Source organism: Anopheles marshallii, chromosome 2, assembly GCF_943734725.1.
Source record: "Anopheles marshallii chromosome 2, idAnoMarsDA_429_01, whole genome shotgun sequence".
NCBI lineage: Eukaryota > Metazoa > Arthropoda > Insecta > Diptera > Culicidae > Anopheles > Anopheles marshallii.
In genome coordinates, this window is record NC_071326.1 from 76,377,215 (window position 1) to 76,521,393 (window position 144,179).

The following is a 144,179-nucleotide window of genomic DNA, read 5'->3' on the forward strand; positions in this document are numbered from 1 at the left end:
GGGTGGAACCATTTTGTCCTGCGTGTGAGTGTTGGCAAATATTCCGCTATCCACCGCTTCCAAAAGATATCCGCGTTCACTTGTACAGCACCCCAAGACGTCCGTATGGCTGTCGGCGAATCGTCGAAGCAGACGGCCGGCTTACTCCCGTCGGAGCTTCCCAGTAGTAGGTGGTTTGGCGTTATTGGGCAGTCGGATTCCTCGTCGAGTGGTACGTATGTCAGCGGTCTAGAGTTAATCATCATCTCCACTTCAGCCAATGTTGATATCAAGATTTCATCCGTAGGGAGACGTGGTAGATCAAAACCGCTCAAGATTTTCTTCACTGACTGCACGAGACGTTCCCAGCTTCCGCCGAAATGGGGTGCCGCCGGCGGGTTGAACTTCCACTTCAGCTCCGGGCCGCTGAATCTTAACTTCAGCGCGTTCTCGTCTACATCCTTCAAGGCGACCTTAAGCTCTTTCGCCGCACCAACAAAATTAGTGCCTCGGTCGCTGATTATTTCCCGAGGGGAACCTCTTCTTGCGATGAACCGCCGAACCGCTAAAATACACGAAGCAGTCGTTAGTGCGTGTGCTACCTCTAAATGCACTGCTCTCGTCGTGAGGCAGGTGAACAGTGCTCCCCAGCGCTTCTCCGAGTGCCGCCCCACTACCACAAAAATTGGTCCGAAGTAATCCAGCCCAGTGTATGTAAATGCTCGCTGGCTTACTGCTACTCTCTGTCGGGGAATATCGCCCATTAAGGGTGGATTTGGTGCAGCATTTCTTATCTTGCAGTGCTGGCAACCACGTCGAACCCGGTTGAACTCCACCAGCACCTTCGGAATGTAATACCGTGTTCGGAGTTGGCCTACCACCGTACTATGGCTCTGATGGCAATATCGCTCGTGGAAGTCCCTGATGATCAGATCCGTGACGGGATGTCGCCTAGGTAAGATGATAGGCTTCCCCAGTGAAGCACCCAGTGGTGTATAATTATTCAACCTCCCCCGCATTCTTAAAATACCTCTTTCGTCGATTTCAGGAGATAATTTATACAGCGAGCTATCTGGTCCGATCACTCTCTTCCAAGGATGTTTCTGCTTCGCGCCACTGCTCAGCCGTCTGATGTCAGCGGCAAATCCATCCAACTGTACCCATATGTACAATGACCGCTCCGCAGCAAACAGCTCCTCCTGCGTCAGCGGCCCTCCAACTTTCTCTTCTCGCCTAACTCGTCGTTGCAGGTTCCCAGTGTACCGGTGAATGTAGCCCACCGTTCGCAGCAACTTCTTCCATCGCGAGAAGTGGGTGAAATCAACTATAATGTTGACTACAGCGTGGTGTGATACGCTCTTGCGTATTTCCTCCGATGTTTCACCAGGATCGTTGTTATTAATTGGCCACTTTTCCTCCGCCTCCCACAGGAACTCTGGCCCGCGAAACCATCTGCTGGATGAGGTCAGGTCGGGATCTCTTTGCCATTTCGTTCCGTCATCTGCTACGTTGACCTTAGTGGAAAGCCATCGCCATTCATTAGTGTTTGTTATTTCGAACAATTCACTCACCCGGAAAGCGACGAATGTGCTAAACCGCCTATGGTCCGACCTAATCCAGCTCACAACGTTCCGTGAATCCGTCCAGAACATCCTTCTGTCGATCTTCAATCGATGTGTCTTGGTGATATGGTCCGCAAAACGTGCTCCTATTACAGCTGCTTGGAGCTCCAGCCGTGGTATGGACAGAAGCTTCAGTGGAGCAACCCGCGTCTTAGATCCAATCAGGGCGCACTCCACAACACCATTCTCTTCGAAGCGTAGGTAAGCAACCGCGGCCATCCCACTCTGGCTCGCATCGGTGAAAACATGTAGTTGCACGTTTGATTTATTCGCTGACGTTAGGGTTCGATAACACCTCCCGATTGTCAGCTTCTCTAATTCCGGCAATAATCCAACCCATCTTAACCATTTCCTTGCAGCTTCACCTTCGATTATTTTGTCCCAGTGTATGCCGGATCTACATAAATCCTGCAGGAGAACCTTGAGGAACATGAGGAAATGGCCAATAAGCCCCAAGGGATCGTAGATCATCATAAGCGTACTTAGCACTTCGCGTCTTGATGGTAATCTACTACCTGCCAACAGCTTCTCGTCGATACGCGGATTTATACGAAAGGTAAATGTATCATCAGCCGTATTCCACCACATACCTAAGACTTTTTCGGTGTCTTGATTCGAGCTCATGTCGATGCATATATTGTTGTTGGCTCCCCACCGTAGCTTGTCCACAACTTCCTTCGCGTTAGACAACCAATTCCGGATCTCGAAACCGCCCTTCGAATGCACGAACCTCACGTTCTCCGCCAAAGCAACTGCCTCATCGACAGTTTCGACACTCGCCAACAAGTCGTCTACATAATGCTCGTACTTGATACATTCCGCTGCTCGGGGAAAGCGTTCAGCGAATCTATCCGCGTTGAGATTCTTTACGAAGTGAGCGCCCGCAGGCGAGCAAGCAGCGCCGAAAGTCATCACGGAAACGGCATATACGCTAGGTTCTCCATTCTGCTTGCTGCCATCGTCCCAGAAAATCATCTGGCTTCGTTGATCAACGGGATTCATGCGTACCTGGAAAAACATTTCTCGTATGTCTCCAGTTATGGCAATTCGATTCTCTCGAAATTTGTACAGCACCTGTACAAGCCCCACTAGTTGGTCCGGACCGGTAAGCAGGAATGTGTTTAAGCTCACCCCATGCACTTGCGCAGCGGCGTCAAACACCATACGCAACTTCCCGGGTTTATTAGGGTTGTAAACTGGGAAAATCGGCAAGTACCAGTCCCTATCCTTCCTCTCCATAATTTCTTCTTCCGGAACGCGCTGAATGTACCCTTTCTCTGCATACTCGTGCATCTTATTGTTGATCGCCCTCGCTAATTCCGGATTTTTGTCACATTTCCTTTTCAGGCACGCGTGACGTTTAAGAGCCATCTCGCGGCTGCATGGGAGGCGCACATCATCATACTTCCATAGTAAACATGTTTCGTAGCGGTCTTCTAACAGGCGCGTTCCGGTATTTAGCAACTTGGTCGCACGTTCTTCTTCCTTCGAAACAAGTTTACTTGAAACGCTTACTCCAATCGAATCCAAAGAGAAGTATTCCTTTAACGCCATGTTCAGCTTCTGATCGCTTTTCCCATTACAGGTACACAAATGGAAATTATGATACGCCGTAGTACTTACGGAGGCAGGTGTGTAGCACGGACCAGACACTGTCCACCCGAGTCTCGTCTTAGCGGCGATCGGCTCGTTGAAACTCCCTTCCACGCAACGCAGCGGCTTACCCAGATGAATATCATTGACGCCGATCAGGATACGTGGTGTTGCATTCGTGTAGGGAACAATCGGGAGTCCCTTCAGATGTGGATATAACTCCACCAGCTTCCCGATCGATAACGTCTGCGCCGGCAGCGAGAGATCACGCAAGGTGTGCGCCTTCCGAATGTCGAACACCACTGCTCCTTGGTGCACACCCGAAATCCGCAGCTGAACTTCCCTCGAATTGGATTCGTCGCGCTGTGTATCGTCCGTCCACTTCAAACACAAAGGGTTCAACGTGCCCTCGATTCCCAATTCGTCAATCAGCTTACGATCAACAAATGTTGCCGAAGACCCTTCATCTAAGAAGGCAAATGTTGTTATGGCAGTCTTCTCTCCGTGCACTACAACGGGAACATAGCGGAAAAGTGTATTATTGTCATTACCAACGTGAGAGTTCAGTGAATGAGTAGTTTGTGTGTTCTTGCGTGATAGTGGTTTTTGTTCCGTGTAATGTAACAGTTTGTGATGCGTTTCCGAACAACCGTCGGTACCACATCGAGTCCTTACGAAGCAAGTGCCCCTATGTGTTCCCAAGCACGTGACACATAGTTTGCGCCCTTGAATGTGCGATCGCCTCTCCCGCACCGTCATTTCCATAAACCGTGCACAATCGGCCAGTGTGCGGCAGGAATCGTGACACAGCGCACAATATGTTTTCCGCGTAGTGTTGTGTACGTTAACGTGCGCGTGTGCTTTTCTTACCGGTAGTGGCCGTGATGTTTCGGGTCGCGTCGTTGGCTCGAAGGTTTTCGAAGCGGCGCTCGCAGCCACCGCAATCTCTGAAAACCACTTGTCGAACTCCCTGATGGTTTCCCGCGACAGTTTGAGCTTGTAACGAGCCCACTCTAACCTGCGCTCGGCGGGAAGCTTCGTTACCAGTTCTCTTAGTAACGTGACGTTGCAGTCGTAGTCCTGCAGCCCCGAAACCTCTATCGTAGCGCACATTTTTCGCACCATTTTTCCAAACGCGGCTAGCGTCTCCAATCGTTCGGTCCGAACGGGGGGTAGCCTCCTCACCTTTTCCACCAGATCGTCCACTATGAGATCTGGTCTACCGTACTCAGTGCACAAAATCTCCATCACTTTGGCCAGACCATCCGGTAGCAGCATGATGTGGTCGACCGACTCCAGTGCTGGCCCCCGTAGGGCCTTTTGTAGGCGGATCAGGTTCTCATCATCACTAAACCCACAGAGAACAGTGGATCGCTGATACGTCGCGTAGAACAGTCCCCACTGCCCTACGTCTCCGGAGAAAACTGGAAGATCCTTCGGGATTGACCTCCGCGCTTCCTCTTGACTTGGCGTCAGACGGGACACGCGAACCTGCATCCCGGGATCCGGCGCCATTGTCGAATTCGGCCCCGGATTTTTCTCCTGCTTGAAATGCCGTTCAAGCCTTCCTTCGCGGTGCTTTTTAATGGAGTCTTCCACAGCACGCCTCCACTGCGCGTACTCTCGTTCTTGCGCCGCTGCTTGGTCCGCTGCCCATGTCGTGTCGTACTCCGGTGGACATCGGGTTGTTGCCGGGGTCAAAGGTTGATGACCTCGGGCGTCGTCCACCATCCCGCCATCGTACCGCAACGGTGCCGGAGCTCTGCGTGTTACCCACGCACCCGCGGTCGCAATTGGGGTCACCGGTGGATGACCCGAGCCGCCATTATTAATATCGTCGTCATGGTGACGACCCAACGGCGTCGTTCCGACGCGGCTCGTTTCCTGCAACCAGGCTGCCGTTTTAGCTACATACGTGCTTACCTGGCTGCTACGGTCCGAAATTTCCTCTTCGAGCTCGATTTCGCGCAGCTCGATCTCCAGCTCCTTTCGGGCGTTTTCTAGTTTGAGCTGCTTTTTCTGCAGCTCGATTCGCCTTCTCCTTACCTCCAGGTCCTGGGGTAGAATGGCGGGTGACACATCCCCGTCCTTCGGTGGTTCCTCCATGACGCTCACACGCCTTCCCGACGGGTTTGCCGATGTGGTCGCCTGCTGCTCCGGCAGCTCTACGACTTCCTGGCAGCTAGTGTCCAATGCTCTGTCCATCACAACTTAACTTTACTTCACTTCGCGAATTACACTACTCCCGATGGCGAGATTTACATGCGCGCGCGTACCGTTCGATCGCGATCTTTACACGTACCGAACAAGTGAAAGTGATATAATTTTGTGAAATGTTGCGGATGGTTTTAGCACCAAAGGGAAACAATAATGTAGATTTAAAGTGTTATATTATAACTGAATCACAAAATTAGTGCATTTCCCGATGGTTTGCGGTCAAAGAGGTCGAAAGCGCGTCCTTCGGCCCTATTTATGCCTTTTTTCCTGCTTCGTCGCCATCGCAATCGTGGTTATAATGATGGTGGGCGCTGTCCCACCATCCTCCTAATCTTAGAACCCTACAACAGCGCAACTGTTGTAGGGTAACACTGCTAACTCAAATACGTAAACAACGCGTTGTGCTCGCATTCACAACAGATATATTACTGAACCTTCCACACCTAGCTGCTAGTCTACTTACTGTTATTTCCATTTCTTCGGTGGACTCGGATGGTTGCAGAACAAGTTTGATTGCGCCTTGTCGATCGGTTGTATACATTCGTTCGTGTTCTATAGCGTCTCCTTCTACCTGCACCAACATAGGAACATTCTTTGCTGGTGAACCATCGTGGTAGCTCAACTTCAGAACGCACTGAAAACGAAATCCTGGACTAAACTGTTCACTATCCTTCAACAACGTTACTCGATACTGATGCTTATAAATAGTGATAGTTTTCTCTTTCACTACAGCACGACCTAAAATGGATCAATTTTGAATTAAGTTTTATATAAAACTCTAAATCGCCAAGCGGTTGGTTTTACCAGTAAACTTCTCAATGAAGGTCGTTTTTACAAATACGTTCTGATACTCTTGGTTCGGTTCCAGCTCTTCATTGAAACGTAGCACCACCTGTCCCATCCCGAAAATTTCGAACTCTTTCTTTTGATCCAGCCTATCATCGTCCAAATACAGTTCGACCTTCGCCAGCCCTTTCACCGGTTTTCCAAAGTAATAATTAGCTGTTATCGTAAGGTTCAGTCCCTCATGCTCCATCAGAGGAATGACGGAAGGCATCACGTCCACGTCAAACGAGTTCAACACGTACTCCTTCACCTCGAACGTTTTTGATACGAGTTCTTCTCCGTCCGCCTCTACCAAGATGTTCCACATTCCAAGCACTACTGTCGAGGCGATCTGAAGATCACTCTCGAACACTCCGACGAACAGTTCCACTGAGGACCACTTTCGCATCACAATATTGTTCGGAGCACGAATTGTAACGTTCATTGATTTTACCCGTGCAGGTGGCTTCAACTGAGAGTCCAGCACAATCACACGAAATTTTACCGTATCGCCCGGTTTATACACGGGCTTGTCAATCTGTATCAGAGCAGATATGGATTTTTTGACAAACACAAGGCTCTCTTCCTGGTGCAGCTTCAATCCACGAAGTCCATCGATCGTCAGCCTAATGTTAATAGGAGGTGAGATGGCTGGAATCTGAAGAAGACATTTTCGTCAGATACAAAAAATACGAGAGGTTAAAAACAAACACATTAATCTCACATTAAAGGTGACGAAGCGATTCATGTTACGCCGCACATCAATTCCCTTCGGGATGGTAAATACATGCGTTTTATTTTCGTGTTGGCCTTCCAGTCGCAGCATTAGATCGACCTTGCTAGTTGCCTGATCGAAGTTGCTGATTACCACTGTGTACTCTTGGTTGGAGCGTACAAATTTCGGACCCACCACCAGCACCCTGGAAATTCATCACATACGGCAACTTCAACACTGTGCACAAAACATCCGCAACCGTGACACACCTACCCGCAACTGACACCGAAGAAGGTTATCATCACCACCATGCGCACGTACCACTTCATGCTACCCGACGGATCAGCACGTCCTGCGGGCTGCTGATACAAAGTAGAACTGAGACCGCATTCTGATTGTCGATCGACTTGAACCTCTGCGGCGCGCGTATGCTCAACCGCTTATCTCGGGGAATTCCCAAACAAAATGGACATTCATCTCAACAGGGATGCGATTAATGTTAATATTCCAGCACGTGAATTCAGCCGATTGCGATGCTTTTCGTTGTGATTTACGGCTGCTTGTATTGCTCGTAAATCATATTGAGCACTAATTGAACACTGCGCGAGCCTGATAATTCATATGCGCTGTTATCGCTTGGCATTCAGGACGACTTTTGACCTGCCATAATGATTAAGTAAAATTATTTTTGCTCCCTAATCGGACTTTAAGGGTATCGCAGTTGACACCCGAATAATGAATTGTAAACGTGTAAAGCTCCTGAAAGCGATCCGACCGAAATTAATAAATAAACCGACGCGAAGAAGACTCACTCTATTCCTTCGCGAGTGTCAAACGAGGCAGACGGACTATCAGAACCAATTCAGGAATCCGTACAGGAAAGGCACTAAGGTAACAGCTTCGTTAGCGTAATTCAGCTTCCACTAATCACAATCCACAGTGGGGAAGCGTCTGCTCTTTGCTTAGTTTTTGGAAGTTCGTCTATACGTTATTTCTTAAATTGTTCTCCTTTGTCTTACTCGCTAATTGAGTAAGGTATAAGTGTTAGTGAATAGGTAATTTAGAAAACTTTGACAAAAATAATCTCTAACATACGGGAACTTGTAGTTTCTTGAATTTTCTTCGACTGCCAGGCAACAAACCTGAAATTGTTTGTAAAACTCAATGTGCTAAACTTGCTTGTGTGATTGCAGCTAGAGTAAAAATTCCAGCGATAACCTCAAGTCAGTCGTCGGTAGCAATAATTGGCCTTATCAAAAATCCAACTTATTTGAGATGAGCTTGTAAAAAATTACGACAAATCTTTCTCAAGTGGTGCATGTTTTCATCTTTAAACCGGATAGTGCAGAAGCGTCCCATACCTCTTCACATTGTGTGCCACAACCCAAGTGACGAGTATAGTTCCATTAGGTAACTCACAGGACATAACCTTCCCGTTGCACACCTGGTCGCACAATTAGCTCAACCTTTCCGGTGCTCGTTGCTATGTTATTAAAAACATAGCTTTGCGGTTTACTTTTCCCTCGTAACTCATGTTGCATGGCCTAGATTTTGGGGTATTTAATTAAAATCATTTTCAACCATCTCGACGCAATCATGTCTCCAACTCGGTGCAGTATCTTTTCACAAGAGCTTTCGTTTTGATGGAGTAGTTTATAACGGTGCCTACCATCTGTCAAGGTGCGATTGTGAAAGTTTATTACGCTGAAAGTCCTTACTGTTTAGTGTTTCTTTAGTAACAAACGAAAATAATTGGCATGTGTCTCGTCTCCTACCTAGCTGAAATGTCTGGTGGCTTTAACAATTAGTGTGCTGTATCATTTAAATTAAACCATACCATACCGAAGAGCATCGCATGGTTTGCACATCAGCAGCACAGCGTATTTCTTTAAATATTCAATTTAACTTTTTCCATTTCTTATCAAACCGTTTCCCATGCCATATATTCCACCATACACTCGCTCTGGATGTTCGATATTCCAACACATCCGTCGCGAAAGCGCACCGAAACGGACGGTGCCTGCGACACCGCAAACGGGCTGACGCTACTGTCAGCACTAGTTCGACATGTTCGTTATGTTAAAATTAAAAGCAAACATGAAATCGAACGGGGGAAAAATTATAATCAAACAAATCACACTTTTTGCTCACCGCAGACAACGTTCCCGGGCGGCATACGGTTCGGATTTGCCTGCCATGTATGCGTACCGCTGTGTCCACCATCATACGTGCAACCGCACGGCTGATATGCTAAGCTGACATTTTCATCAGAGCAATTGTCGCTCATCCGCTATGATAGCGTTGCCATTTATGGGGACAGTGAGCACACACGCTGCCCGATCATGGGTGGTACTGATAAAAATGGATTGCAATTTGCATATGATGCTTTCTCAAAATGAATACAATTTTGAAGGAAAAGCAGAAAGAACAAACCTAACACGAGATGAAGAATACAAGACAAGAAGGCTTTTGTGCAGAAATACTTTTTTGACCAGTGCCCTGGAATCTCAGCAACCGGATCATGGATATTTCAAAGCGCCCAGGCGCGATAACGTCCGCTAAAGCACACAACAGCTGCTTGATTGGGTTGACGGGCAATCAGATTAACATTCCCCAAAGAATTCCAACCTGTCGGAAAAGTTACTGTCACATTGATGTCAGTGATGTCAAACAATCAAACCGTCGTAAAATGTCAACTGAGAAAGCCTGCAGAATGGGTGGGTACGAAAAATCGAAACATCTACGCAGATTATAATGCATGGTCTTTCTTTCTCATCTTTCATTTTTCAACCTTTACTGCACATCATTTTTGGAGTTTAAATAGAGTTGGAGCTAATCTTCGCATCTGCAGGGGTTTCGATCAGGTCAAACTTATCCAGAGATCCTATTTCTCACGCACATCGAAATCAAATTCATCGTCTTTGAAGTGGCGTTGCATATTTGAATCCCCTTTCCAGCGTTCTAATAGCTTCAGCCTTTGCTTTGATTGGTTTTAAGATTTTTTCACAATTTTGGAAAATCCTTAAAGCAAATACCGAATAATTGATACCAATTTGAGACTTTATGGAAATAAGTTTCCAGATTAAATTATTCTTTTAGTTGAGCTTGACAATAGTAATGAATAGTGCTTCTTTGTTGCATAAAGTGGCACAAAGTATACCTCCCATTACTCAGCGTTAGGATCCATTTGAGAAGAAATGGGATGGTAGAGGACAGGTCAGAACTACATAATATCTTAAGCATTGAATTCCAAAAGGGGAAAAAACTCGGAAATTAGTTGAAGTCGCCGGTCGACCGTGAGCGGTTTAGAGGATTCCTGCCTTAAGCGCCTTACGAGTGACTACGAGTTAGTTACCTATTCACTATCACTTATACCTTATGTCTTTAGCGAATCAAATATTTGACTATTATGTCTGAAAGAATATAATGTTTTAGGGACTTTAAGCAGCGAAGAGCTGACGAGGAATTTGCAACAACATTGACTACATCAAGTTATCTGTTGATTATTCCCATGGATCCAAGGAAATTATTATTCATTATACACTGGAAAGTATATGTGTTTCAGAGAATAATGGGAAAACCTGGCATTATATTGAACAGCTTCCTATTTAGTTCTACTAACAAATTTGCAAATCTGCTTGGCACTACATCATTATGAATTTAGTGATCCTTTTCTTAGCTATTCATCTTCATGTAGCGGAATGGTGGGATTTGATATCTAACGACCGTTTATGCCGTTCTTGCGGATATTACATTGGTTTGACATTCCTGCAGCCGCGATGCAGCCACATAGTTGTAACAAAAACTGCTTCCTAACAGATTTCAACGTGGATCAATACGTAACTTAATCCAAAATAAACATCACTAGATTCTAAAATTATTTAATTTAGACTTAAATTACATCTAGAATAGTATATTTTAAAATTTCATTTTTTAACTGTTTCATTGCTGCTGCTCAAATCAACTGTTCAAATAAATTGTTCTACAATTTGATAAAAATAATACAATTCTATTTCTATTTTAGGATTACAGAGCAAGAGCTCTGTAATGCTCCTAGAAGCTCCAAATCTCTTGCTCAACACACAAACGCACCGTCAAAGCTCAGTTGAGTTGCAGCAAACTAATGTTTGTATAGTGGTCTTCCATTAGATCCGCCGGGCCGGGCTTCAAATACATGCCGAACGAACAGTTGGACAATTCCATTGCGCGGTAATTTGAATCTTTATTGCGACATCTGACAAGCGACAAGCTACATCTTTCCACCGTGCGCCGATAGCGAGACTGGATAAATTTCGTTGTTTATTTACACGTCAATTGCAGATCGTGCGCTACGGCAAATCGTCCTTACACCGTACGGGAACTGGAATTCCAAAATGGTCAAACAGAGAAAGGGAGTAAGAGAGACGGTATGAGAGAGAACCGTTGCATATTGGGGTTTTTAATTTTAGATGCTACCGGAACAGCATCTAAAATGCAGTGTTCAACTGTTCAAACTGCCACAATGACATCATTTATGCATTTCTATGCACCGTCTGCATACGGTGTCCACGCGGCACCGGTTACATGCTCCGTGTATCAGTGTATGCTGGCAAAAATGCCAAATTTTATCGGTGGCCAATCCCCACATTCCCTACCAACACCCGGGAAAGGGACTGTGGGGGTTAGCCCTGTTGAATAATACAACTGCGCCCGGTACGATGCTTTCATGAATTAGTGATTTGTCTTATTGTGTTTATGTTCGTTCCCGCGTATGTGCATAACCGTACAATGGATCGTTTCATCGCGTAAACAGTTAGCAAACGACACGCTCAACAGATGGTCCTGCGTACTTGGCTTGATTGGGTTGAAATTGTGTAGAAACGCGGAATATGAATACACGTTTGACCGAAGTTTACCTTCAAGCAGTGCAGCATAGCCTCACAATTTCTTAGCATAATTGAAAAAAAAACAGACCGAAACCCCACACCCACCTAGGGGTTACATTTGATAACTTCCGCAAGCCATTACCCAGTATCGTACCCTTCAATCACTACTAAACCTCGCGTCAAACAACACATCCTCTTCCAGAATGTTGCACTGTCCATAAAGAATAAAGGGTCGCATTTCGTCTGAATTTTCCACACATTATCAGGCAAATTTTAGACATTTCTATTCAAGCGTTACTTTACGACATCAGCATCATTGAACAGACATCTGTGGACGTGTGCGTAGCGTATCCCCGACTGAAACGCGAGGTCTTAAGAATTAAGAATCAATGTGACGATGCGTGACAGGACCCGTCTGGGAAGCAGGGTATCACTTGACAGTGACAATCTTAAGGTAGTAGAGGAGTTCTGCTGCCTTGGTACGATCGTAAGTCCCCTATGACCAAGGATCTTGGATTTCAAGAGCGGAGATCTTCAATGCTCTCGTCATTTTAGGAACGGGACCGGTGCTACGGATCGTATTAGGCGGTATTTGTGAGCCGGGCGTGTGGAAAAGTAGAATGAACCGACAGCTAGCTGAGCTGTTTGGAGATGCAAACGTCCTGATGGTGGCCAAGGTCGGCAGAATACGATGGCTGGGGCACGCGATGCTGGAATGTCCCGTTGGCTGGATCGAATGAAGTATCAGGCAGGTCGCCGGAGATTATATGCAACCAATAATTGAGGAGAGAATATACATCTATACAGGGAAGGAATCACCCGGTGCTTGCTGACAGTTGGTGCGAAGTGACCTAACGGACATAAAGTGCATCACAATGTCCTCGTTTCTATTTTCGGTAATGCCTACCAGTGGGCGATAAGAATTCGTAAGAAAACGACAAATATTAAAGGCAATTTGCTAATCAATTATTATTCAAGTTTTTTCGAACCATCTTATAGTATGTTACTAACTCCCCCAACACTTGACAGATTTGAATTGAAACGCTAGAAGTAACGCCCACCGTTCCTTCCGCCATATCAAACCCCTCGGGCGTTACGTACTGAATGGATGACGCTCCTCAAGAAGAAGCTTCGCCGAAAGAACGAATCCGCATTACTGGCTCTTGAAATGCATTCTACCGGAAAGCGCATAAATATTCCCAGTACTTCATCAGCTTCAACCGGCCAAGTTCGCCCTGTAAGCGGTTACAAACTGACGAAAACATTGCACCTAATGGAGTGCCATCCAAATGAACCATAAATCCTGTTCCAGCCCTTGTGCTGTATGCGCCGGGTATCCTTTGTCGGGAGCCCGTTCATTAAGGGAAAAAGGTATTTTCGAATGGACTGCTACCGTCGGTAATTATTGTACGGGATGAGGTTAATAATTCCTTTACTATCAATCTAGTTTGACTACGAACAGCAATCTTCATCACGGAAGATACGTAAAAAATACAGCATCATCATGCCCAAACACGAATACCATAGCTATTTTGCCATTGATATTGAACATTTGACTGAGCAGCGCACTTCAATATTGTTCCTTGTAGCAGATATTGCTCAACCATCTGGTTCGATACTGCTATATTGTGCTATTGGATCTCTTCCACTCACGGTAATCTGCACACAACACACCCGATTCTAGCCCAGCGGTTGAGGATGGCCGTATATGCACATACCATCTAGAAACGTTTTCCAGATGTTACCTGTATTACGAGGAACCATGCTACCAGGTCGAAATTTACTCGTCTCTTCCCGGTTGTTCCAACACGCTTGAGGCGCAATTCCTTGCGGCCATTGCTTCGACACACGATGTAGATGTTTGCCATATGATTTTATTTCTCAATTGCACGCACACTGTCCAATTTTGGGTGCGATATAGGCTGCGGTGAGCAGGTGAGCAAACTGGGCAATTGTGGTATTATAATAAAGCTCCACATTGCTGGAAGACAATTGTTAAAAAGTGGCAATTTTAATGTTCTGGATTAATATAATAAAATTTGCCTTATTGCCACACCACAGCAACGAACAAAACAATCTCTTTCAGCACGTGGGACTTCGACAATTGAGCCAATTTACATGTTCTTCCCGTGTCGCTAATTTCCGTTCGAAATTGCGCTCACCGAAAGTGTGATTGAAAAACTTTTCTTCAGCACCATTTTTCAACTTCATTAATTGAACAATTTCGGCAATAGTTTTTTTTTCCGGTTCGGTTATAGCGGCGTAATGGCGCAGGATGTATCGAGTGTGGAGTTTTCATACGAAGTGCAGCCGTACAGTCAGTTAAATAAACATATGAAAGAATGCCTTGACTTGCGCGGCAAAGCGTTGTTTTCGTGTGGCTTTTGTTTGCATTTCAAACTGTTCCTCTTCAGCTCGATATTGCTCCACGGACAGGACCGTATATTGCAAGTGCTGGTTTTTTAATGCACTAAATATCTTCTGGCAGAAATGCACAATCAAAATCTACTCACGATGGGATTAGATTGTTTGAGCTGGGTTTGGGCTAAACATTGCCTTTACTATAGCTTTTGATGTTGCTAGGCGTTGGAATTCTGCGAAAATATATTTCATTCATGTTTACACCATACAAAAAGGTGTCCTTTTTTCAAAACTTCACCCATTCACATTTGTTAGTCCAACACAGCACGGCAGTGAAGTGCTATTTTAAAGAACAAATTGCAAGTTAAGAATAATTCTAAAATAATAATCCCTTCTACTGAAATGTGAAAAGTTTGGTAAATAATTCAAACTGGACCTGTCTGGACATCAGAACTATTTAAAACAAACCCCCGAGGCATCATCACTGTCTATAGAATCACGCATCCAAAAAAATCAATCAATTTGAAGTGTCAGTCCTTTGGTATGGACAAATCAGTTCAAATAATATTAAATTTGCAACCTAGCCATTATAGAAATCATTGTAAATGCACTAAAAAAAAAAAATATTACAGCGTAATACATCACATACAAAAAGAACTTAGACATCTAAAATAGAACGAAATCTTTTTCATCCACCACAAACACTCTAAAATGGTCTGATAGACTTGCCGAGACACGAACACCAAAATTTAGAACGAACGAAATATTTCAGTACCTCGCAGAAACAACACATGAAATTAGACCATTTTTAAAGGCAGGGGTAGTCAAACACTAACAAACCAGGGCAAAAAAACGAAACAATGTTAAGCAAAGTAATTGTATCAAACAACAAATAAAAAATATGTACAAATTCGAATTAATAATTTCTAGTTTATTTGACTGGAGTTTCTTCAAATATATTAGCTCATGCATTATTGTTGATCTTGCGATGAAAAGTTTTCTGAAATATTTCACAAATTTACAACCGACAAACTTTTTCATCCAATCACTGGAATTGTATGACATTATGAATTGTTGTGCAATCCATTTATTAAAAAAAAAACTTTTCAAAGCAACACAAAACATAAACAACCAGTGCACAATAATCGGTAGAACTAGTTTGCGTTACATTTGAAGGTATAACGCTGCTGGTTCGTGTCTTTGCTAACATAACGCCCTAATGCAAACATGCATTACTTCATTACTATTTACTTTACAGCAAGCGTTATTGAGCATTCTAAACTACAACTTCAGGTTTACGAAATTGAAAGTTGTACACAGAACAATAACTCAAACAATGGGATTTAATACTATAATTCTACATAGTAAAACACAATCACACCAGCCCCATAGTTCAGTTCCAGCGGACGTACGCCGTTAGGAAAATCCGTTACTTTATTTGATCACTAGACCGATTTCGTCGCCCATGAAGTAGTGTCTCATCGAGCATTTTACTTACACATCTATTTCCTTTGCCTCCATGCGCCTTTCGACATGTTCATCATGCACCGAAACGTGTCTGCCCTTTAGGTTGGGGTTAACGATCTCTTTTACATAAGTGCTAATTATTTACATTTTTCTCCCGTATTTTTTGTATTTATTTTTATTTTCTTTCATTCTGCACCCGTCGCAAAATGCTACAGAACTAGCACGGGTTGAAGGAAATTGTCTTTGTTTGCCCTACACTGCACAACGGGTTACCAGGGCTTACCTGCTAACGAATCGTCACGGGGTATTGGTAAAAAGCAGGGAACGGTAGTGGGTTGAACATCGTGTAACAGCAGGGATTGTTGCAGTGTGCGAAACAGCGGGAAAATACCCTCGCCTCGTTGTCCTTATTGCGAACAACACGACGCGATGGCTTATTACCCACATTTTTTCAAGAAATTATCTGTGTGGGTTTTTTTTTGTTTCGATTATTTTGTGTCAACCATTGCGGTTGTATTACTTCACCTTCCTGGCCAGTTCACTCCCTACAGTTTGATCATCATTTACAACATTCTGCTTCCATTGGGCATGGCTGATTACTAACAATTACCGTAGTGTATTCTGTGTCCCTATGCAACACATCATTAAGTGGTTTAAATCAATTTCGTTTATCTTCTACCAGTAAAGGTTCGTATCCGATCCGTGCCATTCAGACACTCGGCGTTGGAAGAGAGCTCCGTTTCACAGCCGGAGGAAGATTGCGCGAGCTGGAAGCTGAACGCAGCGCATCTTCCGCCACTGTAACCGCGCGTCAGGCTCACAACCTCTCGAGGGGATTTTTTTTTTGTTTTGCTCATTTTTCTGCATTTATTTCATCTTCTCCCACATGTAAACGTTCCATTCGATTCGTATCGTCGATCGTACAGTGTCACCCACCTTGCATGCTCATGTTTAGAATGAATGACTATTTCCTACACGCCATCAAACTCTGTACATTGTTTACGGCCCAAATGGAAAGGTATTTCTTTTGGTTTTTTTTAGGGGTGAGAGGATATTTAGGTATTTCTTTTCCATTGATCGGGTGTGTGTAAATGTTGAATCCTTCGCTCACTGCCCGCCACAATCGAACAATCGCTTACGCTTTCAGATGTGTTGCCAACGCGGTTAAGGTGTTGGCTTCCAACCATAACGGCAAACCATTCCGTAAACACCCATTATCTATGCAGTGGTGTGCAAGTTTTAGTTAGTTTGTTCGGTTTTTACCTTCTTCTTTGCTTATCTACTGAGAATCACATTATCATTTGACGATTTTGAGAAAAGGTTTTGCATTTTGGATTTGTATGTGTGTGTTTCGTTTAGTTTAGTTAGTCTAACCACGGATGTGGCCATACTTCTGTGTTACAATTATTCGATTTGTTTTCCATTCTATCGGAAACGTCACGTACGGTATGGTAAAGAGAAATGATAAGAAATGCATACGTTTACATAACAGCAGCTGCATCTTTATACAAGGTGTCATCTCCTGGGGGAAGGATTGATTGAGAACTGTGTGGTACAATGGGGAAAAAAATATAAAATCTCAGAATATCATCGGCTAACCATTTGTTAGCAAGCGGACGCACATTTGTCGGTTGTACTGAACGGGGTGATTTTTTCTTTGTCGCTTCTGTGGCAAATCAGTTCACTTGACCATTTCACGTATCGTTGCTTCTATTTACAGGGGAACTGAGTTGTGCTTACCGTTGATGCTAGTTCTTTTCCGATTCGCTATTTTGTTTTGCAATTTTTCATCAATCTACACAAAAATTGTGATCGTTCCTTTCCATTCTCTAAACGGCGTGATCTTCTCCCGATATTCAACAAACTAAACACAAGAAAAGTAGTATCAAAATGAGATAATGGTAATGATTTTCCCGAGAGAAAATAAACAGCTCTTTTTTTCCTATTACTGGACCTATAATTATTAAAATATTTAAATAGGCCTTCGGACCGCATAAAAATAAAAGAAATTCTTCAAAACGCACCATTTAAAATACCTTTTCAAACAACGCAGTCACACGTTTATCCGCATTTTCTTACACTGGCCATCACAACCATTTTAGTTACTAATAATTTGCAAAATTTACAACACCACTCAAATCCTTCCTGCTTTCTGCGCAGGGTTTGCCATTCATCCATGCACCCATGTCACACAGTTTTGCGCGAACCCTGCAAAAGGGTTAGAATTGTCTCTGCCTCAACTGATTGTCACAATTAAAAACCAACCTGTCTGTCTGTCTGTGGCCACCGAAACGACGCGACCAGGGGGGACAATACGGGGAACGCTACGGGATACGCTATGGTCTAAAAACAATTCCATTCCTATTGTAACTCGTTTAAATACTCGCACTCGGCACCGTTACGACGCTATATGCTACGTGTCAAATATCACCATGCTTGTTACGTTCGTTAGTGGGGTTACGCCACCGGGCTTGTGTACAACAACCGCGCTCGTTCCTCCACTCAACAGCTGCTCGTGCTGGTGGCGTGTTGGTTGAACGCGAAGTAGTAAAAGTCCTGCGACGACTTCGGCATTGGCTACACCGAAGTCTCCAGCTCCTGTCAACAGAAGCTATCCTTCGACGGGTCCAGATACAGGGGCGTCAGTGCGTGGCTGGACGTTAGGTGATGGTTCGCGTGTGGATAGCCGGCGCCAGCATGGTGTGGATGCGGCTGCCCATAACCACCCCGGCCGGCTGCATCAAGATGGACACTCTGCAGGTGTTTCTTTTCACCCCGCTTGCGGCGTGCACAGGCTGTCAAACCGGCTGCCAACGAGAGCACAAGCGTCAGGGTGGCCGCCGCCAGACCGACGTGCAGCGGGGACAGTGGCAATCGAAGATCACACTCCGTTGGGCTTTCGTCCTGGCCCGATGGGCAGTGCACTTTGCCGTCACACCACAGCTCGGACGGGATGCATGCCTGCAGCTCCTGACAGCGATGCGGACAGTCGTGGGCCGGGAAGATCTCCATCCAGGAGAACTTGTACTCGATCAGCTCGACCGGTGGCCGCCGGGGGCTCTTGAACTCGATGATCAAACTTTTCGAAATCTCCATCGCACTGAACTCGTACGCACGGTCCCAACCGTCCGAGAACGCCACCACATCCGGACCCGAGGGACACAGATCGCGTGAGTTCTTCGGGTTGTTCGTCGAGTACACGGTGATGCGGGCATCTGTCGGACAGGGTGGTGCCGATTGGAGTAGGGGCGGCATCCAGAACCCTTTCAACTTCAGCACCAAGTAGCTACTATCCGTCTCGGGCTCAAGCAACCACGGTTGAATCAGTGCGGGACAGGGTGTCGGCTTCAGATAGGCGTCGCCACTACGTCCCCGAAGCCGTCGCTCGGACCAATCCGTCTCGCAACCGTCGCGCGCAAACTCGTACCGTCCCTCGAAGTAAAAGTCACGGAAATCTTGATCAACCTCCATCTGTAGTGTGGTAAACTTCACCTCCACGATGCTAGCCGCTAATGGTGCGAGCGTTATCGACCCGGACACATCCGAGCAAAGGCAATCGCGCGGTAGCGGAGATACATCCGTCCACGGTACTTCGCTGATGCGCAAATCGGACACCGGTCCGCCATGATGATTACAGTGCCAACGTCCAGATCGGTTCTGCAAGTTTTGACACGATCTTCCACCGAACCGTGCTCTGGTGATCGTTAATCTGGAAGAGGACGTACACTTTAGTTCCTGACTTTACCCCCGTGCGTGCAGGATCAGGAAGAGCATCTCACCTTACACTCTCACCACCGCTCGCTTCGAACCGTATGATGCAGGAAATGTTTGGCGAACCTCCACGTCCGTACATGAAAACGTTGGACGGCGAGCGGAAGATGCCACGTGATGCAGACGAAGAGCGAAAGACGCGATCGCAAGATTTGGGATGGAACTGCACTAGGGCGGCCGGTTCGGGCATGGCTGATGGAGCTACTAGCGGTTCCAAGGGTGCTCCACCGAGCGAGTTGTCCACAAACTCGTACCTCAGCTTAAAGGCCGAAGCTGGACCGTATAGACGTGCCGTACCGATTGGGCTGGGACGGTACTCGATCGTTAAGTCGGAACCCGTAGAAAGATAACTTTCTGCAATAGTGTAGGGAAGAACAGAGAACAGTTATATAACCGGTTACCTTCAACATTCCCAGGCGTCCTACCTTGTGTTGAGCAGGGTCGACTACCCTTAGCTACCAACGAACGGGAACAAAGTCGCGGCACCTCCTCGCGACAGATCTGCTCGATCAGACTCGCATTGCGCTGGAAGTCCGGCGGTGCGCCTAAAAAAACTAACATAAATATCCACACCTCAATACTACGGCCAGCCAGTACGGGCGCTACTTACCGTAAGGGCGCGACGTCACCGACGACCATCGGCCATCCCAGATGCGTAACTGCGTCACACATTCGGCCGGCGACTCGAACCCGGTTGGATCGATAGCGGAATGGTACTTAATGAATGACACCCACACCGTTTCGTGCCGTCGACCCTGGAAGTGATACAGACAGGAGCTCTCCGGTGGCAGCGTGTGCTGCGGACTCTCCAGTTCGCCCGTCTGGCTTTCGAACGCGCTGATAATGAACTCGCACCGTCCCGGTTGCCGGATGTACGACTGTGAGTTGGCATTGACGTACAGTACCTGCCCAGGGAAAGGAAGTGTAACCACAATTTAATCAAGACCGCTCCACAAACAACCCAATTCCGGACGCTGCTTACGTGAACTTCCAGCTCAAAGCCGGGCAGGAAGGTGACGGGATTCGGATGGAACGGCACATCGAACGGGGACGTGTGGAACTCGACACGCATCTCCGGACCGCTGGATACGATATCCGGCAGGACGTCTCCACCGCAAATTCTCCCAATGGTCGGTGCTTCCGGTGCGGCACCGTCGTAAATACTGAGATAGTCCTGTGCCTCGTCGCATTGCTCCCAACTCCTGAACGTAGCGCCGATGAAAGAAAACACAAAATACCGAATTATGAGTTTATCAAGATTACCTTCAGATATTCCACCGATGGATTATCGCACTTTGTTTTCCCAATTCCTGACATATTAGCTTCACTCCGATATGAAAAAAAAAACATTATAAAACAAAACCCCAAACTCCATTCCAGCGATAGAGTGTACCATTTGACACGGTTCCAGTGCCGGAGGGGGCCGTAAAAATTTACGATCAGGAAGTATTAGCATTGCCCTTCGGTCATCAACACGCACTCTTCTAATTTGTTTATTGACCGGTAGCCAAATCAAACGGGCACGATTCGTCACGCGAGCCTTCCCATTGCCTTTTTAATGACCAATGCGCCAGTATTTATAATGACCCACCCGTCCTTTTTCTTTTGGGCTCGATTTGTTCCCATTCAAACCGTTTATTAGGTTAACTGGACATAGCCCTCACTTGCCCGAAGCCAATCAAATGCACGCACGATCGTTATAAAACAGTTCACCTTTTCAACACCTCGACGTTAAGCTTAAATCGACTAATTCATAGGCTGTTTTGTGAGTAATTGAAGTATCAAACGGTGAGTTTTTGTTTTGTAAAAGAGTTATTAAAATCATGCAGTCAAAGTGCATTAAATGGTAGCTAATGGTGCTTAAACCATACAATGTCTCGATGTATCATAGTTGCTTTTTTATTTGCTATTTTTCTAATATATTTTAATCTCATTATGACATAACTAAAATTTTAACTACGAGAAGTATTGGTAAAATACGAATGTAAATCATGAAGATCGATCTTAAGACCAACTTTCACTGAACGAACGACCTTGTAAAGAAAATTATTAATTAAACAGGTTAATACGCAAAGTGTTCGAGGAAGTAATTACAAAACATCCCGAAATTAACGTGTTTATAAAGGTTTTCAATATTTTCGTCAACATTATTAAAGATTTGTTGCAAGGATAACGAGACCCACTAGAAGCAGAATCCAAAATCCAGAATCTACGTTTCGCGACAAACATACACATATTTAATGCTGTTTAGAGGATATTCAATACATCAAGAGGATTGCATTTAGACAAACCAACTGTTGCACGAAATAATCTTCTAAGCAAGTCTATTCTTGCAAACAAATCTCTCAATAACTTTCAGCTCAACTGATAAGCGATACTTAAGAAAACCTTCCCTTACAAATAGCCCTCAGATATGATCTCCAGAACCTTCACTGCCAAGCCTCAAACTCCAATAATTTTAATACCAAATCGGAGCTTAAAGATCACTCGATCTTCAAAGTCGGATAAACAGTCGACTTTCAAAGAAAATGTCAACTTGAAAGCTGAAGATTATTTCTACATCGACCATTATAACTTACATTTGCATTTTGCTAGCAGACTTTGACATATAGGGCATACGAAGAAAAGACTTACAATGTGCTAAAGATGATTAACCGTCACAAATTCAATTCAGTCAACTCAAACAACACCAGAAGGCCGAAAGAAAACTGAACCACGCGCGTGCACACTGCAGTTTGCATCATTAAAATGTCAACAATTCAACAAAACTCTGTCATGATTTCAATTCCACACGTACCCATTTCGCAAACAATGTAGCTAACAGAGTCACTCATCGCGCCTTACATTCCCCGCACGGAGGTTTTAAATAACTTCAAGCCATTCAATGTGTGTAACATCAAACAGCTTCTTCTAGCTCCTTTTCTGCCATGAATGTTACTTTTCATACACGTATTTTAACACCTTCCAGCGTGTAGCGAGGCCAATACTGTTGCAAGACGCACCGAAGCGTATCCTGTTTCGTGCAACCGAACGAGTGGAAACACCTCGCGCCACTGTCCCGAAAAAACTCCAAGCGTAATATCGCCCAATTGATTTTTCAATCAAATTATCGTACCTCACCAGCCCACCGCTCTTATTTCGGCACCCACTCTATCCCGCAACGCTCCTTCGCAAAGCAATCAGTCGCAAAAGGACTCGTTTCTAAACCATGGATAGCTGGACCGGGTCGGGCCGACTAACTGGTTTCGGGTAAAGTTTTGAGTTCTTCCCTAGTACCTATTTTTCCATCACCCGCCGGCCAAAAGCCTCATCGCGAGCCTCTACGAACCTAACCCGATAGTTGTACTAGCTATCTGGAACTGTGTGTGTGTGTGTGTGTGTGTGTGTGTGTGTGTGTGTGTGCGTTCACTGGAAAGGAACAACTTTCTTTCCCGCACGGAATCTGTTTCGAAATTTACCTCAAATCCTTAACCCAACAGGTTTTCCATAAATCCTTAACTTTTTCTATGTTTCCTCACTTCCATCCCTTCGCGCATGCTTCCGTCCCCAAAACCTCCCCCACGATCCATATCCGCATTTTCCCGTCGCAAACCACAACCATCATTGCACCGACGGGGCGGGGAATAAATGGATAAAGGCGAGGACGGGAACTGAAAATCGCTCGATCAGAGTGAAACCTCCCCCCACCCTCCAAACTTACGAGGACGAAAGCAAGTTTTGCCATGCCTTGCCAGAACTCCATGGCCAATTCGTACTCGAACCGTTGTGGTACGTCTCGTGTAGCTAAACTAGCTTGAACGGAAATCGGCTCACGAGAACCAAAGCTAAACCCATTTCCCTTACAATCTTGCTTAAGCAGATACAAATACACACACACATACAAAGTAATGTACACAGGGACGATACAATGCGAAGGGATGGGAAGGGATGTAGATCACATCCCCCTCCCCGAGCGGTTAAAATGCATCATTGCACCTATTTGCCTTTAAAATGTTTCCTTACCCATGCAAAGTGCGCTTCGCTTCATCGAAGAATAGACCATCTTTAAGTTACGTCCGCCTCCATTTTATTCTTCCTTGATGGTTAAATGGGAAGGACACAATCAGGGGAAGCGTGGTGTGTGGTTGGCTATAATAATTTGAAATAATAATTTACAAGTTTTGCATTGAAAATTGCTTTCGGGCAGGATCCACCCGGTTCCAAGTTTCCCCGGGATGGGCTGCGAGCAACGAGTCTATTTTGGCTGAAGTCGGATAAATTTTAACGTTCCTACCGCATTCCCAACCTGCCTACCATTTCCCTGCAATTGTTGTACGGGAACCTGGCCCTAGGAACACAACCCACGGGGATGGAATTGCAAACCCGGAGCCGAACTTTTCCCAGGTGCGCTTGGTTCGCTGGCCCGTTCGAAGCCGAAATGGAAAGCCGTAAATTCTCTATTCGACCGAGTGGATGGGATAGTTAACCGTTAGTTTTGCAACCATATGGAACCCGGTCTGTGTGTATTCTGCCCGTGTGAAGTAGCTTTGTGTGAGATGAAAATAAGGAAATCTCGTTTTTGGTAGCTTTATCAAGAAATATCTAGCACAAGAGTTGCGCTACAGGTGAAGTAGTTACGACTGTGGCAATTTATAGCGATATTAAACTAAAATATTACCACTCAGCGAAGGGTGTTGGAGAGGTAACGTTAAGAATTTTTAAGAGATATACTTGTTGTGTTATGCTATTGCGCTTTGTTTAATTTATGATCGTCATGAACGCAGTTAATCGACACAAAACGGTATTAAAAATGATAAAAAAAAACTAAATGAGATCCAGTTTTTTTTTAATATGCTCATATATAGTTTGTAACTTTTAAACAAAATTATCGGAAGCATTTTTATTACGAAAAAATGTTAGCTAGCATACCTTTAGGCGCTTTGGCTCATTACAATCCGCACTATATCTGAAATATATTCGTACGTTTATGCTACCCCCATGGTTCCGTTTTTATTCATTAAATGCAATGAATTTCACAAGTTTTACGTATCATTTTACTTATCAGTTTTCCGTTGTTCTTGAATTAATTTACAATGCAAAATGTTCCAGTTAGCCTAAATCAACCTAATTGGGCTGGCGTGCGCACCAGAGTATGAGTTCTCAAACAAAACAACCAATAAACGTGAAACGAAAACAAAAATAAATGGAGTATTCAATTCTTCAACAAACTTACGTCTTGTTAAAGATAATAATTTGTTCAACACGGAGAAAAACATACCAAAAGTAGAATTTTGTTTTACAGTTTCTAAATTGTCAACCGTTTTTTTCAAATTTTTTTACAAAAAACATGTTTTGTCGTTGCAACTTTCACAACACACCAGAAAATGTAATCATTCAACTAAAAAGAAATAATTTCTCATCCATTGCATACCTTTAGGCGTTTTTGCTAGCTCTAGCATTTTTGATTAAGCTCATAAAAGTATGAAATCCGCACTAATTTTCATTTCAAAAACTCATTACTTTTTCACTGCAATGAAACCGTAAGTTTTTTATCTACTTTCAAGTGATCGTCAATAACCAGAGCTGTCGGTTCTGGTCAGTATCATGCGAACCTACCTGACGCAAAACCCAAACCTGTGCGCAAAGTTAACATGCAAAAGTGCAATATGTATGAACGAATACATTTTATATATTCCAGCAACCGGACACCCGGGTATGCTCATCAAAGAGCTGGGGCGCGGTTTTTCCACGGAGATGGTCATATTTAATTACATTGCTGGTTTTGTGGTTTGAAACATGTGCGACGCTCGCTGCCCAAGCTCGCACACGACTCAACCGCAGGGTCATCGAGGTTGAAGCACACACTAACGGCTTTACAAGCGCTTGCGAAGAGGAAAATTGTATCTGACACGAGCTGCAACAAAACTGCAAGACAGCGGATAAAAAATGAAAAATACCACCACAGTTGCGATAATATACCAGCGGAAAAGTACAAAATTAAACATTTCCATTGCTGCCGTGTTTCGATTCGGGTTTGAGGATCTGATGATGATGGAAGCAGGATCAGCGTTTGGTCCGACCGCACCTTTGGATGCGTGGGTTTCATTCCGTTGCACGAGCGAGCCATTCCCATCGAGGCAAGCAATCAATTTTCATTAACAACCCTACAACCCGGTGACGCGCTGTGACGCAGATTGGCACAGTGACTGCCAGCTGCGATCGGATTTGTTTTGCTCATATTTCAGGTAGGGATTACGTGGCTGCCACTGCCACACTTAAGCACTACTTTCTCTGTCATTTGGGAATATTTCGTTTGCAGAACGATTTCAATACTGTTCAGTCGTTTCGTAGTAATATGAGTTAAAGTCACTATAGACCTGCTGTCACAAAAGCAGTTAATAAAGCAAAGAACACCATCCATGCACTAACCGCAAGTTGTTTTTTTTTCCAATGCACCTTTTTTTTTTTTTTATTCAACCCAAAAAAACGCCCAGTTTATCAACCAATCTGACCATGAGTTCTGACATTCCAACGGAATATGGTTGCGTGATTAACCAACAAGGACGACGATGATCCGTGGTGACGGATAAAACCATGTGCACCGGTCAGTGTTGTGATGTATTTATGTTTTCCAACACACCTCTTTTCTCTTACCCCCGTTCGAACCGTACCCCACTTCGTACGGAGAACAAACGAAACAATACAACAAAAAATGTAAAGGCGAAACGTTACATCGTTTAATTGTGGTTTATTACAAACACGGAATTAAATAGCTGGAAACATTATGCAGCATAGTTAAGCGCCGAGGTGAAAATGGGTGTGTATACATGCAAATGTTGTATCCTTTTTTTTTCGGGCTCCCCTTTATCAGTTACTTTGATGTTGCATGCAAATAATGCAACCTCATTTGAGGGCGCTCCTTTCACAACAACAAACAATAATAAAACGGTCTGGAGTAATACAAATTTCTGTACCTCACGAGTGGTCACGAGACCATGATGTACAGTTTCTCAACGGACTACAAATGTTTTGAAGCGTGTTTCTTCGTACCATTTCTCTCATCGTTGGATAAGCTAAGACATGGATTACAAAAAAATAAATAAAGACACAAAATGCAACAATTGGTAGACCTATATCTCTTGAGGTTAGTGTACCGATGATGATGATGATGATGAAGAAGAAGTGATATTAAACTGATTACTAAATTTCAAAGATATACTTCACAGCTTAATAAATTGAATAAATGAGAATACATTGTTTAAAGTTTTAAAAACATCTAGCCAATAAAGCAGTAATATACAAAAAATACGCTGCAAACGATAGAAAAAAATATTTACCAGAAAAGTCTTCATTTAAAGTGTTAAATCAATGTTTTTTTTTGTAATTTTAAAAGATTGTTACGCTTATGAATAATAAAAGAGAGAAAAAAACAAGCTACCATACTGCTTGGTAATTGACTGTATCTGAAGACAAGTTTTCAATTCATTATCTCTTTCCAATTAAATACTTCGTTATATGCGATTACACACAGCTCTTGTTAGAAAACTCCTCCTTTCCAGCCCCGATAACACTAGTATCAGTCAATAAAAGCTGTCATTCATCACCAAAACCATCGATGAGCGCCAGAGACCAGAGAGAGTATGGGAAATCTCCATTCCACAGGAATGGAAGATTCCTCTCTCAGACACCCACTCGATATTTCACCGAATCACCCACTCGGAATGCACAAATGAACGCATCAATATTCGCCTAAGCTTTTTCGAATAGGCCCGCCCGAAAACCCCGTTCGCGTCCATACATCCGATCAATGTGCATTCTTTAATGCCAGCAAAAAATCCTCCCCCAGTATACACCTGTTTAGAAATCTCCGGTACAAGCCTCCGGAAGTATTGGCCCGGAATGTTCACGCACCAAAACCCGTACGTGCCGTCGCGTGTGGCCCGTGGTCATCAATAATGAATTACCTTAAAATCCGGTTGTTTGCCTCGTGGTGTGTCGCCTGCTCCTTCATATTTAATTTATGCCCGTCCGGCTGCCGTAGGACGATCATCGCGTGCAGACCGCTAGGGGGCGCCCGATGATTAATATAATATTTACATGTTAAATTACGCGGATAAATGCCGGGATAGTTGGGCGATCGTATTCGGCAGGTCCTGTAAATAAAACCGTACGGATGGTGTGTCGCTTTAGTATCGGTTTTTTGGAGACGTCGGATTCGGAACAGGGACGGCATCGAACAACGCGTAGCGTTAGATTGAGCTAATTTATAATCCACCGTACCCGGTGGTCCAACTCGCTCGCTTCTCACATCCAGCTTTGCGTTTGCGAAAGGTTTTGTGCTCCAATCTCGACCCTCTAAATACGGGATTAGACGAGTCGTGGTGGTCGTCGTTTCATCACACCTTCTGCTAGTGGACCGGTTCTGACTATAGAGGTGCTGGATGTTGCCGTATCCCGTGGGAAAACACATAACCCGTCCCATACGCGTATGGACCAATCCGTACACGTACCAATAGGGGTCCGGAACTTACCTTTTGTCACAGTCATAAAAGTTGCGATTGCAGTAGCTGCCCGGTACGAGATCTCCGTTCCATATCCGGTTGTCGTTCCTGGAAGAGACCAACAGATAGTGAAATTCCGGTGAGCACAAAAAAAAGGAGCACAATACACCGTACCGTGGAACCCTATCCGGGCCCAGTATCAATGAGAGGAAAAATGTAGGATTAACTCAACATATTATTCTCTGCCAATAAATACAAGCATTCCATTTATATTTACTCTCCACCTGTCCCAAGACGCAAAATGTGCGGGAGTGTCCTGGACCGAATCGATTGTAATGGATACGAACCCATTCGTTGCGCGTTGTATTCTAGTAAACGATTTACCGACTTCCCACCAGTCCACCGTGCGTTATGAAATGGTGGAAAGTCAGCAAAAGGCAACTAAAGCGAATGAAAAAAAAGAAAAACACACGACGTGTGTATAAAATGCAATAACCTAGATTTAATGCCAACAACATTGGGTGCCGATGTATAACTCCCAGCCTAGCGATTACTTTCTCCACTGCTTTGTGTGCGAATGCGTTAACATCTTTTTATTTTCTGCCCTACTCTACGACCGGGTGAACGGGAGGGAGGTTTGTTTCCTTTTATTTATATTTTTGAGCTTTTATCGTCCTAGCCAAACCAGCTCGCAACAACTCACACGAGGGCAAGATCGTAAAACCAAGTTTTATAGTTTATTACTTAATGGAATTTTCAATTTTCTCTTCCGCACGCCGTATGATACGGTTGTTGCTGTTTGTTTTGTGTTGTTTTTTTTTTTGTATATATTGGACAGATCCAGCTACAAATGTAAGGAATGCACAAACACATTCACCAATATGAACGATAGAATTGTACAATTAGGTTGAACGAATCGAAAAAAAAAAACATTGCTTTAAGCTAAAAATCATAGCCTACTTCCAGTTAGATACAATAAAAATGGTCACCATCCTTAATTGTATTTGGATTGTATACATTTAGGCTTAAAACTGTGATGAATGCATAGATTTCAGCGCTAGAGTGAAATCTACGTTTGAATAACAAAATTACAGCTTCAGTTAAATTAAACCCTATAGCCATTAGTCAGAGAAATTGTAATTGTTTTTTTTTTATTTATAAAACAATTGCAAGGTTAATGTTACCACCATTTTTCACTTGATCAGTTTTATACAGATTTTAGAAGTCATTAATTAAACGAATCAATCACATGACCCGATCATGATTTGAACACCTACACGTATGCAGCGAATGACATAACCACGTTGTGTGCGTTTATAAATGTTTTACGCCAGTTCGCACTTAACATTACTTCCATACCTTAGCTTAGCATCGCTGTGACGCAAAAACTTGTAGATTAGACGAAACTCGAACCCATTCGACATGCTACTGCTGGCCTGTGGTAGTTTGTCCAGACGCAGCGTAACATTGACCGATTTCGTCTCGCTGTAGTATATCGTATAGCCGGATGCCGTCCCGCACCATCTGCCGTCGAGATTTGGCAGACCCTGTTCACTGATGGTCATGAACCCTTCCATACACTCACCATGCTGTTTGGGATCGTGGAAATTTTCGACATATTTTCCGATGCTAAACTTGGCAAGATTTAGCTGCAATGGTAGAAGAAATTGAAGAACAATATTAGATCAATTTATAATTTGTCATCGTCAATGAATATATTCGGTGAAATGAATATTTAAATTCAAAATATCTTCTGTCCAAATGGAGACGGTGTAAAAACTAGTTGGAAAAGTGTATCCCTTTTAGATTCGGACATCTGATGATACCTTTTAAGTTGCGTGTAATATAGTAACTCCGGAAACATACTGCCTTCCGTGTTTTAAAAACACTCTTCCCGAATATTTCCAGCAAGAAAAGGAACATTTTTGCGACACATTCTTCTGCTATCCCACGCCTTGGGGCAATAAATCTGAATCAATAAGATTAAAGTCCCTTTTTTCTAGTATGGTGAAGCTTTAAATGGAAAAGTTCGGTTAATACTCTTAGCCGTCCAACCGATCTATTTTTCATTTGTTTTTCTTTATTCTTTTTAAGAAATGTTCTTTATTCTACGTATCCTTTATGGACCATACCTTTAAACATTTTACTTCACGTTTGATTTAAAAATTACATCACTTCAGCTGCTTTTTATCTTTAAATAGGATAAACTTGAACGCAGTCTTGTTGCGCTGCTTGTTTTATACGTTACATTATACCAACTGTTCACTCTGTTCGAAATCGTTCCACTGTGCGAACATCCTTACACACACAGTGTGGGTGTAGCAGTGCTGGGGTGCTTTTAATGCTTTCGACTAATCCCTTCGATGGGACATTCAGGCACCAAGTACGGCCAGACAGCCGTGATTAAAAAACTTTCATTTTACTGCACTTAAGCTTTCCATTTCATCGAAGCCTTCGCTAAATCTTAGGCTGGAGGGGTTTTTTTTCTTCTATTGTAAGCCACGATAGCGTAGCTCATTTCAAAATTGTTTCCATTCCTTTTTTGTACTTTTTTATTTAAAACGCATTCTGGTAAGTGTTCTGTGGGGGGGAAAAAAACTATTGCTTTGTTGAAAACTACTTACTCGCTTAAGAAATAAATAATGACTAAAGGAGTACTAAAGTACGCGAATTAAAAGATAATGTTGTTGTACTATATGGAGGGAAGAAATACAATGTACCATTCGTTTCTGGTTTAGTGACAGTACAAAAATTATTACTGCACAACAACATTTAAAGCATCGTCACTACTTTGCACCCAAAAGTATGCAATCTGCATTTCGTTATCAGCATATCTATTATTTAAAGCAAACCCACTGTGCCGGGAACTCCACTTTTCATTTAGTAAATCAAACCTATCTGACCATGTAATGTCTTTAAGATATCATCTTTTACTCATGATGTGAAGTTATCGACGCGTTTTCAATTAGATGATTGGCTGTTTTTGATCAGAGCCAAAAGTTCCAATGGAAATAAACAAGCTGCCCTCCCCACCGGAATTTCAAGTCAACTTTCAAGCAGGAGCTCACAAATGTTTCGAATGGAACAACAATATCGTCCGAGTGCCAGACAGCTCGATTTGAGCCACTGCCGGGAATAGCAAATCGAACGAAGATTACAAGAAACATTGGGCAAAGGATTTTGATACAACACAAACAAATCGCCACCAGACGTACGGTGGCTATCCATTAGATCTCGAGCGCTACCGGCGTTCCCATTAACAGACCCGATTTGTTCTCCAGGCAAGCCCGGCGTCGGCTTCATCAAAGTGTGAAACAAACTTTTCTGTTTGACTAGCGGAATAAATTAAACAATTTTAGCGCTTTGAAGCTCCCGTTCTAGTGGTCCCTGGGATAAGAAGGCTCACCGATCGCTCTCACGGAACAGAGGACCTGCTTTGTCGATCGGGGGAGGTATCATTCGTGGCTGACACAATGCTGCAGGTGGAAATTCGAACTGAAAGTCTATTTCACGGTGGCCTGTACGGGAAAACTTATTCCTGCCGTATTAGCATAAGTCAGCGCAAATGAAAAAGTCAACAAAAATTGGAAATAAATTGAATTAAATGTAAATAAACTGGGCTCGTGCGAAAAATGGATTTGTTGATCTAATTTAGCGGCATTAGGTTTCGGTCACGGTGCTTCCTGAGCAAGTATAAGCAGTTTCTACTGGTTTTCAAAATAGTGCACTGTTTGTTGCCTTTTGTGTTCTACAGAGTAAGCTCGTTGAATAGCTCGGTACACGCACCTGAAAATCTGTGTCCGGTAACAATGATTGACAAGTACAACGAAAGTACATCTGCTAGACGTTTGATGGGGTATGTTTTTGGTTTTTTCTCTTTTCCCATAGCTGCTCGGTAATTAAATTGATGGTATCCACAACATCAGCAATGGTTGCGATAAAACTTTTCCGAAATAATCAATTGACTAGCGATCGGACACTCGGTATATTATACTGATTCTCGAGCAACACAGCGAGAAGTTTCACTTGGGCCTCCGAAAGTCCTTTGCCCTTAGATGTACAAGGAAACGGTTTTGAAGGCGATATTTCTTCCACCCGCAAACCACATACGCACTCGGCATGCCATCGCGCGAAGACAGGCTGATGTGCATAGATTCCGTTTCCCTATTTATCAATTAGAGATGAACATGAAAATTCACTCTCTCGTGCCGTCAACCCTCGGGCCAGCACAGTGGAAGAGAACACATTTTTCACTTTCAATTTGGTTATTGATTTCGGCGCTTCGTCCTTACCGGCGTGCGAATGAACCGAGCTGGGGACGCTGAACAATGTGGCAAGTGTATCTCCCATTCGAGCACAGCGCACAGGGCAACAAAAAAGCGGGAACGCAAAAGCAAAATGCCCGTCGAACATGCGATTTGACGTTGGCCATAGTTTTCTCCCCCGTAAAACGAAATGGAAAAGCGTGAGGTAGAAAATGAGAAAGTACCATCCAGCCCCATTCCCAACCATGAGGAGCAATCGCCACCGAACGGCACGGGGCTAGTTTACGGAGCTGGGGGATATTTCTTCCGAAGCGAGAAGCGGAAGAAAAGAAAAAGAATTTATGGCCGTCCATTAGTGCGGTAAAAGCAACAAGAAACGGGGCACTTTTTGATTATCATTATGGTTGTTGAAAATTTAATTTATGAAGACGATGCGCCGGTGGCAATCTTCGACGATTCACTTTGGCCATTTGTTCGTGTTCCGCTGCGACGGGGTACAGGGTTTGACGAATGGTAGGGCAAAGCGAGAATGCATGAGCGCACAGCACAGGATGTCGTTTGGCAGTTTGGCCGGGTCGGTGCTTACCTGAACAATGTCACCGTAGAGGCCTCCGGTGGCCGTAAAGTTTAGGTGGCACACGAACGGATACACACCGTGGAGGTTCTGTATTTGTAGCTCGTACGTTCTTCCGGCCTCACCGTGCAGGGTACGGTTGCATGCTGGAAAGAAATGGAAAGAATACAAAGTTTGGTAAACAGTCAATATCAAACATTAGATAAGAAAATGAAAATGTCCGCAAAGAATCAGTGATTATAATCACAAAACAAGGGGAAATCTTTGTATATCGTAGTAGTATTATTGATAAATTTCTAATGGAGAGAATACAATATTTACCAACATATCAATGAAATTCAAAACCATTAATGGTATTTTTAAGGTTGTCAACCAGTTTTTTTTATATGTGTTTTGCCTTTTTAAGGTTCAGTACTGCTAGCATTCTATACAAAAATGCAGGGTAAATTAGGTAGTGAGTTATTCGATTATATTGCATTCTACCCAAAACCAATTACCCACTTTTCTTTCTTGACAAATATCACTGATAACTTTTTTATATTTCATTATAAAATTAACACAAGTTTTTCATACCAAAAAAGTCTTTAAAGAGCGAAACTAAGTAGTATGGTTCGACATACAAATTGACACTAATCTGGCGTTTCTATTATGTTGAAGGTCTCTGCATGAAAAAGGTCTCTGGAACAATATTTTGTCGATATTATTCCGGTGTTCAAAACGGCCGCTGCTCCTGAAATGCTACTAAATGCATAACGCACAAGTGTTAATGCGTTTACCAGAAATATTTGGATTATGGGTTAGCAGACGACGGAACTCGAGTTTGAGTGGCATGAAAAGCTCTACCAGCATTACCATAAACCAGCAAAGCGGCTGTAGCGTGTAATTAATTAATAAGATGTTGAAATAATGAGTAACGTAAAGGCATATGAGTCTTAAAAGTGTAACGTTGTACAGTAAATTGCGTAACTTTAGGTGTGCACCGGATTGGCTACCCTTTTTATTGTATATAAAAGTCAAAGAAGATAAAAAAAAGGGATCAAGACCTATGAAGTCAAAGTAGACACCTGTTTGGATATACTGTTTAAAATACTTAACTGTAGCTTTTTGGGTTGTGGAGTTTCGATAGAAATGATTAGTAATAGTCTTTTTAGCCTGTCGGTGTTGACAAAGTGATAGTGTAGGGTCCACAGGGAGATGATTTGATGGCGTTGTCATTGATGTGTATCAGACACGATGGGATAATGGATTGACAGGCGAAGGTAGATGTTTGCAACGTGTATACGAATTTGTCAGGAATTCAAATGCTTGGTCCAACATTACAATATAGGACTTAAAAACTAAACTGTACACATAATTGCCTACCTTTAGGCGGTTACCATCAATTTTTTGTTTGGAAGTTGGTAAATATGGGTTTTACGAATGTGATCCAAAAATGTTACAAATTATCAATGAATTTTTCAAATAAACCGTCAACTGAGTGTTTCCAAAACATCGTAGAAACATACTTTAAAGAAGCTTATCTACAATCTTTCATTCAGCAGTAACTCTAGTCCAAGGAAAATTCACATAACACACATACATTAGCATTCTCCGTTTATGGTCAGCTCAGATCCACGTGCAGCTGCGGTTTGCGGCAGGAAAGATGTTGGTCACCGAATGGACCACCCAGAAGCTGATTTGCATTCCACACGCGCAAACGCCCGGTAACTACATCCAATTTACCCGTATGTCACACTTCACTGTATCAAATCCTTCCACCGCAATGCTGCAAGAAGCCATTCCACAACTATCACCCACAAAACACCGACCGCCCGCGTTCACGTTCGCAAGCCGGCTATTCACGTCACACAGAACTTCAAAGTGTCTACGCTTGCCAAACGCAACGTGTAGCGTTCGCTTGCGTCTCCCAAGCACACCTGCACAACTTTCGGTTAATTTTTCACCATCGCAACCCACAGGCCAACTCCGAAAAACTTTTTCTCCGGGTGCAAATTTTCAATCGCTTAAAAGCCGAAGCACAATCATCCGTAACCGACCGGGAAAGTGGCTGTGACGACGTGAGCAAAATCCGAGAGAAGGATCACGCGCTTCCCGTTGGTGCGAGTTGGCCCTTACAATGAGGCACCTGAGCAGAAGCCGGCCACAGGAACGGACACGGGCTTGAAACAAAAGCGATGCGAATGGAATGATCCGGGAAAAATCGGAAGACGTTCCAGCAAAACTCCACCGTTGGCGGCGAAGTAAGTTGCACACACAACCAAAAAAAAAAAAACAAGCGACGAAAAAGCGCACGAAAGTAACGCTGCCGTTAATTTAATAAATTCAATATTCTACGCCCGAAAGTTTATGCTAAATTCGCTCCACACTGCACCCGATATCGTACCGAATCAAAGCGTCACGTACCCGGTGACCGGTTGGGGTTTGCAAAATCGAGGATCAAACAATTTCAGCATATTTGCCAAGGTGCAACCAGGTGGGGTCAGGGAGCGCAACGACTGCGGGAAAACGCTTTTCTTGCATACTTTTGTAGCTAAAGCTGCCAGGTTTCGTGATTCGTTTCTGCTCGCGAAACGGAAGTCAACTGTAGCAAGTTTTATGAAAATCCACCCAATACGGCACACCGGGAAAGTTCATTTCTTTGCAGTTATTATTTTTCGCGCACGGGATTTTTTTTTATGGATGGCTTTGTTTCTGCACCAAAGAAGTCCCCCTTTTGCCGCCTGTTCCGTGCATCCAGTCATTTTTTTTCTGCACAGTTTCGGAATGCACCGTTTCGGGCTGGAGAATTCTAAGCCATGTTGGATTTTGTGGCAAGGAACAAAAATTATACTGTAGACAGGGGAAACATAATTCTTTCGCCTTCATGACACGTCAAACGATGAAGCAAAGTTTAATTTGTTAGCCTTCTTGGGTGTGTTAGATTAGTAATATTTTCATACAATTTTGCTTCATGGTGCAATAAATAAAACCATTTTATATGGACAACATTTTGTGCAATGCGTTCTAAAGGATAACTAGCTGCATAAAGGAAATAAAAATTGCGTCTTAGTTTACGCTAGACAATAAATAAAAGAAAGAACGCATTCAAAGGCATTCAAGCGGTCTCCGAGACATACGATTTCTGATACAATAAAGCTTCCGCTAATTCTTAACCCGAATCTATTCTAGGCACATAATATCGTATTGCAGTGGTTCCAGATATTGCATCTTTCATGTATCTTTTTCATGAATCGGATGGTTTTGCTATCGGCATGTGTCTTCATTGAAATCGAAGCATTCAATGAAATTGATAGAAAGGAAGGCATGTGTCTTCATTGAAATTCGAAAGAAAGATTCGACGGATGAAGAACACCTGAACACAGTAAAATTAGAATAAAGTACCTCGGAATATACCTATTTTTACGAACTTCGTTTTATATTTAATATTCCTGAAAGTATGCAACAATTGCTTTAACGGTACTGTCATAAAACGCGACATTTCATCTAAAAGATACCTTAACTCTTGGAGAGTTATCATTAACCGATCTGCACAAAGAATTCCGTTGGTGTGTTAACACCTATGATACTAACAACTTTTAAGGTTTTTATTAGAAGAATTGTTATCATTCACAACAGCTCACGTAAATAACTAAATCGATAATGCCTGCAATGAATCAATGGTTGTGGTTTAAGCATCGATGTGTTAACATTAATTTCTATAAAAAAATATTTAAAAAAAGGTGCAAATGTGCATCGTCTAAACGAGCCGTTGAACATCTGCCTGCTCCAATAATCAATAAAGAATCATTAGTAAAAAAGATTGCATACCTGCAGGCGTGAGTTACTTGTGCCGTATGTATGTAAAAAAAAACTCCAAGAAGACATCTACTAAATTCATTCTTAACTTCTTAATTGCCATCATTACTGTCTTTCAGCGTATAGAAGAAGGAACTACTAATAAACCGTTGCAAACTATTCTGATCATAAAAATCTTTTCTTCATCGAATTACGCACAACCCTACGGCATCCAAGGGTGTTTGCCGGGAGTATCAGTTTCTTTCTGCTGCCGCAATAATTGAGCGAACTTCCGAAGAATGTCCAGCAGCGGATAGCATCGGTATGTTTCGCCCGACACCACCGTTTGTTCCACGTGATATTAAATGATCATTAATTAGCACGACATACGCTCATAAGATCTGCCCACGTAGGATTAAGCGCTCTGTATCTGGATCCGTGCAGGCAAAGGTCAAGCCAGGGAAAACCCCCGGCACGGTGCGCCAATAGCCAAGCGTTACCATCGTCGTTGCCGTCGTGATGGCATTATTACCATTTAGCAGCAGTTAGAGCTTCCGCTGCTCATTTATAACTAAAGATTATGTCACGTATAAGTGACTAACGACGGGGGGTTTTTTGTGCTCGAAATCTGCTTCTTTTGCAAAGTGTTGTACCGAGGGACATACAGGGACGGCAATGGGACATGAAAGCATTTCGCATACCGCTGTTCTTACTATCTACTTTTACTGCCACACGACCAGCTGCAATTTAATTTGTTCCTTCCTAATCCCATCCGCTCCGGTGTAATTTTAAAGGATTAAAGTTTATGCTGCCTGCATGGTTTGATAGTAAGTAAATTACTGCGGTACTTTCGCGTAACTTCCGCTGTCGCGTTTTTCTCCACTCCCATGAATGGTAAGGAAGCACGCAAATATCCTATCGCGCACTGCTGTCCCCGCGATAACCGATACCACGTCTCACGCCCTATTCGCTATCACTTTCGTAATGTTGATCCTCGCTTGAATTATGCGCTTCATTATTAGGTTGGATAAACAAAAACATGAACAAAGAACTGCCGAGTTCGAGTCCTTCCTTCGTGTTGTTGTCACCGGTTTGTGGGTTGTTGCGGAACATTTTATCTAATCTCTGGCACAAACATAACCCAGCGAAAATACACTCGCTCTGGTCCGGGGGAAAATCATCCACCATTTCCATTGACCTCTCACACCAATGTAAGGGATTGCAGGGAAAAAAAAAACGTTTGCCAGGAATACGACCGTCCCCGTGGGGAATTCTCCTTCCGTCAACTCTTCTCCTTAACTCGTGTAACCGAGCCATTCATCATGTAAGGGGATAAATTAATAAACCTTTCCGTGGCGATGCGGCGATGCCACAATCAAAATCAATCCGAAAGGTTTATTGACATTATCTTCGGGACTAGTTCGGGACGGAGAGGACTCATTTCGGTACACGCGGTCCACCCATACCTTACGCCCGTGAGACACACGACGAACAGATTCCCGCTACTTTACGTCCATCATCGTTATCGCATGAACGCCATCGACAAGACGAACCATTCCCGAGGGAGAAATTTGGTTATGAAAGCGAAGCCATTTGTTTCGGGTGAGTGTTGTCCGGTGGCAACATACGGAGTGAAACAGGCGTTAATCGTGTTAGGGATGAGCTGGAGTTGGTGGTTACCTAGTAGCTATCTCGTAATGAAACGTTACGAAAGTAAGTATGCTAGAAACCAATGAGACAAATATTTAGTAAAAGAATGTTAAGACGTTGGAACAAAGACTTGAAATTTCACATTAATGGTTAACCAACTCAACAGTAACAGAGATTCAGAATTACGTAACACGAATTTCTATTAGTGTCTAGTTTTTAACTAAATGTAGCATGAAATAAGATATAAATAACCTTCATGATCTTTCACTTCAATATCTGTCAGCACTTCCATTGTTTCGATATTATTCATCAGTTTTCGTTGATTGGATAGCAAGGAATATAAACTGAACAGTCATTCACGCGCCCAGCACGTGGCAAATTTTACTCAACAATGAAACTTCGCCGTCTAAAAGGCTCGCCGTTGACCTTGGAATAAAGGTGGTCCAGTTTTTGGGTCGTGTGAACAAATGGGAAGAACATCGGTGTACCGCATGTCTAAACGAGCGTCCCAAGTACGCTCGACAACTGTAGTAGATTCCACCTTACCCAGGCAAATATCCTCGATGTGGAAAATCCTCACGTGCCACCGCTGGAAGATGTCGACTATTAGAGCCACCTTGCCAGCACCGTGACAGTGCCCGCGTATATTTCGCTTTGTGAGCGTGTGCTAGTGGGATGTAAAGCACCGGGCAAAATAGTAACTCAGCTCCCCGAAGGAACATTCCACCGGCACAGCAGTTAATGTCTCCCAGAATGGCACGCTTTCGGTTGTCCTCTGGTGCTTAAGATGCTCACTTAGCCCTGCCAAACATTGATCCGATTTGGGTTGTTAAAGTGAGCAGCGGTGGCCGACCGACGGTAGAAGATTGGAGTTGAGGAGTAAAACCATGGTAAATGATCTACCCCGCAGCCGGGATGCTTTCCGCTCGATGGTACCACCGGAGCCAATGACAAATCGAGCCATAATCTGATGGTCTCGGAAATAAAGAAAAGCTCATAAGGAAAATTTGTCCCACCATGGCTCCCTTCTGCCTACTCCCTCGTCTCAACTCACTAACACACACACACGTGCGCGCTTTCAGTGTCTGCTGAGGCGCATTATTGCATTATCTACACCGCAAGCCGAGCTGTGTTCCACCATGGGCAATCAACATCCCACTTTCGGCAGCGGCAGATAATAACATTAAGCTGCTCACTCAACCGACGATATGCAACTCGCAGTGCCTTTAGCGGAGCGGACTTTGATAGCGCCAGGCAGAAGGCTCATCGTTGCTGCTGCTGCTGCTAGAGGGATTAGCAACACTCCACTGGGCCTAGTGTCACCGCAACGTTGGGACATTTCCGGAAACGGCGACTGTCTTATCACACGAAGCGCGTTGTGATCGTGACCATTTTCCTTTTTTTTCATGAGCAACACTCGGAATAGTTCACTCTAGCCTTGCTGGTATCGTGGCGTTGAAGGGCCTCAGGGCCACACATCTTCACGATTTTCGCATACAGTCACGATTTGCTGGTAGTACGTGCAGGCCCGTCGGCGCACACTGCAAATCAAGAACCGACCAATTGACGTTGATTCGATTGATGAATTGATGGGTGACAATTTCTGACAGATTTATTTTATGGATGAAATATTTTCTCCCGTTTGCTGGTGCAGTGCACGTGAGCCACTGTCTGTGGTGTTTTAAGGTGACACGTGAAGATGTATTGAGTCGGACGTGCAGATAACATTCGACTTTTACTATATCGCATGAAGAATAATATGACATGCATCACGGAGTTGTGTATGAAATCACAACAAAGCAATGACCCATAGATATTTTATAAAGATGAAGTTAAGGCCAAATTTTTCTTATACTTCGTTGAATCAACAGCTGGTTCCAAACATTCAGGCTTTCCAAAATATACTGGATTCATGCATCTTCTTCGATAAATTAATAGACCTATTTGGGGCTCAACGTTAAAAAATAATAAGATTAGCATTACTATTGAATAAGTGGCGAAAAACTTGTTATTTTTGTAGCGTATTCTCATTTATTCAAACTATATTTATTAAAATTATTATCATTAAAATTGTAAAAAGGAAAGAAATGCTGATTTTTTTATTATATTCACTTAAAATTCAAATTTGAATAATCAAAAATCCATCGCAAATTAAGAATAAAAGTCAAAAATAATCTAGAATTTTTAGATATATTACAGTATTTTTGAATATTTTTTCCATAGCCCACGGCTCAGAACATCGTTTTTATAAATCTCTTAACTTTTGTTGTTGTTCTCGAAAACTAGTTGTCTTAAGCTAAGGTGAGCTGCACACTTAATTAAAAACATGTAAAACAACAACATAAACGCCTGAAAGAATGTAATTTATTTTTAAAATGACTGAACAAAAACTTACGGATTCATATTGCATACTTTCGGGCTGATATCCCAAAAATGAAATCCTAAAATGCTTTATTGTGCAATCGAAATGATGATTTCTCACCGATTTAAAAGAAACTTATGAACCGTGAGGAAAAGACTTTATGTACGACTGGCAACAAACTACCGATCTACTTCTTCTTCGTCACTCGTTCGCACAATGAAAGATTTTAGGCTGCGTGCTGCTACATTCGCTACCGGATGCGTTACGAGGTTTGCACCATTATCATGCCTTTGGCAAAGGCTGGCACATGTTACCCACCACGCCACCAGTCCAATCGACTCAAATCATTCACAACTGCTGCCTTCTGTCGGTGGACAGCGCCGTATATGCTGCCGCAAAAACCATCACCATAATTCATATGCGCCGTACGTTTTGCCACACGTCACAAGCCAACGTGTCACATCATCTTGCGGCATGCGGAGCAAAGGAAAATTTGAAAGGAAAGCGAACGAACACACCAACCACATCGACACATGCAGCCCGAACAGACCTTTATGCAAAACGACCGGCCAAGAAATAATTCCAGTCATCTTCCGCGAAATTTCATCCGCATCTCGTCAGTGCAAAGTGCTGAATCGCAGCTGTACGTCAATGTGCGGTTTGTTTCCAATGCTCCATCCAAAGGAAACGTTATTTCTCCTTTTTTCGTTTCGTGTTTCTGCTTCGCCTTTAACAGCAATAATCCAATCGATCCAATCCGTGTCTTTCCGCGTACCATGCAGTCGAAGTGAAATGCGTGGAAAAATATTGTTCCTTCCACCTTCTGCCACGGTTTGACAGCACCGAAACGTCACGTATTGTTGGAAAAGTGACGGCGGCAGTATGTTTGTACCGTGCCACGATGACGAATCTCGACAAGGCACCGACCACCCGCTCAAAACGGGTTTGAACCAACAAATATCTCTTCACAAATATTGTCTCGAGCCCGAAAGACTCCTGGAAATGGGCAGAATCTGAGGGAAAATCACCACGTCCAGCAATCGATTGGATGTGAACGTATAAAATTCGCACCGAAGGCTTGGCGAAAGGACACGTGGCCAACACCCATGCCGTCCCCTTTGCCGCTTAAGGTTTTGTGAGAAGCTTTGGGATTTTGTGATTTTCCGAATTCCTTTCGTTTGGAGCTGTTTTTTTCGGCTCAAACCCCACCCCTTTCGACCAGCACCAAGTCCTTGATCGAAGTGTTTGTGTTTCTTCAGCAAGCCGACTGGTTGGTTGCTTTTTGATGGATTGAAACGTACCACTTCACCATTCCAGATCCATGGTGGGAAATTGTTTCCAATTTGTTGTTGTGTTTTTCGCTTCATCTAAAACTACTCACTTGATTTGTTATACTTTCGCTTTCTGTATGTGTGATTTGTTTTCTCTCTCTCTCTCTCTCTCTCTCATTCTCTCTCTCTCTCTCTCTTTCTGAATGCTTCATTTCCTCGCCAAATCTTTTCTTCATCAACAGCGTGACAGTTTATCTCTTTGTTCGTGTGTTTTTGCTCCTTCTTTTTATCTTCCCCGTACCAAAAAGGGATAAAAAAGAACTATGCTCGGACTCCATTTTAGCCAGCCAACAAATCGCGAGTGATACAGAAGGTTAAAAAGATCAATTGATGTTGCTCCGTTCTTGAGGCAAGCACAAACTGACAACAATTCGCATGATCGCATACGCTTTCTGCGAATCCATTTGCAGAGATTGGATGGTTTTCTTTTCGCGCAGCGATGAAATCGCTTTCCGGACCGTGGAAAACAAATTGCATTTTCAAGAGAACGAACCACCGTTGATGAAGCCATTGTGGGAGACGGGAAATCATCTCGATTTATGTGTTTTATGCCGGTGGTAGCTCTTTGTTGTCTTTCTCCGTTGCGCTCGAACTACGCTCATATGATATTTTTTATTGAGCCATTTTTTTCTATCCGGATATATTATTCACACATCAAGGTGGCGTAATAGGACATTCCGCAAATTAAACTACCTTTCTACCATCAAAATTCTTAATATCTCTATTTGGTTATTACGCCTGTTGGTATGCATTCAACATGAATGAAAATGTCTAACAATCTCGCGAGCTAAGAAATAGAATAAATAGTTGTTATTGAAATTGACTTTATTGGATAAATCACTGTAATAAAAAAATGCTGTTCAAAATTCAATAGTAAAAGAAAATCCAAAAATATACGCCTGCAGGTATGCATCCAATTGCACCACCGGGTCTTATAGCGTTTTACCATGAAATCAGCATTTAAAGGTGTGCAATATTCTATAACGTTAGTCATTTACCATGGGTGCTGGAACATCATATTTATTAACCCTTGAGATATATCAGGATATATCAGATATCAGGAGACAAAAGATACATTTTTCCATTCAACATTTTCACCTTTATATTATTTTGTTTCGAAATATATTGTTATAACTGTCTATAACTATCGCAAAATTCAACCAATGTAGAATACTTTAATACGCACATTTTTGTTACTTTGAATGCCCATTTTTGTACTCAATTGTTCCAAGATTTGAACACTACCAAACACAATAAAAAAAACAACTAAAATCAACCTGAAACGAAATACCTTCTTGAAGCATCATCTAATGCCAATGAATACGAAGAGAGCGCCTTAGTTTAATGAATACAGCGTTTAAATGGAGAATATGTTTGCATTTGTAATTACATACACTGGGATGTCATGGGTTAAACTGGAAAAAAATGACTAAAATTTTTAATGTTAACACAGGGTTGCAATCGTAAAAACCCCTTTTCCTGTCATAATTCCTTTTGCCGCTGTAATGAAAACAGTGCGTAATGTGTTTGCAACACGCACGGCAGCAAATATTTGTACTAAGAAATTTTTTACAAACACCTAGCTAAACTTTCAGTACCCAATTCCTACTGATAAAACCCGTTGGCATTCCTTTTCCACACCAAAGTAAGTTCACAGGTGAACGTTGGATTGATTTTTTTTATTTATTGTTTCTAGCACACTTCAACTAAACTCTCGCCCAGACAAACCCATTCGTTTTCACACAATCAGCGGCATCATGATGCGGCGGACACAGATTTATGATCCAATAACGATTAAGCCACTACACGCCCATTTCGATTGTGGAGCGGTTGGTTTTGTTTTTATTGCCAGTGGGAAGCTTTTTTCCACCCCAAAAAAAATACGATACAGCGGAAGTCGTACAAATATTATCCCCCCGGTACAGTACAAATCAACATCCAAAACCACAACCCTTGCCCACGGTGAAACGCCCGTTAATGGTTATCTTCTACCGGGCATAGAAGGGGCGAGGGAGTTATTTTATGGTAGCCTCCTTTCCCCCATTAGAACACACGACAGCCAGCCCAACCAGCCCAGCACAGATCACAAGGCCCCCGTAATGTTCTAAAACAGTCCAAATCCAATTTGCCCTCGCGCACATAAATAAATATCGAATGTTAACAATTTACATAAAAACCGAAGCCAGCACCGGGAATGTTATCTTTGCGAGCTTTGGGGGAGCGTACAATTCCCAGCGCTTGAAAGCACCATGAATTTGGCATAATGTTTCATGCGGGGGGGAGGGTTGTTTTTTCTTTTGCTGTTGTTGATTTCCTTTTCCCGTTTTCTATGCCGACTACTTTCGGTTTTAGTTTTCCCAGTCGAAGCTGTGTGTTTTTTATTGTTCTTCTTCCACTGCTTTGGTACATGATTTCGCATCATATCTCACTACCGTGGCGCATTTATTTTTGGTTAGCATGCTGAAGCTGACGGGAGCCGGAGAAGACTACCAAGAAATAATTGTTCCAAAGCACGAAAAATAAACCATCGGTGGCCCGTCGGTGGCTTCTCGGTGAAAAGTAAACGAAACGGTTACACAACCCAAGGACATTCGGGGTCGGTTGGCAAAGGCGAACCAATGCCGGTACCGGCATCACCGGAAACGATTGAATTTGTATTCCAGCGTAGAGTGTGCCATCAATATTTCAACCTTTTTTGGATTTCAAACTTGCTTCCGTTCGCCCAACCACCATCCGGACCCGGATGATGATTGGTCCAAGGCTCATTGGTGAGCCACGGAGCCCGACGAGCGTTTCGCGATGATGCGGCCGATAAAATGTTTAAAATTCAAACCATACACATCGGGGGAAATAAAATATCCATTACATCTTTTTCGCTTGCAGCCGGACTGAGCTTTTAGTAGCGACCACTCGACGTGGCTAGCCGGGCGGACCGTACCATCCGGTACGCTCTGCTCTGTTCTTCGTGGGTGAACCGGAGTTCTCCTTTCTTTTTTTTTTTTGGGTTGGGGTTTTATTTTGCGAAACACAGAAACACATTCGCACGCTCCGGTGTATCTCAATTCCATCCTGAAAGTCTTGAGGTGTGCACGTTTTGCCCAGCCCAACCGAAATAGATTTGTTTTCTCGCTATGCTCGCACACATCCTTTCACTCGCCAGGCCCAGACGCATCCCAGCCAGCACTTACCCGATCAGCCAGTCATGAAAATAGTTTTAGTTTTGGAAATATTAAAAAATTCCACCATAAATCGACTTCTGCCAGACCATTAGAGCCGGACGGGGCATGACAACGGGGCAAGGAAGGACGGGCAGAGAACGCCGGAGTGGTTCTGGAGCTTGTCTTTCCGGTTCGGCGACGGAATTCATCGATAACATCGGTTGCGCTTTTTTTCCCTCCGGGCCGCAAGTGCACAATTCCATCTCCTCCGTAGGCTACTAAACGGCAACCGTGGGTGCACCATGGAAATGGTCCATAAAACATCCTTCCTGATGGGCGATGTGCTACATGTTGCAGGGGGACTGGGGTGGGTGTTTTCTGCACTTCATACGCCCACTCGACGGTCGATTGGTCGCAGTTGCACCGGCAGCGAGGCGTAAGTTGTGTGCTCACTGCAGCATAAAAGCTGCTGGGCGGTAATTCCCGTGCATTGCCGTCGTGCCGGAATTGTTAAAGTGGCAACGATTTCCGTTTCGTTCCGTTCGATTTGCCAGTCTATGTGGGAGGATGCAATGCGCCCGGTAGAAAAAAAAATAACGTCTCGTTGGAGAGCGTATGCTCTTTTCTTGAAAGGATTAAGGCTGTATGTTGTGATACTCGAAGGAATGCTGGATGCTAAATAGCTAAAGATAGTTAAGCTCGATTGATTTTTTTCAACATGTGTTTCGTTCATCTGTATGTTATTTTTTAGACTAAAAGTGTAAGTTTGGTCAGCTACTTTTATAGGTTCAATAAGCAATAAAGTTCCCCTAGACTTCAGCTAGCGCAGATTACTGTTTACACGATGAGATTCCTTTGATAGTAAAACCTATCCTGGTTATCCTGTAGCTTTAATTTAAATGATCAAAAAGCAATGGTCGATTGAAGCAAATTGATTGCTTTAAGCGGAGAATCAAAAAGCACAGAAATAATTGAATTTAAATTCGAGACATTCTCTAGATTAATCCGGATATTCAAGAATCCGTTCAACAAGGCTTAGCTGCAAACTTTTATTTCCGATTCATTATAATTGCCTCTACCGGGTGTAAATCATTTTTTGTTTCTTTCAAAAACGACAATCACTTGCAAAACACTAACACCTATCAATATTTATGAGAACCGATATTTTAGAATTTCACTCCGGCGTAGGCTTTGACTGCATGAATCATCTTCTATTGCGTTAGAGTGTAGAATATCAATCTGCAAGACCTTCTCTGTGAGGCGCAGCACCTTTTCCAAAGCAAAATCCATTTGCTTGCTCCAGGTCAGTTCGGAGGTTTAGACGTACTTGCTAATCTTGAAAGGATTTTCAATGTGTGCAAAACATTATTCTGAATATTTAACCATCTTTGTTGGATGAGTTCCTTTTTCTGATAATATATTTTGCTCCAATACCCACAATAGAAATATGAATGAGTGTGTTGCGTGTATGAAGTTTATGGGTACGATATGTCATTGTCATTATTTACGCTAGGTAATAAATCCTGGAACCTCAGCAAATCTTTCTAAGAACGTATTCCTCAGAGAGATTGCAATTTACAACAATTTATGACAAAGATTTTTCTAATGAAAGTCATCAAATTCACTGCACACACGTTGAAAGATATTGCATACATATGGGCGTTCACCTACCGTACGAACCCCACCTGGAGACCAACATGTACTCGTAACAGATATAAATTCCTTTTCCAAGGAAAGCAATCCCTTAATTTACTGGAAAAAGCATTGTGGATACATTATTCCACTTTAAAAGCCCACAATTCGTAGTACAAATCTTTCTAAATTTAAATTTCTTCTTTTAAAAGAAAACACCATAAAACGAATCTTTTACCTTTGTGTTCCAAAAGCTCTGTTCCTTGGTAAATGGGTAGCATGAACCGTTTTTCACTGTACGCATCCAATACGTACGCTCAGTTATTAGAAGCCCTTTGGTGATTTTTTGTTTATTTGTTTGCATCACATCTATAGAAACCACGAGAAAGCCCACAGCCTAACCACCGCTTCAAGGTGTACAACGATTGCGCCTGCCAAGGATGCGGTACAAACCTACCGTGAAGCGATTCGCGTACCGTAAGCGATTTTCCCTCATCCATTATGTTTATACACTTCAGCATTGTATATTTACGTGTTAAGTCGATTGGAAAAGTGTTATTCTTTCAACGCAAGACGTACGAGGGCAACCTTTCACGTATGTGTGCGTGCGTGTAAACTACAAGTACACCCCTTTTTTCACCCACAAGTGTTTGCCGAGCATTTCTCCGCCCCGGCTGTTGGTTGTGTGACTGTTGGGCGAATAATTCATTCATGCATGTTCACCACCCGATTCTCCCCCGGATCCGTTACATGATTGCCGGCGTGGTGGTTATTTGCATACCCGGTCGACTCGGAAACCAAATGTCACACACACGGTTCGTAAGCTATCGGAGGTAATGATTGAAGTTCCGTAAAGAAAAAAGGAAATACGACCTGTTGAGGGGGAGACATCTATTTCAAACATAGGGGCAAAAGAACGAGAAGTGAGTTAGTATTTAATGAAAAACATTAGAAAACCTCTATCGCGGGCGATATTTTGATTTCATCATGACGCGTTTAAAGCTGTGTAAGGGTCTAATTCCTATTTGAACTACTGGCAATGAAATCGATACAAATTAAATCGAATTAAATAATAATTTATCCAAAATCAAAATTGGTATTAATCACATGGTAAAAATTAATATGCCTATACTGGCTCAATGGTAATTAAACATTTGAACAATGTAATAATGTTTCGTATTCACGAGTAATTAAGCTAAAAAATTTCGCAGTCGTAGTTTTGAAATCCATTAAATAACAGCTTTTTTTACAAATTAAAAGAAAGAAATCGTTTCACCACGAATGTGTTTCACTTTTCCGCCGCGTATCAAACATTAAAAAAGTTTTATGCTTAATTTAGTGCAATAATTCGTTCAAAATTTTATTCGATATATAAGTAAATTTTAGTTAGAATATAATAAACTCTATAAGTTTTTTGCATATATGTTTATGTATTGCAAAATCTATAGTTTCATTTTGTTGTTTTCCATCAACACTTATCCCAATAGCTTGTCTTGCTTTTATTCGCAAATTTCCTGAAATTTCTGCAAACCTCAGCTAGACGAATTATTTTCCACATTTAAAATAACCATGTGCGTCTTAACTCGGTCTGGAAAATATGTTTCAATTTTAATTTGTTCGACAAAAATTGCATAGCGTTTGATGTTGCATAAATTAAACTATAATTAATTCAACCCTCAAATTTTCAACCCCGTCCCCTAGGTTCCAGGGTACATTTAGTTTCTTCCGGCACTATTTACACACACACACACACGATCCTCGCCCTTTTGCAAATGAGCATCTCAAAAACTTATTCACACCAACAAAAAAAAAGGCTCACTTTAATTTGATTTGCCAAATGCTATATTTGTTTTCGTTCTTCGTCAAACTTTGCTTTACTGTGTGCCCCGTGCAACGAACGCATACCCTTTTGCCAGTGACCCGTACGCGCAGGTGAAATTCTTTCCACCTTGTTGTTTGCTGCACATATGCACAAATATTGCATGCATTCGTTGTGATTTCGTTTACTCAACATTATTGCCCGAATGTGTGCGTGTGTGTGTGTGTGTGTCTGGAGGGAGGTTTTCGGGTACTGTGCTGCAATAAATAAACGTACACACTTTTCATCCAACCGACAACAGGGGAGCGTACAGGAAAAAACACACACACACAGTGCAGCAGGAAAAGAAAAGGGTACAAACGCTTCGCTTTCCTGCTGTGCAAATGTTCTATCTTCATTATAGTAATTAGAAAACTCCTACGATAGTTCTGACAACGCAAACAATCTACCTTTTCGTGCCAAACCAGAACCACATTCCCGTCCTATCTGCACCGCGCCGGCGGTCGGTACAATTCTTGGTAGCGGGGCGGTCTTTTTCCCAGCAGTGCGACGTTATTCCACCATTTGCCGTATGGAAGGGTAAGTGGTTTGTTTTATTTCTAACAAACTCGAGCGCCCGGTGACGATATATTTTCCGCACGGTGCACATTTTCCACCATACCGGCAACAGCCCCATCTGCCGCTCTTATTTATTTCGATTGTCAAACAAACAAACTACCAGCACAAGAAAGTATCCGGTTGACTTTTCGTTCCTGCTTGAAAATGTTACCATTGCCATGCATGCAACCGGGGGTTTTGTAGCTGTGCTGTCAGCCCCGGTCGGGGTACTCGTCGCTTCGACGGGTAAAATAAACCACTTGTCCACGACCGTGCGCATGTACGAAACAATCGAAACCCGAAGCGGATATTAGCGAGGAATGGTTTCTGTCCGGTTCGGTTTATTGCGTTGACACAGCAGTTGATTGTGGAACCTGTCGATGCGATATGTGAAGGGAAAGACATTGCCCAACTCCAATATTAGTACGAATTGCAACTGACCTCAACCGAGCGCACGTAAAGATGACATTTCCGGCTTACAAGATGACAGCCGCAAGCGTCTTACGTGGTTCATAACCCCCTCTCCCAGGAATGGCAGATGGGCGATGGACAAATAATTGAATTGATATTGCTCGTTAGCAGAACTGACTGCAGCTGAATGGTGCGGATTCTAATCAGTGCTTTCGAGTTTTTCTCCGAAACAAAATCCTCCAACATAAATCCTCCCTCCGAAAACATCGACCATGGGCTTACAGCCAAGCAAGCAAACTGGGTTGCTGCTTTATCTTGCCCCAGCAGACAATGAGGCCGAGCCGTTCAGAATGTACAAGTTGGCTGTGCATCAAAGCAAAAAGGCAGAAGAAATCCTTCGTCCACGCAATGAAGTTCTTTCTGAAGCCAAAAATTTACGAACATTTCATCGAACTTCGCCCTGAAAAATCCTGAAGAATGGGTAGAGAAAAAAGTTTATATTTTCCCTACCCAACCATGAGGGGTTTTACGGATTTTCCGATAAATGCGATTATCGGGGCATAATTCAGGGCTCCAACTTCTCTGGTGGTCCTGTCCCCATCATCAGCATTGTTACCATCGGAAATACATCGCCAACCGCTTCACACAGGCATACATCAGCACCGGGCAATGGGCGTATTGATCCATATTTATGAAGCCTATACAATTTAATTATTCTTCCCCAGAAAATGTCCGCCGAGCCAGGCCGGGTGAGGTTTTCCCTAATCCGGACTTTTGAGATTTTTTCTTGCGACTCCGGTGGGATGGCATTCGACTGCGTCTAAGTCAAGCCTTCAGCTTCATAATTTGGAATTATCTTCCCCAAATAATAACCTCAGCATTATTAAATCTAAGCTTGCCTCGGTGGCTTGCCCCTGCGGCAGTGCTGAGTGGGAAGGAAGAGTGCTGGGCAGGAAGGGAGAACAAAGCCCAAACCCAAACCCCCCGGTTTTATGAGCTCCTTCAGGCTGGGTGGGTGTCTTTCTGCATATCTTTTCCGTTCTTGCTTTTACCCCACGAGTCAATTTAAATTCATAAAAAATGCAAAGCGAATTCTTCAGCCGATACTCCGAAGCAGCCTTATCACTCCATCCTGTACCTAAAGATACATACATACAGCACTCACACAGGCACACATGTTTATTCGGAAAGCGGATTCTCCTACCGGAGCGTACCAAGGACACCGCTCTAGGCCGGTATGGCGCACTGTGAGTGGCACCGACTTATGATAAGAGAGGTCACGACAAGTGAGCTTCTGCTCCCTTAAGCTTTTTGCCCGCTTCGTCGGCATGAACTGAACTGGAAATCAAAAAAAAATATCGACAAACAAAAAACCCACCCCAAAATGAGGGGAAATTTTGTGCAAACTGGCTCAACTGTGGCACCAGTTCGCAAGCTCAGTAAACACCACGGACCGCGAAACGTTGGAAGAAGCGAAACTCAAAGGGAATCCCCAACAACAACCAAAAACAAAAAAACGCACTCCCTCGAACCAGGCCTGAGGGGACATGATCGAGATTAGAGCCTTGAATTTTCTGCCGACTGTGGCACAACGCCTCCAACAATGGGCACGGGCAAGTCGCGGGTAAAGAATGACGGTTGCTGAATATTAATTTTTCGAATATGTCACCACAGTTTTAAGAAGTCGACGAATCGCTGCTACTCAAAACAGGGCCAAACCAAACAGAGGGAAGCCGAACAACGGACACGGTTGCGCGGGCATAAGATTTCAGTTGCGAAATGCTGAACGCAATCAAACAAAGAGGGACAAACTGTAAGCATGAGCAAAATATGTTCCTACAATGGGAAGAACAGGGGAAAATTTGGGATAAGGTCCCTTTTTGCTTGTGCTACACGTGGTATTTGCTGAGCTTTCCATCAAACCATCAACCGACAGTATTTTGATGATCCCGGTGGAAAATATGCAACTCTGGAAAATAGTTACAGACAATGGTGACGAAACAAAGCGCACGGCTGATGAGTTCCTTCGTTTTTTCTTTACATTTAAATTCATTTATGAGCATACAAGAATGGATTAGAGAAGGACGAGTGTATACTGTTAACTGAAGATTTTAGGATAGTGAGGACGCATGACCGGTTACATCTGTCCTCACTTCACAAGACAATTCTTCCGACATACAATGGGCCGAACACAAGCACGGACACCTACAAAATCGTCTTCGTGAGCGTCGACTACACCCATGATTTTCGTTTACACCTTCGCTTACTGCATTTTGTTACAATATTTTATTGTTAATTATCATTTCTTTGCATTTCGTTTTTAATTTGTTTTGTGTTGAAAATGTGTTAATTTCAGCTAGATTTAATTGTTTGATTCAACATCGATTGCCATTTTTAGATGTTTATGTACATGTTATCACGCCCTTTTAAATCATGACAGACACAATTTCATTCTATGCACCTTGAACTACGCTTAGGAATCGTCTGTCAGATGGTTCAATCATTTTATTAGAGTTTTAATTATTTTACTCTTTTCGGTAATCATTTTCACAAATTCAAGTATTGGTTAGGAAACCATCAAAATCACCTTTCGAGAACTACTAATTATGTATGTCAGACTGTGAAACAACTTAAGAAAATCAACAATTCCAGATTAAAGGTACTTTTATAAAAAAAAATTTCTTCCATTTTATAATTTATTGCCAATTTTTTATACTAAATTGCACTGTTTAAAAAACCACTTGATTGAAAAAAAACAAAATTGTTACCCTGTTGTCCTCATCCAAGGTTTGAAAACTGTTTTTTGATCAGTTATATTGTAAATGAATTTTTCACAGAATATTAGAATATGAATTTGTTTCAATCAATTGTTTTAAATTCAACATCATTCAAACCACTCCACATAAAGAACAAACGTAAAATTTACTCGTATCCAAGTTGCAGTATGGCCCACTGTAGTGTGAGATTCAACCAGGAACAGTACAATGAACCGTGCGTGAACAGTCCTACGGTGTGTGGTTGATAAAATGGACGCAAATGGAACCTAAGGAAAGTTTAATGTCTACTCACCATCAACAGTAATATGTCAGCATTTTTGGCATTTAATTTGGAAAAGGAAAAGGTTGCTTGGAGAAAATTTTTCACTGTTTTTGGGAGCATATGGGAATCTTTTTTGTAGAATTTTCTAGTAATCATATTATTAGTAATAAAATTGACGATAAAAAGCAAGATTGTTAATTTTGGCAAAACATGTTTTATATGTATTCGGGAACGAAATATAATTGAAAAAATACACGGTAATCTAAAGTTCATCATTCGTTTTTATGCCCGGGTACCAATCATATAGAAATTACCTTTTAGATTCGAAACTCCTTTTCAGCAAACCACCAACCCCACATCCCGGCGTTCGATCATGACACTGCACTTCAGCTAGTGTTTTTCCGACCCATCAAAGGTACCGTGAAACGGATGGTCATTCCCATCCGAGAGTGGCTATAAAACCTTGCTCTTTTCTAAAGTGTTAAAAAGTTATGAGCGAAGCCAAAACCCGAAAGGAAAAATCAGTATCAGTTTCTCCTTTTCCACACATGAAACGTATGATGAATGAGCATTGAAAGGTGCAAACAAGGGAAAAGGAAACTTCCCAACTCCATTCTTCACCGCACTAAAATCACAAAAAGGAAGAGATTTCGGTCGGGAATGTGCGTGTTGGGAGTATTTCGCCAAAACTGGATCACTTCCCTGGGAAAAAAAACCTTTTTTCCAAAGCGACCGATGCTTCCGGCAGCGCTGAGACACACACCGGTACGAACGAATTACGATTAATGGACCGGGAAAGCGAGCAAAACTCGCTCCGCCCAAGGAGCGTAATGATTTGCGGTCAAAACGATAGTCATACAACGGTGTGTTTGGTTGCGATTTTCTTCCTGCGCATCATACACACATACAAGTTTATTATATTTCACCATAAAATTTTGATCACCGTGTCATGAGCGCATGGAGAGTGCTGTCTCCATGGTTTTTTTTTCCAAAACCCCACTCCCACTGTGGTCATAAAAATAATGCACTTCTCGGATAGCGTGCGCCCCGTGAACGATACAATGGTAGAAAGTTGCGCTTTCACCGCCACCGGCGGCCATAGTGCACAAGGAGCAAACTTTTCCACTTCCGGGAGCGTAAATATGGAGCAGGAGGAGTCGGCACACGGGGGAAATGATGACTGCAGCCGCGGAAAAACGAACACCCAACCAAGAAAAGTGGTCGCTATCTGGTTTGCGCGTGCAAGAGGAACATAGCTGCTATCGCTCTATCTCCATTTTCATAATGTTGAATTGTAAGCTTTTCCAGCCGACAGCTCATTTTCCGACGGCTGAATAGTCTGCATCTTGCTCTGGCCGGTCTCAATAAGGGCCTCACTTGAGCGATGAAATGTCCGCATCAGGAGTTTTTGCTGTTTTTTTTTTGCAACTCCAACGACGCGTTCGAATTGATGGGATGAGGTTTGAACTTTGAACACAATTTGAGACGGCCTTGGACTGTAGACGGGCTGATCATTTTGTGCACCATTTTTCCGACGCATGGAAACAGTGTAAAACTGGAGGAGGAGTAGGTGCTGGGAAAGATAAACTTTCCTCTCGAACCCGAGACTTAACGGAGATCCGAATGGAGCAGCCTAGTAAAGGGATGTTGTTGTAACAAACTGCAAAAATCATGCCTCTTAAACCCTTAAGGGGCAATAAAAAATCATTTTTGTTATTATATTGAAGCTCAGAGTCTTGAGAAAAAAATTAAAAATATCCTCACGTACAACGAAGTAGAAGCCCGAAGTGTATTTTTCATCAACATTATTTACCCCTATATCCCTAAATTCTCGAAAAAAAATTTTCACTTGCTTAACTCTGTGTACTAGTAATTGTCGATTGTATGTATTATTTAAAAATTATTTTCTTTTTAAATTGCACATTTAAAAAACTATTTCTTCCGATTTCATGAATCCACCCCGATCATGAAGACGAAAAACGAACTCAACTCCGAAAACTCCGGATTCGATTCGAAAAAATCCAATTTTTATTTTCAATTATGTACGAATTATCTTCATTTAGTAGCTGCATGCTACTATGACACTTATTCTAAACTGAATGATTGTGCAATGAGTGCCCAGTTGCAGTGGGTCACCGTGTTCCATTGAATAATATCATATTTCACTCGCTGAGCGACTCCCTGGAGGATGAGTTTTGGCAAAATTAAATATTCATGATTAAGTAAGTATCAGCATATGTAAATCATTAATACTCTATCTAACAACCATTAATGATCACTTATTTATATTTTCAGACTTCCACTAATATCCGTAAATTCCGCTTTCAAGTGTCAAACACTGTCCGGCTATGTTAATCGGTTTCCGATCAGCATCGCTAAATCCGTCTGGCCTTTGAAGAAGGAAAGCTTTCCATGGACTATTTCGCTCGCAAATGTCTCACTTTTGTTCTAACATTGAATTCAAAATTAACCAAAGTTTAACCAAACATTTTAATATTTTGTTAATTTAAATTTAATTTTCAATTTTTATTCATAATTTAATAAAATCCACTTAAGAAAAATTGGATTTTATCAATCACTAGAATCAACCTATCTACCTATTTCGAGTGTTTGCTAGGTCAAAATTATTCCGAGCAATGCACTCTTATGGGGCAAATTGTCAGACAGCAGATTCAACTTTAAATAAACATCACTGCTTTAAGGGTTACCCTATCCTTTTAGAGCATCATTTTCTACACCATGGTTTAACTTCTTTCTTCGTCAACTTTCCACTCATAATACACTTAACGCAAAAGTTACTTTGTCTCTCATATTCAATCATAAGTTTTTTTTTTTTGGTTGCCTGTGCTGTTTTATTCTTTACAATTTCCCACACTTCGTTTCCATCCGTTCTGCCCTTTTCGGTGACAACACTCGGTTCGGAGAGTACATGTTTCAACCGGAAGGCAAAGTTTATCGTACCTTTCCAACCTCGTCGGTCCAAATCGAGATGGAAACGGTTGAACGGCTTGCCGGGAACGTGATCTTCCTTACCGGAAATCCGTCTCCGGGGCTGACCACTGCACACCAACCAGTCGAGCCGAACGAACGTCAGCACACTCGTTGGACAACAAATTTTGGGTGGTCATTTCCCAACCGGACGTCCGAAAGCGAAACACTGTTTTCAGATCGCAAAATGTGTGTGTGTGGCAGTAGGACTTAAGTTGCAATTCCTGTTTTGCTTTCGCTCATGCCCACTTATTTCTCCATTATTTTCTGGAGGCTTTTTCAAGGCCCTTCGAGGCGTTTCGCATGGTCGTTAAAACTTTCGTCCCAAAAAACTTTAACACTGCTGATGGTTTTCTTGAAAAGAAACGAGAATAAAAATTTCCCATGCGCCGGAACGGGTAAAAGCTTTGTGCATTTGAGCTTGAATGGGGGATAAAAACCAACATACACACACACACAATCAGGCTGCGGGAGAAGTTTTGTTTCCCACAAAAATCAGCGCCCTTAAGCGATCCTTCCCATTTCGATGCTGCACCGACGAAAGCGGGATCAATGATAACGACTTTACCGATGGCGTTCGGTCCCTCGCTCGCGCCGTAACAGCTGCTTTGGCAAAGTGATATCAAACAGCAGTTCACTTTTAATGCACACCAAACTGCAGTGAAGTCACTCCCGGGGGGCTCTGAAATACCGACCGAGCAGCGAATGATTATTGCAGGCGATAATGATACGGGTTGCAGACAAAAAATAAGGTACAAACTCCTGCCGTCAATGCTGATTACCGCATAGAAACGGAAGTGGGGCGTTTTTTTTTCACTCCCCAAACCAAGCACAGCTGAATGGGATTTGATTGGAAAAATTGAGAACAATGTTTTTTTTATTTGCGTTTTGCTTTTTTTTATGTTTTGTTCAGTGTGCGAGAAAAAGGTGGTTTAGAGGACTTTGAGGAGAAACTTTGCTCTGTTCGACTTTGGCTCGTCAAACCATCGCTGAAGCTTTATGTAAAGTTTTGCAAACTCGAAACTGGAACAAACTAGTCTAGCTTGTCGTGGTGCACAGTTTAAAATTCCTACTAGCAGGGAGGTACTTCTTCCACCCAGCAGCTTGCAGTTGATAATTTAACGCTTGGTTTGCGAGCTTTACTGAAAATCAAAAGCACAAGTTATGGGTACAGTTGGCATATTTCGACGTATTTCCACCCAATTGCACCATTAATGTAGTTTCTTTGTGTTAAACCGATTGTCAACAGCTTAACTGTCGACTGTAAAATATTATTTGTTGAAAATTGGTCTAATAAATATAAAATACAGTAGAACGCTGTTCTAACCGACAATCTTCCGTATCCGGTAAAGTGAGCCACACGGATAAAAAGTGTATTAGATTTTGCTAATGCATACTACAGTAGATAACCGTTCATCCGTACCTTTCCGGAATCTGGAATCCTAAGGAGATTTGACATATCTTAACAACACCGCTGACACAAGAAATGAAAATTTCATTACTAAATGATGAAATATTCTAACTTTCAAATAAAAATTTTAGATTTATTTCGCTATAATAATTCAATAAAATAAAAACTTTACAAACCCTACAAAGCTAATATTTATAGCAAAATGGATCCTGTGTCCTGTGTCAAATTACTGTCAGAACTCCAAAACCTCTATAAACAATCAACTACTACAAAAACTGTCAGAACTCATTTCCCGGTTAAAACGGAGTACGAATAAACCCGAACACCCGGATGAAAAGTTGTGCTTTTTAATTATGAGAGCCTTCAATACCCATTTTTCCTCGGCCAAATGCACACAAATTTAAACTCGCCAGAAAAAAATCAGCTACACAATTGCTTTATATTTACAGGCTGGGTACAGGCCATGAATAGGTATGCATTTTTTATGGCACCATGAAGTTCATATTATAGCACGGTTCGGAAAGACAAAACAGAACTGGTGTTTGGCTTCGGGAAGAAAAAACCAAACCAACACCACAATAAAGCACCGAGCACGACACAGTCAGCCGAAAATTTAATTCAAAAGCTCAATTGCACCATTTTCCAAAGGTTCGCGTGTTGCGCCCGTGCCCAGCGTATCGCTCCGTAGGGGATTGGGCAAACAATTTCCAGTCCGGCGGGAAGAAAACCAAAACACAAAAAAATTAACCTAAAAGAAACGGAAAATACAACGAGTGAAAAACAACAATCAAACGTCCATTCGCTTCCGGCGCAACAGGGTGATTCATTTTACACCGGGCGTCCCGCAAAGCGCGTATGGCTACAACCGAACAAAGGTATCTTAAACGGGAATGAAACAAAACATAATGCTACATCAGCTTCTTTTGCTCTAATTTTGAGGGAGTTAAGAATCCACCCCCAGTAAAAAAAACGAAAAAGCTCCAAAATACGGTAGATCTGGCTTAGGTTTCGCTGCACAGTTCGTTACTTTCGGTTGTGCTAAATGGAAACGAAACGACACGTGAAGCAATTCAACGATTTACGACACCGAGCCAGTTTGCTTTTCACGTTGTTATGCTACTCCCACCTGAAGGAAGCGTAAGGAATTCCTTAACGGAAGGCTCAATTGCAAACACATTGCCCCGGGAACAAAGGAGTATTAACCTCTAAAGACCGCCTTTACCAGCTACGGCATTCTTTATCCCAGCTTTGACAAAATGCTATCCGGCGCACCAAGACGCTGTCTGCCTTGCCGTGCCCAACGAGGGAAGATAATAATAAAAGTGAACGAAAAAAAAAAATCGAAACGAAACCTCCCCCAAAACTCATAACTTGCATCTCGGTACCTTGGGCAACGGGGAAGGGCAAAACAACGGCAGGGAACACAATTGAAAGGCGAAGTAATCAAAGCACACTTACCTGTACAAGATTTCGGCTCGTCGCTCTTATCAAGGCAATCGAAATTGCCGTCGCAGAATTTCGACGACGGTATGCAGGTCCCGTTGGCGCAGCGCAACTGAGCGATATTACATTTCCCACCGTTGCCACCACCATTCGGGCTACCACTTCCGCTTCCACTGCTACTTCCGTTTCCGCTGCTGTTACCATTGCTGCTGCCAGCCGCACTGCGTGAGGCAATGGCGGCCGCTATCGATGCGGACGAAAGGGACGCGATGGCGGTCGCACCCGGGGAACGTTCCCGACCACCGGACTTTGGACGCGTTTCGGTTGCGTTCGAACCGACCGGGGCCAGCTGGGTGCTTACCAGTGCCAGCACCAACACCGCCACCAGACACTTCTTCCACCCATCCATCCGGGAGTCTCTGCAAAATGAAACGGAAGGGAAGGAACCAAACAGGGGTAAGTTAGCGATCGGCCGGAAGAGCAGTTGGAAAAATGTCGTTAGATTGGAAAATTAAAATCACTCCAAAATGGTGGCGCGTTGCCTTTACACGGTGGTATGCACATTAGTGACACGTTCGAGATTGTGTTGCCTTTCTTCGGTTTGCCGAGCACGCAAACGCAATTTGCCCACTAACGCGAGACGTACTAATGATAGGCTTTATTGCTTTTGATGTAAGGAAATTACCACCAGTGGGTATGACGCAGTGAGACCGTTTAAACTTCAATCAGTGGCGTTACAGCGACAGTAGAAAGGATGGAAAAATAGATTCTGATTGGTTTTTCACTATTCCTAGGGGAATTAAGTAGCAACAGTTAATTTTCCGAAAACGTATTTTTATAAGCAACTAGGCGTCTCCATCATTCGCACAACTAACGCTTTGTATGATTTATGGATCAAGCGGCGATGTCCCAAACCTATATAAATCATAAATTTATCGAACTTCCTCTTGAATAAGACGATATCTTCGCAATAAACACGAATCTGTTTGTAGTTCGTAATCAATCTGAATGAAAATTAAGTCTTCATGAGCAGATGGTCTTTTGATTTTAAGAAATTAATTTAATCTACTTTGCTTTTGCATTAAAAAAAATCATTTCATACTTTAATCTAACAAACCAGCTACAGAATATTAACACCAAATGCGAAACCAACATGTAAACTACTCACAATTGTCAAGCATCATTAAAATATTGGTTTTTTTTTTTCAGAAATCATCATGAGTTCAAAAATATTAATTTTCAATAAGTTTGTTAACATTGCTTTAGTGATTACTGATTTTATCTTTTCTTAATTTTATCTTATTTATCTTAACGCTTTAACGTAAGTAGTTCTACTAATCATCCCTCTTTAGTTGTTTATCTGTTCATAAATATTGATTTTTCGTTTCCTTTTCTTCATCTTATCTTAACTTATCTTACCATATCTTATCATTATCTGTTTTATGTTTTTTTAAATGTTTTTTTAATAAAATGGACATTGTATGGACGTTTTGCTAATTAGCTCCTCTATTTGTCACTTGAATTAGCTAGATAGATTGAAACTGAGCAATTCTTAATACTATTCAAGTACTTCTTACTATTTCGTGACCAAAGTGTGTGTTGTCAGTTTTGTTAAGCAAATCTTCACTAATTAGTATCGCAGAAACACCAACGCGACGGCTAAGGGGACGCCTTACACACTCGAGATCGTATGAGTGATAACTCCACACAACAAATCAGGGTTCAAACGTGCCGACTATATCACCCTGCCAGCATCTACCTAGAAAATGTCCTGTTGCATGCCCCATTTTCGTACCTCGCCAACCATCGATCGTTTTTCTATTTGACATCACCACCCCCGCTGGTAAAAGGACACTTCGACACCAAGAAAAGCAATTTTACAACAATCCCCAAGAGCTTGGGTGTTGTGTTGCTCGAAAGATGAAGTTGCCACCCGACCGTACAGTCGAGTGCCTTGCTGAAGGATCAATATTTCTCGTCGACATTTCGCTTCGTCGATATCCATCGTACCGGGCTTCAGCACACGCACGTGCCAAAGTTGACGTGTATTGATTACGGCCACCATCACCCTAATGCAAGGCTATCATGAAGGACCCACCCCATTCGCAAGATATTTCGGCCTCGGTCAAGAGGATATTGTTGGAATTAGCAGCAAAAATTGATTCCCACGAGCACGTACGGGTTTTGTCCACAGCTTCGTTTCTGTTTCTCTTCCTCTCTTTCTCTCTCACTCTCACCCTCTCTCTGTCTCGCAATTGCTGATTCCTTCTGACAGATTTAATTTGGGTCAAACTACCACTTTAAATGACGTCAAAAGCATCCTCAAATTTTAAGCACGCCGTTGTATTGTGCTCCTTTCGTTCAATAGCAAATTAAAAGCAATTCACGACGCAGCTGCAGTTTGTGCAGCTTTTGTTGCCATCGAACCGTTCCGGCGGTGTCAATTTTTCTTTCCATCACTTGCAGATCATCGAAATACAACGTGTTGTTGCATCGTAATAGAAAATTGTGCTCCACGCTGCAACTGACACCGGACTGACACATTGTAATAGAAGCATTTAGAGGCAAATTGAGTGGACTGACGTACAGCACAATAGCTGACCGCACAATTTTCATCGAAAGAGTTTTATGAAGGTTTTTTTCTTTGCTCCATCAAACCGCTTGAATAATGGCATATGTTTTGCTTGCTGTAATGGACGAAAGTACTGCAAATGGATGGAAATCTATTTAACAACATAACACAAAATGTTTGGTCTATTTTGGTACCATTTTAAAGTTTTAAACATGTTATTGCTATATTAAGATATTATAGGGCGCCCCCTTAGGGTAGTGGTCTTTACACGACAGGAAGCACGACAGGACCTATATCCCAACCTTCGTACGCAGGACTGACTATCCAGCTACGGGAGAATAAAGTCAAAAAAAGCCAGAAATGGCAGGCCTAGACCTCGTGAGGTTGTGGTGCCGATAAAAAAGAAAAATAAGCTCTTCTTTATCAACCAAAAATCGAACATTTAAACAATCAATGTAAAATTATAATTTCTATTCCTAATTGTCATAAGCAACAGCAATAATTTATAATAGATTATGAATTGTTACTACTAATTATTAGTAACTCTTCCTCCTTTCCTAACAAGAGAGCTAAACAATAACACCTTTCTAATGTATTTTATGCAGTTTTTAAAACATTATTATTGTAACGAGCCTGAAGATTAAGCATGCTTTATGGCTTAAAGATGTCGGTTATCAAGCCGGACATATAGGTCTTCGATGGGCTTTGAAGACCTATATGTCCGGCATGAACACCGGCCCAGCATTAAAATTCTTACCGATATGGAACACAAATAAACACGACGGAAGGGTTGTGGGGAGGTGACACGAACATTCAACCACGAATGTCCATTGACCATATTCTGTAGCTTGACCTTTCCTTGACAGGTCAAGAAGTAAAATATTAAGGAAAAGGTATATTAAGGATAGCGATCTCGGCACGTAAAGATTAATGAATCACCGGGCGTCTCCATAATGTGACGCCAATTGAAAAATTGTTGTACAAGTTTTATTACAAAGGGATTTATTGGAAAAGAAAACAACTTATTTTCAATTCCCTCGAATTAAAAAAAACAGTATTCAAACGGCTAATTAGCACTACGTTCCCTTAACCATAAGAAATATTATTCCGCTAAAACCCCCAAATGGCTTTTTCCATTCATACTCTCTACAGAGAATATTCTTAATGTAATTCTTATTTCCAATTTATTTAATAAAACGTCAGCCCAACCATTCATGCATCAAATAAGAGCGTCTGAACTGAACTAAAACTCCTGCGAATTCTATCAAATCATGCTTCATCTAGAAAAGGGCACACTGAACGCCTTTGTAATCCCACCAAATCCGTACGAAAACCGTCCACAGTCTCACGGGCAACCCGCGCCATTGTGATCAATCACGTCAGCGCTGGTTATGAGATATTTATCATTCAATTAGCGATCGATCCCTAATCGTGGGAACCGATTGGAAAACGTTTACGCGGAAAAATCAATCAAACTAATTAAATTTTGTACCGGAATAAACCCCTCATTGTTCACCTTTCCCTTGATGCTTTACCGAAAACTAGCCACAAAACCTCGAAACATCCCTCCCCCAGCGTGGTTTCGCGTCCTTCGCCAGAATGGTTCGCCTTATTCAATGCATTCCGCGGCACGGTTAACGGCGATCAACGCACCAACCCACACCAACCACCACCGGCTGGTGTAACGGTGTTGGTTTATGCGGATGAGAAATTATCTCTCCGTTTGGGAGCGCCCATGCGTGTGTGTGTGTGTGTGTACGTTTTCCAGCATGAAGAAATGAAAGTCCGCACGTTTGCGAAAACTTTATCACCACTCATCTGCGGCATATCGAACGCAAAACCGCATCAAACACTGTTTATCATCGTTCGCTCGCTTACACCCAACCCACACCACCGCACAGATGCGTCTCGCATCGTCTCAACAATCTACCGGGAGGGAAGCATAAATCATTAAGCACACTCCACCCCACCGTACACCGCCTTACACCTACCACCGCATCCAGAAAGAAACAACAAAAGCCCTCCACCGTGAAAGTCTTCTCGACGAAAGACGATATTGTGTCTATTAGCTTATTTTCGAGTGATAATATTAAACATAGCGCTTCGATTTCGACGGAGTCTTGCGTAGGGATGACATTCCCCACCCTACTTTATCCCTTAACTACCCATCCCTTTCCATTCGCACGCGTTGCCTTAATGGCGACCCGGCGAGAATCGATTTAGAACGCTCGACGTTCGGGATGGTTCATAATTAATTTTGCCCTACTTAATGTTCGCCGCGAAGCGAAAGCGGAAAAGGATTACGCCAATCAGTTCGGAAACGTTCTCTTTTTTTTTGCTGTTTTGAGTATTCCTGTTTGCTACTTCCAAGCGGGATGGTGTTAGTGTTTTGGCAAGAATTAAAGTGCTCCGGCGATAAATGGGACTTGAACCGGAATCAGGGATTTCTCTAATAAAGAGAAGTCCCGGTGAAGAAGTGGCATGGTTTATCGCTACATTAAGTGCAGTAGAGTGGAACGTGCTGCTTGACTCCTGGTTAGTGTCAACGAACTATGTTTTACTCTTCAATGTTCCTACCGCATTTCATACAAAAATACCATACAAAATTGTAATAAATAATTTTCTTATAATTATTACAAATGCTTAAAAATACTTATATTCCATTCGAATTCATGAGAAGAATTTCAGTATTCTATACACAAAAATCTCAAAACAGGAAAATGGTTCTCTACTTACTTCGGTTACATCTAAAAAAATGACAACCTTCACGCACTGCAAGAGTTTAGAACTAACGATATATGCCATACACTATCTATAGCCATAAACAACAGAAAATAAAAAATAAATAAATGAATATAAGCAATCCCTTTTCAGTCACGTAAGTCGATTCCAGGAGTAAAAAAGGTTTTTTTTTTGTATTTATCTAAACACAGTTTTATGTAAACTGTATTTAACTTATATTATGAACCCAATTTGTAAACAACATGAAGGTTCTAAATATTTACTATATAAAAACTCTTCATTCAATAGTTAAAAATAAGTATATCATGGATTTGAGTACTTCATGCAATATTGCAAAATTATGTATAAAATTTGTCAAACAAAGTTTATATTTCTATTCCAAATATGTCATACTCCACTTCCACCGTATCCAACTTTCTGCCAAGTTACACCATATAATTCAGCCTTGTCGATGCGCGTTACCTTTATGACTGCCAGCTGTACATCGAAGATGCACCGGGTGGTAGATTGATGTAGAAGATTTGTCAAACGTTCTAATACTAACGTCACAAAAACAGATCTAAACACATACAAATTCACACGAATTGTACACGAATCCCGTGGGGGGGAGTGGTTTTTTTTTGCCCCAACCCTACCCGCTCACACACACACGCTCTCACTTGCTGCCTCGGTGAGGATTTATGGTTCTTTCAAACCACTCATCACCACTTCCTCGTCAGCGCTCATCAACAACACGGCATCATAACAATTTCACCAACACTATCACTACCGATTCGCCGAAACCTCGGGCATACCCGAAAAGTGCATCCGGAGCATCGGTGGGTGCCCAGCATGACGCAGAACCATCCCGCCCGGTTTACGGATGCCAGCATAAATTATGCCATTCGGCAGCTGGACGATAAATCACTGGCGCCGGAATTCCATCTGTTCGAATGCAGCCGACCTATCAGCGTGCTGGTTGTTCGCGCCAAGTGCCGTCCGGAACACTTCACCTTCTCCCCGGGGGAACCCTCCTAAAGGGCAAACTGCCGAAAATGGTAATGTGTGTTTGTTGTTTTTTCTTTGGGGGTTTTTATTTCAAATTTAACGTTAAGCTTGTTTCCAACAAAACATTACAAACTCTCAAAACTGGAACACACACACAGTAGTATGAATTCCATCACTTTCGTACGAATTTCCCCATCGTGTATGTGGTTCAACCAACACAACCTTTCACAAAATTGAGCCTTCCCTTCTTTATGCTGTCCATCATTAACACAAAAACACACCGACACGTGCTAAGTGTCTCAAATACCCCATGTTCTAGCCAAGTGATACACCACACGAGTAGCGTCAACACCAAGAAAAATAACACTCTCTGCCACACAGAAAGACTTCGATTTTTGCAAGCCAAACACAAACACACACACAAGGAACACAATTTCGTAGCGAATTTCACGACACGAGTTGGAAGCTTTTTGCCATTTCAACCACTAGCCACGGAAGTCCTTTTTGTTTACGTGCCGTACGGACAGTACGGCGTCACCGTGTGTAATTGAATCGCAGCACACGGTCAGGGCGCCACAATGCTGACCCAGAAGAACCGAACCGCACTCGAGCAGGGTCAAGCAAGGACTAAAGTCGCGAATGTCGACTTTTACTTGTGTCAGCCAACCTGGACATATGGGAGAAGAAAAGCTACCGCAGCTACCGAGAGAGAGAGAGAGAGAGCGAAACACGAGAGAGCGAACGAAGCGTATCCTGCCGGAGCGTAAATGGTTCGGGAAAATGCCCGAAGATATTCACCCCACAGCGTTCGTGGACGTTTTCACTTTGTTTCGTTTTTCCACCCGGAAATTGGGGAATGCGATGCGACAAACGCACGCAGCTTCTACCCAAAGCAGATTTTTTCCCTTTTCTTTAGCTGTTCTATGTTGCTTGCTGGGTTTCCTGGCAGAAAACGTTTGCTGCATCCGTGACAGGAACATGAAACAGGATTAGAGAAAGAAGTGACCTAAAACCTAAGTTGTTTTCTTATCAGGAATTTAGGAAAGTACATTGACAATGAGGCACTTCCTTAGTTATCAAATACACACAAACGAAAGTTACGATATGAAAATTTCAATCAACGCGCCCACGTGTTCGATGGCGAAAAACAATCCTTAATTCATGCTCGATTGTTCCTGTTCGCTGTTTGCTCGCATCCATGTAAACAAGTGCTTCACGAACGGGGGAATCTGCAAACAAACACCAAACTCGAATAAAACAGACTCGCTCACAGTTTCGGAGGTTATGGGTGTGATAACAACAACAAAAAAAACCCCAACGAGTCCTACATATTACATCCGGTGCGGAAAAGCGAACGCATCAAAATGAGCGACACCGAAAGAGAAAAAAAAAACCTCACCAGCTCGCTTTGGGAAATATTGCTGACTTGGGCATACCAATGCGCTGTTTGACACATCTTCGATGAGTGTTTGGGTTTTGAAGCGAAGGATGAGCTAAGGTTACCCCGTAAAAAAAAACATGATCAATATTGAAGCTTCAACTTCTTTGGGCACCATTGATCCGTTTGCTTGGTACTCCACTAAAGCGAAACGGGCAAGCGTTCTAACATAAACTCGAACTCGCCCAAAACCACACTTCATACGCAACAAGTATACCGTGAAGGTAATGCCGTGGGGCTATTACCATTACCAAAAAAAACCTCCCGGGTTAGCAGTAGGACTGTGCTTTACAACAACGTGAAGGTGTGAATTGGGTGGAGCGTCCATTGGAAAAGCGACCCGAGCGTGCACCATGGCGGCTTTTTTCTTTCCTCATCTTCTACTTTTCCTTCCTCCCTCTCTCCTCCCCTCCCTCTCCAACGTAAGTTATTGGTCCTTTTCACGCGCGATAAAATCTCAAGATTGCACCGCGTTCGGCCCCGCGGAGTTTGCACAAAGATGGTCCGTCCTTGATAAGGCGGGTGAGGTCGTTTAATTTTATTGTGAAATTTGCTATAATTTTTGTAACAAATTTATCATCTGCCGGTCAGGCAGGAGTACCACCATTGCTTCGCCGAAGATGACTTCATTTTGTAGAAGTTGGACCAATCGTAAAGAGGATGTCGGTTTTAAACGACAGCATTTTACAGACAAACAATAAGGAACATTTCAAACAGGTTTGGGAGAAGTATTTATTATTTTTTTAGTTGTTGATATTTGAACTACTTTTCACAAAATAGCACAACTAATTTTAGTTGTCACAATTCCCAGCTAAATTAAGAACATCAAACAACTTTAATTGAAAGATTGAAAGACATGTGTCGTATAAATTTTTAGATCATTTTTTTACAATTAATTTAATCGCATTATGTAGAAAACATGTAAGAAATCTCGTCAAACCTGGAAGGCATAAATGTTGAATGAAAATGAAGCCAAATAGCGATAGCTTTAATTCCAGTAGGGACAAATTTCACTAGGGATCCGATCACTTTTTTTTGTAGTCATTTTGTTTGTTATGATTTTTTTTCATATTTAATGGTCAGAGTTGTTATAATTCGTATAATATATTAATATTATCAGCCAGGTTAGCCCTTATTGAAATAATTTATGTATTTTTCATGTTGTTTAACACGTCACCCAAACATGGGTGACGCTCTGGCGTACTTATAATAGCATTTTTACGTTGTATTTTTTTTTACAATACCAAAGGATCAAAGGACCAGAGAATCAAATTGGAAATAAATTACAAGATACAGTAATTAAACTTGTGTAGTACTTTACTGTAGTAGTAGTAAAATTATTACTTTTTGCGTTTTTTGTGAGACGCGTTATAAACATTCTTTCCACATCTCTGATGAACTTAGCCATGTCAAAGAGATGATATTAATCTAGTTTTATTTACGTTTGTTCAATATTTATCTCCAATGGTTATTGTATACTTTTTGCACATTTTCACCAAACCCAACTCACAGAAATTGTTTATGATTTATTTATCTGACGGTTGTTAGTACCGTTGACAAGATTTTGTTGCAACCAATCATCCACAATCATTTCAGGGAAGTGTCCAATTTTTATTGTTGTAGAGTTTAAAAATGTAATATGTACATGATCAATCATCGTCGCAAGTGATAGGTGTGAAATGGTGTACATATTTTTTCCTGTATTTTTTGCTAATGAAAATAGTAACACTATGGATCTGCAGGAAACTTTGCTAACTATGGATGCTTAAGTTAACAAAACCTAAAGCGGCAACAGTTTTCAGTTGGAAACAAATAATTAAATGATAACATATCAATTAACCATCGTATTTAGCTTCTCCAATGTACTTATTGTATTTAACTGCTACCAACAAAAGCTATCCATTGAAATTCAGGACAAATCCGCCATTCATACCAACGGCTAACTTTGCACTGCGCAAAAGAGCCCTAGTTTATTCCAAGCAAATGTAAAAGCAGTCAAGCGAAACTCCTTAAAAGCAGAAAGATTTTCTTACACTTCCCGTCAACCGCAATTCTGCACTAAACTATTCATTCTCCGCCAACAAATAAAACATCGACATCCTTTTCTGAGCGTGTATGCGTTAAGAACGAACGTTGGCGTCTCGTCACGTGATGGAATTGAGGAAATCTTTTCCTCCGACAAACAAAGTAACCGATACTTACAGCAGAAGCACAGTTGCTTCAGGTATTGCCAGTTTCCCTGCTCACTCCCCTTCCCTCATCACACCCCCTGCGATCCCTTTCCAGCAACAAGCATTGTTCAGATTTATCCTTACCCTGTACCGTGCTTCCATCACCCAAAATGTCACCGTACGGAAGCGAACCATTTCCGGCGAAAATTTCCGTCCGCTCTCTGTCTCAGGCAACCAGCGCACGTCCGGGTAATCCAAGCCGGGCTTTTCCTCACTCAACGCTTCGAACGGCTCTCCGCACACGGTGTTAATGGGATCCGTACAGCACGGGAAGTCCTTCACCTTTGCCGTGGGCTAACGGAACGAATGTGTATGTGCGTATGTGCACACCGTTTCGAAGAAACTGGAACACGGTGGTCTCCCATGTACACAGTCACATGCCCACGGCTCGCTTTATAATGCTTCCCTTAAGCATCTAAGATAAAACGTGAAATGTTCACCTGCCGGTGCGAATGAACTAACCGTACAACACACAAGGACACCGACCGTGAAGGTACATCCTTTCGCACGACCACTTCACAACGCACTCCAACTACCCACATCCGGTCGATCGTACACCGCTCGATAGCTTCCCCGTCCTCGCAACGGTCGCTGTAACGGACGGTGCGTGCCCGAAAAGCGCCCCCTTCAATTCGTCCTTTACCCTTGTTTTGGGGTAGGAAACGGCAACAACAGGCAAAAAATTGCTCGCAGGCCACCGGGAACGGGCCCAGTGTCACCTCACATGCAGCCGGAACAGAGCACAACCTGGCGCACCGGGCGGGATCAACACATCCGCACATCCAGGTAAAAACCTTCGTGACGGTTGGCGACGTTTGACAGGGCACGATTTTCATTAGCCGGAGGCGGATTTTCCGGGCTTTTCTGTTTGCTGGCGTGCGTCGGAGAACAGTGCGAAATGATGAGTACAAAAGTCTTCGATATCACCTTCGTCCTCATATCAAGAGGGGGGCGATGAGACAATACAAGACGTTTTGAAGGCTCAGTCGATTCACAAACAAGAATGAAAAGCAGTTTCTTTTAATTATTCTGTTGTTGCTTTTAGAAAGATGTTTTTTTTTGCTAAAATTCGTTTGTTTTGTAACCCTGTAACCTGAAGAAATTATGTGGTGCCATTTTTAATATTCTTTACCTTTGTTTATCGATGTCATCTGTATGTTGAACTTATTATTATTATAAAGTATTACAGGTAGCTTTATTATTTGAACATCAGTTCGCATTTTAGCATGTCTTTTGAATCGATTTCCAATCGTGTAGCAAGACTAAACGAACATATGGTGATAAATATATTATACTGATTTAAACACAATTAAAAGCATTGTTATACAGTCCGTAGTATAACTATACGGGTGTAAATTTTGAGAACAAAAGATCAAATAGAAGAAAATGCTGAAGGAAAAACTCGTACAATTTTCCTAAAAATAAGCCTTAAAATACAAGAACGTACAAATTTGTCTATAATTTACAACTCTTTTTCTTTTGTTCTTCTAAACTGGGATGTCCTAGCATTAATTAATCATTTCAATACAACTTTTAAAAATACAAAAAGTATATAAAATAATTTGGTTTAGATGTATAAAAAATATACTCCATAAAAATACCTTATACATTGCGTTTGTCTAATTGCATTCGCAAGAAGAAAATAATGACCGCCTGTTTCGCGTGCAGCAAAAACTCCGTCCCAAAACTTTCCCAACTAGTTATTCTATTAAATTGAAACTATGCTGTGTCGCAAAACCAAGCCAGCCGTGTCACGCGGATCCCTATTCGCGCTTACAAACACTGAAATTTTAAATTGTAAAAAAAAACTTATTTCACTACTGGTCCCTGTAGTTAGTTCTTCCGCGACTTTTTTGTCCCACCCCGTGAAGCACATCTTTATTTCCGGCTCCTCTACCAACACCCGCACGGCGGTGGAAATAGTTTTTTTTCTAATTTTCTTTAATTTCTTTCCTCCAACGGTCGTTATTCTTTCCAGCCAAAAAGCAAAAGAACAAAACTTTGTACGTTTTTAAAACAGTCACAAAGTCTTTAATTACCTTCGCAAGTGACTGTTCCCGCGGTTGGGTTCCCGGGACACGATGCGGTCACATTTCCGGGTTGACATGCAAATCGAACAAGTCACGAGAGTTCGCCATCGTGCTCTGGGCGACTACGGGAGGTCGTCCTTTTTCGTTTCCCCCCATTGCAAGGAACCCAAAGAAAGCTAAAAAAAGAAACAAGCACTCCAAACAAACCAGGTCAGCTCCGGGAGCGAACTTCCAACCGTGAATCGCGTGTGTTTAAAGTCGCCCGTTAGCTTCTTAGCCGTGCGTGAGTCGACGCCATCGCACGAAGCATCCCCGGCGTTCAACGTTTCGTGACAGTTGACGGTTGACAGCGTTTTTGGACGTGTGCAGTGAAAGCCCTGTGTGTGCACCTGCCGCTTTTTGTGCTACTTTCCCCGCCCCCGGCCAGGGGAGGATTATTTCGCGTGGTTCATTACAGTTTGACTTATTTAATTAGTCGCAAATTACAGCGGACTGCGGCGTTGCTCTAGTGTGTCCCGCGTGTCATATGAGCTACGTTTGGGTAGGCATTTGGGAGACACTTTTGCTTACACCGGGCTGTCCTTCAGTTGACACCATTAACCAACCAAAAGGGGACACGGACCCATATGAGCTTGTTTCGACTGAGCGAGCGTAATCACTGTTACACGTAACACATTCAATCAACCTGGTCGAGGCGGGATTAGCCGACCTGTTATTTGCTAGTCTTAAGTTGAAACCATGTTTTTCCTTGGCTGTTTGTGATTTTCAAGGTTCCAAAGCACACTAGGCAGCGGGGCTTTGCTCGCATCCGGATTATGCAAATGCGTATCGACTTCGTGCTCCGCACGGTAGAATGTTTTACGGCAGAAAATGTTGGTAAAAGTCTTACAACCTTCATCACATAGGAAGACGAATGAACGATCAACGAGTGTTTCAAAATTTTCCTCAAAAAAAAACACCCACACACACACAGACCCCTCCACTTGTCCTCACCAAAAGCACTAGAAGTGAATTGAGTTTGTGGGAGTTTAAGCGATTTTCTAATGCTTGTTTGGCCAAACATCTGCCCCAAAACGCTTGGAATGGGCGGTTGAGCGAAAAACTTTTTCCGAGAAAATTACCCCATCATACCAAACAACACACACACACACGCTAACATTCATTCCTTTCGAGCATTTTCTCCTGTAAAGTCCTTGTATTCGGACGACCTCGTACCGGCCACCAGCAAAACCCCTACGCAAAGTGGCCCACCTTTGCGAGTGTGTGCTCTTCAACTCCGAGGACTCACAAGGTCCCGCTCACCAGCCGATACTGAAAGTTTTGTTTTATAATCTCTGCTACCGCCCTGTGTGTCCCATCTACGTCTGAGTGAGACCCCATTCCACCTTCAACGTCCAAAGCACCCGGGCCTTGGCACGGGTCCAGCAGGTGAGATAAACTGCTGAAAATTTTACGAGCTGCCCAAGTTTTCCCTCCCAAACAACTTTCGCCTCCTTAATGGGAATGTTTATTTGTACTACTACTGCAGAGGATTAAGCGCAACTCTTTTGGCCATGTTGAACCAGCTGGGTGGTCTCGGCGTTTGGGGCGGGAGTGTAGAATATGCCGATTAGCTCGCAGCCCAGCATGATAAGAACGGAATACAGAAGGAGACGAGCAGTTGTAAGGACCAACAAAAAAAAACCCACTTCAACATCCTTACCATCTGCAGTCAATGGACTAACAACAGCATCAAACATTTTGGTACGGAAATAGCTGAAGCTGGATGGGATTTCGTCCATGTTTTTTTTATTTTGCTTCTCTAGCTTCTATCATTACTTGATCCACCCCTTTTTAGCCACAGTCATTCTCGACCTTTTCGGAGCCCCAACGACCCTGCTTGCGTGGCCACCCAATTGAAAGTAAGTCGAACGAAGATAAAATTATGGTTCTGTTTGACCGTTGCGCTTGGCGTTTTGTACTCGTTTTTAAGAAGAAAAGAAACATTTTGCTATAAAATGGAAAGTTCAAACAGTTCGTAGATTTGATATTTGATTTATACGCTTGTAACGTATTAGTTGCAGACGGCATCGGTATTGAATTATTAATGGATGTTTCTTTTCGTACGGAAGAGACCGTTAATCATCATTTGTTGTTATTAATCTGTCTGCAGATTAAAATCCAGACAAATGGGCAGGCCCCCATATACTTAACTGAAGATGTGTTATAGTAGGAAGCTCCAAAAATGACTGTCTAAATCAAGTAAATTAATGGTTTTTGGTGTACCAACAAGGACTTTTTTGCAATCGTAAAATAACTCAACTCTTTTTAACACTAAATCCCCTGGAATGACGTACAGAACGGAGTAACTATTTCCACAACTCACTACAACACTGTTACTTTCTAAAGTACAGAGAGCTTGCCAATATCGACATCAATATCAGCCATCTATCATTAAAGCTATTCCAATTTTAATCGAACCTGGCATGCAATCGAGCAAACGATTCACGCTGATACAACTGTCAATTACGGATTAAATTCCTGCTGCAATCCATTTTCCCGGGCGGAACGTCATCCGAAAATACGTCCCACAGGCACCTCACGCCCACTTGCTTCCAATTGTTTGCCAAAGAACACTACATCCCCCATCCCCGCATATCGGTTTGCTGATGAATCACTATTCATTAAAACGAGCTGACTCTACGAGCAACTTGTCATATACCGGTGAAGGTATCGGATTCCCCCAATCCCGCCCCGTGTGTGGTGTGCACAATCAACGGGCAAAACTGGGAAAACATTCCTTTCCGGCGTTGGGAAAAGCAAATCACGAACAAACCCGGACAGTCCTGCATGATGATGATCACTCCGAACATTCCTAATATCGGTACTGGTTCCGTTTACGGCTAGGCCATTCCCGTTGTGCGCACGGAACAGAGACACCGGGGCAAGGGCTCAGACCAGGCAAAGGTTTAGAGTCAAACAATTAATTACTTTAATTAAGTTACTCATCCGATATTCGACCACAAACTGGCACTGGCTCACATCCCATCATGGTGGTGGTTTGGGATGGAAGAATGGAACGGATTTTCTTTACCTGCAATTAGGAGAACAAATGTGATAAAAAACATAATCGTTAGCTTCTTCGGTCGTCTTCGAGTCGACATGGCTTGAGACGCATGTATATTCATTCGTCGAATTGATTAGATGAATGTATAGGCTGCATTAATTCCGTCCCATAATACGCTCCCCGTGCTGATCTGCCTCTTCTACTGCTGCCCACCCCCACTGGAACTAACCAATGTCCTAAATTATTCATTTATTCTTACGTACGTCTTGTTGCCGGCCGCCCAAGGCTAAAAGTGAGCAGAACCGGAACTGGTCAAAAATGTACCATTATGCTTTCGAAACAAAATCGGTACAAAAAGGATAAGATTATAGAGCATCGAAATCAACACGGACAATGTAGCAGACGCAGAATACCAAAACAAAAAAAGAAAACGCACTCCACTCTCCATTTTCTTTTCAACCAAAACAGGAAGGCAAAAGGAAGAAGTATGCAATCACAATAACGCTTATTCTCGTACCGCCGTTGACAAATCTTGATAGCATGGAAATGAAGATGCGCATAAATGAAATTTGACTCTTAATTAAAAATGGACCAGTCCAATGGATTTCAACTTCGGGCACAGACTTTTCTTCGTGTCCTGGCGATGGGGATGATAGCGTATCAGCAGCACGACCCACTGCACAAGATGAAGAACGTCAATTTATTCATTCATTCCGGCCGGAATCGGCGATGGCAATTTGTTTGTAAAACAAAGAACAGAACAAACTATAAAATGATCTATTTCCAGACAAAATGGCAAGCCAAATCAGGGCCTAGTCATTACCCTTTACGTCAGTAAAATATCCTTTAGTTTAATGGCTTTTCCTAAAAACAAGGTCCTGGCGGGAAGGATATACATGTTTATTGGGCAGTTTGTTTTTTGTAGTCAATTGCTATTCTTCGATGTGCTGTAACTATCTTTAGTCTTATTGATCAATTAAACCTTTGTTTTGAAGTTTAATTTCAAACTGTTCTGACAGTTTGATCGTATCTTTGGTCGGTAAAACGTCAGATGTGTTTATAATGTTTCTTACCAATAATAGACAATTTTTTAAACACTTCTAAACCACATCAATAAACGCAATCTTGTCGAATAAACAACTCTTTCGAAACTCACATCAATGTGTCATGTCTTACTTTTATCTCCATACCGCTGGGCCGTAGACACCCTGCATTGTCCGCAAGCGATAAAAACCCATCATCTTGATCGTATCGTACAACCCCAGGAAAAGAAGCTCGATCATCTGGTACACGCCAGTGTGTCATAAACTTCCCATCCGTATAGACCACCGTGACAAACCATCATCAGATAGCATGAAACAAACCACGAAAACCATGCACAACACGATCATCGATTGCGGCTACACACGACCCTAATAAACATCTCAAAGCACATCAGTCAGTCGCCCTCAACAAAGCCTTCGACAACTACGACAATGTGTAGCTGTTACCGAGACATTGATTTGGCGAACGAACGGACGGAAGTTGCTTTTAATTACGCGACCCGGACCTATTCCGGCATGGAAATGATTGTTCGATGCGGCACCCGTGGCACGACTGTAAAACTAGCTCCGAGAGCGAAGGCTGGTTTCAGTTTGGTTTTTTGACTTTGCGCGAAGGTTGTAGGGTTCTGGGGGAGTGCCGGCACCTTCGGCATGCAACTGCAGCAGTGCCATTCTTTCGCTGCTGATGAGTATGCTGACGGGGAATGATGATCTCATCATTTCGATGCTGACGGTTAAAAGTCACTCCATCATACCTACCGCTCGCAATCAGCATTCATTGCCGTTGCATTGTCGGCAAGGAGCTTCATTACAACGGGCGATAAATGGGACGGCTAGATCAACGGTAATGGGTGTGTGGTAGAAGCCCATCCTAGACACCGCAGGAGAACAATGCGAGATTGGATAGTCATTTATAGAAAAAGAGCACCAATTAAAAATAACCTCAGGGTGGAGGACTCAAGGGAAGAATTTATTGTACTCAAAACTTCAACAATGGTCTAATTACTGCACGATTACTCATTAATATTCGCTGTTTAAGTAATCTACTGTCAACAATGTGAATCAATCGTCCTACCAATCAACTCCAATGCAAACTCCTCAGGTTGCAACAAACTTGAGAATTCGCTGTTGCCATTAACAATAGGAAAATGGTTTTGTATAATTTAAATTTTAGACATGACACACATTATTATAACATACTTTTGAATGTTCATCGAAAAACGACTGCACTACAAACAAATTTATGTTAATAACATTGCAGAGCATGAGTTGGTCCATATCAGCAAAGGAGAACTTCTGGAAAAGACACTATTTCTCCGGATATTTTAAAGGAATTGCTAGTGCAATTAGAAGAACGTTCGATTATATTACATTCCATAGGCAGACTATATAAGATAAACAGTTTTAGCACTATAAGAACACAAACCTTAAAAAAAACCATCTCACAGAGCAGCCTGCATGGGTGCGTTATCAAGTTATGAAAATTTTGTAAAAAAACACCCCTTTATTGTACGTTTGTCATCTCAATATTTATGAAGGCTCTTACGTATCCTTAACTATAAAAACAATAACTTGTTACAGCAAGGACTACGGTTTTGACTCGTTTTAAGAATTCTTCGAGGCAATCACTATCAACCGGTCAACCGTTCGTCGTTGAATCGTTTTATTAAACCTTTTTGGTGGATATAGTTACGGTATCATTCGATCTAAAACAGATGCAAAGGTTGGGTCGTCCAGTATTATTCTAATAGCATGACCAGCCTATTGCACTACACAATATTCAGGACTATGTGCTGTTAGAAGCTTTGAACAGTTTTGGTCAATGTAGATCGTGGAGAGCATTTTATTTATTCAGAAGAGAATTCTGAAGAGAACTCCAAATAAACTCGTTTTGAAATTTAAAACATTGTGCTTTGCCTTTTCTTGCGCATTCGTTCGTTCTTTCAAATGTCATACAGAACGCAAACAAAGCCAACCGAAAAATACCCCATCCAATCGTACCTGCGACATTCAACCCATCGGTGGCTGTTGCATTCCACGATACGGTTCACAACCGCTACACCCGGCAATCGATTTAGGCCATAAAAACACGATCGTTCCGTTCCGCGCAGCACGGGCAAAGAATCCCAAGCCAAGGAAACGGGCCAAGAAAACCGGTCACCCACATTTGCCTTCCCGCAAAAGGTAATTGGCCGTAAAAATTGTCCCAATCGCAACGTCCGCTCCACCTGCACGATCGCAAGCTGACGATTTTTCGCGTCACCAACCGGCGAGTGGATGAAAACGTACGTTTATTAAGGTCACCGAGAGTGGTGTTGAAGTAGCCCATCAGATCACTTTCTCCGCTGTTGTCATTGAGTCATGTAAAACTGATCGAAACAAATTAACGTGTGCGGGGTTCTAGGGCGCACCACAGCCGGCGACGGTGGCGTTCAAAACAAGCCACTAAAATACACCATTTTAGGTTAACATCGGTTTCCGATATGCTTCATTTGCATACCGGCCCAGTGCGTAGCATGAAAATCTGATAACGTACCAGCCTCGGCTGCTTCACACCTTAACTCTTCGCTTCCGCTTATGTTGCGTGCCGCTTGAGATGATTTTCTCTCTTCATTTTCTGCTTCATCTGCCTCGATCCAAAGCATCCACATATTATGCTTCACATCTCATTCTCCGTCGCAAACACACACACACAAACACACACAGGGGTCGAGGGGAACGAACGCGCTCAAGAAGTACCATCATCATTTCGCGCTTTCGCGGATCGGCTCAGTCACATTTTGGCTGCCGCATCGACGCCACGGCAGTCTGCGCGATTCGTATTTCAGTACGCGGAAACAATACACAACAGAGAGAGAGAGAGAGAGATACATACACGCACGTCGCTAATCCACAACACAAAAGTTATTAGACTTTGCATTGTACATCCATATAAACTGGCAACACTGCCACCGTTCAGTAGCGCCGAAGTCTTCGTGCCCGATCGTGTGAACGAGTTTCGTTGCGTAGTGCGTTTACGCGCGTGACTCAGCTTGTGCCGTTGTGCTGATAATGGGCACGGAAAAACACTCAACAATTCCATCCACGAACTAACATTGTAAACCGGTGTGTGGTGTAATTGCGTACGGGAAGCACTGCACGGCTCCAGACCAGCCGTAGAATGTGATTGTCCTACCCCCGGTGGACCAGTGTGATCGTATTCGGAAGAATTTGTTGAATTATTGATCGGTGATTACCGGCGGTTTGTGGCGCGCATTTACCCGGTGTACAGGTGTTAACCTTCGAGCGAGATCAGACCGTGAACTTGATAGTTTGGAATGATGGCTCTCGTAATTCGTGGACGCGTATGGTGATGGTACGGCTTGTATGAGGCGATGAGAAACCTTCGCTCAAATGTTTCATGATGCATCTGCGAGGTCCTCAATTTGTGAATACATGTGAAGATAAATTAGCGGTCGGAGATTCATGCCAGTGAGGTCTATATAATCAATCAAACTAACGATTTACAACCTGGAACTACTTTGTTGTATTTACTTCGTTTCGCTTTTGCGTACAAGATGTTTTGTCGAAATGTGTATGTTGATGTAGAAACAGTATTTATTGTCCACCTATTTAAGATTGTAGCCTAGGGGTTATATCATTGGTGAACCCCGTTCTTCAACAAGTGTAACAAGTAGTTATAAATAATAAAACTACAAAAAGATGACCATCTCTCGCCATTTAAATTACTAGTTATTAAATACTTAAATATTTCCTTAGTTTAAATTGCAATTAGACACTAATACTATTCGTAGAAATCCCTCGTATGTACTAACGTTTGTCATGGTATAGCTTGGTGTAGATTTTTTCACAAACTATATTGGATATTCAGGTCCTTGTTTCAGGTCGGGAGCTGGTCCATTCGGTTTATAAGACTAAACTTTACAAATTCCAAGATTTTTTGCAATATTAGTATATTTTAGTAAGACTCCAATCAATGACCCCGTTTGCCTTTGCTCGATCGATTCATTAAGTAAACTCTAACAAAAGTGTCGCATGCAAACATTCAAATAGTGATACTTCATCCTAAGCGTGTTGTTTACCGTTCCAAACCTCATAAGCTTTTTTGTTAACTTTCACCACCAAGATGGCCATTTAAGAGTAAAAGTAAACAACATTTTCAGCTATATTAACTCAAGCTTTGCTTACATCTACAACTTTCGATTTGAACACAGCGCAACTCGTGACCGGATCTTTACAAACATTCCTAATTATGTCATTTGTTTACGCGTACACTTATCACATCGAGAGCGATGCATCAACCGTACCGTAAGAGCACTTGTCGGTAATTAATGAGCTTCCTTATCGTGCGACACAGCTCATACACAGCCTGCTAATTTGCATCAATTAACACTCGTCAGCCCTTTTTAAACCGTCCACGACCCTTGGCAAACTGACGCCACTTGAGATGATACCGTTGCCCTTGTTGGGTATTAAAAAAAAAAGAACCTCTTACACTTAACATCCTCCTTAATTGAACTCCAATAGAATCTAACTGGATGCACATGACCTTGAGGTCACTGTGCCGATCTCGCAACCCGTGACACGCATTTGCAACATCTGGCACGGAACGTCAACGGCACCCTCTGCCAGAAAGCACCATAATGATGCCCATTACTCACCGAAACTAAATCAAATCCACAGCTACCTCCAGCTGTGCAAGAGGACGGAATAAGATGCCCAGGAAAGGGCCGTTTTTCCCAGCTGCGGGAAATGTCTGACATTGACATATCGTTAAGCAGTACGTTGCTCGCACAAATCAAGGTCAACCTTCCCGGTGTTGGCCCTTCCCGCCGTCGCATACTCAACATCACTAGTCTTCTGGTGCGTGTTTGTTGTCATCAGCTCATTGGGAGGGCCAGGGGGAAAATCCTACCGAAGATGTGTCAAGCCTGGTAACATAAGGAAAAGCACCACCGAGTAAGCCGCAGTACCCGCAAGATCGATAAAAATAATACAAAAATGTCGTGTGTTCCATTCCGTTCCGACGCGACGGTGGCATATCTTGGGTGGTACTTACACCGGGATCTTTGTACCACCTTCCTACAACACTTCACGGGGCGGTGGTTTCCCTTAGTAACACGCAGCACATTGCTTCATGCCTATTTTCGGTGCCGAATGTTTGCTGCTCATTTGCATCTTCTGGAGAATGGTGGCCTGCTTTCGGAGGAAGTAGAACATAAGTTCAGCGCATAATGGTGGCCTTTGAGTGCCGCCGCTGTATGTCGGAGGGTAATTGTCAGCGGAACCAGCAATTAGACTCGCTTCGGAACGAAGAGAAGGGTTGTCTTTTTTTGGTCAACGATTTCGTAAATTAAGAGGAGTGTGAATAGAATGCAAAATGGGTGTGGTAAAATGAGCGATTTGACTAGCACCGAGATAGATTTAAAAATTTTGAACGAATTTTGAACGAGTTTCGAATGAATTGCTAAGGCATTTTTTCCAATTTGCTTCCCCGTTTGAAAAGGAATTAGAAAAACATTACACGCTGTATGCAACGTCCATGGACAAAAAATTAACGACCTGACACTAATTTCCCCTGTTCCAAGCGATGTCAATCTTCCCACTCGAATTATCTCAACCGTGTGCTCTAATTTTACCACAAGCACACACACACAAAATTCCGTCATATGAAATCATTGTTCTCACGCGCATTGACACACGCCACGAAGACGTAGCGGATTTGTGCACAAAAGCGACGTGAAGCTAAATGAAAGTATACACCATCTCTTGCACTGCGCAGAAAAAACTCCTCCAGCAGCAGGTTTGGCGCGAAAATAAAAAGCGAACAAACCGCACAAACAAGTAAACTGGCTGTGGCGGTTAAGCTAATGTTAACTTGATGAGTTAACTACGATTTCGAAAGCCAAAGGTGCCGAAACCTTTGCATTGTCCGCTGACGAAACGATGCACATCTTGGCTCCGTGAGCCGGACGGAATGAACGAATGGAGGGCCGGTTACGATGGTCCAAGGTACGGCCGATGGTTTTATGTTCAATCAAGCACCGAGCAGAGCAGTTTGACATTTGAAGTTTTTATTGTGTGCAATGGAAAATCAATAAAGCCTTGCATCGATCAAATCGTGATGATCGTATTTCCCTTGCGCTAATACGAGTCTGTCCACTAGAGTTATTGTTCATAAATCAGATATATCTTTGCAATGGATTGCATTGGTTCTCTGGTCAATGTTCTTGGACATATAAGGACGTCCTATAGAACTCGAAACAATCACTCGGAAACGAAGGAGGAATATCTTAAGAAGCGCATTACACACCAACCAGAACATGAAAGAATCAGCTGTAAAGTCTATTGCACTGAATATCCTCTTATGTTTCTGTCTGAAAAAGTCAAGGTCCCAACGAGAATTGGATTCTGAACGTGCGAGGTGCTAAGAGATGTCCTTATCTTCTTCACTATGAAGGCATCAAAGTGTTATCTCAATTATCAGCAATTAGTTACAGTACTTTAATACTAATCTCAACATGCATGTGCAAAATACATTAATGCCGGATTGAAGTAATTGATCTATTCATGAGGAATAGAAGACTGTTAATTTAAATAATAAATCATCACTTAGAAAATGCGCTCATCCATGCCATTACACTACGAAGAACGAAGAACCTTACCTTACCTGCAAGATTGACAAATTATTCATCATTAATATTAATCGTCAATTAAACCTTTACGAGGTATACACAAAAAAAAAACCCACCGAACTAATTTGAATACCCACACGACCGGCAAATCGATCTAGCCCCGAAAGAGAGCCCCGTCATCTCGGAGAGTCAGCACCAAACCGAAAACCCCTCCGCCACAGCAGCGCAACGCTCGCAACAAACATTGACCGATTCGCAACACAGCTGCAAACTCTGGAACGAAGCGTCTGCAACGCGTGTTTGACTTTCGTACGTAATGTGCCGCCGGTTTGTGCGGGTGGCCAAAAGTGCGTAACCGTGTTGTGGGGTGGGCCGAGGCACCAACACAATACAGCGGTCCGGCACCGGTGTGGATGGGGCAGAGCGTAAAAGCAGACCAGAGTGTGGGTATAAATAAAAAAAAGCCCCCCCATCTATGTCAACCTCAAGTGCAACCGACCTAGGGGAAGCCAAAAAACCGAAATTTGACTTTGAAACTGTTGTGGGATGCGGGATCGATGGTGGGTTTTTTTTTTCTTTCCCTCTTTACACAATGGGGGCAAACAGACTTTTAAACGTCCAAATACTTTATGTTTTCTCTCGCCCCGTATTGGCTGACCGTTTTTGGTTAATGTGTTTGTTTGAGTTAGGCGTAAACTCTTTTGACGTATGAAGTTTGTTTCTGATATCAACTGAATCGATTTATTTGGAAAAAAAATTAAAATAATTAAAATACTAAATAATGAAATAATTCAAATTTAAATAAATTAAATAAAAAGGGTTTATTAAGGTAACGTTAATAATAACTCAATCTGGACCATCGTCTGTGGAAAGAGAACTTTGAATATCCAAGTCACAAATGTCAACAACGTTGTATCGAATCACCCAAACCATTAATCCATCTGCTTACAATTTAACAAATCATAATTTAAAACCATTACCTCTTTTTTACTAACATAACAAAACATTAGCCTTGTACGTTAACAGTTTATTTATAAAGCATAATTAATAAAATACTAACGCAATGTTCATAAAACTTTACCAAGCAACTCCGTGCAGCGGACACATAGTGCATTCGGGTGCCATAGTTCTGTTTTCCATTACCTCCAACGCAACCAAAGTCGAGCGTTTACGTAGCGCTAGCTTCTGGTGTAAGTGTAGTAACGAATTAGTCACTTCGCAGACCGGTCACTGCTAGCAGCTGTCCCAGTAGAAGCGTCACCAGCGTCTTATCAGTGCGTCCAGTGGGTGTTCGTGAGACAGTCATAACCATAGACGTCTGAATAGCAGTAGGTAGTTCGCGACTCCGGCCGTGGCTTGTGTTTACTTTTCACGGCTGCTGCTTGTACAGTCACGCGTACCGTGCAAGGGGCAGTGCCAGCTGAAGAGTGTAACGTCGCTGTCGAGATGCGTTAGGTTCGCGGAGAGTTCGCAAAGCGTAAGAGAGCGACAGTGAGTCGCCCATAGTGAGCTTGACAAGGGGGGATTGCAACAGTCCGACTCACACTGCTCACGCTCATCGTACGTCGTCTAGCCTCACCGGTTATAGCCCGAGTCGGATCGATGCCGCCGTTCAGTTCGCTCGACAACCATCGGCTAGCAGGGAGGCGACAACCAAACCGGCACCACGACTTGTGATCAAACCAACCAAAACCGTTCCTTTTGTGTTGTGGTGGGCACGTGTGCTCTCTGCCATCTGTTGTGTGTAAAAAAAAGCGTGAAAATTTTAAAAAACAAATACCGAAACCCGCCGCGCCGTGAACCGCGAAACGAAACAATATCGGTTACTGTGCGCTATCTTCGCACTATCTGAAGGGAGTGCGCTTTTATCCGTTCACAAGGGCGCGCGCGTGTGTGTGTTGTGTCCAGTAGCATCCAGCCCGAATCGTGCCTGCCGTCCAACCCACCGACCTAAACCAATCAAGCATCAAGGATGAGGAATAATCATCGCAGAAATCTTGCCCTTCTGGTGGCATTTTGTTCGTGCTACAGTAAGTGCAATAAAACGTCTACAGACGACGCACCAAACACGTCGATTGCATATCAGCATATATTTATGCTCGACCGGTATCTTAACACACCAACTCCGTTGAACATCCAAACCAGTTCAGCCCGTGCCCCTTTTTTTGTCAGCATTCGCCATTGTTGTTGCCGGCTGTTGTTGTCTTACGGTGGTGCAACTTGAGCAGTTGACGCAAAATAAAACACACACACACACACGAAACACACTCAACCCTAACCTTGAGAACCTGTCGGAGCCAACGAAGAAACGGCATCTGCCGCTTCCTTGAGGCGAAATGTCGTCAATAATGTATCGAGAATGTGTTTCATTTCGCTCGAATGATGCTTAGGCATACTCTCCAACACCCATAGCATCCACTTTCGCGTTCATTCACTCGTGCGCCTCGAGTCGTGTAAGTCGGCGAAGAGGATTTACTTTCTTTCGGAATGTGTTCTAAATTTAACCACACGGCATCATGCCGCGCTGACGCTTCCACGAACGATACTGATTAACGTGCATTCCGTAGCCATCGTCATTTCCCAGCAGAGTTCGTACTGATTTCTTCTTCTGATAGTTATCAACTCTCTTCGAGGAACGATGCGTTCGGACGGTGATAAGAAGCAAAACACCTCGCACACAGTTTCTTATCAGCAGGTGTGTGTTAATTTAAAAACACTCATTTCCGCTCATGATCGTCGATTCGTTGGCCACCGAAGATTGTCTGTTTGTGGTTTTGTTTTTATTTCCAACGTCGGATCTACCTGTAGGCTAAATTTGTACCGTACCGTGTTCGAAGGCAAGCGTAATTGTTATACGCTGTACATCAAATTGCATATTGTGATTATGGTTTCGGTTTTCTTATTTACAAGAAGTAATGTTATGTATTGTTAATTTCTGTTGAGATAGCGACATGCATTCCTTCAATCCATCAATTATCATTTTTTCACTTTGTTCAAACGAAACGTCTTGTTACTGCAAGAAAATGAAAACAACCATCTTCTAATCGTAATATTCTTCTTCATAACAAAATGTAGTACCATCAGTACCATTTTATCAGTTATCAGTGCCATGAGTATATTTCATCGCATACATTATGCCCTTTGATGATAAAGAGTTGTATTATTTTCATTACAGCAAAAAGTTCACACTGCCGGCCGAGTACACCCGGGATAAGGTGACCTTTCACGGTTTGGAGAAGGAAATGTCTTCAAACGATTGTGAATTGTATCTTAGGTTAAGCTACCCCGTTAGTTGTAAGCAATACGGCATGGCCGTCCTTATTGAATAAAAAAGTTCACACTACACTAATTATACGCTCATTTTTTGGACGAATTGTGCCTTTTTAAATATTACATTTACGGGTGTAAAACGAGGTTCCTTTTCACAACATCTGGTTCCAGGACCCTTAAGGAGTTTAAGAGTTTTTTTTTTTTATTTAAAGTGTAACAAGTTACAACTCCGTGAAAAATGTTCTTTACTGTTAAAAAAACAATAACTTTTCATATTAAAAATCATGTTCAGTTATTGCACGTACAAAGCTGAAGGGCCTGTTATCCGTGGCAATCGATAAACCGGCATGCGACCGATCCGTAGTTGCCCGAATAATCGATATTCTAGTCTATATAAAAAAAAAGTCTACTAAACATGGAGAATACTAGCACAAACAAACTAGTATATTTGACTTTTTTGTAAGTTAATAAATGAACCATAAGATTGATTTAAAGTTCATCTTGATCTTTGTTCAGATGAGAGATATATGACAATTCTCAGAGTACAAGATTGGTATGGATCAGCATACTGTCATCAGCATACTGGATCAGCAGCAGCTGTCAAAGGGTGATTTTTTATAAGAGAAATGTATTTCCTGCTGCTTAATTGAAGAAATATTGATTAGTACATACAAAAACCCTGGAAGGTAATGGAGACGTTTTATTCGCTACATTTAACATCAATTTTATCTGATGTTATTTTCACTCACATCTCGGTCACAAACAAGGGAAACAATCTTATTAATTTAACCTTTTGTAAACGGTGTGCGACAATAATTATTCCAGTTCATCAAGGCATCTTCATTAACGCGAGCATCACCGCCACCATATAATTATCATATTAAGCCAATGGAAGATGCATTTTTTGATTAAACGTCTATCAGCTGAAGGTAATCAAAGAAACCAGCGCTGTACCAAATGCTATTTCGTGCACATGCCTGAACACCCACATAACAATGCGCGATTCGTTTAAATGGGTGAGGCTCGCGTCGTCTGAAGCACGTTTCATTCTTGTCGCCGTTGTAAGCAAACGGGCAAAGGAGCACCGATCGTTTCTTAACTAAAACAGTTGTGTTAGCACACATTTCCCTCCGTTCCCCCGTTGGAACCTGGCGTCGAAAGCACACATTCAAAGTTGGTATTGAGTTGGGCCACTGAAGACGCAGTTCAGCTTTATGATTCATCACCATTCGCGCCATACAGTGGAATGTTTTCTTTCTTATCACTGTGCAAACCACGATTGGAATACATAAATGCGTGTCTAAGCTGGAACGTTTCAAACGGCTCGCTTCGGGTTTTCGTTTCCGCCAAAGCGCTAACCGTTTTGGGGGGCGATTGAACAGTTGGACAAAGAACGGGTTGGTCAAAACGAAGCCTAAAAAGTCCTTCGCAATCGTTTGACACGAGTCACGATGCATGTGTCAATGTTTTTTTTTCTTTTACTTTCAAACCGATTTGCCAAATTTAGCTTCCTAAGCGACCATTTTTGTGCCGCCAAGTGGCAGCTACGTACAACCACCGGCTCCTGCCGGCTCATTTCGCAACGCGTTCACTTTCAATCTCTTCGCTTCACATTTGCGTGCCATTGCAATGTGGGCACTGTAATAAATCATTTAATTTTGTGTATTCTGTGCGTTCATTAGAAACACATGGTTGGGGTTTTGCAAACGATACGCTTGGTCTCTCTCCCTCTCTAACCTTCGCAACTCATAAAACTCGTCTAAATAGTAGCATCTGGCCCGCCAAACATCCACTGATTGAGGGAGATAAATTCCAATGGGTAATCATAAAACCAACAACATGAAAAAATGAACGTATGGCTGCTTCATTTTTATGCCACAAAAGCAACCAAAGTTGATTGATACATATTTTGTGATGCACTTACGAAGTTTAACCACCGCTTCTTAACACCCAACTGCAGTGGAATATAATTTTGAATACAAGCGACGTGCTTCACGCTAGTGAATATGCTAACAAATGGTTATGTTTACGGCTCCGGCTGAAATGAAATTGCCAAATTTGTCTGAGCAGTGGCAATGGAAAGGCAAGCAGCAACAGACAAAACCATCCAGGGAAAATGTTGTTTATTTCCTCCAGGAGGGAATTTCCATTCCATCCGGTTCACGAACTCGGCGTTAAATAAATAAACAAACCCATGCCCAAGAACCTCAATTTGCGTCTCGTTTTCGCCAGATCATTCTATTAACGGCCCTGGAAAATTCTGGGCTAAATAGGCAGACATTCAGTGCTCAGTAAGTTTGAGCTCCAAACGAACAATGTCTTGAAGGTGATGTTAAGTTTTAAAATCGCCAAATTGTAACATAAAGTTTGAGAAACAGCGCTTCGAATTTTTAACAAAACCCATACAAAAAACAGATCATTCGATTTTTTCTGACAAATTCAAAGCTAATGTAACGTTTCTTTGAACATCGGTAAAAAATAAATCTCCATAAACATCGAAGATAACTTAAAAAATGAAAAGCACATTCAGTGGGCAAATTGAAACACCTTCAAATCTGTCCTTTTTTGTGGAATTTTCCCAAATTCAAGCAAATCTTGATTGAAGCATTTATTTTTGATGCCAAAAACTCACTATCCTTGAAGCACGCATTATATTGAAAGATGCATTACATTCCCGTCACGTGCGCTTAGTCATAATTCATAATTCCCTATTTGCATTTCACACCCGACTCGCCGTGTGTGCACCGATCTTCCCCCTAACCTTTGCTGGCTGGTTTAATTCCAGATTTGGCAAGCTTGGGTGCGGTGCTACTCGATCTAGATAAGACACGACTGTAACCGACTCCGAGTCATATACCATACCAGACGGTTGAGATCATCCAATCTGGCGGTGGCGTATGACTTCGTACACCCCGACAGCCACTTGAAGAAACGGGAACACCAACCGACGGTTTCCATCTGACGTCTGGTGACCTTCGCTGTGGCCCCGATATAATTATTACAACAATAGACACCCCGTCAGCAGTGTAGGCATTAACCAGACCCGCGAACACACTGAACACAAGCCCTTGACGAGAATGGACCGCCAAGGGTTAACAAAATCAATATTGACTCAATTGCCGCAACACCTTCGCCGTTTCGCGTGGACCACTCACTCACATCTTCACGTTCCTTCTGCTTCACAGGTCTACTAGCACCGGTACAGTCGCAGCACATAGAAACCGTGCCCGCGTCACCATCGTTCCACGCACTGTACGAACGCAACGTGGATCTTCTGTGCCGGTCGGACAAACCCTTCGACCACTGCCAAGTTCAGCTTCCCGGTCCGTCCTCCATAGCATACGACGTCGATAGCTTGCCCGGTGGCGTCAAGCGCATCGGGGATGGTTCCCGCGGTGAGTGTGGCGTACGATTGTCCACCATTACTTCCGAACGGTTCGGAAAGTTCGTCTGCAAACTCACGATCAGTGGCGAACAGCATGAAGCAACGATCGAGCTACGGCAGCTCGTCGCACCGCGCACAACAGACCTGAAGATCTCCAAGTACACGACGCTCGTTGACGGTGGCATACGGGCGAACCAGATGCTGAAGGCGAGATGCACCTCCCGGATGGGATTACCGGCATCGAACCTAACCTGGTTCCTGGACGGCAAACCGATCGACGAGAGCCTGCTCAAACCGGTCCAGATTACCACCGAAATGCAGGACCAGAAAAATCTGGAAACTATCCAGCAGGAGGTGAACATGTACGTCACACCGGAACAGAACGGTTTGGTGCTGGAGTGTGTGGTTAATCATCCCGCATTTAGAACCGAGCAACGGTCGTCCATTCCACTAAACATCAAGTGTAAGTAGCCGGAGCGGAATGTTGAATAATTAGTGTTTTGGGGTGGGTGAGACCCCTGTCAAAATGGGTGAGTCACAGCTGTTTGGTTGATCGGGCTAGAGATATGAACAAAGTCGCATGGGAAACTCCGGTTTCTTTGGGTATTGAATTGGTCATCGATGATTTCTTCAAGCTTTGGATAATCATATTATTAATCAGTATTGAAGATGTGCTTTATCCATATAAAGGACGGCTCGTCTAAAGTAGTTTGGAAACATTGGATAAAGAATGGCAGTACTCCTTAAGGGAATTCCTCAAGGATATTACATCACTAACGAAGATTTCAAATCATCTTTCTTATCTGATAGGTAAAGAACCCGCTCTGTTTGTTAACGAAACCATCAAAATAACTTCTCAATTTTTAAAATCCTATAAACTGTAAAGATTACACTGTGTTCCGGTTCAATTTTTCAATACAATATCTCCTTTTCCAATCTCCGTTTATCGGATTGGAGTGTATCCCATGTTCTGAGTTTGAGGTCAATATAGAGAGTTACTGCGGCACGGCACCTTTGCAAAACAAAAACCCAATAAGCGAGGACTTGGAAGAAAATGTGGTTTTACGACGGCCTCCAAAAAAAAAAACCAACCACTATAAACATCATGGAATGAATTCCAATGAAATTGTTTTAGTAATCTCCCTCTTGGAGCAGCAATCAACATGAGCCTGTAGCAGTAAAACAAGAAATGAACGCTTTCTTCCACCGCCATCGCTGGAAAGATATGGAAATTTTGGGCAACATTATTATTGCGTAGTTGTTGCATGGTCTTGTATTTCCTGTTACAAAGGTATCTGATGTTTTTTTTCCAATAAACGTGACACAGCGTTCGAATCGTTACGCTGACTGTGGCATTTTAAAGTACAAAAGTAGGTTTAGAATCTTACCTCGTAACGACTAATTACTGGAGAGGAATTATTTACCCAGCTACCATACTCAAGCACTTTATGGAAGGAAACCCCTTTTGATGCACCGTTTTCTCGATGCAGCATTAAATATTCATTCACCTTCCCGATTTCGCACAGCATTGCGATCTCGTGCCGCACCGAGTTTACCGGGACGGGCAACGGCAAACTTATCGAGCCCTGTCAAAGTTTACATGAGCTACTAATGAACGGACAAAGAACCGTTTTGTGCATGTGTGGCTGATTATTCCTACACATGTCGTTTGATCTTGCCGCTAGCAGAACCCCAGGACAAGATGTACACGGCACTGCGGAACCCAGGAACCTTGGGCGACACGAAAACCCATCCGGCTGACTGCGCTGGATACAGTACCAAGAATTTACAAACAGCATATCGGTTGACTCCCATTCCACCGACAACGCGTGCCGTTCGTAGAATTATGTTTCATTTTGCCTTTCCCATCTCTGTTTTTCCTTTCCGGTAACACAGTCGCACCGGAAGAGATACCACACATCCATATCGATGAGCTGCCGGCAAGCGGAAGTGCAACGGTCAACATTACAATCCATGCCAACCCGCAACCCATCACCCGATGGACGGTCAATGGGCGGCTGATAAAGGAGGGCGAATCGATAGACATCTACCAGGCATACATACCGCGTCCAACATCCGTAAGACACGGCCAAACAGTTTGGTTTGCCCTGCTTGCAATCCGTTTGTTCCCCGCACTGATCAATGTATCGCATTGCTGCATTCCTTTCAGAGTAAGGGCGACTACAGGGTGCTGCTTAAAAACAACGACTGTACGAAGGAGCGAGCGACGCTGTACACGCTCGAGGCCACGAACGTACTCGGCACGCAGACGTACATCATCAAGGCGGTGCGGGTGGACGATGCGGGCACGGAGGTGATCCGGAACGATGACTACAACTACCACGATGACGGCAACGGATCTACCTTCTGGCTGATAAGCGTCTGGACGTTCTTCTGCTCCGTGATGGCTACACGTCTGTTGTGAATCCACATTGCGTCCCAAATAGTCGTAACAGGGTGGCTTGATCGCCCGGCCAGATGTTGGGGGATGGCCGTGGCCTGTCTGAGAATATTACCCACCAGGATCCGCAACCATGGGCTTACCGGTGATGGGGCTTTGTACAGGAAGGCTACAGGGTGTTGATGGGTGATGGGTAAAATGAGATCCTGTTCGGAAATATTCTCAGTCGGCCAGGTGGTCATCCGCCACGCTGACCAGACACCCCGTGTAGGGTGTGCTTGTCGATTTGTAAATTATGCAAACCAATCCGAATAGTTCCTGCAGAAAAAAAAGTATTTCGGTGAAGCATAAGGCTCGTCACGCTAAACAAAAAAGCAAACTACCTGATTCTATCCACTCCGAGTGGAATTACGCAAAATTCTTTAGCGCTTCTCTTACCCATCGTGTTTTTAATACTAGAATAAGCCCCACTGGGCAGTGGAAAACGACAAGCCAAAAGTGAACTGTGTGTGTGTGAGTGAAAGTAACAATATAAAGTGATGGGAATGTCCGCATCCCGAACGATGAACGTGATTGTGCAATGGAGACGCCCAATGTGAAGCATTTCAATACCCCAGCCAGCTGTGTGCAAAGCTAGATGTGTCAAAACGGAAACGTTATTTATTTGTATTACTCTCTCTAGGAGCAAATGCTTTAATGAAGCTAATAAATAATACGCGATGTCTAAAGGTAACGCAGCATCAACGGCAGTATCAACCGGATCCGACATCGGAAATATGTTAAGCGGTATTCGTTTTAAAATAAAGTATTCGTTTTTTCAAACGTATTAAATAGAATTCGATACAATAAACAGCTAATAAAAGTCAGTATTGTAATGAAAATTACTTGAAAGGAATTTTGATTCGTTGAGTAAAGCGCAGTGATGACTATAATTGCTGTATGAATTAGAATTCCAAAAGTGGAATGTGTGTGTGATGCTGATTGCATACCTATCAGGCGTATATAAGAAAGATGATGAGTACATAGCTTCAGGGGTGTCAAAATCGTTCCGAATTTAAATACAATTCCATCAACAATTTTTTGTTCTGTACATTAATAGGTTATTTTCTCTATTATTATGCCCGTTCTATCATTTTAAATAGCTCACATTAACTGCAACGTTGTTTACATACATTATAGTTTTTTTTTTTATTTTTACTATCTGTGTCAGAAATTTCTGCTTAAATACAGGATTGCAGTTGAAACCGTATTAGAAGCAAAAATTGGGTATGTTTTGCACCGTTCTGCTTGCCGCTGTATTTCAGATTGTTGGAGGAGTTTATCTTAAATATTTCATTCTTACATAGTTCATTTTAAATTGTCCTATACCAATTATCACTAGAGTTATGAAACAATGAACTAAACCAGTACCATTGTTTCAGTTATTTTAAGTAAATGAGCGAACTTCGTTCGTCAAATTATGTTACTGCAGTTAGCGAATAGTCCTATGGATGAACCATCAAGTCAGGATTGAATTATGCTTTCTATGGAAAAGTAATTAAGCGAACTGTGCAGCTTGCATGACACACGTTGAACGGTTTGTAACGCAGGTGGAACTGCCCGTAACGCATGTCATGTTGTTTACAGCGACAAAAGAACGAAAAAACTGTACCGCTCGCTCAGTTCTTCACAACGAACGAACCAGTTCGCCCAAGTTCTATCAACCCCAAGGATTTTCCTAACGCGTTTTGCCAAAAAGTGCTCCTGTCTTGAAACATTTCGTGCTACTTTACCTAACTGATCCTTGTAAATTAACTCCATACAATTTTATCCTTTCTGATTCCCATAACACTATTTCAATTTTCAACTGTCTGTAAGCGACGGTTTGATCTTTGATGAGATGACCTTTAAATAACGCACATAAATACGATAACAAAGCGCCAAGATAAATTTCCAACCAAATGCAGCTTCACATTTGCTACCATTGCACGACACTTTATAAAACACATGATGTCATAATCAATGGCAATCGATTCTAAGCACCATTCGCCACCGAACGTTCTCTTTTGCGTCCTATTCGGCCACGTAAAGAAGTCTGTTGGTCGATCCATTAAGAACAGGTCAGAAATAGAAATGGTTCCCCGCGTACGACCGGGTGTAAACATTATACCACCGCCAAACGATGGCATCATTGGTGAGATTGAATTTAATCGGCCTTGCTTGGGGGGGGAGTGAGAAAAAAGCAAATACCTCTGAACGGTCACTTGTGCGTGGCTTCAACGCTACCGCCAAGCATACCATTTGCTTTAACAACAATCACTGGCGATGTGAGCGCTATGAGAAGTAAAATTTCGCCCATCTAACGATCAGCAACGATCGATGCAATCGACCCAAGCACCGGTACCATAAAACGATAAAAAATACTTCCTTCCGTCCACCGCCCCCGTTGGAGGATGCGTTGGAAAGCAGTTTTAGCACGCTTGCGTATTCCCCCGGCTCGAATCTTCGCGAATCCTTCCAGCACGCGAGCTCTCCATAAAAAAAATATATATATACCTAAAAAGTCCACCACACCATCCCCATGTTTTGGCATGGCAAAAACCCAGCAAAACCGTTTCACGGCCCTTCCGGCACGAGATTCGTGGGGCTTTAGCACCATAAAAATCCAGCCTTTATGGGACTCGTTAGAACTTTAGATTGCCGAAATTTAAATTCCAAACCCCCTGCATGCGATGAGCGGCGGGAAGACGGAAGGACGGCAACCGGTGACACCCGCGGCAACCGGTTCCAAACAAGCAAACCAAAACAAATAATTAACGAGAAAACGACCCGATCGCGACCAAAACGGAGGAAGACCGTACGGATTTACACGGCAGAAATCTGAACAGGCAGTGACTAAGCCGGAGGAAGTCTGTAAGGTCTGGTGCTTTACTTAAAGATTTTATTTCTTTTCGAAATCAGATGCTGATCAGATGGCGCTTTGTTTACACACGGGGCTTCTATCGTGCGGTGTCGATTGTCAACAAGATTGACATTAGGCTACGAACGGGCGAGCCGTGCCACCGTGTTTCGATTCCGGGGTCGGGTAGAGAAAAATTGAACACATTAATATGCACCAGCGGGACGGAATTTGCCAACATTCATCAATGTTACCCCTGTTGGCTTCTAGGGGGAGGATCTGCCAATGTAGCGTAATTAACACCATCTAATCTGCTCGCCGCTGCGGCGGAAAGAAGGAACCAATCCGAGGCGAACGGTCAGTTCCTTCTGCTGAACGTTAGAGAACCGGTCATCGCCACCGGCGAGCGCACAAGAGGATGGAACGGTGAAGATCTGATCCGGAACTGCGCGATCCTAATGACGTGTGGCGATATTCGTGGCGCTTTTGGGGCAGAATTTAAAAGCTCGCGCTGCGACCATTCAGAAGCTCAGTTCGGTGCGACGGTCCGGTGTTGCAGGAGGTTCGCGTGTACTTTTCGGCAAAGAGATTTCGAGTTTGACTTTCCGCAGGGCAAAGCGAATTCTCGTGCTAATTCGGAGAAGAAAGGGAAGCATACAAGTAAAATGAAGCGGATCGCAGTGTTTGTTGTGGTACTAAGTGCATTGTTGGGATGCAACCATGCAGTACAGGTGATAACGGAACCATCCGGGCAAGTGACCGTGGCGGAAGGACAGCAAAATGTGAACCTGTTGTGTCTTGTAGAAGAACCCATGGATTTTTGCATGTACGTCTAAGATCGAGCGGCTTGTCCCTGGTACTTTTGCGTCTCTATTAACTATTTCTGCCACAATAAATCTTGCAGAGTGAAAGTTCCCGGAGCACCAGCACCTTTTGCCGCCAGTGACAAACTGCCCGCCCCGGTCGAGGGCATTACCTTCTACGGACTCCCCTGGAGCAAGGGATCCTGCGGTATCACGATCGATACCATCAAACCTACGCACGATGGACCGTTTGAGTGTACCGTGTCCGTAAAGGGCCAGACGTACAAGGGCCAGATCGACATAACGGTCTCAGGTGAAGGTCGCTACCGATTGCACCAAGGCCCATCATCGTGATGGTCGTGACATTTCGGCGGACGTTACTCTACCTTCTTGGTCTATCCATTTCTTCTCTTCCCCTTCTCAAAGCAGTTGCACCCGAGCCACCGAAGATCGAGCTAGCGAGCAACGTTGACAGTCGCAACGGTGAGTTCGAGTTCGGCAAGAAGGTCACCATGAAGTGCGTGTCCCGTAACGGATGGCCGGGCGCTAAGCTGTCGTGGTATCTCGACGGTGTGAAGCTGACGGACGATGTAGGTGCGGAGTTCTCGGAAACGGCCAATCGACGCACCACTGTACAGCAGATCTATCGACGTGCGATCGCTGTCGAAGATAACCGGAAGCAGGTTACGTGCCGTGCGGAACATCCCGCCTATCCAGGTGGATTCATGGAAACTAGCTTGCCGATCAAGCTGAAGAAAGGTACTTGGGCATGGAGCCTTTTCGTTGGAGGTGTCTAAAAGTTACTTTTTTCCTTAGTGTACACCAATGACAAGCAAGAACCACAAAAGGAGGACCTCACGGAGCTGATCAAGCCCAGAGCACCTCAGCTGACAGTTTCCAGCGAAGTTGCACAACGTGATGGAGCATTCAAGGCGGGAAGCAACCTAGTGGTACAGTGCGTCTCGAAGGATGGCAATCCTCCGGCAGGATTCTTGTGGTTCCTCAGTAAGTAACGATTCTTTCTCTAACTTCCAAAGCATCAAACCAGCCAAAAAGGTACGTGAAATAACACCCTATTTGCCGCTCCATCCCACACAGATGATCAACTGATTTACGAAGGTCTTTCGGCGCCGTTTATCAGCCGGAATTTCCGAGGCAACACGGTCCAGCAGACGCTCACCTACCGTCTCAAGCCGGCCGATGATGGCAAGGTGCTCATCTGCAAAGCGCGCCATCCGGAGGGAAGCGAAGAGACGCGACTGAAAATCAGTACCTACAACTAGAACACCTGCAAACAGCTCTCTACTACGCAGCGTAAATCGATGAAAAATGGAATTCATTCAAAAAAAACACCTTGTTGTTTTATGTTTAACGATCTTGTTTACATATGTCTCAATAAACTGTTATTGATTAAAATTAATCGACAAACTTACGAGTGGAGATTCTTCTTTTGCTGAAGGGACACGTACAGGGATACATTTCCTGGTTCGGAGTTGGTGGTGGTTGTAGTAATCTAAATTGAATTTGGAATTCATTCACTGCTTACGAACCTGCGTTAGAATACATAATTTGGCTATTTTTGTATATCTCATCTAACTTTTATCAAAAACCTCAGTTGATGACAAAAAAAATTGCTGATCAATTTTCTCAATGCAACAATTTCAACAATTACTCTTCAATTTGCAGAAAAGAAACCTTTACATTTACATTTCAATTCAATAATTACAGCAATGTTACAATGTTTGCATAACTACGATACGGTCATAAGATGAAAATACGATTGATTCAAGAAAATTTATAAACACTTTTAGTAAGTTTTATTGAATTTTTTGGAAAATTAGTTGTAAAAATTTATAAAGCCATTGTTGTATATATGTTTCGCTAATACACATAGTGCAGTTACGCCTGCGCGAGCATCTCTGCAAAAAGCCTTTTCAAAGAGTAACGCTTCGTAACGGTTTGAAGCAGGGGTCGACAACTATTTAAATTATAACACACAAATTTATGAAAAAATATATTTTATGTTGCAAATGATAGTTTTCAATACTGTTTATTTGTAAAATACACATTTCACAGAGTAATTAAATATAGCTATAACAGATAAAAGTTCCCTTACAACGTAAGTCATTGTTCATAAAAACGGCCGTGAGATACGACCCCTGTATTAATGATATTTCTCGCACCGGTAGGTCAAACCTTTCTAATACCGTTTATAGGTTTGCAACGCAAATAAAAAATGCAAGAACATTCTCTCTTGCCCTCTTGACCACTAAAACAACAGCATAAAAATCTATAAAATACCACTACTTGGGGGAATAATTATTTTTTCGTTAGTTTTGTGTAGCTCCAGGGAATCAGCATTCCACCGGCCTGCAACGGCACACATCGAAGAATAGGAATTTAATTGTTTTGGCTTGCAAAGCGAGCCAGCAAAAATGAACTAAATCTCGTATAAATCCGGGCACCGTACCAGTTTTCCGATTCGCTATCCGCAAACGGTGGTCACTCACGAAAAATTCGGCTTTGGACCCTTGTTTGGATGTGCCGGTTTTCCTTTGGCTTAGTTGCCTTTTTTATGTTTTGTTTTATATAGTTGGTCGTTTAATAGGATGCAGAAAAAAAACGAAATGGTGACTTCATTTCGTATTGCTTTATGCTTTCCGTTTCGTGCTGCTCCACGGCCCAAAACATGGAGCATGAGGATTCTTTTTTTTTGTAAGGTTTGGGTTTATTTTGACAGAGAAGTCAAAGAACAAAGCACGCTTTGCCTTTCCCGTCTGCTTCGTATACTCCAGTGAAAAGAAACCCGCTGACTCCTCACACCTTTCTAGCACCCTTCCAGTCTGACCACTCTTTGGATCATGTTTTTCTTGTCTCCTTTTCCTTCTGGCAAGCGCTGCTGAGGACTCCATTCGGACCTACCAGTTGTTCCGAGCATCTTGAGGTCTGTCGTAGCCCTCTCTGCCCTGTACGAAAGTTCTTGCGCAAGCCGTGCCTGCCGCGGTTGCCCACCGATGTGCGGGACGGGAGCAGCTCAAGCATAAAGAAAACATAAAGTTTTATGTGGCCGCAGAGGGACCGGGAACCTGAAGCGACCCGAAACCGGCTGAAGCCCCCAAAAAAGAACCCAAATTTGGTAACGGTTCGAAAATGAATTGTTTGGTCACCGTTCGGGACGTTTGTCATGTAACGAATGCACATGGACACACATATACATACATCGGGTCGTGGCGGTAAACTCCCGTAAATTTATGAAAAAAAAGCCACGTCGTTATGGAAGAGGCTATCTCGAGACGTATTGGGTTGTTTCTCAACACGCGAAGCTTCTTTCTAAAACCTGTTTTTGGGCTCCAACCGATGCTTCACGGGGTATGAGCCTCCATGCGAAAGGTTAGCCTCATAGCTGAACCTCATGGAAAGAGACGAGTAAAAGTACACAATGAAGACGAAGGATTGGCCCCATCGTCCCTCCAAGCTATCGAGATGGGGGTAAACAGTTGAAGAGGTGGCTCTGATCATAAATCGAGCCTGCTGATCGAAGATCACAAGAGGCTGTACTATAGAGCGACTGCAAGATCGTGCTATAGAAGGCCGATGGCGTTGTATTTTTCTCTCTCTCTCTCTCTCTCTCTCTCTCTCTCTCTCTCTCTCTCTCTCTCTCTCTCTCTCTCTCTCTCACACTCTATCCCGTGTTGTTCTCCCCCTGTTCGATGGATTCTTTTACTGCTGACTTGACTTTTGCTGGTTCGAAACATGAACCTCGTGTAGCGCGAAATGTTGCATTTAAACCCAGCTCGGTTTGCATATTATTTCGCATCTGGTTTCGTGTGTGCGTTTTTGTACGCTTATGTGCCGCTGGTGTGATGATTTGCCTTTCGCTTTGTGTCCGTCGTTCGCATGAGATTTGTGTTGCACCCCGGTGATTCGATGCTGGCACCGCGGGCTGTACATCTAGCTTGTGGTGGTGATGCTGAGTAATTGTGCACCAAAGCATACAAATCGGACACAAATATGTTACAAAGGACAAACAATATACAAAACGATACATGTTGTAAGGTGAAGTCTTTTTCAAGAACTCCACAACGCTTTCAATAAAACTGAATAAAAATCACTATTAGTGCATAAAAAGTAATATAAAATAAATAAATCTTACACCGTAATGAGATAACATTCTAGCTAAACTAATAGAATAAGATTAAAAAAAAACAAAAAGAAAGAAACCAATGAAAAACAGAAACATACTTGAATAAATTTGATAAAAAAACTGAAAAGAAATAAAAAATAAACAATACAAATAAAATGAACTGTAAGCTTTAAAAGAATGAACATAATATTAAAACACAACTCGCCAATAAAACTGTTAACCAAATCGACCCTATGCATTCGAATACTTTTCTCCACTGGGGAACGTAACGCTTGGGGTCCATCTCTAACCGTCACGCCATTAGCCATCGCTTCACTACACTACACCAACCATCCAAGCAGTGTTTGAGTGTGTTGGTGGACTACCTGTTGGTCAAGCAGCGTTGTACACCGCGAAAGGTAACGATGGAGAACAAAGCCATGACGGTAATGACGAAAGCAGGTGCGTCTGCCTGTGTAGTGGTGATGGCCCGCATCGCGTCCCAAAAGCCCTCTAGTTTTACCCACAAACTGAAGGGAGTGTTTTTTTTTCTTTCGTGCTTCCATGTGTTGAGTGAGTGGTTTGCTTTTGGCGCGACGACGTCATCTCTACCCCGGCAATACTTAAAACATGATCTAATAGACCATTTTTTGTTTCAATGCGACCCATTAGCGATGGAAGGACATTAGGGTGGACATTAGGATTTTGCTTTTGCTTTTCTCCCACTCACTTCAAACACCCCGAGGGTACAAACGGTACGAGTATTGATTTTTTGGACACGATTAGATCCACAACACACGGCGAATGACGGCCTTTCCGTATGGTTTGGGGTACGTGGTTCGCGCCTGGCGGCGTTGTTAGGTGAGTCCGCATGCTTTTGCGCCCTTTTCCCCCCCCCCCCCCCCCCCCCACACACATAAAAGCATCGTTGCTCGGTGGAAACCAAAAATCCTAACCGTTGAATTCAAACTTGCGGGCAGCCCGCCCCGCATGAGTCAGCAGGCGAGCAAAAGAAGCCGCGAAGAAACCGCACTTTGAAGCAGTGTTGGAGCCAATTCTACCGATGCCTCATGCACCTCAGCAACGTGCGCTGGTGTGCGAGAGACCCAAACGGTACTGGGCTGTCAAACACCGGTTGGGGATGTTCGTTGCAATATTACTTAAAAAAGAACGTGTAAAATCTCAAGTTTCTGATCAATTCATCAATTTTTTTTTAAACTTTATAGTGAACAACTGTCTATAATGATTTAAACAACACATCAAATTGTAGTAAATCAAAATAATTATATACTTAAATCATAGTAGTCGATTATCTCAACCAATGCTGAGTAGTTGTTCTCTGATTAAACGATCCTCAAGAGTAAAAATCCCCTCACCCATGCAATACGTGCAATATTATTGTTATTGTTAGAGTTATTTAAAAGTTATTGTTAAAAACCCGTATCGATTCTTCCAAATAACTTTTTTAAGTTCACGGATAATCAGCGTGTATATAATCCTGTTGAGTTTTTAGGTTAATTGAACTCAATTATATGATTATATGGAAAAAAATTGCAAAACCCATAGCCAAAGCTAAACATTGTACTTGAAACAAAATAGACCTACCACTATATCCAACAATTATTCAAAAATAAACTATGATATTTGCTCCTAACTAAAAACCCTAGAATCAGGCGAACCAAATTTACATTGTTAATAGGTTTTAAAAAGTTATGAACTCCGTTACTCCGTTGTCTTATAATGCATTTATCTATGCTCCTTTGTATAGTTCTCTGGTACTGAATGAAATACTTAGCTAAATAACTCTCTGGTGAAAAACTGAATATCGAAATAAATGAATTATATTTGGATGGTAATATTTTTACGGAAATTTAATACCTAACAGCCTATCTTTAATATACGAAAGATTGGGGACAACACAATGCTAAAATAAAGTGTTTTGCTTAGGATTAGATACATTAACTCTAGTTATTACGATTACCAAATAAAGCCAACAAATGTTTTGTTTGATTGAAAATTGAAAATAATTTCCACTCATTTGCATATTTTATATATTGATTATTGTTCAATGTTTTTTTATTAATTTGAGGAATTTATTGGAATTTTCAAACAGTTGTAATAATTTTTAAGAACCCGAGGAATAAAAATAATTTAAAGAAAATTAAATAGCATTAACAAAGTTTTAAAAGAAACATTAAAGCTATAATACACAATAATTAAATAAAATAAAAAACATAACAGGGAAATATCATAAACGAAAAGTACACATTCGCCGCGTGGTTCGACATGCCTAAACGACCGATTTGCGTGCCCGCTACACAAACACACACGCAGCAAATGAGCTGCCCTCGATCGCGGCTGCCGGCTCTACTTGACGCCGAAGCACCCGCGTGCAGTCATTCGATTGCGCGACGTACTCACGGTCGGTTCGGTCCAGACGGTTGCCTTTCTTTACCGCGCGAGCGAGCTAGCGTCCTTCTCGCCAGGTGTCGGCCTCTTCCTCCCTTGTTTGCCCGTTTCCTCATCTGTTTCAACCCGGTGTACAACGGTGGGTTGCGTCCGATTCCCACCCGAGTGTGTGCTATTGTGTATGTGCTTCGTTTGTGGTTGTGTGTAATTTTGTAAGGTGTTTTCCTCACCCCCGCCCGGTAGTGAGGGTTGCTGTGGGGGAATCCCTCGAAGGAAAAGCCTGTCCGAACGGGGTTGCGTGCGAAGAAAGTGGCCGGGCGGCGTTTTTGTTGCTAGAGTCCGTACAATTCTGGTGAGCGTAAGAGTGAGTGAGGGTTTTGGTAGCTTTTTTGGGGTTTGTCTGCGGAGCGATCTTCCTCATCCGTCATCTCATTATTGTGGTTTCGTAGAACAGCGAGCCGCGATCGTTCAACAAGTGGAACACTTGATTGGTCGGGGAAAAGGGTTTCTTTTGTGAGAGAGTGTGTGAGTGTGTGTGGAAGCAGTGTGTGTTTGCCGTGTGAACATCAGGGACACAGCAGAAGCGGCCGGTGTTTCGTTCTTGCTCCTTTCACCTGTTCTCGTTTCCAGCGAAACGAAACAAGCAAAAAAGGCTTGTAGCTGGATTTCACGAAACGGATTGGAGTAGGTGCAGACTACACAGTGTGCGATTATTATATTACCCCAACTCTATCGAATTAAACAATCGGTAACAAAAAATCCTAAAAAGGCAGTTTTTTAACCCAAAAGTATTATAAAAAAATTAACATGCAGTAATAATTCCACACCTCTAAAACGACATCGAGAATACTCTCGTCCGGGGTTAATTTTTCGCGTGCTGATTTTGTTCGGCGTGCTGTGCTTTTTTCTCTCCATCCTTTCGGTGCTTTCGGTGCGGTAGTGTTTGTTTAGGACGCAATTCATTTCCATAACACCAGTTTGGTTGCGGGAGGGCAAAAAAAAAAAGAGGACAAACAGCTCGAGGCCTCGCTGAGCCCGGTAAAAGGTGTCGATGGATGGAAAATACTAGTAATCTGAATAATTTAAATGTATTCCCCAGCTTTGGGTGAGTGCTTCCGGCCTTTTTCCTCCTAGGCACTTCTGTTTGATTTGTTGTGAAAAGACCCTGCGCTCTATTAGAGCTCCACTTTAACACGTTACGAGGTGTCGCATTTTGAGGTGAGGTATTTTTTTTATGCAACGTTAAAGCTCCAGTGCCTTCTGGGTAAAGAGTTCCCAAGAAGAAAACAAGTATTCCGAAAGGAATGATGCAGAATATTATATAAAACATAAACGACCAACCACGGTAGTGAACGAAAGTGAACTTCAACTTAGAAGAATGAAGAGTGTTCTGGATGTGCCAAGTCTTTGCCCAGGTTTCTGACGTAATACATGATACAATCAACGTTTTAAAAACAAGCAGAACGAAAGTTCCTCAAATTCTAACTTCAAAGTGATTACACTCCAGTGCTCGGTTAAAACTAGACGCAATAGATCCATCCTCCTCCAGTGTATTCGCCCAAGAAAAGAAAAGCATCAAATTAACGGGTGTGTCTCCTCTCCACTCCTCCAAACAGCATCTAGCTTGGAGCTTTTGTCTCGGGAGTGTTCTTCCAGTGTGTTCAGTGTTTTTTTAGATCATTAATGCAGCTGAAAATGCAAGCCGTCCGTTTCCTGTCCAGTCTGTTGCTGTTGGTGGTGTGCACTGCGTTCACAGGTAATTATTGGACATTTGTTTTCTTTACTGACCGGCGTTTCAGGTTTTTTTTAAGCTCTCCAGTATCTCGAGTGGCGGTTGACTACTCGGGAATAAGTTTTCCTTTTCATTGGCCGGGGAAGGGTGGATCGTTTGACTATTAATGAAACACTTCCGGGCGCGCGCGGCTAGATAAATTAGAGTCGACTGTTTCTTTAGGTCTTTGCGGTAGAAACGAACAGAGATGAGATCAGGGCAGGGTTGGGAAGATGTCTAGCTCGCGATGTCCCATTTTGTTTGGTGGCGTTATCTGGTGAGATGAAAAATTAGATGAAAATCGAACCGCCAGCAACACTCCTCTATTGTGCGTGCTGTAAGATTTCTCTTTCATTGGGGAAAGATGTAAATGATCGGTAGATAAGAACTCCTTCCGTGGAGTGGAGATCTGCCCTATCGGCAGTTATTTCTTACTCAACTGACTTTAAACTGCTAAACAAGTTTTCTATTACGTGTGAATCATTTCCCTTCTTCTCTTGACATGTATCACCTCTATTCTAAGAATCCACTTCACTACCGGAGGGGGCGATCTAAGTCTATCACGCATCAGTCATCCCTAGGATATCATGTGATGTTGTTGCAATGTCTCGATGCCATGTAGAAGACGAACGGCTCTGGTGGTGGGTTTGGTGTGGGGCTAATGTAATACGCTAATGTATGGAAGCTGCTAATGTGATGTGTGATCGTCCAGCGAACGATCATGACACACATAAGGCCACCTTCCTTCTCAAATGCTGACAGACGACGTCGTACTTACATAGATGTGAAAAAGTTTTGAGGCTTTCGTGAAGGGTAGAATAATAGTAGAATAAGTTGCCTGTACTTACTGCTTGCCTTTCATGCTTGGGAGTTTTATGGTGTTTAGTTCCATTACCTGTAAGAATATCAAGAAAAAAGGGAAAGCTGTAAGAATTGTGTAGCCTCCTCACGGTAGAAGATGAGACATAAGAAGGTTGTTAAATCTCTCAAAGTTGTTCTGTGTTTTTTTTAAAGACACTGTAATAAGCAGCGGTACTGTTAATAGTGATGAGAACTATTCGGATTGAATGTGCAGCCATAAGCCAAGCCAAGGTACACATACTCTGCGGGTAATTGCCGGTAGTTTAACTTCGTCATTTCGACTTCACAGCCGGCGAGCATCAGAGAGGCAGTCGATCACGTACCGGCGATAAAACTTAATCCTGTTATGGTTGGGCTTTTTTGATGGCCGCACATAAAATCTCGTCTAAAGCCGGGCGTGTCCAACGTGGAGTTACTACCGGAGACCCCTCATGTGTAGTGAGAGCACTAAACCATCCCTCCAAGTGTGGTGTGGTTTCTGACAGCTCATCTGACGTCCGTTTGTGGGAGTTCGATAATGTGTGACGAACTGTGGGAGTTCGATAATGTGTGACGAACGCCGCGGCAGTGAGCTACTGATAGAAATTGCATGTAAGAAAAGGGTAAGGTGATTGGTTTGGTCCAACATCTTCACAAGGCGCAAGAGCATCAACGAGGCGGGAAAACAAGCAGTGTTGTTTCGAGTTAATTTCACGGTCACCACCCGTTCACCAGATGTTGTGTATTTTTTTTGTCAGCATTTTAGTGTTTTATTTTTCACCAACTGGGTTTTTTTTCTGCTTTTAGAAGAAAACCTTGAACGCCACCCCGTTACTGGCGGTCCAAAATTTTGATTCTCTTCACATGCGCACGCCGCTGTTTTTGGTTTACGGTTTTCCCTCCCTTCATCAAATATTTAATGTTTGCATACAAAACGTCTCTTTCCGAGCGTCGGGGCCCGGAGCCTTATTTTTGGACACTCACTTCAAGGTGCTCCAAACGAAGGCGCACGCGAATGTGCGCGAAATTATCAATACAATTTTGCGTTGTTGTGTTTTGTTTTTTTTTTTTTTTGTTTTGACAGACGCAGGTCACATTCGAAAGAGAATAAATACAAATGGATGTGCAATGTTACGATGAATCACACACAATTCAGGGCCCGGTAATCCGTTGACTTTATATTGCTTCCTGATAAAGAAATCACCAGGAGTAGAAGTTGAAGTATGCTTCTGTGTGCAAAATGGGCACGTATTTCGGTGGTGATGTTTGGGTTTTATTTAGCACGTTCAACGAATGCGAATCAGTGTAGTTTTGTTGGGGCTCCAAAAATTCACTATCGCAATTCGCAAAAAAAAAAATTAAATAAAAAACAACTACATTATTATCACAATTTTCACATTTGGGATTCGCAAAAATTAGCCTAAGTTGTGTTATAAATATCTGCATAAACTGTTGTGAACATGAAGAAAAGAATTGTTATCAAAAATGAAAACGAATGGTTTATTCTTAGAGCAAAAGAGTGTCACCCATATTTTGGGTGACGCGGGGACTCTGGGTGCATTTCACGTCACTCATGCTTACGTGGCGTGGTAAAGAACTAAAAAAATGCATATTTTTGAAGTTAAAAACTGAAGTTTTTCTTTTCTTTTTTTAAGTTGATAAACTTTGCTTTATCTTTGAAAAATATAAGCAAACATATTCGAGGTTACTGGAGAAAGGAGCAAACAGTTTTTAAAACCACTTCTTATAATAAGTGCGTTTCGTGCCCAAAAATTTAAATGTTTTGTTTGACCCATTTTGAAGACCTTCTGGGTTGCGTCAAATTTCACGCCCAACTTTTGAACAGTTTCATGGTCATTTAAATCACACGCGAAAAATGCTACCATCAGCTTGGAATGGTTTAAATAAAACCCCCCCTCCATGTGTGTGTGAATGGCAAGCAGATGTTGCTGGAAAACTTTTTCCTTTTTTTTGTTGTTGTTGTGGGGAAAATAAATGGAATGAAGGCATGAAAACCCATAATTTCATTTTAAAAGAAAAGAATTCCGTCATCAACGACTGGGGGATGGGTAGCGACGTTTTTCCTTCCCTCCCCCAAACGAACCAGCTGCATCCGAGGGTGGGGTTGAATTTTCCGGCCCTATTTTTCTTGATCGACACGCGACCCCGCGACCGATGAGTCAACGGAGACCTCCGCTCCGGGTGCCGTTTTTCGTGTGTGTGTGTAGCTGCACTTGTGCATTTTATGTGTCAGGGTCTTTTCCTACTGCACACGTAAGAATGCGTTTTGGAATAGTAGCACGCAGCTCCAAGAATGAGGCGCGCGATATTTATATATATTCATCCAGTTTGTCTTGCCTTGTTGTGTGTGCCCGTTGTTAGTGCTGGACCAAAACGCATACAACGTTCATCGGAACGGTTTTTGTAGCCGACAGTCCAACACATACACACCTTCAGCAGGCTATTAAAGACGAGAAAGAGAGAGACAGCATAGGCGCGGTTTTAAAAATATCGAAGTTGTTAAAGACGTTAATGTACGGTGGAAGAAGAATGGGGAATTAAGGTAGAGCCAGGGATAGGAGGCGGTTAGCATGGGGGGGGGGAGTACCTCGCGGGTAACGCGCGTACGCCGTAAAACCGGCTTTCATGTGGACATCACGGCACGGCGAAGGAAGAGAAAGTTTGCAGCACGATGAAGAAACAAACCGGACAGACATAAACAGGACCGCGAAGGTAGAGAAAAAAGAGAGAGAGAGAGAAGAAAACGGGTTTCGAGCTGTCCGGCTCGTTGAAGTCGTTTGATCCGATCGCTGTCGCTTGACCACGCCGATGATCGCGCCGCTTCTCCTTCGTTTTATTCTGCTGTTTTTCCTACTACATGCTTCGCGCGTTTGCCGCGATCAAACCGAGAAGCAAGGGAACAAAGCAGCCCACGAGCAAAAGAACGCAAGATTCGATCAAGAGATGAACTCCGGGCCTTGTGCGATGAAGAAAAATATTTGATCGGCTCCAGGAGAGGTCGTTTCTGTTTCGTTGCGCGGTGCGTCTCATAACGGGAAGGACGGTGAGGCAAGAGAAAGGCAAGAGATGGGGAAACCCCGAAAGGAAGATTTATAAAAGATAAATAAAATTGGCGCGAGCGCGAGCCTCTTTTACTGCTGTTGCTCTGTTTTTGTTCCACTCCCAAACGATCTTTGGCCTTCTTACAGCTTGGTTTTTTGTTTCTCTCCTACGAGCATCTTAAGAAACATGCCTTCAAGAAGTTTTCGTGAAAATTTAAATCTCCACGCGTGGCTATTAGAGCGTTTTGCCTGCGTCGTTCCTGTCCTGTCCCACGATTTGATGAAGACGTGGCCCCGAAAATGTGCGTTTGTGTGTGGGTTGATCTTTGTGTTCCATCGAGGTTCTTATCCCAACCTTTCTGAACAGTGAGTTTCATTTGAGACGATTCTTCTTGAGGTTTTTTTTTTTTTAATAGAGGTTATGTGTCAGATATCTGTCAGCTAGAACAAAAACCGGAACCGGAGAGCATACGAGAGAAAAAGCGACAACAATCTAGTTTCTGTTCTGTGTGCGTTCCTTCTTGACCCGGGGTTTTTTTTTCCTTTTCCGTCGCGTCTTCTGTTTGCGATGGCCAAACACCCACCTTAATTTGAACTGAACGCATGGCTTGTGTGTATACAAAAGGGGAAGGAAGAAACGTGAAGATCTTCTGGACGTACCGGAGATCCCGGTGGGTCATTAAAAATAAATTCAAACGTGCTCGAGAGCCGATAGTTGGACCAAGTTATCTCGACCAGAGGTTGTCCGGAGGAGTTCTTGTCTAAAGGGAACCGGGTTTCTAGGAGGATAGATAAAGTTTTAGATGCTGGAACATTGTTGGAGATGAATTCTTGCCCTATTGCGACCAAACTCGCACACTTTGATCGATTCTTTAATAGTTGGTACAACTTCGTCAAGATGTCCAGAACTCCTCTCTGTATTGAATTATCCCTTAAAAAGAAGTAGAATCGTTGTAACTCCAATTAGCTTCACATTGACTTTACTCGGTGTAGTAGTCGTGCTGTGTCTGTCTGTGGACGTCCGTTAAAGCTCTTTTACCTCCTCGCGTACACGCAACAACTCTCTACGGAGAGTGAAAGTCTGCCAAAAGTAGGTCGCACTGTCATTCCTGCAATCAATTCCTGCACCCTGCAAAGAGGGACAACCGACCGGGGAGGGAAAAAAAGGATAAACTTTCTCTCTTACCCCGCTTCCATCGCTCTTCGGCAAGGAGGCTTCTATTTTCCGCAACTAATTAGCCTGCATCTGTCTGCAGTGTCTGCGCGTCGGTCATGGGTAAAAATAATATTAATAATGGACGAAAAGGGATAACACGCCCTTTTGCAACCACCGGGAGGGCTGGGATCGCGGGGTAGAAACAGGCGAGAAATACTCCACCGGTCATTAACCCCGGGGCCCGGTAATGAGACGCGACGGATTTGGTAATTAGCTTCATTTTAACGGGGACCGCACAATCCCGGCTCTGGGCACTGACCGCTTATGGTCCCCTCTGTCTAAGGATATGGCGTCCTGGGTTTCTCGGTGAAGTCGCACAATAATAATCCCATGAGCAGCGAGCCGCGTGGCGTGAGTGCGGCGGGGGGGTCCCGCTCGATTACTGTTCGAATGGGCGAATGGTCGAAATTTATGGCAGAAGATGAGATTACGCTACCACCACCAACCCGACACGATGACGACGCCGCCGCCGCCATTCGGTTCTTGGTGAAAGAAACCAAAAAAAAGGACCTTTGCAGTCCATGTGCAGCAGGAGCGAGTTAATTATCGACATTATGTAAATTAAGAAGTCACAACGGAGGAGCAAATTTGTTGGTTAGAGAGAGCGAAAAGTGGAAAACATATCCTCGGCCACCCATCGACAGTGGTTTGGGAAGTGACAATGTGAAGTAAATTAATTTTTGTAGCATATTTCATTTCTGGGATGAACTTAAAAAAAAAAACGAAAGCAAAAACTACAATTTGGTCGAGCGTAAAAAAAGCACATGTTGCGTACCTTTCCGCCTTAACATAATGCGATACAAGCACCCTCTTTATCATCCCCTATCTTATCGGTTTCTTATCGATAATGTTAAGTGCAACTATACTAGAGTCGAGAGTCGTTCGTGACCTTCCCTTTTTGAATGGCGCGGGCAAGAATAGAGGGGATAGGTTATATTGTGTTAGCGAGAGCCGCCGTTTTATGCTGATACAATTCATCAGACGTTTGCGTGACCGCAAGCCAAATACGTATTGTTTTGGATTAATTAAACTCTACACACTCTCAACAGAATGAGTTTATTATTATTGGGGTAATTTTTTAGCGCTTTATTATTCGGGCAGTTATCATATGAAAATTTAATTACCGTATTGCATCATTTCAAAACAAGCGAAAGAAAATAAATAGATTTCATTGCGGTACCTACTTCGAACCGACACGCTGAAACTAAACAAATCCTTCCGATCGATATGAGGTCGTTCCCTTTTCCACGCCACCATTGCTCGCTATCAATCCGTAAAACAACATTCCGGCCGTACACGCAAATTACTCAACAAAAACATCAACATGGACCACCCCACCCCGGTCTCGATTTTTCACATCGGCGACTAAAACTCCTCTCATTGGCACCTTCCGAACAACTCCTTTCGTACTCCACGTTTTATTTCACGTGATCCGTGATTGATGTGTATGTAGTGCCCACCCACGACGAGGTGTAAAGTTTTCCTGCGTCTGTAAATAATTTTCACTTGGTGTGTTTTTGTGTGGCTTGCCTACAAATCAACCCTCCGAATGGTCGGGTTTTTGACGGACAGGTGTCGGAGTGGTCCGGGGAGTTGGCAGTGTCTGGGGTTTTGGCGTATATTATAATCGATTCCCCACTGGCAGACAGGACCGGGTGGAATGAAAATGCTGAGGCTATTTAGTGAGTTTTACTTTATCGATTGCAAAAAAAACCGAGTTGCAGAAAGGAACGCCAAGAGCATCTACAATCGAGGCTTTGGAACTCGGAATTCGCAAACTTTTATTTGGGGGAATTATTTGCCTATTTTTTACTTTTAGTTTATTGCATTCTCCCCTTCTACAATATTAGTTATTTATTCCGCGCACGGGTGCGTGCGTTTGTGCAATGGATATGGGCCACTGAATATTCTCGCCCTCAGGGTGTTCCTCTATTGTTTCATTGGCGAATTGGCGCTGCCATTGAAGTGCATTGTCAAGGGGGGGCAGGGGGAGGGGAGGGGGGTGGTGGAGGGGGGTTTCCATCTACGAATTCAATTGTATTATTTACTTTCATTCTTTCTATTTTAGTTCACAAAATCCCATTCAATTTTCGTTCCCCGTTCGCGGGTGAAAAAGAAAAACAAAACCTGATCGACCAGATTTTCCCTTTTTCTCTCGCGTTTCGTTCATTTTGTTCTAAAAAAACACTAATACTTCCGTATTTTATTATTTTTAGAACCAGATTCTTTTTTTCCCCCCCCAATCGATCTGTGCGTGTGTGTGTGTTTGCTCATATAAATTCGCACACAGTTCCAGGGAAAGGAAAAAGAAAAACCAGACACAAAATTCGCTTCCGCTGGAGCGTATCATGGTTCCGCGATGGTGTGTTGCATGTGGGGTTTCTCCTTTTTTATGTGTGTCAGTGAGAAGCGTTGGAATCAAAAAAAAAAGGGGAGCAACACGGGGGGAGAAGAGTTTGTTTGGTTGGATCGAGTGACATCATCATCCCCCCCCCCCCCCATCCCACCAAACCAGTGGCCATCCCCCACGGGTGCGACGTGTGTGTGTTTTTTTGCAGCCGATGGATTAGAATGTGTCGCTGGTGCCGGTTCCCCGGGTTTCGAGTTCGCGAGTATTGTGCGTGCGAAGTACAGCGATCGCGTAACGGGGTGTGCGCTTTCGCCCATATCGCGTGCATTGTGACGCGTAGAGCATTTCGGGTCGGCCAGAAGGGTACTAGTGGAGGGGCGATGAAAATGATTCTAAGCACTGAATGCACATGTCATCGCCTGTATTCATACCCCAGTGCCCGGTAGCACCCACCCCCGACCATTGTCTAATTAATATTCTTCCGTGGTGTGCATCGCGATGGAGTGTTGCCGGTGTAGAACAATGCGCGCACCATTCAGAGTTACCGTTTTTCCGTGTTCAGCAAATTGATTGTGATGCGTAAAGTGAGTTATGATAAAAAAAAACACAAGTCTGGTAGAGTATTAGGTCACATAACGTAGACATTTAGCCATCCCGAATTAAATGTCGCCGATGAGTGTGAATTGAAAACGCAATTTACTCTTCGAAGCATGCACGACAGTAAACGTTTTAAAGAAAACAGTTTTATCGCTCTTACATCGATTTTGCGGAAGACTTTTGTTTGCACAGTATTAGTGTGGTGTTCTCATCCAAACCTCTCAGCCGTATTAGCCACACACCTTGTTAGCAGCATGCGAAAGCGTTGCTGGAAATAATATCATTCACCCATAGCCACACCGGCAGGGTGGCATTTTTATATGTCACATTATTTCTACATATGTGTGTGTGTGTGGGAGGGGGGAGGGGGAGGAGGGGACTCTCCACATTATCAAAGGTATGTGCTGAATACCACCTTTGACTCACGGGGTGGTAGTATAATGATAATGATGTGTTCCACATACCACATCGCGAATAGGCGTGTTTTATCACGCATTTTTCGCGTCTGACAGGGGCATGTGTGTATGTGTGAATGTACTTTACAACAACATGTAACACACTTGCCAGTATGTTTATGGGTGTCTCGCAAGATAAGATAGCAATGCTTATCAACCTGCGGAGAAAAAATTAAACAAGATATTACAGGTATTGATTTTTATTTGTAGCTGAAAGAGAAGTGTATGTTTTAAAATTTGATTCAAATATTTTATGTTGGCAAATTTTTTTTTTTATATTCGTCTAGCACCTGTTTTGCATATCCATTTTTGTACCATTTTTACAGTGCTGACCAGTGGAATAAGACTGCCGTTAATTTTGACACATATTGTTTCTAGTCAGGCAATGATTTTGTTTTCCTAATGATAATAGACGACGACAGCACAGTCTAGAATAGACGTACAGCTGCTCAAACAGTTTAAACACCTGACTTGATGTCGCAACAAAGCATTCTTTAACTATTGGATGATATAGGTGAACTTACGCTCCATCATATTCTAGAAACGAATGTCAATTTTTTTTTTTAATTACTATGATATTTGAGAAAATAAAACTTCATAACACAGTGGTTTCACATAATATTAGATTTAAAAAGTAAAAAATTAATTAATTCCACAACTAATTTTCCACTCACACTGTTATTGTGTTTTCGTGGTTATTCGACGGATGCTGTTTGAAAACTTTTTTTTGAACTGATTTTGAAGATTTTTTAGTCCAGCTATCATAGACTCCAGTATGCGGTCATCTGGCGAACGTCCCTTGTATGACTCATTTTTGGCATAGCTTTCTATAAGTTTCTATTTAAAAATTGTGCATTTGTCAATATTGTCTTTAGCTGATTCGACGAAATGATCGATCAAAGGTTAAGTTCATTAAATTGTGAATGGAATGAATTTAATTTTATTGTTTCCCTGTCAGTATCATTATTTTTCTTCCGATCTTCATTGATGGAAAAGAGTTCCGAAACTCTATTGGATATTTTATGCATTGCATTTAGACCAATATAAAGTAAATATTATTTCTTTAAATGTATTTGAACAGAAACTGTTTGATGCCATTGTCTTCAATCTGAAAAGAATCATCGAGTTTATAAATATAATTCCTTGGGTAAAAATTTCATAAATGCAGACTAAACATTGGAGATTAGTCTTATTTTATTGATCACCACTGTTTCGTCTGGAAAGTGGGCTAGTGTTGGTGGAACATTTTTTTCTGCTCTCTTCGCCTTCAACACTTGCATTTTTAATCGTTGTAATTCCTAACGGAGCCACCACCACCGCACCACGGTGACAGATGGGGTGGTCCAGTAGTTGCAATCCGGCGCACTGCAGAGTAGGAGCACCCTTACCATACACACACCCGCTGCTGGCATGCCTAACTGTGCAATCGAATACACCGGATGCGGCAATGTTTGTAATTAAGGCGATAGAACGATGCAGAGAGCAAAAAAAAAAGGTTGACCAGGCGCAAAACACGAACGCAATAAACAAAGCGAACGACTTCTTGCCCGGTGTTGTGTTGCATTTGGAGGTGGTGGTTTTTTTTTTGCATGGCTGATGCGGCCACAACCACCACCACGCCGTCAACAACGGTTCTCATTCTGTTGATCAATTGCAGTGACCTTTTTTTTTCCTCCTTGCTCTGTGCAGCAAAGAACGCGTCATTCAGCGAAAGGAATTCCAAAATTGCGTTCACAACACACAAAGGACCACAAAGCCCCACACTATTACTTTACGGTCGGTGTTGCCTTCTCGCGCGCTGCTGACATTGGAGATGTTGAGAAGTTGTGGGGCTTTTTTTTTTTTGCTTAAATGTGATGTTGTTGTTTTAACTCCTCATAATCGAGCGACTGCAGCGGCGGTGAAACACGTCATCTTTCGCTGCTGCTGCCAGTTGAATGGTTGTAACATTCGCAGCGCTCATAGACGGTGGAAGGAGGTCAACATAATTAGAGTCTGCTTTTCTTCAGGGTAGGCTTTTTATGTGAGTGCTGAGCCCAAAAGTCACCATACTGTGTTGCTAGTGAAGCGAAAAATTAAATAATCATTGTTTTACCGCTAAGCAACCATTGCGTTCAATGCAAACAGCAATGGTTCATAAATTTAATGTTTTCTTTTAATTTGGTTTTTCTTTTCCAAGCCATAACATATTTACTGCTACGGTGTTATGTTCCATTATTGTTCTAACCGAATCATTTAGCAAACCGGACACGTTATCTTTGAAATTTAATTAAATTGCTTTTCAATAACACTAGCCCGGCTTTCGATTGTGCGTCCCAACATCGTAATGAGGGTGTGACGTCCTTAAATTACATTTCCACCCGCCCCCAAAAACACATTTGATTGACCCATTAGGAATGGGGGGGAGGGGCGGAAACGGCATAAGGGAAAACAAATCCAACCGGCCGGGTACCTTCTACTCTCTAAACGAAACGTTCAATGTAATTGCACTTTAATCGTGCTTTTCCTTTTGTTTAAGCTCGCCATAAAAGTGGAAGAAAACTCCTACCGACCGAAAACGGAAGTACCACTGTATCCTCGGGCACAAACCTCCACCCACCCCCCGGACACACAGGTGTTCAAATGGGTTCGCTGGTGTGTTGTCTTCACGGTCGAAGGATGCACATTACGGCGTAATGGGATAATAGGGGCTGGTGCGCACACCAACAGGGCACAACATATGAACGACGACGGGAAATAGATAAGGGAAAACACGCGAAAGCGCGTCTAATAATGTTGTAAGGACCCCCCTGCTTCCAACGGACGGGAAGAAATAGGGAAATGAAAGAGCTTATGGCGTGGATATGGGGTGTGGTAATGATGAAATCGACCATATATTTTCCAGTCGGCCCATATTTCACCGGAACACCTTCCACAGCCGTCGTCGTTAACACTCGAGTTGCACGAAACCCCCCGACCCGGCAAAGGAAAAAAAAGCACCTCGATGGATTTTTACATATATTTTATTTTATTTGGAGTTCTTCCTGTGCTTCCCCTTTCAAGCTGCAGCAGTGTGATAGCTGCATCCCTTCAACCATGACACCCTTGATGATGGTGTGTATGCGCCATTCCCGTGTTACGGTTCAGTTGGTTCCGATGGCCAAACACACGGATGAGGACGCTTTTCCGACAACGGCTATTTTCTCTCTCCCTCGGTGTGTGGCGGGGGTTGTTTGTTTGGTATGCATGTATGTGTGTCTGAGGTGGTGGTCGGTGGTTTGTTCCTTCCCACGTGGTTTGTGGGCGATGGTTCTTGTCGGGCCTTTTTTTTGGACCTTTTGGTAAGGGGGGAGTTAAGAAAAAATGGTGAGCTCTGTTGACCCGATTGCTCTCGGGGTTTGTGGTGGTGTGGCTTTTATGCTCGACAGGAGGTTTCCATGATGGATTTGAAATTTTTTTCTGCCCCCTCCTTTGAAAAGCGGTACACAGAACGGGAGAATGGCGTGGGTTTAGGTTTGCCGGCCCCCTAGACGTGTTTGTTGTGGTATTCGTGGTGTAAGTACCGACGAGAGAAGGATAGTTGTTCAGAAAAGGAATGATTTGACCACTATAACGAGAATGTATTTCACTGTCATGGTCAAAGAAATGCGATTTGTAAAATAAAAATAAGAAATGACTGATGTTCTGTATCGGTAAAAAAGTAATAATCCTGGTCACGGCACCAAAGAAGCATGATTTTCTAATTCACAATTTAGACATTCGTTAAAAAATTAAATAGTACGGTACGGTTCCAAAAAAATACATGAAATATAAAAGCTTAATTTAGTGTTTAAAAAATCAATCTTATCCTGGTCACGGCACCATCGCAATAAATTTGTTTTTATTTATTTTAAGTTTAGTATATTTGACAATAATAAGTTCATCATCCCCCAACATTCCAACCTTCGATAAGCTAATGTACCCTTCTTATGGAATAGGGTCAAAAACCTCGATCTGACACCTAGCTATTATTTGGGTTCAATAAACCCTCTGTAAAAAAGAAAGACACATTATGACATTTTCTAGCATTAATCTCTACACATGCGTGTCTTACCGCGACGCACCATAGCCTGTTGGGAGCTTTGCTTTTGTGTGTTCCTTTCGGTTCCCTTTTTTCCATTCCCGATCGTACACCATTTTCAACTGATTTTTATATCCTCCCTGCAGGAGAAAAGGACGGTTTCGTTGAGCTTTTTTTTTCTCGATAAATAAATTCCGCTTCTCCGCGCTCTCCTTGTCTGCGTACTAGTCGCGCATGAAGAGATAAATGAGTTTTCGAAGTCAAGATAAGCTGACAGCGAAAGCCCAACGTCACTCTAAGGGATGGTGGTTTTATTTTGTTGGTAAGCAAAGCCCATCAAACGGCGTGTGAAAGAGGTGTAGCGGGAGAGAGAGAAATTAGGAAAAAAGAACCCCGGGAACCATTCGTCCCAAAACTCCAAAGCAAGAAAAGATCAGGAAAGCAGAAGGGAACTCTGTTCTAGGTTTGGAAGATTTTCCAAAAATGATAATAAATGCATTGCTACGCACATGGAGTTTCTCCGACGGGGTTTTGTGGTGTGTATGGTCACGGTTCGCTGCACTGTCCGTGTCGTCTTGCCCCGTCTTGTCGTTCTTCCCCTCATAATGCCGACCGAGCGTTGACAAATAGATTAATTAAAAAGCGACAGTTGACTTAATGGTTCGGAAGGAGATTAAAGTTTCCTTTTACGGCGTGCTCCTCGCGGCTTTGGGGTATAAAAGGGAAACAGAACAGACGGACGGACAGTGCGTTTGGAACGGTGAAAATGAAAGTGCGTTCCGTTGCATTCTAATGAATGTGTGTAATAGACGGTCAAAACATATCGCAATGCACTTTTTTCCGGTGCATTGCGATCGGGGGAAACACAATTTCAAGGTAGGGAGTGTGTAATTTATTCCAAAACGCTGGCTAAACTATTCTAAACCACGTCTCATTTTGGAACGTTAATGGTTACGTTTTACATAATGTTTTAATTAACCTCAATTACGTTTTTTTTAATAAATTAAATATACACACATACTTCCATGTAATGGCCATTAGACATCGGAATATTAACCCCCCGAATGGTATCCACATTTTCACTTGGAGGGGGATAGAAGAGAATCGCACTCTTTGTCACTGTAGTACGATTCACACAGAAAGATGTCGGTGGACACGCGGTTCTGCATCCGTTCCACATTTACTTTTGTATTTTTCTTACTTACTTTTTATCCTCAAATGCATTTCCTGTCGCATGTGTGTGAGTGAGTCCGGAATCTGCAGTTTGCATCGTACTATATGCAAAAAAAAAGTGTTTCACCCAGACACGGTCTTCTTCTCAACGAACGATAGACGCATGTTGCAGCATGGAAAAGCATTACGCCATTACTGAGCTGGTTACGCAAAAACAAGAAGCGTTTGAGAGAGTATTTCGAAAGGAAAAAAAATCACCCCCCCCAACCCAGACACAAGATGAGGTCAACTGTAATGCGGGGCGCGCAAAAAAGAAGAAGTAGGGTCACGTCGGAAGGAACTCTTGACGCTGCTCGTCTCCAGATCCGTTTGTGTTGTACACATCCGTGAATAAACGAGGGAAAAAACAAGAAACTGCAACAAAACAGCCCTTTTCTCGTCGACTCGTCTGGTGATGTATCGTAGGTTCGACTTATGTTGTGAAAATTCTCACATCTTCAGCGAGAATGTGGTGGGAAGGGTTGTGCGAAGAATGCGTCGAGAAAAAAGAAATGCAGCCAACACAAGAAATACCTAACGAGAGATAAGGGCTCTCTCGGGGTGGTTAGTGTTGGTGCATCCACCAACGAACACGTGGGGGGGTGCCTTCAGGGTGCGTTTTGCCTAGCCATCAGCTGCATCAACTATCAGTCTGACCACCACCACCGCGCCTCCCTTTCGTTATTTGCATCCGATCCAGGTGCAGGGTTTTCCATGCATCTCGACCAAGAGAGTTTCGGTACGATGGTGTGCCGCTTCTTCTCGCAGGCACCACATTTCCGCAAACTTATTCCACCAAACGATCGGCCCCGACCAACTAACCAACCAACCTTGTTACTACTTGCCAAACCAACATTCGCGACGGTTTCCTTGCACGAGCTGTGGTGTCTGTGAGTATGTCGCTTTTGCCAAACCGGTGAAGACTATGCATGAAGATATCACAACGCAATGCAAAAAACAAAAAAAAACAAGCACGCCATTATGCTCGATGCACTTTTATTTCCTTTCCACGATGCTGACTTTAGCTCTCTCGGTTGCTTTAGGTTTAAAGCGGATCTAGGCCAACGCCATACATCCATTTTTTTTGCAATGGGCTTGCGCAGGGCTCACAGAGGAGGGGGTGGCCGGTGTCGGGGATGAACAAGAAACTTTCATATTTTTCCCTGCCTTTTTTCTGGCCGAAAGGGAAAGAGAGGGAGCAGCACGTGCGCCGCATGCAGCCAAACGATGCACACATAATCGCGTGTGCGTTCGTTCCTTATATACGTGTCAGCATTTCTCTGTGCCTTATCGCTTCTGCCAAGCCCCATAATCACTCTTTTGCCGGCTTGTTGTGTGAAGCTTCCTCGTATATTCGTGTGTCTTTTTTTTTTCTTTGAAAACCCTGCTCCGTTTAATCGCGTTCTATATGCTTGCTTTAATTGAAGTGTACTATTTTCTCTCCGGGATTGGAGGAAGCAGCCTCGGCGATGTATCCACTGCATCGATGCGCGGGAATCTCAAGGGTAGTAGCGCACGTGTCTTTTTTAGGGGTTGGTTGGTTTCGTTTTGTTTCTCGAATGAGTGTGGCAAGTAGCAAAAACGGTGTGTTGTGGAGCAAGCTAAGGTGTGGTTTTCCGGGGTTTTGTGCGACAAAAGCTACATTCCCCCCTTCTTTTGGTAGCTTTTTCTTGTGCCGAGTTGTGTATCGTATTTTCGATTCGCTTTTTTTTGTGTTGGAACATCGTGAGAATCTCATTCCAAGCGGAGAAACGTAATACTCTTACTTTCGAAAACAACGGACTAGTAGTTGTTTGTGTTGTACTTTTCTTTTTTTTTTGGGTTTCTTTTGCGAGCGGTGACTAGACTTACGTTAATGTAAAGGCTGAAGCTGTATGTCTATCTTTAATATACATTTAAGTAACCAATTGCGATTTCTGACGTATGACACTATTTTGTTACTATTATTTTCACATCATCTATTTATGTTATATTTAAATTATCAGATTACAGACATTTAACAGATATAAAAATTGATAAGAAAAACTACATAAAATTTGAAAACAGAAACAGTTTAAAATATTTTTTTAAATGAAATCAAAATATTGCAAAAAATTGAGACAACCTCTTTCAGAACCAAATGGACTAATGTAACGTACATAACAAATACATCCAATTTACAAGTGTTCATCCTAGTTTCACTATAAATCGGATATCAGAGTAAGAAACAATCAAAAATGCAAGAAATCCTTGAATTCTAAGTTAAATAACCGAAGAAAATGTGTTTGCATCGCGGAGAGACTCTCTTGTAAAGATGAGATTCGAACCGTGTCGTTCGGTGCATTAGACCAAATACCATAGCACAAGACCGTACGACTCTTTACGCTTCAATGCTTCTGTACTCGCTTTTAATCGTAGATGGGTGTGCTTCTTGTTCTATTTAGTAGCTTTGACCTAAATTTAGCTACTCTCTGCTCCATTTTTCCGAGAAAAAAAAAACACTTCAATAGCACATAAAAATTCCTACCTACAAAATCGAACTCCAATACGCCACGGCCATCACAATTGCGTTGACATTTTTTCCACTCTCAACACCGAGAAAAAAAAGGAGAAATACACAAAGAGCTTTGTGCGTGGCGAAACAGGGCGGCTGGATTTGAAAAACGAAAGACCACTCCACAAACCACCAAAAACTCGGAGGAGGCTGGAAAAGCCGGACGGGTGAAGAGGACGCATCTTGTGACAGCTACTGTCACGTTTGTTTACATTTGTTTGCGATCCGTTCTCAGTACGAGCGACCTTAAATCTCGCAGCGAGAGTGGATGTTGTTCTGGATGATTGAACACAACAGGGGTTTTTTTTTTTTGGTGAGGGTCTCTCAGTGAATCGACAGCTACCATTAGCATTACAGCAGGCGAGAGGTGTACGCATGTTGCCGAAATGTCCGCGTGTTAGGGTGTTGCTTTGTCAGAAAGACGGAATGTCATTACGCGTCTATTAAATGATTGTTGATGGGTGTTTTTTTGTGGGGTAATTTCATTTTTGGATAGCAAGGGGTGGGTGTTTTCTTCTTGAACAATGCTCATAGAAGGAAGAAGGTGTGTTGGAATTTTCGTATTTGGGTATGCACATGCAAGCATGTTCGGTGTCGGTGGAAGTATGTGATGAGTTTAGAATATATGGTCTAATGTGACACGGTTTTTGTGAGACGTGGAATGCAGACAACAATTGGGAGTTCCTTTATGACAGACAGAACCTACCAAGTCTTTGTTTTGTGGAATTTATTTTAGGGAATAGTAATTTTAAATATATCTTTGCAGAGTCCTTTAATATGATTTAGTATTTGTTCAAAGTTAGACTTTCTGTGTATGTAGAAATGTTGAAGGCGCAACACAAACGAGGTACGAACTATCAATGAACCATGCGCCGAAGGGAAATAGTATTATTTTCCACAGGAAAATCTAAACTAGCAACAACACAACGACTCGAGGGATATTTATTTCGCTTACCAACGCTTGTACAACCGCAAAGCCCACTCCTCATGATGTTCTTTTCCACGCTTTTCATTGTTCATTGCCCTGACGGGTAGCCGAAGCGCGCATTGTGAAAAGCCCATGATACCCGAATTGGGGGCAAAACATCGGCATGGAAATTCACAAAACGTCGTCGACCAAATTCGAAACTCCATCGAAAATTGCGTGTGATGAATCGAAGGGGACGGAAGTGCGGAGCGGGCAGTGTGGGCGGAAAAACCGGACAAAGCGTCGACTACCCCATATTGATTTCGCCGAACCGGAATACGCGGGTTGCGGCCCATTTTAACCCATTTTCTACGAAAACCACCCGCAACCGAAAAACGCCGGCAACACCAAATGGCAAGAAACGCGCAACGAGAATACTCCGAACGGTCCCGAATTGGTCCGTGTTTCACGGGGTGGTTTAATCGAAAGGCGCCAGCAATTGGAAATGGAGAACAGAAACCACAAAACACTGTATTTTGTCTTTTTCTAGGGAGGGTGGAGGGGTAGTTTTTCCTTCTTCCAAATTTCACACCACCATCGGACCGGCAATTGGCACACATTTTCGCGTATGCTAAAGTGAATCGTGTCCCGCACCTTCCGGGAATGTCCGCTACCGTGTGTGCAAGCGAACACAGTCTGCATCGTTAATTATGTCACCTTAGCTCCCCTTTTCCCCCCAGTTTCTCATGCGTTGGAGCTGTACGCGATCAAGTGTATGAGTGTGTGTGTGTTATTACCCTTCAGTGTAAGAGAAGCCTGTTTCATCACAAAACCCCTTCACGTTAGCGACGAACTCTGGGAAACACGGTCAGACGACTAGAACTCGACTAGCCACTTCGCGGTTGTTGTTTTTAGCCGAAACGCGCCAAGTGAGTCCGCGGAGAAAGTTATGAGTCTCGGGGTTGGATTAAAGGGTGAAGAGAAAGAATGGCCGTTGTTGTGTTTGCTAGGGCGCGGACCCCCAACGGAATGGAGCTGGGGTTGTTGGCGTTTTGGGCGGCAATGGAAAATAAAGCAGGTCGTCGCGGTCACATACAAATATGCAAAGTGAGTCAAGGGAAGGCACACAGGGCAGTATGTTTGTACTGTCGCTCCCACCCTCTCTCTCTCTCTGTGGCCGGCTTTTGGAGTGTATTTGGTTTTCTCCAGTGCTAGCAAAGCAGAAAGGGACACACGGTCCGGAAGGAAAAAAGTTAGCTTCGCTACACAGAGAGCGTGCTGGTTGGTGTAGGAGTTGATAGAATCAACTCAATTGTAACGGAGAACAAGAAGTGGCGCGGTTTTCGACATGCTTTAAACTTTTTAAAAGTAAATGGACACTGCATTTATTATTGTTCCAAAATAAATTGTACATTTACTAGAACGAAACCTTAGCTTATTAAACGAACAACTTATTCGTCTACAATCATTTATTAACTTTCCATTTCGTGAACACCATTTAACATTACTCCGGTGGATTTTAACCCACCGCAGTACGTCAAAAACATTTACACAAACTTCCACATTCAGCGCGTAACATTTGACACGGTTCGGAGAGTTTATGACAAGTGTTCGTTACTGGGCGGCAAGCTGCAAAAACTCCGTCGACCTCCGTATTTGCAAAAGGCACAGAAGTATTTAACAGCATTTCAAACTCAACACCGCGCAGCAAACGAGTGCCGGTAAAACGTAAACACATAAATAGAACCGCCATCATCACACGCTTGTTGATGGAAAGTTGATGGGAAATGTACAAAAATGGCAAGGAAAAAGGCTGATATTAAAATGTGTTTTTAATACTTTACTTTCATTTTTCAATTGTCAAACAAAACCGTTGCTGTGTGTGTGTACAGAGTGCCCTTTACCTTTAGCCCGCTAGAATTGAATCGCAATTTTGGTTGGGTGCCTGTTTCGTGTTGCGCATTTGAAAGTTTGCATATATTTCATCCTTTATGGTGCAATTTCAATGTTTCGCTGCCGTGAGCTTGCTTTTCATGCACCTTTATTTGCTGAAAATGGTCCAACACAAAGATGGAACAGTTGTAATTTTATGAAACAATTTTAGGGGTTTGGAGTCACCACGTCACCCAAATGTGGGTGACGCGAAATGTTTCCAGGAGTCCGTGTCACCCAAATGTGGGTGACACTTTTGTGCGGCTTAGAATAAGAATCGGCATCAATAAAACCAAGTTTCTTTGTGTAATTTAGGAATGAACAAGAATTAATTTTAAATTTCTTTAGATAAGTGTTTTACTTCACAGTAAAAATAACCGATTTTTTACGTGTTTTGTTGCACGATGTTAAAGCAATCTCTCATCAATACCTGATGGGTATTGATTGGGTATTGGGGCGTCAAACGTGTTAAAGCAAAGCAACTAACTCTTAGTATAACACAATCAAAATACTGTAATTGTATGTTTTAAGCTTTAACTTATGTACGTAAAGGCCTGTGTAATGAAAAATCGAATTCCCATTACAGAGAAACAAAAAAGTGGACGATGGTTCTCTCTGATGTGTTCGGTTGCTGCTGACACATGTCCCACGTCGCAACACAAAGGCGCACTTACCACTGTGTCAGTAGCTATATTATGCTGCACGGCTGCAAAAACGGTCGTTACTGGAAGAATAAGCCATAATTAAGCGGTTTCGGGTTTTTGCATGAATTATTAACTACATTTTTGTGTGTTCATTTTGTGCGCGTACCGCAAAACGTGCGTGTGTGTTCGTTGCTCGGAAGGAAAACCGCAAGGGTTGATATGAATTTCACTGTTTTTGCTGCGTTTTTTGTTGGTTGTGGTACCAGATTGTGTACTATTTCATTTTAACATAACATGAAACTAGGAGTAGAAACTGTTTTTTTTTCCTGCAGGGAAAAGCCACGGCTTTAATTTTGAAATTCTAATTTTATACGCAAACGATTACCTTTTATTCCAATTCTAGCTGGATTTCGAGTGGCTTTGGAAAAAGTTAATTTTCCATCAACCATTTATCCATTTATCTCGATTGGATTATAATCGTTCATCGAAACCAGTGCCTTCAGTAACCGTTTTTATCTTTAAGTCTCGTACACAAGCGAAATGTCATCCGGAAGAAATTCAAGATGGCAGAAAATTTATTTCCCAACAGTTTACTTCCCATCCACCGGCACCTGCCGCCTGCCCATCAGGTGGTTGGGGGGCCACCCGATGCTACCGTGAGGGTGTAAGCACGATATCGTGTGTCGGCCTCCGACGAGGCACTCCACGCTCCGTTGTACGCCAGCCTAAGCTCAATTAACCTTACTCAACCCCGGACAAAACACCCGGCGAAAGGCGATTGGGCGATGGGTTTCAGTTTTCCTAATGCGCCCGTTCGACATTTTACTGGGCCGAGCAAACATCCCCCCCAAAACGGAGTGCGGCTCCCGATGCTGCTTAGTACTGGTAATTCAACGCGCGCTTAACACCAAGATCGCACAAGAGATCGTGGGTGATATTTTGCCCGGTTGCTGCCAGTGCAAATTGCCATTATGTTTGCCAAAGCGCTCACGCGCCGTCCCTCTTCCCGAGGCGTCAAGGTGTTCAATTACAAAACATTTATAGTTTCATTTTACATCGATATGTATCGGCCCGGGATCGTTTAGACGACCACCCAAGCGCACAGGGATGGGTGGTGTGCATAGATATCGTAAGTTTTTTTTTTATTTGTGGTGTGTGTGCCGTCTTTATAAAATTGATCCTGATTGTTGGGGAATCCAATTTCAGAGCTGCAAACGTCGTATTTCAAAACACCAAACCAAATGGTCGATCCATTTCCGCCGTGACTGAAGCTGTTCCAAATTCTTCTATCGCTGAAACAAATCTTTTGGATCTTAGTGGTGGAAATAACTGTAGATCTACAAGCAATCAACAAGTAACTTTAATTACCCTTATCCCATCGGTAGCCAAACCAACCCGAAAACAGTTCATTTAACTTTATCGTCAGTAAAAATGTAGGTTGGACGAGACTCGTTCGGTGCAAACGGAGAGCTACAATTTAGTTTTACTATCACTCCAAGTACACGGACAACCATTGAAAATGTAAGTCAATCGGTAATAGGGCATCTTCCCCCATTTGGCCCCGAAAAACAAGCTCATATGACACCCCCCGCCCGGGTCGTAAAGGCAATTCCGATTGATTATAGGTTCTTGCCAACTTGCCGTTGTATGGCCGGGGTCGTTATCGCAACAAAGCTAGCGAACCCGACCGGTTGGATAAATCCTCCCTACACCCCAAGCAAGACGAGACCGGGAATAGATAAAGCCACGGCAGAGTAGCCTCGTACTACCACAGGAAAAAACCCTTCGTCGATAGTTGTTGTGGACGACGATGAAAGGAAACTTTTCTCCCTTGGTTCGTTTCCGTGGCAGAGCCGGAACAGGAGGACGGGCTTCGGTGCGCGCCAACGACAGGACGGCTCAATGCTCGGGATGATAACAATTTGTGAAAGTGAGTCTTGCTGCTGCTGATGCAGGATGGATGCTCTCGATAGGCTCAGTATCACTGGAGTTAATTGCTTTAATAACGTGTAATCACTTTGTTAATCTTAATAGGCAGTGGCATACATGCCGGGTAGGATATTGGAGAGTTCGCTTTTTTTTTTTTTGGTCTGATGTAGCTGTCCATTACCCACTAGATTTTTCCAGATAGCCCCCGTATCCTGGGACGTGTATGCGAGTGTGGGACTGGTTGGTAACATAATCATCCCGTGCCCTCTCGGACAAGGAAAGTCCATCGTGAGTGGTAACTTCCAGCGTGTCTCCATCAAACTGAAAGAAAGTCCCTTGTTCGACATGTTACTAATGGATTTATTCACGTTCCTACACGCGCCAAGTGAAAGGTCTGATTTTATGCCGGATTTCCCCGAGGTCGTCCGGGAAATTTTGCTTCGATTCTCTACTTGCTGCAACGTAGCAATAATGCGCGCAACGCGGCAAGAATTCCTAAAATGCGGTGCGCGCGTGTGTTTGTAATTCCAATTAACTTTGGCAAGCAAGCAGAAAAAATCCGTAAGATTGCCTTGTGTTTGTGTGGCCCGTTTCGGATTGATTTTTAGTCCTGGGGATGATTTTATCAGCACCAATATTCGAATTCGAGCGTGGTGTGTGTAACTTAAGGCTTATTGTACACGCCCACTGCGGCTGGACAAATGTTTGTCCTCCTCCTATCTTCTTCCGCAGTTAGCAGACTCATCACATTCCGATTTTCCCATTGACTGATCGGCGTCGGAGCGTGCACATACGCGTGAGGAAGGAAATACCAGCCAGATCATAATTGCATCCACCATGCCTCTTCACTCCTGTGCCCGCCCGCATTGTCAATCGGAAGAAGATGATGATGGACCTTTTGGCTACATCTTGACACTTGTGCGCACATCCTTCTCAAGCGCCGAATGAAAGGAAAAGCGAAAATCGAGAGGAAACAACTAACAGATGACGATGTGTGACAGGTTGACCCCCCCCCCCCCTATTCCCTGAGGTTCGCTTTTTCTGCATCCTACCAGAAGTCCCCGGCGGAACCGCGACGTTCCTAATGAGACGATTTTTTTTTCTTTCTCTATTGATTTCTTCGGACACAGTCCCCGAGACTAATGAGTCGAAGAATATATGATGGATTGGGAAGTCGTGAATGGGAGAAAGCACAACCGTGCAGTGTATATGTGTGCGTCTCTGTTTCCAACCGTCATTTTCTATGCTACCTTTCGATGGAAAAGGAGTACGGCAATGTGCTGCTGCACGTGGTCCAAAACGGCGTTCCACCACAAGAAATATGTTCCCGCTTCGTGCTTCCTTTATCCTCCCTTCCCCTCGCTAAATACACCCCTTCCGTCTCCATGATTCGCGCAAATGTAAGCGCAATTCGAATAAATCTTATTGTAAATTAGAAAGTTATGCTCGCCGCGCGCGTTCGCTCCGCATTGCAAATGGAGTTCACGGTTTTACACGCGGTTTCTTCAGGAATTGTGGGGTGGGGGAGAAATCGTTTCGGGACGTGTGCTTTGTTGTGGAAGTGTGTACTGTAACTGTGGTTTTTTTTTTGCTCAATTTATTTTCATCTCGCTTCATTGCGATCGCTTTGTTTATTAAAAGCCTCGTGCGAAAGGGCTTCAAGCACCCGCCATTGAGGGGGAGCGGAGAGGTTCGATTGAACACCGGCGTGGAGAGAAGAAACGAAAGCCCCAATGTTCACCGAATGTCCACAGGAAGTGTGCCGGTGTCTTAACGTTTTGTTGTGCAAGATCGATTTGTATAAACATATCGAAGTCTCTCCCGTTGTTGCTTACTTTGGTCGGAAAAAGGTGATAAATTTTAACCAGGGAAATTGGAAAGTTGGGTTTTGCTTAGGAGAACCTAAGCAAAGTTGTTGGAGAATATAAATCCGGTGACCGCCATCAAAGGGGCACGCGAGGTTTGGTGCAAGGGTAGTAACGAAGTCAACCAATAGAAACATTTATTATTTGCTTATTTTGTTCCTTTCTTTGCTGTCCTCTCTCTCTGTGCGGGTCAATTGTGTGAAAGGGCGTTGGTTGGTGAGCCCACAAGAAAAGGGCAATTCATTTTCAACTCCACTCCCGGTGGAACAAGAGACGGTTTGCAGCGATTGATTAACTGCTAGATATTACTGCCTCAGGTGTTCGTCAGATAGCTTTGCCTGTGTTGTTTTTTTTATGTTGAAACTTTCTAATCAGAGCGATAACAACTTTTTCGCCATTTTCAAAATAAAAACATCAAAAACCAACCTGTACTTAGCGTTTTCCGCCAAGCAGTACGTGAAATTACACATTCTTTTTCCATAACCCCAACAAAAGAAAGGTACTTAAGGGTGGCGTTGTGTTTTTTTTGTTTGGTAACTTCAACTTCCCTTCACACAATTATTACACAGCGATAACGGTCGAGTTTCCGTCGTTTGTGGCACCATAATTCACCACAACGATTCGCCATTACGGATCACAAGAAGGCGTTGGATGCATCTAGCATTGAGAGGAGATGGGGTGGGTTATTTTTTTTCACTCTCCCATTTCCACCCCGAAGGGAGAGGTGTTAGTTCTTCTGTTGTGGGTTTAAAGAAAATGGGCAGCTTTTTTCCCAGAGCTCCCGTGTAAGGGTGTGGTAAAAGGAAGAAGTAGCGTGCAATGGACGACCACAACACACACACACACCCCGTATTCCTTTGTGTGTGTGTGTCGTTTTCGGCGATTAGTTTGGGTCATTTTCCGGTTTCTTCGTGTGTGGGAACCACACGTTTGCGAAAGGTTCGAATTTAAGTAATAGCCACCGTATTTTCCCGATTATCAGCTCACCTTAAGCCATCACTACCCCCGATACTACGGTCGATACGGAATGGAGCAAAGACCAGAGGACCATAAATAAATTTAAGAAACAGCCAAAAGAAATGATCCTCGTTTCCTACCTCACTTTCACTGTTGCTGCGTAAAGCGAGAGAGAACACAATTGGGACGGGATACCGGTTCGTGTAAAGCTGTGAAGAAAATTTACTGCCCACCGAACTTTTCGATCCATTTCCGACAACTGACTTTCGACGGCAAAGCGAACGTTTAATGAGGCGCTATAGAGCTGTGGGGGGTCGCTGCGTGTGGAGGTCATCTGGCGGGAAGGATGGCGAATTTGGTGGTGGTATTTTGTTTTCTGCTGGGCCCTGGGAATGCTGGGAAGCGAAAGTTGGCCGAAAGAAATGATGCAAAATAATTACATGCATCCCCCCTGGTGTAGTAGCGACAAAGGGTTGTTTGTCGATGGTTGGGCGACCTTGGCAGACGATTGGAAAATACGGTGTTTTATGTTACGAGTAGAAAAATTCTAAATTTCTATAAAGACTTTATATGAACATGTGCAAGAACTAGATCAAACTATGGAAATAAGTGATATGAGATCTGTGTAAACTTATCTTATGTTTTAATGTAAACAACACATTTAATCATTTGTCACACGAGATCTAAAGCTCCGAAGATATATCTTGCCACTTTGAAGAACACAATTCCTCACAAGTTCTTCAAAAATCTCAATTTTCTAATCAATTTAACATTCTGTTGGGATTGTTTGTGTGTTTATTTTAAAGCAGATTCCTCAGATTGAAGCGAAACTCATTTCAGTCAATTCACACGAAATGAGTGACTTGTAACAAAGAGTTGATTTTTTCACATACTCCTATATCTTTTATTTTCACGCGTTTTAATTTAAATCTAAAAACTAATCTAATTAACCCGGGAAGATAAAGCAAATTTTAAATCTCCCAGTGAGATGTACCCCTCACATTCCTTCTTTCTGAACTCACTTGTGAGTTTTATTAAATGAAAGTAATTCAAAATATTCTGATAGTGAATTGGTACTCATCGGAGAGAGTTATACCCTACTTTTGTTCATAACCATTTAAATCAATTATTAATTGTATGATTTATAAGAGATTTGAATGATTTCGATTAAGTTGCTGGGTTGCCTAGGGGCATAAAATCATCTGAGTCAACTCACTTCTGAGCTTCACAGCGGAGGACTGACTTGAATCACAAAAAATCTTCTCATTTCATCTCTTAATTCACGAAGTAAAATTTATTGAATTTTACAAACGAAATCGAATGAAAATTTGTTACATTGTTTCAAACTTTACCTCTCTATATCATATCCTTTCAAGCAAAAGAGGATGACTTTTTTTAAATTAAAATATTGCCCAATTATTTGCTACAAAAATTATCCCAACCAGTGAAAGAAAATGTTTTTTTTTGCTTTCTGTTCGTCCTCCTTTAATGGCTTCTTACATTTCGCAGCTGTGGCACGGGGTGAAGACGGCCAAGAGCAAAAAAAAAAAAAATCCAGCTATTGCTATTTGGTTTTTGTTTTGTTTGCTATTATTTATGAGGGCATTAAAATAGTTCTCATTTCTCTTTCACCCGTCCATCGCGGGTGCGTTCCTGTGCTTGTAGAATATGTTACCCCGTCTGTAATGAGTCCTGTCGCAGCACCCAGACATACCGCGACCGGAGAAGAAAGTTCGTGTAACACAGAAAAGGGAATCGGGATTTTGCGGATAGTTGAAACAATTACTTAAGTGACCGGTCGCGTTCCGGAAACAAAACTCGGCGACGATGGAGAAACGCACGGCACAAAAAAGCCAGACAAGAAAAACCAAGTGAACGAGAACTATATGGTGCTGCTAGCAATAAGGCTAATAACAATAATGCTATAAAATATTGCCGTTTTTTTTTTGGTTTGTTTTGCGTCTGCTCTTCCTCACGTTGTGACTAATTCAACAGCGAAAAGCAAAAGTCCCCCGAGAGAGACAGAGAACCCGGTAACACAGAGCGTGGCAATGGTGGCGAAACATGTCTTAGCATAGAAAATTCCAAAAACTAGTCTTGCTTTTTTTGCTCTCACGGGCACACAATTCATATGACCGCAGCGAGGAATAAATAATAACACGCACATACAGAATCAGAATGGTCAAAAAACTAACTTTTCAGACACACTAGTCATGTTTTCCATTTCTTTTGTTTCGCGAGTAAAGCGATATGTTAACACAGTAAAGCAGAAACATTAAAAAAAATCCTCTTTGCGCTTGCCACCGAGGATGATGTTTTGAATTTTTGGAATATTCGCTTTTTTGTATTCCTTTTTCTTCAAGTGTTCCAAATTCGACGAACGACAAAAAGTGTTAGTTAGGATGCTTTTTTTTTTTATTGCTAACGTCAGTAGAGTGGAATGATTTTTCTAGCAGGAAACTTCTTATGACACACACTCGCCATGACTCACGCGCCAGGCTCTCGGTGTTGCAGTTTTTCCCGAGAAAAGGAGAGAAAACATAATGCCTCCCCGAAATGGGAAAATGTGCCGGGGAAAAGGCACGCGCACGGCCGTGGAAATAATTTATGACCGCAAAACAATTTTCCCATTCATTCTGGTTTTGCCGCTGTTGTGTATGATGTTTTTTTTTCTTCATTCGTTTCGCTGTCTCTAATGCATCATCAAAAAAAGCAAGAAACACATGATGATTCTTTCTTTTGCCACAACAGACGAGAGCTTTTCAATGCATGCAAAGAGGTTGAATTTTTTTCATTTTTTTTGTTCGGGGTTTTCCTTTCAGAACTTTTTTTCCCCCATTTTCCATGCTTAGAAGAATGTGTTTTTGATGTGTTTAGATACAAGCTCACGTTTGACCTTTTCTGTGAACAAACCAGCAATGAAAATTCCGAACGACAATGAAGGAAACTTTGATTAAAGTGAGTTTTCCATTAAAAAATAATGTGTCCAAGGCGAAGAGGTACGGCAAAAAAAAAACTAATTCTTCATTAAAATATTCCTGCTGTGTGGTTACTGCCATAAACGCTGGAAGTTCAAAACATTCTCCTGTTTGGGAACATATTCTCTTGTTCTATTGAAAATAAAAAAAAATCTACAATTTTTCCTCTTTTTTAAACCCAACCCACACCATGTACCAGGAAACTAATCAAACTTTACCTCCATGTTCTTCTCTCGTTTACCAGGTGAGGTTCGCTTCGATAATTGGCAGCTTTGGCATTAATCCTACCGGTGGTCGGTGGATCCTCCACTAGCGAAACCCATATGCTGATAGTGTGTGCCGTCGAGTTGCCATGGAAAATGGGATGAGGAAAACTTTTTTACCGATATTATCATCATCGACGACCGAGGGATGTGTGTTGCCGGAACTAACCACAACCAGGTGGTATAGTAGCGAGCGGATATTGCAGTAAGCGTTACACCTTGTCGAAGGGGCAAAAGAAGGATCAAACCACCGGGTATTGAAGTTTGACAAGTATTAGGGTGGTGTATGGTCGGATGGACGACAACGAAAACATGGGAGCTCTTTACGAGTATTCTGAAAATCCTTGGGAAATGGTGGTGCGGCATCAATCGATACTAAGTGGAGCCACTCTTGATAATGCTGCGTGTGCGTGTGGTGCAATTTATAAAGGTCAATGGAAGAGGATTTTTTGTTCGAAAGAATTACCTTTACCCATGCAAAACTGCACCGACTGGACAACGGGTTAGCATCATCGATACATGAGAAGAAGGAAGGAAAAAAAAAATCTATCCAAGGTTGTGTTTTAGCATACTTCTATCGCTTTTCCAAACGGTTCATAAGAGACCTCTTCCCTACGCTTATGAATATCGATCACAAGCGCGCCTGATAAAGAGGAACACTTTTCTCGGCGAACCGTAATCAAACCACTCGTTGGTGTGTGTGCGTACATGGTAAAACATCAGACCAGAGAGAGAGAAAGAGAGATAGACCCCCACACCAACCCCACCCAAAAGCGGCGCAACAAGCACTTAGTTGAACGAGCCTGGGCAATAAGTACACATTTTTGCCTCCAACCGAGGGCCCACACCATGTATTGCACCGTCCTATCATCAAAGCATGGTGCTAGTGCTGCTAAAGGTTTCGTCAAATTCCCGACGGAGGCATGCCGACGGTGTATGGGATCGGTTTTTCCAGCAAAGGCCACCTGAGGCTATCATCAGAAGCTCACTCAGGACGAGGCATCTACCGCAAGAAGTACACATTTGGAGAAAGTAGTGAGGGAGGAAGATGGGTCCCGGGTGTGCGTGGGTGTTTGCCTTTTTTCCTTATTCATCAATCACGTGGTTAAGAGCCTGGCCACAGATACCCTCATACACACTCACACCGCGTACCGTGCCGGCAAGCTAGAAACCACATGTAGAAAAATAAAGCTAAGCTAAGAAAAAAGCTCACAGTTGGATCGACAGAGAGCGGGAGAGATGGGTTCTTTGTTTAGCTTTTACAACATTGTGTACCCCAGGGACGGGAAAATGGTTAGAAATTATGCTGCTGACGATGATGCTGCTACTACTACTACTACTACTGCTGTTGGTGTGGTCGGATGATGATTATGCTGACGAGGAGAAGAAATTATGATTTATTGCGTTCCAATCGCTCCAGTTACTCGCAGTAGCAGGAGATGAGCTTTAGCCGGTTAAAGTTCGTTTGCGCTGGTGTGGGTCCATTTTTAAATGGTTTTCCAATAGAAAATGGCATCGAACGCGTGGTTAAGTGCGAACAATTTAAAGAATCTTCTTGGTCCTTTTGATATCTGCATTTGTGAATGGTGGGGAATGAATAATGCGAATGGTTATGTGCAACTAAAACAATGACGAATTGATCACTTGTTCGTGATGGTACTGGTTGAAAATGTCGCCAACTCCGGGAAGTTGTACAGAACTGTGAGTTGGCTGACGTTTATAAATGTTTTGTTTGGTGTTGCGCTAGTTATATCTATTGAGTAGAGACTTTTATTGGAATCTTCACTGCTCAGTTCTTCGACAAGTAACATTCAATTCTTAAAAGATCTGATACTTTTATTCAAACATTCAAGAATCTATTTGAAGATTAAAAGATTCAAGGCTCTACAAAGTTATAATTTACGATTTCACTGATAAGCTCATTCCAGTTTAACTTCTTGTATTAATCTGTAATATAACGAGACGACGAGTATCATTATGAAAAGCCTTGACTGAGCATCATTACCGTCTATAAATTAAAATTCGACAATAATTCTTACATTATATTACGCGTTTTAATACACGCGATATAATTCGCGTATAGTTTTGAACATTTAGAAATCTTGAAGAAAAAAATACGCCGATATAAGTATTGCGACATTGAGGTAAAACAATCTCCATTGTAACCTTAGCAAACACAACAAAAAACTTCCATGTGGGGACATCTTTAGTACTCACAATCGTAAAGATACTTAAGATGTTGCCCAATGCACATAAATAGCAAGCGAACATGACCTTCCCTTCGCTTCATCGGAATTGGAATTTGTGTCAATTCAAAAATGGAAGAAAGGATCTTTCGCCGATCACATATCCTCATACGTCCCTGGCACGCTTCTCCGCGCAATACATTTGTGTGCGGGGTTGCGGGCATGCCCTGGTACAAAAAGCCCGAGTAAGGTGTCAACTTTCATATCATAAAGCATTCATAATCTTTCATTCCGTTTTCTCTCGCCCGCTTGACGCACTCTGTGTGTTGTGTGCCGTGCGGTGCGAAAGTAAACTGGCGCTGGCAAATGCCAAGACCCATTTTATATGTCACCCCTATGTGTGTCTCTCTGCCGGCGGGTGTACACAGGGACGACGATCTGGCGTGACATGGATATCCTGCATCTTAAGGGGTTGAGCCTTTACGGAATCGATCTCACTTAGCGCTTCTCCTTCGGTAGAATGAAGGGAATCGGTGCGCCCAAAGGTACGAGCGGCAAGCGGATCACTTACGAAAATGGATGGATATACTGTTGCCAAATACAGATGTGTCAATGCAGCACGAATGGGGCAGATAAACGTGCAGAATCGATTGTGAAACATTGGCGCGTTGTGTGTGTGTTGACGGTTGCGTAACGGATGCCAGCTTTATATTATTTGCAAATGCACTGCATTTTTTCGCTACAGGAAAATGCATTTTTGCATATCGCTTGTTTAGCGCTTGTTTTCAGCTTGTACTCCAAAAACAAAACTACACGCGCGATGTTAATTTCGATTGATTGTTATTTGCAAATGAGTATTTGTCTGTTTTTTTTTCTCCCTTTCGGTATTTTATGCATTATGAACAAACAACGAACAACGGCGAAACATATAATAAATTCAGATTATACTAAACGGAGGCACATTGATTTGAATACACAGCCCCGCCACCGGTGCGAATGTGTAGTGCGTTGATGTTGTAATGTTCGTTCGGTCCACAATCGAACACCGAAACCACCTCCAAAACCGCGTGCGGTAGGGAAATCGACGGAGATGGAATCATTTTTGCGGTTCAAATTGCATTGCTTTTTGATGTTGCATTGCGTTTTTTTTTTGGCGATTTCATTTTTCATACTATGCGTTGTTAAAAACAATTACACTAACCAACGAAAATGAACTCGACATAATCAACCGCACCGTTCCCCCTCTCGAGCTGCTCGTACCGCTTACCCCTATTAACCACAAAACATCAAATCACCAGATTTCAAAACTAAAAAAAAACTTAATTTTCTTGTTATTGTGTGTACCCGCTGTGGTGTACTAATGCTTCCCATACGCTCATAGAACATAGTACCGGTCGAGAGTGGCATTAGTGGAGGGATGCATAATGATTATTCTTTTATTATGCTGCGGTTGTGTGTATGCGGTGAGTTGATTTAAAATTTCCCTACCAGCTACGGAGAGTGGGGTTACAAAATTGGGCAAAGAAAAAAAAAACAAAACGCAACCCGAATGCCATGTTTCGAGTGTGTCGTGTGTGTTTTGCGCTGTGGCAGACCTACAGCAATGATTGTGAGTTCCAGTACACACGCGGGGCCCTTTAAATGCTGTGGGAATTTGTGACAAAATGGAATATTCGGGTAAAGAAGGTAGATTGGTCGCGCACCGACAGCTCCATGGTTAGACCGAATGCTCTAGCGCTGTTTTCCATTGTTTAGGAACAGCGACAGAGACGGAGAAGTAACAGCGGCAAGCGGTTGTAACATAAATTTGGGGCTTCGTCTCCTTCCTATTTGCGCCACGTGGAAGCGATCGAGGGGAACTCTTATGCCTTGCTGCTGCTAGCATAATAATCTTGTGCGCATCGATGCACACAACAGCACACGCCGCAACTACCCGTGTGTGTCTATTTGGCGGCAAAAGAGGGGGTGTGTGTGTGTGTGATCGTTCAGCTAATAGGTAGATGCATCTCAAAACGGTAAGAGTTCATTGTTTAGATGCAAGATAGCGGAAGGCTAGCGGGAATGACCATTGTTTTCGGTCAGTAACGTGACGCAAAACAGCTGCTATCATGCTAACGGGCGCAAGGGTGGTTTGGCTTTGGAATGTTTTTTTTCTTCTTCCGTTGCTGTTGTCCGTTACATTCAAATTATGTCTTTTGTCTTGCAGGCACTTAAGTAGGGTTATCGGTTTTGCTGTTATGTTATCGTTCGGTTACCTCTGATAATAATTTACTATTTTTCGGAACTATTTAACAAATTTAACACGTTCCGTGTCACGTCACCCAAATAATGGGTGACACGAAATGTTCCCAGGGTGCTCCGTGTCACCCAAACATGGGAGTGCACTTAAAATAAAAAAAAAACATCATTTGCATTTTTGATGTGGAATCAATAGAACGAACTCCTTAGTGTATATTTGAAATGAACAACAAAACAATTGTACAAAACCGTGACCGAAATAGAGAATTTATTTCTGAAACTTTCGTTACTATAAGCCAAAATTAACAGATTAATTAATATTGTGGGAATGATAATTATTCACTCCTCTCGAAACGACAGAACAAATCGTTCGAAAAAAAGGGGAAAAGTGAAAGCAAAAGAACCCTCGCTTGATTAATTTCTTCTTCTGCTCAATTTTTCACACTGTGTCCGGGAGAAAAGTCCCCCTCCACGATTCTAGCACCAGCGACCCAATAGAAAATTTATTGCACAGTGAGGCGTGTAGAACGTATTCATTGGCTGTAATTTCGCTCCATCATTAGCGTGGATCATTCTCTGCGTGCCGCTCGTGCAGTGGATAATTCGTCATCCCGGTCGGCAATCTACCGCCCCGAAGGGGGCCATTCGAGGGGAATGGAGAGGGTTTCGCTAGAAGAACGGCGGCAAAAGAGTTCGAAAAGTTAAAAGTTCATTTTGGAACACAAACGGGGCACACGATGGCGTTGGTTGCACCACTAATAACTTTCTCGGGAGGCCTGCCAGCGTGCTCCACCTTCGACGGGCGTATAATTACTGCTACCGCCAATCCCAACGGAAGCCGCCGGGGAGCGCAGAGTGTTCAATTTTATGTTTCTCGATGGGAAAACGGACGGGGAGGGGGTTTGTAGGCGGTAAGGCGTTCGGTGAGGGTGGAAAAAGACTTTCTCAAAATGTGTGCCTCATTTTTGTCCATCTGTCGCTGGCGGGTTTGGACTTGGGTATGATGGGTGGAGGACTGTCTGTCGGCACTTCATCTGAACTGTTCGTTGCCGCTGGGTTAGGTGTGTTCCTCCCGGTTGTGGGTTAAGTAGTTTTCGAAAATGGTGGGTAACCTATTTTTCTTGCCCATTGGCAGTGGCAGAAGTATTGTGTACGGGAGCTCTAGCGGATCCGCGACCAAACGGTGGGCATCTAGGCGAGGGAAAGAAATTGAGACAAGTCGTTGCGATACTTCAGTGTGTCGAACTCGGGACACTGAGGAAACAGGGCTGTCCCTCGTCAGTGTGTGTAAGCGTTAGTAATCCATTCGATTTGAAGAATCGAATGCGATCCCCCGGAGTTGGCAATGTGCAACTGTTCACACACACCCACCACCGACCAACCCCGGTTCCGGCCAACATTATTTACTGTTTCGTACAGAAAAGACGGTGAAGTCTGGCGAGGAATACCCATTTGGTTGTGGTCCCGATCTGGGCAACGTTATTAAATATTTGAGCAGCGTGAATAAAGCGAGATATGCGAAAGAATGGAGAGGAAGACAAATGTAGACCAGAGCGGTGCGGGTATGCGGACCCCAAAATCCACCAGGGAACAAGATTTGTGGAACCCTTTCTAAACAACGGGACCGGTGATCTCGGCGATGGAACCTGCAATCTTGTGCCGCCTTCGTTCGCCAGCCGGCAAATGTGCTAACGATCTCTTGCGTTTAAAGATTTCTATTAGCCACCGCTAGGGAGACACCCCAACATTTGGAGTTCTTCGTCTACGGAGTCCCAAAAAGGGGGTCTGTATTTCGTGTCAAGAGTTTGGTGCCTCAGAATTCTTCAAGCGAAAGATAGATATCAATTCAAGTGCACCTCAGTGTGATTGAAGATACAGGAGCGTTCTGGAGGTTAGACGTTTCTCCACAGATTCCAACCAAAATCCCCAACAGCGATCGTGCCCAACACAAAGGCCTTTAGTTTTTGGTCTATGTTATCTCCCCTTTTTGCTCTCGCGTAGAACACATGCCGCGCGCGTGGTCCAGATGATGCAGCCATTTTTTGGAGTTCATTAACCGGTACCCTTGCCGTATTCTTCACTGCTCGCTACTTCGTGGGCGTTCAATGACCGACCCCAAAGCACCGGTGAAGTGTGTGTGAGTGCAAGGTGTGGTGTACACGTGGAATGCAAATGGGAGAACGAATGGGTGATGGCATCTGATGGTGGTGTGTGATTCGTAGATTTATCCATGTGGAAACCTTTCCCATTTTAGGGGTTGCGATAGGTGAAAAAGGTTCTTTTTTTTCCTATTCCACTGGCTCACTCGTCGTGAGGTCGGGATCCCTGGAAGAAGGAAAAAAAAGGGTAAACATCTAAAGGCACAGGTTTCGCGTGCCTGTTGTGTTCCACTCGGTTGAGCACCAGAAGACACCAGAAAGGGAAGGCTCTCAGAAACCCTACGATATCTTCAGCGGTCACCTGTGTACGCGCGATTCTTTTTCTTCACCAAATCTGATGGATCGTTTTCTTTCGCCGCCCTGCTGTAATGCTTCATGCATGGCTAAACCCCAACATCCAAATTCGGATTTCTATCGCACGAGAAAGGTGAGCCACGGTCTCAAAGGCTGGTGACCTCCACGAAATGCCGGGGCATCTCTTTCTATCGACGCAGAAGAAGCAAGATATGAAGCACGCGTTTACAGTTTGGGTTGTCCAAATCGCTGCGTCAAACATTCATCGTTACAAGCAACCAGTGAAGCGCATTTGAAGGATTCTTCGTCAACCACACCTTTCTGTATGCTGTGTCTTGCCGACATTGCGTCTCCCTGGGAAGAAGGAATGCGACAAATGGTCTTGCGAATAGCAACTAGGACGCATCAAGCATAGCATCATCTCCTGTTAGTTTGTTTGTGCGAACGAAATAAAAAGAATGCTCACTCCCCGGCTGCTCTGTTCTTTGGCGGATATTTCGGTTGCCAGTGGCAAAAGAAAGTGAGCAGAATATTTGATTTTCGCTATTCGTGTTTGTTCCATCAGGAAAGCTTGTTTTTCACGAAGGAGGCAAAGTGCACACAGAACAACCGAAACGAGCTGGTGCGGCGGGCTTCAACCATGTTTGGTGACTTTTCTTCTCCGCTAGCGTGTACAACCTCGTTCTTTTTGCAGCAATGCACTTCTCTTTGTTGTGGGTTCTTTTTTTCTGCTCGTGAGCTGTTGTTGTGTGCATGTTTTATTCAAAATATATTGAACATTTTGCAGTAAGCTTGCTTGCCTGCTACTTTGGCAGCAGCCTGAGCAAAGAGTGCCTTTTTTTGCGAAGAAGCGTAAGATTAAACTGGTGTAGAATTCCGTACCACGACGATGGGTTCTTTTCAGCGTGGGGAAAGTTTGCTTTGAAGATCAGCCGGTGGATCGGTTGGGAAAAAGTGGCAACGATGCAGTTTCATCTGGTTCGGTGTGAGTACATTATCCATGACAGTTATCGATTTATTTGAACTGCTGGGTCGTTTAAGGTAGGCGCCTGTAAGTATAACTGGATATTTTATAGTTTTCGATAAAATATCATTTGTGGCAAGCGCATTTGTGGCTGTGAAAGCATACGAATATCGAATTTGTGGAAACATTATTGCACGTTTGATAACGAGTTAATTGATTAGTAAAGTAAATAAATATTAACAGCTGTACCCTATTCAAGATAATATGAGAATTAATCCACAATTTAAGGAAATATGAAACCTGAATCTCCACTCTAGACAATAACAGGTCTGAACTACAATTTAAGAGATCTGAATCACAATTTACGGCACTATGACATCTGAATCATTATTTAAGAAATCTGAGCAACAATTTAAGAGATTAGAATCACAATTTAAGAGAATATCACCACAATTTAAGAGATTAGAACCATAACTTTAAGAGATTAGAATCACAACTTTAAGAGATTAGAACCACAATTTAAGAGATTAGAACCACAATTTAAGAGATTAGAAACACAATTTAAGAGATTAGAACCACAGTTTAAAGCATAACTTTGTTATAGAACCAGAATTGAGGCTCAAAATTCAATTCAAAGCCTGTAAACTCATAATAATTATTGCATGTGATGTATGGACAGCTAATCAATAGTAGTCTTCTACTCGTTGTCAATAAGAGTCGGGAAAGCTTTTCGTTGTACCACACTGTGCGTCATGGCCAGTTTGTATATTGAGATAAGGGAAAAGTGTGCACCATTTGACAGCTCACCAACCGATGCCACTCGTCATTCCGACCGAAGCTGTATCATTCGCCACATTAGCGCCGTGCAAATCATTGATTACACAATCGAAGCACCATACAGCGAAGCTTTTTCACCGATACAACACACTGCTCCCTTTTTTTTCTTTCTTTTTGCTTCTGCTCTGCCGTCACCTCATCCGTTCGCTGACGACGATGCCACGCCACGATTCGTGATGGATTTGTGTGTACTTATGCATTTTAAACATGACAGAAAACACTCGTTAGCCGTCACGCCGCGGTACTAGCGCTGAGGGGAGGGGAAAGCACTTCCAACCTTCTTTTTCGTTTATCTTGGCTTGGAAGCTCGCTGGAAAAATACCCATCCCTTTTTGTGTATACAAAACAAACGAAAAAAAAGGTGCCCGAATCCTCCGATTAGCATCCACACGCGAATGGTTGTGCAAATGCATTCGGTGGCAATCCTCTCCATTTTCTTTGGCTCTTTTGTGTGTGTTTGTGTGTGAAAATCCCTTGTAATTTTTTTTTCCTATTTGTCACAAATTGCTCATACGTTTTGGGAAGTGAAAGCGACTCGAATGAAAAATTCTCTTCGCATACCATCGGGAGTGAGTGTGTGTATGTTTTGTTAAAGGGGTTGACGAATAGATGTCGAATCCATTAGCGAGGTGAGAATAAGGGTTGGGAGTCCAGCGTCCACTGTCTTCCTCCAGATCGAGGCTCGTGCATTAACCTCTCATCTTCGTCTCGATATATCTGTACGAACGAAAGGGCACGGGAGAAGCGGCCTTCACCCACCGGGAGGAGAGACCTGTTGCATCGATCCCTTCCGCTTCTTTGTCCACCAAATACGTACGATTATCGGTGCTGCGCTAATTACACCCGACATGGATTTGTTCGTCACGCGACCCGAAACTGATTGGGAAATTGTGTGTCTGTGTGTGAACAAACTGCTCCCGGGGAGCGGTTTAGAGCTTTCCCCGAAACCGACTTGCTGATTGTTGAGACACAATATATGTGTGTAATCCTCCCGCCGATACCTAGGGAGCGGTAAAACCGGGGCCTTTTGAATTCACGAATTAAGCTGGGCTTAAGATTTTGCGGTCCTATTCGCATCGCGGTTGTTGGTAGATTTGGCATATTGAATTTTGGGGACTTTTAGACAATTTATTGCAAGGACTAGAAGATATTTCAAAGGTTTTACAGACATATAAATGAACATTGAACATTTGGTCTCATTTCCAATAATACGCTCATTGTGTCGGGCACTGTAAACACCGCTGGCACTAATTAGTTGACCACCGTGCCCCATATGTTCATGCCAGCAATGTGTCTCCTTCGGGAGAATGAACCATCTTGTTTTGCTTTTGTCCAGTGCAGCCAATGTCTGGCCAGGGAGTAGTCCCAGGGCCGTGAGAAAGCGGCATACCATGTTGATGCGAAACTGACGCACAATAATCCAACCCATTGTGGTTCGTTATATGGTCCTCCATCTTCGAGCACCGGACCGAACAGGGTAAACAGAATGGTCCAAACCTTTAGCACAAGCTGATTAGCGTATTTCGTGGTGGTTCTCTGTCGGCTCCACACCGACATGGGAAAACGGATATTGCTAGTTCTCGGTGTTGAAGATTGGCAACTATTGACCCCGACACACACGGGGGGGGATATAGCGCAACGTGTGTAGCGCATCTCGAAGCATGCTTGTTCGGTGGAAGGCGCGTGTGAGTGACTTGCGTGCTTGTCAGCATATCAGCTTCGCAGAAATTAGAGTACCTCCCAAATATTGGATTGCGGCATAACAGAGAGAGTATTTAGAGGTAAGATTTAGCTGTGGAGCGCATATTTAGCCTGGGTTGGTACGCGCGCTCTGTAGTGTAGTGCAAACGAACCACGAAGCGTGAACCTTCCCATACGCCGTTGAGTAGTAGTCGAGCACCAGGGCAGTGCAGCGATAGATGGGTGTACGGCACAGTGCGCTTGTACAACACCGAAGGTTCGTGCTTGTAAATTTGCTTCCTCCGGTTCGTTTGAAGTTGGGGAAACGGTTCGTTGCTTCGAAAACGCTGCACAACAAACGATCGTTTTGTTAAATTGCAAATTAACGCCGGCAGGAACTTGGGATGGGCGATGCTGCAATAGAACGTAGAAGAATCATGCGTCAAGACGACGACGGCGGTGCCATAACGCGCTGTTGCTCCTCCTGCCCGTTCCCCTTCCAGGTCTCTTTGGGCTACGTTTTCATGCAAAGCGCACTCTTAAACTTGGCAAGCGGCAGTCGGTTCAAGAGGGTTAACTGGACCAGAATAGGGAGGTGAATACCAGTACAATAGCTGAACTTTCGTGAGTTCGCTGCCCGTTGTCAGTTTTTGGCCGCTAAAATGGGTACAATAGAAGGGAGGGTAACTTGGTCCGTCACCACACGCGGGTAACTGATTTGCATTTGCAAGATTGCATTAACGAGATGCAAACAGCAGCAGCAGCACCAACCTAGGGGAAGGAAGCGAAGCAAGAGATAATGGCAAAGAAAAGGTGCATTATGTTTCTCTCCGCTCAAGGACGCAGTTTAGACACGGTTGTAGTTTCCGTTTCATGCACGATACGAGCAGCAGCAAAACCAGGACGTCGAAAGAAAACCTTGACGACACACGAAACTCATTTCTGCTTACCGCACGGTTCGGAATTGAATTCTTGGCGTGGGACATGCTGTCGCTGCCGTTTTTATGATCACCGCACCAATCCATTGTTCTTATTGCCCGGGGTGGGGTGGTGATGTTCCGAGACACGAGATCATAAGTAAATTAGTAGTTGCCAAGCATGGTAGAATAATGCTGTAACAGAATCGACCCTGCGGGCCGTAAACCTGCTGGTTGTGAGTACAAGGGAACCGAAACGGTTGGTGTCAGGGGGCCAGGATGGGATATTTAGCTAGAATTGTTTGCTTAAAATCTGACACCCGTTTGAAAAGGGTTGAAATTGTTTCTTTTTTTCTTGTTGCTGTTGAGGAAAGCTATGTCAAAGAGACTAATTCGAAAACGTATGCTGTTATGGGAAAGGATTTAATTGAAGGCATGATTGTTTCATTCTTTGGATAGAGAACCTAAACCCTGTGGAAATGAGGGGGGCTGACCTTTTACTGAATTTACACACCTTCCCAAAACAATCATAGTATCAAAATCTCTGGTCTCTGTTCGAAATAGTTGTAGCATAATAATTTGCTTGTAATTTTCAGCTAAACCCTTTATTATCTTTTTCCCCCCTTTGGGGAGGGAGGTTTCAAATCAGAGGGTGCGTACCCTTTTGACCCAACAAGCACAGGCACCCTTTACTACGGGGCAGCGAGGCTCTATTTCCATCACAAAATGATTTTCCTACTCCACTTCGTTGGACCTGTTGGGATGGATGAACGGCGGGGAGACTATCTCCGTTTACCCATCTATCATCCATCCCCATCGATGGAGGAGAGGTCACCATTGGTGCAAAAATGTGAATGAGCTAAGGTTAAAAAGGGTGAGCCGTTTGGGGTTCACATGTTCTAGCCGAGCAGGATGAACAAAGAGAGCGCTCCTGAAGGACTTGGTGTATGTACAGTGATTCCCACACAAATTTATACAACATTTACTTTTTTCAATATATTTCCACAATATTTCTCTAAAAAAACTGATTCCACACTACGTGCTAAAGATTAAACTCTGAAGAAAGGCAAATTATTATCATCCAAAAAGAAATTATGACTTATGACTATGAGCAAACTAGACAAAATTCTAATAAAAAATATGAAAAAAGTTCAAAAAGTCGGAAAATGGATGGCATTGCAAAAAAAGTTTCAAGATACAGACATACTTCTCTTCAGGAACGCTTACTACCTAAACTACCTAAAATTTAAAATTATGGTTGGAAACAAAAAATTCTACACACCGTGCAATTAAAAACACAAAGACAGTAGAAAAGTTAGATGATGGTGAAGAGAACGAGTTTAAGACTCCAACTAGCTCTAACTATCTCTAAGTGTATAAATATCGCGGTAAAAGTGTATCTAAATATCTGAGCATGGCAATTTCATCTATAAGAAATAGAATAAAATTTCACAATTGTTTTATTACTAAAAAGCGTCCGACTTTACATTTCAGCTACTGTACTCAGTAGATAGGGAACAGAGCGTGTACGTAGGCTTTGGCATGCTAATGCGATATTGTGCTCGTTGTTTGCATCAGCTGCACTGCTGCAAAACACACGCACACAGCTCGTCTGGATGGTGAAGTATTGATAAGAAATCAATTTTCCAGATAATACCCGCCCGTAGAAATTGTGGGTTAAAGTGTCGGATCGGAAGAACACGCGCACCAGAGCCTTCAGGGAAGTTAGCATTCAAATATGCGCGTTAGCTCCTACAGCGTTCTATGAGTTTTCCACCTTCATCCGCTTTATAAAACATACTCGCACGAGATAAACACACCCGAAGACAGGCGTAAACGCGTAGTTTCAGTTTAGAAATTCCACACACAGCGGTGCGCTCTCGTTGCACATTCAGATGCGCTTTTTTGCTGCGTACGATGCTTTTGTTTAGCCTATGTAAGCAAAATATACGACAAAAAAATAGGCTTTCCGTTGTGCCTTTTTCCAGTAACACGGGATGGCCAATATCAGCATTCAGATCACGCCAATCCGCATGACGAATGCCTTTTGTACAGCGCGCACTAGATGGATGGAGAAGAATGCATCAATGGAAATAGCAAACACAAAAAAACACGAGCACAACGTTACCGGTCTATGCTATTTATTGGACCTCGGATAGCTGAGTAATAGAAGCACCACTGCCAGTAGTGGTCAGTGCATGCTTCTCTGATCGTTCGTTCTCGGAACTGTTGCTCATGACAGGGCGTCGTTATTGCCTCTGTTACAGCATTTTTGTTGTTGTTGTTGCCCTTTTGCTGTCACCTTCCGCCTCGTTGCGCTGAGCTCATCGGATTCGAATGTTTTAATAACAAGTAATCTAATGCTTTTGTTTTTTCTCGTCTATTTGTAGGTATGCTGCTGAACCCCTTCATATCTCGTGGGATACATCGGCAAATCGTGATGTCTTACTCGCTGCTATCCGGAACGCTAGCCTTGAAATTGTCTGCATTGCTAAACTGTCCGAACCCCTATACGTAAAAACCTTTAGCGCGTTATAGAACATAGGGTCCAGCGGTACACAAAGCTGTGGACACTCCTAAGCCTCCCTTCAATTTTGATTGAGAACGCGAACAGGAAGCGCTAGAAAAAAAAAGTGTTGCAAAAACACGAACAATCCCACCTCAAGGTGATCGAGAATATGCGTATCTGCTATCTGCATCATCAACACTCGCGTTCGCTCGGGTGTACGGTCACTAGCACTAGTTTGGTATTGGCTGTGAAGTACAGTACAAGTCTAGTGTTAACAGTCGTCCAGGTCCAGCTATAACCGCTGCACTTTACATACCGTTGTGCACTTGACGTCCTTCTCCGTCCGACGTACCGAAACGAGGTGCTGTAATAATTATATGCCAGCAGGCAGCAAAACAGGTTCGCCACTATGAGTCAGCTGTGTGTGTGTGTGCTAAGAGAGCAGCTGTATGAGGTAATCGTTCGCATTAAAGACAGGAACCACCATCCGCATCTAACGGACC

The 144,179-nt window shown here is 43.0% G+C and overlaps 3 protein-coding genes across 3 annotated transcripts; 2 read left to right on the forward strand and 1 right to left on the reverse strand.

The window, feature by feature from the left end:
- Nucleotides 1-18,245: 18,245 nt before the first annotated feature.
- LOC128707806 (uncharacterized) lies at nucleotides 18,246-58,758 on the reverse strand. The gene is made up of 10 exons (XM_053802764.1): nucleotides 58,365-58,758; nucleotides 32,747-32,880; nucleotides 29,255-29,544; nucleotides 27,926-28,003; nucleotides 27,359-27,547; nucleotides 20,398-20,617; nucleotides 20,026-20,320; nucleotides 19,841-19,960; nucleotides 19,424-19,769; nucleotides 18,246-19,353 (listed from the first exon to the last, which is right to left on the reverse strand). The coding sequence occupies exons 1-10, from the start codon at nucleotides 58,756-58,758 to the stop codon at nucleotides 18,246-18,248; spliced, it is 3,174 nt and encodes a 1,057-aa protein (XP_053658739.1).
- A 24,287-nt stretch (nucleotides 58,759-83,045) lies between these two features.
- LOC128709596 (fasciclin-3-like) lies at nucleotides 83,046-90,153 on the forward strand. The gene is made up of 4 exons (XM_053804602.1): nucleotides 83,046-83,103; nucleotides 87,529-88,191; nucleotides 89,625-89,806; nucleotides 89,899-90,153. The coding sequence occupies exons 1-4, from the start codon at nucleotides 83,046-83,048 to the stop codon at nucleotides 90,151-90,153; spliced, it is 1,158 nt and encodes a 385-aa protein (XP_053660577.1).
- Nucleotides 90,154-93,672: 3,519 nt separating this feature from the next.
- On the forward strand, nucleotides 93,673-95,093 carry LOC128709157 (fasciclin-3-like). Its single transcript, XM_053804143.1, has 5 exons — nucleotides 93,673-93,833; nucleotides 93,912-94,129; nucleotides 94,237-94,569; nucleotides 94,627-94,815; nucleotides 94,909-95,093. Exons 1-5 carry the CDS (start codon nucleotides 93,673-93,675, stop codon nucleotides 95,091-95,093), a joined length of 1,086 nt encoding a protein of 361 aa, XP_053660118.1.
- The last annotated feature ends 49,086 nt before the right edge of the window (nucleotides 95,094-144,179 follow it).

What these genes read in the sequence shown, in the direction of transcription:
- LOC128707806 (XM_053802764.1), bottom strand. Translation starts at nt 58,758, where the DNA reads ATGGATGGGTGGAAGAAGTGTCTGGTGGCGGTGTTGGTGCTGGCACTG. An exon ending in CGAGCCGAAATCTTGTACAG is followed by an intron (nt 32,881 to 58,364) that starts GTAAGTGTGCTT and finishes ATTTCTTTCCAG; the next exon opens with CATGCAACCGTACCCTGCAC. An exon ending in TCGACCCTGCTCAACACAAG is followed by an intron (nt 19,770 to 19,840) that starts GTAGGACGCCTG and finishes ACACTATTGCAG; the next exon opens with AAAGTTATCTTTCTACGGGT.
- LOC128709596 (XM_053804602.1), top strand. Translation starts at nt 83,046, where the DNA reads ATGAGGAATAATCATCGCAGAAATCTTGCCCTTCTGGTGGCATTTTGT. An exon ending in GGCATTTTGTTCGTGCTACA is followed by an intron (nt 83,104 to 87,528) that starts GTAAGTGCAATA and finishes TCTGCTTCACAG; the next exon opens with GTCTACTAGCACCGGTACAG. An exon ending in CATTCCACTAAACATCAAGT is followed by an intron (nt 88,192 to 89,624) that starts GTAAGTAGCCGG and finishes CCGGTAACACAG; the next exon opens with TCGCACCGGAAGAGATACCA.
- LOC128709157 (XM_053804143.1), top strand. Translation starts at nt 93,673, where the DNA reads ATGAAGCGGATCGCAGTGTTTGTTGTGGTACTAAGTGCATTGTTGGGA. An exon ending in GAACCCATGGATTTTTGCAT is followed by an intron (nt 93,834 to 93,911) that starts GTACGTCTAAGA and finishes TAAATCTTGCAG; the next exon opens with AGTGAAAGTTCCCGGAGCAC. An exon ending in CATAACGGTCTCAGGTGAAG is followed by an intron (nt 94,130 to 94,236) that starts GTCGCTACCGAT and finishes CCCTTCTCAAAG; the next exon opens with CAGTTGCACCCGAGCCACCG.